Genomic DNA, 144,179 nt, shown 5'->3' on the forward strand with positions numbered 1-144,179 from the left:
TGATTTGACAGTGTGTAAAGACCATGTGAAATGCTTATCACTACCATAGTAGTTGATAGTATTGTGCCAAACATCAATTTATTGCCTCTCTGCTCCCAACCCACCATCGCTTGCTCTGGGATAATTTAGAAGGACCCTGCACGTAATTTCAGCTCATATAATGTTAGTTCTCCCAGGAGAGGGCAGTGGAGGGATCTTATCTGGTATGCTGTTTCTTGCTTCTATCACTCTACTGCCAATGTCACATTTGGAGACATCTACTGGTGCTCGTCCCCATCGAGTTTTGGTGGCACCTCTGAGGACAGCTTTCCTTTGATTTCCAGTGGTACCTCTGTGGGCAGATGTCCAGTGAGTCTCACAGGATTCCAGTGGCCAGCTTCCCAACCTTGCTTGCACCGGGGTAGGTTTCCAGTTTGCCGGTCACGGCCGCGGGTCCCTGTACTTCCGTCCCCGTCTCCCTGTACCCAGAGCAGTAGTGATGGTTTGCTACTTCCAGCTGCACTTCTCCACCCACCAACCTCACTCTGGTGTCTGCAGACCACCTCTGACCAGGGGCGACTCGGTGACGCTTTCTGCCACCCAGCAGGGTACAGACCACACCTTCATTGAGGTGAATTCTCTCCTTGGAGAGGCCCCTTGCCTTCTGAGCTTATTTCTTCTTTAGATGCTCTCCATTAACCTTAGGGAATTCTTTAGAATACTATTCACTCCTTTATAGATGAACTATAACTGTTATAGTTAATCATTCCTTACATTAAATCGCCACTGTTTAAACAGTTGTGTTTGGCTGTCCCCCGATTTGACCCTGACTGATACAGAATTGCTCCTGGAAGTCGCCTCAGGAGAAGGACACACAAAGGTGGAATTCAGGGGTTGGTTTGGTGTCTCCTGGAACTAAAAGGTAATGCTCTTTTATAGCCAGTAAGCTATGAGGTGCCAATAACCCATGGCACGCAATGGCATCACGATTGGTCAGGCTGTCACCTGGGAGTAAATGTGATGAAGTGCCAACTGAAGACATTCGTTGGAAGCCCAAGTGGCTACTGTACAGGACCATCCGAGGGGTTATGATGACCAAAGGGACTGTGTCCATGGAAGGGAAGGGAGGGCTTTTGTGAGAGCTGGTGGGGTGCCTGGATTCGGGAGCCGACACGGAGTAGGGGAGGTGCAAGGGCGAGGCAGACTTTTAGATCAAGAGTGAAAACCGAGCCACCGATCAATGACCGTGAGATCTATGGAGCTTGACAAATGTCCCACAGATGCTCAGGATAACTCAAGGTCCCAACAGGGCACAGACAGCCAGTATGTAGATTACGACCTGTAACCTCAGCATCCTCAGCTTGTACCCAGGGCTACAGCCCCTCTTTTCCATGCCCCCCCCACCTCTGGTAAGCGTGACTTTAGAACGTCACTCCCAGGTGCCACCCATGCAGACATTCACTCTCGTCGGTGTCTGGGTTCAAGAACTTTCAGCCTCCCCCGCAAAGTGGGATCACCACAACTGCGGGTGAGCACCTCTTCAGTGATTCTGGAGGAACAGGCCTCCTTCCCGAGAAAATGGCACCTGGGAATGTCTGCTCTTTTCAGGAGAGACGCTGCTCCCCCCAGGGGTGTGGCCAACACACCAAAGGCTCAGATCCACAGTAATAGTTATTTGCCACGATGCAGTAGTGCCCTCAGAAGAGACTGCCCACATGTAAATCACATGGAAAGAACCCTGGGCTCGCTTGTTCCGCTTCGGGCTCAGGTGTCCATAGCATTGCTGCATTTTAGCCTTCCGAGTCGCTGATTAATAAAAAATGCTGCTAAGGGGACTACAGCCTACCCAGGGCAATGTGTTTGGGAAAGATGAGGGCATGTGTTGTATCTGCATTCAGATTGGGTGCATTCAGATATGACTGCAGTCTCATGCTGGGTCCAGACAGTCAAATAATTACCCGGAAAGTGGCTCAGTGGGAGAGTCAGAGCTGAAAATCTAGTTGACCTTCCCCATAAGGAGATTTCCCTTCCTTTCGTGTCTCGGATGATCTGATTTACACTTTGAGTAATAAAAGGAGTTCCTTCTAGAGACATGCTGCTTTGCAGACAGCAGACAACAGAGAGGAATTTAACCTCAGTGCTAGGTTGGTCATTGTCACAGGGTGGTGATGGAGCTGGACAGCAGGCCACATGAAGGAGAGCTGACGAAACTGGGGGCGAAGAGCAGCAGAGAAAGGGCTTCGTCCCTGCCCTCAGACCTCTGGAGCAAGGGGTGAGCTCACTTTGTCTGGCTCCGGTTTATACCCGCTCCAGAGCTTAGAATGTAATGGGGAAATGTTTGAATAAAGAAATGAAGAGTGGATCCAAAAACTAGATCTGGAATTCAATGAATGCAAGGCAAAAACAAGACCTATTTAACTAAATGTAAAGAACATATTAAAAAATCAATGTCCAAGAGTTAGTTGGCCAGTTTTCAGGAAACACATGCCAAACCGTCACGATCTGAACTTCTGTGATTAAGCTGTGAGATACATGTGTGTGCTGGTCACTCGGGGTTGCCTTTCTCCTCATAACACAGCGGGGAAAGGACTTCCTTTGTTCATGGGTCTATCTGTGAATTTCATGGATATTATTACTCTGAGATATCAGCACTTCAAGCTTTTTTCTTAAGGAAAGCACAGACTTGTAAGAAGAAATAAGAGACGACACAGAAATCTGGGTGATTGCCACTAGGGTAAATTGGATATGTCATGAATAATAAACTAAAGATGAAACTTGCCTTATTATTTGCAAATTTTAACTAAATCTATTAGAACCATTTAATTATAGCTATAAAAGTTGTCATCAAAATGGCCTACCCTAATATAAACATTGAAAGAGCAGACAATGAAGTCTTTATTAGTTAACTGAAATTGCTTAATTTAACGAAGAGTCCTTCTGATAGATTAAGTGAAGTAAATGATATGCAGTGTCGTTTACAAATGAAACCCTGAAAATAAAAGTGGCCCAAAAGAACAACACTGTGTCTCTATTTTGTGCACTCATTCATTCAATGCCCTCACTGTAGTTTAATGCAACACGCATGCTATCAATGTCAGAGCTGGAAGGATCCAGGACAATGGGTGTGGGACTCGGTAAACATTTCTGCATGCACAGATGATCACCTACGCCAGCCCTCAACCAACACACACCCAGAGGAAGAAACACTTGGTGCCAGAAACACTTGCAGTTTACTAAAGATAAAAGGTGTCATCTACAAGGTTATTGCTGTAATGGGGACATTATAGACATTATCTGACATCTGTTTGCTCCGTGTAGATACCAATGACTGTTAGGTTGAGGTTGGGAAGAAAGAATGAGGATGATTGGATGCCTGTCTCTCCCACTACTGCATGGCAATCATCCATCCTTCCTAGACTGCAAAGTGAGTTTAGAAATTTCATTAACTGATAAAAGTCACAGGACAGGACTTGCTGCAAGTGAACACAGTAACAATGGCTGATGAAGGAAAATGGGTCAACCCCAGGAACCCAGCATTATTCTGACCTTGGGATGTGTGCTGTGTTAGCCAGCTAGAGTAACCAGATCCCTTTGCCCTCCCACGCACACCTGTTCTTTGAGTGATAGCTGTGTACACCACCTGAGGCGAAGTCTACCCTGGATCCCGTCTTCCAATGATTAGAGATTGAGGTCACCCTTTTCCAACCCTCCATTTGTATCTCCTCACCAACTCTTGAAGCTGACTCTGTGTCCCATCAGTCTCTAGGCTGTGGAGGCCCCAGTCCCCGAGATCCAACTCTGAGGTTTCTTAGGGCCTTCGCAGCTGCCCAGAACTAACATGCTGAGAAGAAGCCCAGGAATGTGTGATAGGAACCATGCAGGCTAAGAGGGAAGCCACCCCTCACTTCCCATGGACACCGGAGCATTCGGTCACAGCCTGGCTTACTGATGGACACTTCCCTCTTTAAACCTTCATACATGTTAGTTGTGAAGACGCTAATGTTCAAAATATTCCCCGTTTCCAGGCTGTTTGTGGATCATGGGCCTTGGGGAGATGGCCCTGCTAACTCTACCTTCACATCACCTACTTCATGTTCCCTAGGGAGTGGGAGCTCAGAGCTGCTAGGAAGCTCCCGTAGCCTCTGGATGAGTAGTTTCCAAAATGTGAAGTCCAATCATTTGGTTCTTTAGTGTTGCATGGAGATTAGGTGGTGAGGAGTTAGGTATCCAGACCCATGATCCCCACACATCTACCAACTCTGCTTGCCCTTGTTTTACTTGCTGGAATTCTAGGTAAGCTTTTGTGTGACCAAAGGGATCTTTAGGCTGAAGTATTGAACACAGAAGGTCTAAACCAGTGCTTCTTAAACGAAACCGTGGAGGTGCATTAAAAAAAAAAAAAAAAAAAAAGGAGTCCTTAGCTCCCTGCAAAAAAAATTCTGATTCTTGAATTAGACCTAGAAAAGTGCTTTGTAAAAAGCGGTCCAGGGGTTTTTGGCACAGACATTTCAGGGCCTGGGGAACATGCGCTTCCTCCTGCACAGAACTTTCTGCCATGACAAAAGTGTCCTCTCTATCACTCACTGCAGCAGTCTTTACATGTGGCTGTTGACAATTTGAAATGTGACTGACAAGACTTGGAAATTAAATTTAAATTTTTGTTTATTTAAAGCAAAACAAATAAGTGATAGCTGTCTGATTAGTGGCTATCGTTGGGCAGTGCAATATCAATACTTTCCTTGTACAGGTTTGGCCCGTGGCATCCTTAGCATGCAAACACATGTCCTTTGTTTGTTCAGAGACCTTCTCGCCTCTGCTGGAACATCCCCAGGTTGAGTAGCATCATGATTTCCTATCTGGGAATATAGAAATTAAGGTCTCTTTCTTTAAAAAGCTCAGAATTGAGTAAGAAAGATTTTCAGTCAAGGAAATGGACACGTCCAGTTATATCAAAGGATGTAAAGAGATTCTGATCTTGGCAGATTTATTTTAATACATTCTGGGTCCTTCAGTGGTGGAAGTATATCGGGAATGAGACAGCTTGGATCCTAATCCTTGGTCTGGCTTTTATTAGCTCTGTGCCCTGGGGAAACTTATCCAACCTCTCTGTTTCTCAGTTTCCTCATCCATAAAATAGGGATAATAGCCTCACCTACCTACAACCATTGTTGCGTAGAGAAATTGGGATAGCCTAAGCTAAGTGCTTAACACACTGCCTAAATGTAGTGAGTGCCCATATTCGAGTTTTTCAGATTTCTATAGAATAGATTCAGGATGCGCTCAGGAGCAGCTGCCTGGCTTAGAATTCTAGACCTGCCACTCACAGCTCTAAGAACTTGGAACATTTACTTAACATCTTTGTGCCTCTGTTTTCCCCTCTGCAAAAATGGGATTTAAAAAAAAATAGCAGGCATCACAGAGAAAGGTTAAAGTGCATGATTCACTTACTTCATCCAGGTCCTGGTAAGTGCTGTATAAGCGTTTATACTTATTTGTACCCTCACTAGTAATTGCTGGTTTCCTCCCTTCAGCCTATTTTCCCAAGTCATTCTTACACCCGGCGTCAGAATATTTCCTGGAAGGCACACATTTGACCGTACATGTGTCACTTCTCAGTTTAAGGTGTTTGCATGGCTTGCTGCCACCCTCATGCCTGTTCACCTGGTCCAGCGTCATCTCTCCCTGTGATCCCGTCTGTTACTTCCCCCTCTCCTCTCCAGAGAACCCATGTGCTCCAGCCATGTAACTCCCCGGGGATGCTATGCCTTCTTGCGTCCACACATGCTGCTGCTTCTACCTGAAGCAGTTGTCCTTCGACCTCGTTATTCTGGATGTGCCCTTCCAGTCTGCACCTGAATGACCCCCTTGCCATCTCTTAACCCGATCAAGCTGAGTTAGCTTTCTCATGTCCCTTACCACATGACATCGTGTTTATCTCCATCGTAATACTTCTCTAATTAAATTATAGTTTATGCCTCCCACTAGAAGGTGAATTCTCTGACTTTAGTAACTACATTCTTGATAATTAGCACATGATCTTACTTCTATTCAATATAAATAACTCAGTAACTGAGAAATGAAAAAAAAGTGACGGGGTTTCGGAGAGGAAATGCAGGATGTTTTCGTTGAGAACATCCTCCCTTTATTCCCGAGTCAGCGATCTTCACTGATCACCATAGGAGTTCAGAGATGTTAATTTGACAACGCTTTGAAAAATTGTGCAAGGGAAACTGTAATTCCACAGGTACAGTCTAGTTATCTTGAGGCAACAAAATGAGTTAATAACAGGTAGTTTAAGTCAACATGTGAAGCATTTCTGCTTCTCAAACAACCCAACTCTGTCTAAGGCTAGAATGGGACATTTATTAAAAACACTGGCAAAGTCTGTCAAAGTGAGACCTTTCATACCCATAATTCCTACCATCTGTAACATCTTATGTTACATAAGATCCCCAATTACCAGTAGCAGTGTTAATCCATCATCTGTCCTAAATATTTTTAGATGTTCTTTATACACACCACTTAGCTCCTTTTAAAAAAATAATAAGTGTATGTTCTTGACTTGCCACACTTAATTTTATACTGATTTTATCATATCAGGGACTATCCAAAATACATTGGGAATAATTTTTCCAAAGTAATATAAGGTAGAATAACAAGTTATATTGAAACCAAAGAAAAAAATTACAAGTCTCTTAATTAAGAAGAGTCAATCAAGTTTTCATCTCCCATCATATAATATTACAAATATACTTTCTTACAGAATGATTACTTCTACACAGATAAGAAGTTACTCTGTAAGTCTGTGGTATTATTTGTAATAATAGGAGAGAAAATAATATATTTTCAGAAATGACTAATGCTAATTATTTCAAAATGCATTTATTCTATTAATTCTTAACCGGTACTATAGTACTGATTTACTTAAAAGAGTTATATGCTCTTGAAGTTCCAGTTGGACATGCAGAAACTCTGAGTCAAATATATATGAGCGATTATTTACCATTTGTTAAATAAGATGGTATAGGACGATACCTCTATTTCTTTTGAAATGGTAACACTATCATATATCCCTAAACAGAATTGTGTACCTTGTGAGATATTGAGCTTCTTTTTCATACAAATTTAGACACAAAGATGAGATATCACATAGCAAAGAGCCTTAAAAAATAAAATCTTATATATAGTTGGCATGCTTTACAAATGGAGACAATTTTATGTGTAACAAACACTATGGGTCCCCACACCAGACTCCCTAACCCTAACCCAGAATGTCAGTGACAGTTGTGGTGGGCAGTTACCATGTGCAATGTCCACGGTCTACCCAGGGGCCAACTCTCTCTACTTTTCTTTTTCCTGGCGCGCGCGTGCACACACACACACACACATAAACCATGTATTTTTCTAATTAAGGTACAAAAAAGAAAAACATATATTAAAAAGAATTATTTCCAAGGAAATGGCTATATCCACAGGCAAAAAGAAAAGATTAATAATTAAAAGATAATGAAATGTAAAATATTTTCTTAATATTTCTAAATGTGGACAAAGTTATTTTCTATGAAAATGCAAACTACTGAGACTCAAAAGTAATGTACAGAGTACATAAAGAAGGGTCATAAATATGGAAGACAGCAAGCATATTGACTGAGGGTGCCTTCCTAAAAATGTGGGTTGGCATGGTTTCTTAAGCAGTTGTTTTAGACCTTCAAACAATATATCATTCCTTCATTTTTAAAAATTGTTCAAAGACATTCTTACCACTTCTATTTAGCATTGTGCTGGAGGTCTTAGTGGTATAGGGCACAAAATAGAAATAAAAGGGATTGACAGAGAAACAGTAAAACTTTTAGTTCTTATTCACAGATAGTCTATGTCAAACATTCAATGAAATTAAAAAAGATCTAACTAAATAAGGAGATGTGTAATATTCATGGATCGTAACTCTCAATAATGTTAATATATTTATTCTCTGAAACTAATGTGTAGATTAAAAGAAGTCCCAATAAAATCCCATCAAGATTTTTTTTAGAAATCAATAAGCTGATTCTAATATTCCAATAGAAATGAAGACTAGAGTAGTCAAAACTAATTTGAAAAAGAACAAATTAAAATTTTTTTCTTTTCTTTTTTTTCTTTTTATCCTCACCTGAGGACATTTTTCCATTTTTTGTACAGATAGAGTGGGAGGGAGAGAGAGGAAGAGAGAGAGAGGGAAACATCAATGTGAAAGGGACACATCGAGTGGCTGCCACCCGCACGACCAACCAGGGCCAGGGACAAACTGCAACCGAGGTATATGCCCTTAGCAGGAACCGAACCTGGGTCTCTCTGGACCGCAGGCAGATGCTCCAACCACTGAGCCAAACCGGCCAGGGCTAAAATTTTTTTCTTTATTGATTTTAGAGAGAGAGGAAGGGAGAGGGAGAGGGAGAGAGAGAGAGAAACGTCAATAAGAGAGAACATTGATTGGCCGCCTCCTGCATGCCCCCCACTGGGGATCAGGCCCACAACCTGGGCACGTGTTCTGACCAGGAATTGAACCAGCAACCTCTTGGTGCATGGGCTGATGCTCAACCATTGAGCCACACCGGCCGGGCCAAAATGAAAATTTTTAATGGAATATCAATTAACATCTCTGAGAACATATTTCAGGAAACTGGTTAAGAGAAATAGTATGACACAGACATTGTCAGATATATGTCACAGAAAGAAGTGTGTTGGAAAGATGTGTATAGAGAATGGATTAGAGGAGAAAGAGAGCCAAGTCTGATGATGAGTAATGAAGCTTGGAGCAAATGAAGCAAAACAAATCAGGGAGAATGTGATAGTTTTTGAGAGCTCATTAGAAAGGACATTTTTTTAAGTCTCACTAATCAGATAGAAGAGTAGAAGGTGAAGAAGAAGAAAGAGTCATACCTATGAGTTTGGCTGGAATCTAAAGACATTGTGAAAATGGAAACTCAAGACGAAACCTGGGCCTTTCTAAACTACTTTCTGCTCATCTTAGGCGATATTCAGAAGCCCCGGGACAAAGAAAAATGCTTTTACTGCGACCCAGCAACTTTATTTTTAGAACGAACACACTGTCTTTGCTTGTTCTAGAGACAACGTTGGACCAACTAATAGAGCTTACACATCCCAGGATAAATGACTGTGGCCTGTTAGAGCAACACTCCTAGATTGCTATCCAAGGTGCTGAATAGATTTGTCTAGTTTGGGGGAACTTTGCTTCTCTTGCCCTTCTGCCCCTACCTCTGATCGAGTAGCTGCTTTGTCCCAGACTGAGCAAGACTTCACATGACTAGCATGCCTGCCCTTGCTAGGACTAGCTGGCTTGGACTTTCTGATGAAGACATCAGTCCAGTTTCTCAGCAGGACCCCTAACAAATCAGTGGCAAGCTGCAAGCTGTCTGTATCCATGGAAGTTAAAAATATCTTGACAGGAAGGTAACTATTTCCTCTACAAATAAAACTGACCAGCCAGGACAGTAGAAAATGTGTTACTGTGGATGGTTGTGAGCTGTAAAAATTAATTTTCAGGGATTCATTGGAGTACACTCAGGTTTCAGGACTCTGAAGTTTCCAGTTTATAAACAGCTTCTATTGGTCACTAGCATCTGTTAAACTTGGTCCTCTAAGGGACACTTTTCTGCCTTCAGGAACTTAAAATCTAGTGGAAAAAGCAAACACATAATTTAAAGTACTATGCAGTGACCTATATTTAGTATCAAATAAATGAAATGCATTAGGTACCAAGAAGAGCGAGGATTAGCATGGACTGGGATTGGAGAAGCATCATGGAGAAGGTAGAGTATGACCTGGGCCTTGATGTAATGGTAGACTTCAGATAAACAGTGAGAAAGAGGGTATGCATTAATGACAACACGATTGAATAGAAATCCCCATGGCACATTTTGAAGATAGTAAATACTCACCTGATTCAACCTAGAGCTCCCTCTCCTTTCGTACCCCCCACCCTGCCATCTGTATTCACATATAACACCTTCACCTTTATGCCCACGGTGATTGTAATTTCTTTCATACAAAAGAAAGAAAATTCTCTCAAATATATTCACATTTTCCATAAAATTATTTAATAGCTGCTCTAAGTACTTTTTTGGGGGTGGGGGGGTATGTGCCCCTAGCAGGAACTGAACCTGGGACTCTCTGGTCTGCAGGCCGATGCTCCAACAGCTGAACCAAACCAGCCAGGGCTGCTCTAAGTACTTTTGTTATTTTCTAGAGACGTGCTCTTCTTTGAGGTATAAGGGTCTTTTAAAACTACTGGTCCTCAAGTCACAATATTGAAGACTTCAGCTCTTGGGTGGCTTAGGAATGGTTAAGAAAATATAGCTCCCGACTTGAAACAGTCTGTCATGGTGCAAACAAGGGCTATATAAAAATGAACAGAAAGCACAGGTAAAGAGGAGGGATCTAGAAATGTACTCCTTGATGAGGAGAACTGGAAACTTTCACACAGAAAATATGTTTGTGAGTTTACAAGAACTTTCAGCCTAAAAGACTTCTACAAAACTAAATTCGAGGAATCTAAAATCTCATCACAATTTTAAAGGGTATTTAAAATACCCTTTAGATGGAGGCATTAGTGGAAGGTATTTTCAGGACATCCACCTCCAGTACTTAAGGGATTTGTGCACTTTGTATGAGAAAAAAACAGGCAAGAGAAGAACTACAGAAGTAAAAATACAGTCCCAGGAAATGGTTTGACCAGGGCAGAAAAGTTCTCTTCTTTGAGGTTTGACTTTCGAGCTGAAGCAGATGGCCAAGACCTGCCATTATTCAGATACCACGCAGGTGTGACCAGCGGCGTCTTCTACTAAGAGAGATCAGAATTTTGACATTGAATGGATTAACATACTTCATACGCATAAATAGCTTAAATAAATTAATCAATATTACTTAGTCTTATTTAATCTGTCACTTAGTTTGTAATCAGTAAATATAGTACATACTTTTCAAACAGCAAATACGTAGAAATTAAACCCCTCTATTGATAACCTAAAGCATAAAATCAGGTGTGAACACAAATATTCACCAGGTTTCACGAATGCAGACATCCTATCCTTCCAAGAAAACCCTGATTAACAGTGTTTCTAGTTGGTATGAAGGGTGTTCAATTGCTCACTAGCTGTATGTGTATTGACAATCACACATATGTTCTACTCATTTTTCCTGTCATTAAACTCTCATAACTCATTTAATTGGGATCTCTCTCTCCCCCTTCCTTTCTTCCTCCTTCTCTCCCTCCCTTCCTCCCCCCCTCCCAGCTTTTGTCCACTATAATTTGTCCATATGTCAATTTATAGAAAATGTCCCATGTCTATTCATTTCCTTTTGTCTTTTGTATAAGACATGATAGAAGGTTTCTCTTGGGGACTCTGACCCATTGAAATCACACATAATTAGGCCTGGGACCAACTTAAAAGGTGCAGGCATTAAAAGTACTGCTCTAGAATAGTTTCGATGTTCGGTAGTCCAGCGAATTGCTTTAGTGCTAAAGTTGCCTGAAAAACTATACTTATAATTGATTGTTTTCTGATTTTTCCAAATTCATAAAGTGCTGCTGTACTTAAAAGAATGATTGAAAGAGCATTTATTAGGGTTTCTCAGTCTCCTTGGACAAGTATATCTCATGCATTTTCTATGTCAATCGTGTCTATTAATTTATGCTTTTTCCCTAACGAGGAGTCTTTGCTGAAATGAGTAAGATATAGCTGATACGAAGAGCAGTACATTTTTGGTATTTCATGTTGTGCATGAAGAAACAGAGGCACAGAGAAGTCAAAGGCAGGTGGTGTGATCCCCTGGTGCCCAGAACAGATCTTTAGCAAATACCTATGTTTGGCATGTATCTGGATCAACCTTGAACATCATATAAAATAGAGGTGTATTTTTAAATATATGTACCAAACTTTAATTTTCATTTCACACCCAAAACTTCTGTACAAAAAGAGGCAAAGCAGGCAAAAAAATTACAATGACCTTAGCAAACAACATATGACAATTTTAAACCAGCTTTATAGATGTAGGGGAACAACTGAGCTTCAAAGTGTTTGTTTCTTTAAGATGAAATTCCAATATTTATTGTCAGCATCTAGAAAACTCACAGCTGTCTAGGATACAAGACTGAATGAGAAGTCTCTGAATTCTACTGGGCAATTGGATCCAAAAATTGAGTAGTTTCTATTTGTCTTTTGCGACAGCGTGACATTTTTACTTCAACGTGATGCTGTATCAAAAAGTTCAGTTTCCCATTGATAGCTTGATATAATGGTGACGACTAGGAGCAAACTTTGATGAAGTATGATATTCACTAATAGTGAAAAGAGAGTATCCAAGACTTTCTTTCTGGTTGTTGATGAATATGTCCGCCTGAAGAGGTCACCACAATTCAAACATTTATTGCCACTTGTTTTTTTTTTTTACTATGAAGTCCTTGCGGTACATGAAAGGTTTCTGAGAACAAAGGTATAATGCCAAAATAGCAGTGGATCTGAGAAATGTAATTTTAATTTTGTCGCTTGCCCCCACAAATAAATATGTGAGTACTGGAAAACACTGTGTACTTGGAGACTGTGAGACATCAGATATGAACTATAGTTGACACTGACATGGATACTGTCGCCAGCACTTTCCCCTAAACCACCCGCAGTCTGGACGTGCGCGCACACAGCAGGAAAACCACATTGTTCGGGGACTCCTGATGCCTACAGGACAGACTGTTAAAAGAATTTGTCTCCCACAATAGCTCTGGAGTGGACCCAAGGCCCATCCCCTGTTCGTGATCACAGACATTCAGTTAACCTGTCTTCCTGATATTCAGAGGCAACAGTTGAGACCCTGGGCTTCTGAGAATCCAGACTAGTGAATGAATCTTGGCTTTAAGACAAGACGACCTGGCTACATCGGGGCAGGCCCTCCCTTATGTTTGGTCCCTTTGGATAGAAAGTCTATTAAACATTATACACGTGCTCAACTGTTTGCCCTGCGAGGCCATTCCTCTCCCGAGGCTTAATCTCCTTCCCTGGTGATGGAGGGAAACGACCCAGGGATGATAAACGCTTCATGCCCCTGTATTTCTGGTCTTGCCAGTTGTCACCCCAGGATAACATGTGGCTGCCAGAGAGAACTTTTCTTAAGCAGAATATTTAATGAATTTGTTCACCCCCTGTGACCCCATTTTCTGGTTTTCTCTGGGATTCCAGAACCCCTCGTCTTGGGAAGGTCCTGAAGGCCATCCAGTGCATTTCTGTTCTGGTGGGAGCCATCCACCCAGGCAGCTGCCCTGGGTCAGCTTGAAAAGCTTGAGGAACAGGGCCTTTCCCCTCTCTGCTGACTGACATCTACATAAAGACCCTGGCCCTGGCCGGTTTGGCTCAGCGGTTGGAGCGTCGGCCTGTGGTCCCGAGAGACCCGGGTTCGGTTCCCGCTAAGGGCATGTACCTCGGTTGCAGTTTGTCCCTGGCCCTGGTTGGGTCGTGCATGTGGCAGCCACTCGATGTGTCCCTTTCACATCGATGTTTCTCTCTCTCTTCCTCTCTCTCCCTTCCACTCTATCTGAACAACAACAAAAAAGTATCATAGATACAGACCACGGAAACCGTTCTGCCACTTGGCTGGATTTCTTTGTTAAAAATTAAACAAAACAAATGTATGTCTCCCCTTCTCTTGGAGGACTCGCGGGAATGCCAGCCGGCCACTAACGCCTGAAAAGCAGTAGTGTGACGGCTCACTTCTCGGGACATTGTGAATGACACCAAGCTCTAATGTACCCAGACTCGTCTGCTGGAATGACCACTCACGGGGTAACTCTTCCCGTCCACCAGAAATAGGGATGTGATTATACCGGCCAGATTGAGGGGTGGTTTTACAGTGTCCAGTCTTATCCCATAGCAGGTATGCATAGGCCACATGGTGAGGAGTGACGAGCACGCAGTCAGGAGCGAGGCATCCCGGGTTCTAGTCCTACAGTGGGGCAGGGGGTCCTGACTGACTTCACCCTCTGTCTCATTCTTTTCCACTGGAGATCAGATTTCCACGATTTCCTTCTAAGCTCAGATCTTCAGGCAGAATGACTCTAGGCCTTGTCATACCATCAGTCATGAAGATAAGGCAGGATGATGCTTGCTGGACTCTATTTACGAAGGAAGAATGTGGGAGTCAGTTGTTTTAAAGACCGAGAGCCTTAGAGGGCTCTAGGGGACTGTCTGTTTTCAATGTCTGTTTTCAAGATGAGAAAGGCGAGACCCAGAGCTTACGTGAATTTCCCGAGATTACACCGTGAATCAATAGGGCTAGAACCAAGTCCAGGAACTCGGTCCAGGCTCTGCACCCTGCAGCAAGCTAGCAGTGGGGTCAGGGAAGAGCTGGCTGTATTTTAAAGACCAGGTAACCAGAAATCGTAGATTCCCACCCCCTCCAAGTTCCCCCCCCCTTTTCTGGTAACTAATGCGTTACCCCAGAACTCTATCCGTCATACGAATGGTCCATGAGAACAAGGCTCCTACGAGGAGAGGCTGTGTGCTCAGCACCGTGCGAACAACTGGCATGTCCGCAACGTACCCACAACTTCAAAGCCAGAGCTCCAGCTCCTCGTCCCTGCGGACACAGGCTAGAAGCGGAGATGACTGTCCGGTTGCCTGCGTGCCCCTCCTCGCAACTTCTCCCCCACTTCCAAGACAACCACGGTCAGCAGCACCTATCGATTCTTGCTTCTCTTCGCTAACTGACTCAAACGCAGGCAATTTTCCTCCTGCAAAACTCAAAGGGCACTTTAGAGGAACCGAAATCCAGCCGGAAAGGGACACGCTGATGACGAACACGCGTGCGGACAGAAAGATGGCACGTGTGGTCTGCAGTCTCGGGACAGGGGGCGGGGTGCTGACTTCCACACTCGGGCCGGAGCCCCGACGTGAGCTTTCCTTTTTCTGGACCCTCTCTCCCTCTCCGTCGTGTTTCTTGTAGCTGAGCCGACACAGAAAATCAAATACTTTGTGTTTCTCTAACTATACTTCCCAGAGAGATTTCACATCTAGCATTTAAACACTACCACGAACTATTAGCAATTGCGGGTTGTTACAGGTGTAGTTAAAGGACCCCAGGGGCAAAGTTCAACGTCTCCAAGTTCTGCCTTTGGAGGAGGGGTTCTGTCTCAGACATCAAAGGTAAGGCTCTCAATCAACTTATGCTCTGCTGGGTTGAGTCAGTGAGGATACAAATGAAGGTCCGTATATTTCAGTGACAAGAAGGAAACGGTTATGTAAATACACAGGTCTTAACATCAATCTGTATTAAATTATGTAAACATATACATCTTCTGAGGTCAGTACAGAGATCCTCTTCTCGGAGCGGAGCTTACTGGAGCATTGCTCGAATCTGTTTGGACGTCGATTCATCATTCAAGTGCTTTGTAGTGAACCTGGATGGAGAGAAAATGACGGCGTTTACTGTGCAAATAATGCTCTGCGAAGCGTCAATAACGACCCGCCAAGCCCATCTTTGCACGGGGAGACACAAATGATGTTTATAAATCAAACGCAGGCTTGGTCCTTTCGACGGAGAGCCACATTCCAGTGCCCTGAGTATTCTCATACAGATTGCATATCTGATTCTTCCCTCCACAGGAATCGTGTATTACGTTTATTAAGCAAACAGATCAAATGATCAAATAATGACAGAGCAGCTATTAAGCAGTTTCATCTTGCGGGGAGGTGGACTTCACATGATCGGGTGCGGAATCTTGGCCATCTAGGCCATCCCCGCTAAGCCACGGATTTCATTCAAAATAAGGATTCGCACAGCAACATAGCAGCACGGAAGACATTTCTAGTTTTCTACCCTGCAGGCAACACATCCTCACTGACACCACCAGGGGGCACGCACGGAGGGGAACGAATTAAAACACATTTTTAAAAAAGCGTTGCCATCTGCATCCACACATGAACCTGGAGCAGACACAGCTCATGAAAAGGGAGGAAAGGAGAAGTAACATGCAATAAAACCCTGACCACGTCCTAGGCTCTCCATGCGAGTCCTCATTTCACTCACACCAACTCTTCGCAAGAGAGGTTATTTGCCTCGTTTTGCTGATATCAGAACTGAGACCTAGAGGGGTTAAAACGCCCCACTGCAGGCCACAGAGAGGGCCACGAAGGATCTGTGGACAATTTGGATCTGGGTCTGGCTGCCTCAGAAGCTGTGCTCCCTCCCTTGAGCCCAGTGCCCAGGGGACCCGCCGCCTGCCACAGAGCCCTGCTCCAGAAGTCTTGCTTGAGTGAATGAAGCGAAGAGTTAGAACTCCAGTAGCTAAGTCTCCTTACTGAGACGGAAAGCTGGCCTGCTGTGAAATGGGTACCACTGGGGACACCTTGGTTGACCCACAGAATCCGGAAGGCTCTTATATTAATTCTACAACTGTTTTGAACAATGACGATGTAGAAGTGCCACATAACAGGATCAGTCTCAGCGTCTAGTTCATTCATGTCATGGGCATCTCAGCTCCTTCATATACCGAATGAGGATAATAGGTGAGCCTTACATCTCTGCATTGTGATGATGAAGTGAAACAGTGTGACTGGGTGTGGCGTGTAAGACTTAAGTGTTGTACGCAGGTGGAATATTACTGATCCATCCTGACTCTTGGGAAGCTGCTTTGTCTGATGACCACAAAGCAGTGTGGCCGGGAGTTAGGCCCACGACCTGGGGAGTCACCCAGACCCGGGTTTAGGTCCTAGTTTAGCCATCTGTTGTGTAACTTTTGGCAAGTTATTCGACTTTTCTAAATCTTGGTTTCTTCCACCTGTATAAAAAGGAGATGATAAAAATGGTGCTGACCTTAACAGGTTGTTGGGAAGAGACACTGTGTTAAAATATGCAAAGGGCTAAGCCTGGTACCCAGCTCTCAACCGCTAACAGCATCCCTGTTTGCAAAGGATCAGAAAAGTCGGCTGCCCTTGGCATGTCTCCCACGGGGCAGAGGCTCACCTGAGGGCATTCAGCAACCCCTCCACACTGTCCGGGGCCTGTTCCTTCAAAACCTTTATGCAGCCTTTCATCTGGGAGGAGAAAACACAGCATTTTGTTCATATCCTAGTAATTCTGTCCAAAATAATATCTTTCCACTATAATATTTGTCCATAATAATGTCACATTATTCCTGCTCATAGAAATGAAACACAGAAATGACCCACAGACCTTCTTCTTCCCCTGCCAGAGAGTTGCATCTCTGGTGTTCTAGAAGGTTCTACATCAGTTGTTATACGATACTGCAGTCGAACACTTTGCACATCTGGCATTTGGGGACAAAGACTGGAGCCTTGGATCTTCTTGTCTTACACTCCACGGCCAACTACACAGCTTTTCCTCCAGCAGGTACTCCGTGGAGACTGAATGGATTACAGACTTAACTACTTTATCCCACCCCTCTGCCCAGAATGCTTTTCCTCTCTGTCGGTGTTTGGGAAACCCTAAACAAGTTTTTCAGGATTCAGATGAAGCTCACTAACACCAGGAAGCCTCCTCTGCCGGCACTGCAGAGTCACTATCACCTTCTTGCATTTGCATACATACATTGGCATTTAGAGAACCTTGGAGATGTGAATGCCCGTGTTAATTTGTCTTCCTCATCAGACCGGGGAGGACTGGGAAAGAACAGTGGTTAGGGATGTGGACCAATGGAGGTACAATGACTGGTTTCATCCATGCTGGCCTGTTTAATGTCTTCGTGAACCTAAAGTTTCTTAGCTTTTTGTGCCCTTGGAAAAGCATTTATTCAAAATCTGGGAAGAGCATGAACATTAAATTTATATAGATCACAATATATTATGCATGTTCTGGATTTTCTGACAAAGAAAGACTCTTTCTGCAAAGAATAACTCATTATAAACTTGAATGTTCATGCACTATACCCGATTTGGGTACATTAAGGACCACTATTATAGTGATCACTTATCAGTATTTTCTGTGGGTGTAACGCTGGTATGCTGAAAGTTTAAAAAAAATTTATTGATTGATTTTAGAGAGAGAAGAAGGGAGAGAGTAACATCGATTCACTGTTTCACTTATTTATGCATTCATTGGTTGACTCTTGTCTGTGCTCTGATCAAGGATCGAACCCACAACCTTGGTGTATCGGGACAACACTCTGACTGAGCCACTCGGCCAGGGTGAAATTTTTCTTAAAAGCCTGATAAACCCTGACAGATTGATGGAGGCAGCCGAAGTACAGGGTTGAGAATCATTTGGGGGTCATGTATAGGCTCATCGAGAAAGAATGTCATGGTCAATCAGAGATGTCAGTCATGGGCACAGGATGGGATCAAGCTGAGGGATGCAGAGATTTGGCTCCTCTCCCAACAGAGCTCAGTCTAGTGGGAGAACAGACAAACAGCTCATTATCCCAGTGTGATATGTGTTCTTGTAAGAAATGCCAGAGAAGCCATGGGAACACAGATTAGAGCAGGGCTGTTAGAGCAGTGGGTCCCCTTTGGGAATTTCCAGTTCTATTTCAGGCTGACGAAAGTGGTGGGTGTAAATAACAAGGTGCAGTCAGGGCCAGATTCTATGTGGGTTTCATGGCCTGTTCAGCTGTTAGGGGTGTTTTCCTGTTGAAAACACCCTCAGTAGGTGTTAGACAATCCAGCAATGTGACTAATATTGGCTGGAGCAGGAGGACCAGTGTGAGCTCCTAAGGGCTGGCCTGGGATGGCGGCAGGGGTGTGGATATCCAGGGGGAGATGGGGAGATTAACCTGCAGTCCAGCCCACAGGACGTGGCGACTTATAGGATATGGGTGTGAAGAAGGGGGATAAAGACAATTCCCAGGTTCCGAGAGACAATGACAGGTTTCTGGCTCGGAGACTGGGTTGGAGGAAGGTGAAATATCTGAGACAATAACCCAGGAGGAGGCACAGCTTTGTGGGCAAAGGACTGCCTGTGATTTGGGGAATACCACGTTTCAGGTATCCGGAGGTGGGGCCTGAAATTCTGCGTGTAATTTGGGCTAGAGGCTGGGGTATGGATCATGCCACATAATTCTGGGGAAACCAGTTAAACGTGCCATCTCATTTCAGCTTGGTTTTCCTAGTAGCCAAGAATAGTATCTATTCTCTACATGACGCATCCCCCCATGGATCTCTGTGACTTGGCCCTGATGATTCCTTCCGCCTGGGAACTTTCCTCCTCTGTGTCTGGTAAAACCTTACTCCTTTTCCAAGCTCTCTCTCCAAAGGTGATGATCCACGGTCACTGTCTGTCTCTGCCTCTAAGCAGAACGAGTGTCTCCCTCACCTGAGTTCCTAGACTTCATTGAGCATCTATTTTGCATGCCAGGGCACGCTCTTTGTAAGTGCATATAACAGTATCTAGGTCAGGGCCTCACAGATCAATATTTGTTTTTTTCAGAGTTGATGCAGACACTGAAGGATTTATAAACCCAGTGCAAGTAACTGTTGGCTCAGAAGCAGACCGGAAGAAGGCCCTTTATGTCATCAGAGACAATGGCCATCAGTGTTGGGAAACCCAAAACTTTCTTAGAGATGCACGCAAACTTCAATATGAGGACATTGCTTAGTGAGACCCATGCAAACAAAGAGACTTCATCACGATGATGGCTGGTTAGATTTAACATTCTATAATGCCATGACCTCAAGAGAGACTCACTAAACGACAAGCAAGGACAAGCATTTTAAAAGTTGGTGATACAAGACATCATTGTACCTAGTGTATTTTTAATTATTGACTCTGTGACAAGTTAACAAATGGCTATGATAAATGAGAATGTCCTATGAGTACCAGGTAATAAACTCAATCCATATTCAAATGATATTCATGGAGCTGTTAATAGTTATTTATACTCCGTCTATAGTATAAAAATGTTAAGCCTCACAAAGAACGCAGTAAAATATATATTGGTATGGAAATTTCCACAATATACTGTTTTATATATTAAATGTTTGAAAAATAGCAGTTATTCCAGGGTTTTAATTTGTGAAGTATGTCTACACATACACAGACATCTATGTAAACAGAAGGGACGTATATATGCTGACAGTGGTCATCTGTCTACGGTGAGGTTACTACAGATAAATTTAATTTTCTGTATTTTGATTCCCTGTATTTTCCAAAAGTTTTCATTTCACTAAATATTTATTTTCTTGATAAACTGAAATAAGGACGACTCCCTGAAGAGCCATGTCTGGCTGTGCTAGGAAACCTCGCAATGATAATCCAGGTTACATTTTTAATTGCTACATTTTCTTACATTCTGCAGACTCATGGCCCCGGGGGGCACGTAGACTTTCTGTGTGACCGGGACTAATATGGCAAAGATGTTGTTCTGTGCAGATGAAGGAACATGAAGAGTGCCGCCCAGACTCAGCCACTTCAGAATGTTAGTACCAAGGGATCCTATTCCGTACTCAAAGGGCTTTACGTCGATAAATGAGATACACGACTGGGTGATGCTTGAAACAAGTGCTGGGCTGAGAGGAGGCAGGTTTATCCCACTATCAGCTGGAAATCACCCGCACACCAAAATCATCTGTTTTCCAATTATATTCATTCATTGAGCAAATACTCTACGAAGCATCTACTGAGTCCCATGCTCCATGTGCCAAGGACACTGTTAGGCAGCAGGTCAGACGTTAGGTGTATAGATAATGGTCTCTGCTCTTGTTCACAAACTGTGTATGGGAGGGAGACAGAAAATCCAAAATGGTAAATGCTCTGGGGATTAGGGGAGAAGAAAAGCCCTGATTGGTGCAGGGACAGGAGGAGGGGATACTTGAGGAGGGTCTTAAAGGAATCCACCCATCGGGGAAGAGGAAGGGCACTCTGGGCAGGGTATATGGCTCAGGCATGTGTCAAGAACGAGAAAAGACATGGAAATCTGCTGGGGGCACTGGAAAGCACAGTAGGAGAGGAAGTTGGAAAGCTGTTTGGGATTTGAGCTTGGTGTCTTGTGGTCCAGTGTCTCCCAATGCTTTTCCCATGGAGACTCACATAGCATATTAAATGTATATATTTGTATAGCACTGTAAGTGAACTGAAGGGCACTCGCAGTGAAGTGACCATTCATCTGCTCAGCTCCTCTATAGGCTGAGGGTATCAGCACCTCCATGCTCCTGCTATGCCTTTGAGGTTGCATGGTAAGCATCTAAAACAGATTGGACTTCTTCTCCTGTGAAGAGAGCTGCCAGGATGGGGCTTGTATCCTGGAGAGGTCATTCTTAGTGGGGGATGGAGGAGAAAAAGAAGCAAGGTCTCCTTGGCAACATTCATGACCTCTTATTGGAAAGCACGTTTTATAACTATTCTTACATCGATCTTGGACGTCTTGCAGAAAGCTCCCACAGGGTGGACGTGGTCGTAGAGGATGATGACCCCCACCATCACCCTCATGCAGAACATCAGCGTTTCTTCGCTCGTAAACCTACTCCTGTACTCCCTGAGAGAGAGGAAACGGCAGTGAGGTTACTTCCTGGCCCAAGGATGCTCATTTCTGGCTCCACACTGGCTGCTTTAGACTCTTCCAACCCTCTCTGGAGAACAATCCCAGACCTGCACCAACCAGGTTAATATGCTCTTCTAGAAACCCATGATGATAATTCTCCTTGAATCTATCCAACCAGCAATTCAGTGTGAAAATAAGCTAAATTAGAGGGCAGTCAACTCCCTCCTCGTCTGCCCTTCAGTGAGCCAGCTCATCGCGTACATCACTCCCCACCCATCAATCTTGAATGTTTTATAGTAGTTCCCTCTGGCTGTCCAAGATTATAGAGAATAATAGCTTCATTATAGAGAAAAAGAATCAAGCTCATTTCCACAGAGCAGCTATCATGTCTCCAGTCAGGGTAACTTCCTTTGTTAAGTTACAGGCTGAAGACTGAATTAAATTGTGGAAAATACCTAAAAGAAATGACGTACCATTCATCGGGCTGAGAGTATTCATGAAGTTTGAATTTTGTTCACTTACCCTAACAGGATCTCTGATAATTCAGACAATTCAGGCCAATGCTAGAGACTCTCTTAATATTTATTTCATTATGAATTGGCCTCTCAATGAAGATGATTACTGTTTTTTTTGTCTTGCAATAAATACTGAGTTTGGTATAAGCAAAATATTTGAAATTGATGTCATCTTACAGTTGAACAGAACATCAAATTTTAGAAGGCATTTTTGATCCCTCTGGCCTCCCCCAAACTCTGCAACTTACACAGCATCATGAGAACGTCATCATATGAGGAAACCAGGGCCCAGGCAGTTCAGACCACTTGTCTATGGGCCCAGAAATGGCTACAGATATAAGTGGAATCCTGCCTTTTGAATGTGGATTTCCTCATTGCCATTTTGCCTCATCCTTGATAATCTTGACCATTTTTTAAATCTAACAACTGACAGCACTATGATTAGCTAGTTATTAATAATAGGAAAGAAGCAAAGGGAAGGCCAGACATTATAGGCATGTTATTTGGGCAGCTTCACCAGGAAGCTGCAATTTCACACTCCTCAGGGGACACCGGTCTATTCCCTGCAAAACACTGGGGGAAGGAATCCAACAAAGGGAATAAAGATGCCCGCCCAGTAAAGCTGGGGAGACTAGAGAAGGTACTTGCCTGTCAATCAAACCTGGGGACAGAGATGGCTGGCCAGAATGAGTGTGGCCAGTGCAGAGGATTGGGAATACATAATCCTCTAAACAAAGGAGTTCTCTCTCATTGCTCTTGTTGTGTTTGACTCTTGGCTCTCCGGCATTGGCCCCTTATGGCCCACAGCTGTGCAAACCCCACGCATAATGGACTAAATTGACTGCAGTAGGAAACACAAGCTAAGCTAGCCTGATGCTGTATTGGACATGGCTCCAACATAGAAAGGAAACTCCGTACACTGGCTCTGATTTTAGCTCTACTGAAGCCCCAGCTACACTTCTAGGACTGGACAAAGGGAAATGGGACTTTGGAAACTCAGGGATTTAATTCCATGAAAATAAAAATCACTCGCTCTCCTGTGTGAGTCTCAGAAAATTCCTTTTCTCGGGATACTGCAAGAACCCCACTCCCAGCAGCAAGGGGGGGAGAAGAGCCCCAATTAACACAATCAATTTAAATATAAAGAAACTGCTGAGAGAGAGAGAGAGACAGAGATTCATTATCACTCTTGCAAGTTTTACCACCTCTCTTGGTTCTAAATCTTCTCTCAAATCTTTTCTCCAATATATTTAAAGTAACATCCAGTCATTTCACCCATTCTTCCGCCTGATTCCCATACAATTTCTATAGCATCTTTGACCAGGTTTTGTTTCTGCCATCTCACAAGCTGTGCAATCTTTGGAAAGTCAGCCTCAGCTTCTTCAGCTCTAAAATGGGCTAACTACGCCTACTACCCAGAGTTTTTTATGAAATTAATTCAGATAAAAGATGTGTAAACGGTCACGTGCTGACCCAATGGTTAGAGGCCAGCATCATTATATCAACAGGCTCTGCCTAGGTGAGCTCGCGACCACGAATACACCTCTGACGTCACTTACGGCGTTTCCAACATGACTTTACAGACACTCGTCATCGTACTGAGGCAGTCCGTGGTGTTCTCTATTGGGAGGGTCTTGTTCTAAATGGGAGACACAAATGGATGTTAGCCCAGCTAGCAGCTTTTCCACACACCTGAGAAAAAGGTACCTCATTGCCGAACTCCACTTACTTCGGAGACAAAGTGCATTGTGGCATTGCTGAGGGTTTTCAGCATCGGCGTGGCTTCTGCATAGAAGAGGGACATTCGATTGGCCATCTCATTATTGACCTCATTCTCAATGTCTAGCTGATGAAAATAAGAAGAGAAGATGGAATTGATATAGAGATGGTAAAAATCCCGCAACAACGTCCTCTGGAAACTGAATTACAGACGAGACCGTCTTCTCCCTGTGCCTGATGCATCAAAAGAGACTTGGAGATCGGGGGTCTGGACCCAGGAGATCCGGGGACTCACGTGCATGTTGTTGATGCGATTGCGGCTTATTGTCCTCCTGTAGTAGCTGAAGTCGTTCTGAATAGCTGGGTTCCTCATCTGAAATTCAGAAGAAAGGGAAGAAGGTCTTCTCTCAGCATCAGACGGGGAATACGCACTGGGAGCCCAGCCCTGGGCTTGTAAACACACCAGGACTTCTCTTTGTTACACAAGAGTCAAAGTAACTTCTGGTTAAAAGTAAGTACTCGGATCTTCATTATTTAAAAATATGCCTGGCCTGGCCGGTGTGGCTCAGTGGATTGAGCAACAGCCCATGGACTGAGAGGTCCTGGTTCAACTCCTGGTCAGGGCACATGCCTGGGTACGGGGCTCAATCCCCAGTGGGAAGCGTGCAGGAGACAGCCGATGGATGTTTCTCTCTTACACCGATGTTTCTCTCTCTTTCTCCCTTCCCCTCTCTCTAAAAAGTCAATAAAACATATCTTAAAAAATAAAATAAAAATATGCCCCGTTTTTACTGTAGACTAGACTTCAGGGAAACAATATTTGTTCTCAATGGGGAACAGATATTCGAAAGGTTTTCCCTTATTGCATTAAGCAGATTTTGAGTTTTCATATGAAAACCACCCTCTTAAGTCCCTTTTACCACATTCTATGCCTCTCTAGGGAAGGAGCTACATCTCACTCTAGTCCCCCACCCCAAGCACTGCACAGGACCTGTGCACTGTAGGTACTCAGGACAAGTGTGTGAAGTTGTCAAAAACAAGGGGCCTAACCTTCAGCTCATCGAATCGAAGGGTAAAATGCAGAATTTCCGCAAACTCCTTTGCCAGGGCCTGCTCCCGCTCCAGGTGTTGGGTTGGCGTGTAGGGGGGACAGGTCAGAGATTCTAATAAACTCTGAAGTGCTTTTTCTGAAAGTCAAAGGGATAAATACACAGGTGAGGTGGCCTTCAGAGATCCTTCGCAAAGCAGCATCTGCAGCCCCCGTTGACATTCTGCTGGGTCTTTCCTCCCCCCGTGTTCCCCTGTGACCAGGTAACAGGATGTGTGGACAGGAAGCGAAGGGGCCCGAGCTGAGCAGGCTGCCTCCACTGCAGAAGCCCCGCCCCCACGCCGCACGGTACAGTCCACGTCTCTCCACACCTTTCGGGAGTGCCGGCTGCCAACAGTGCTGCAAAACCTAAACGCATGTGTTGGGGCCACGTGCATGAGGCAGCCAGTCATGATCCAGGATGAGACGAGGTGGCCCTGAACACATGGTCAGACAACCGCTCTGCAGGGACAGACCCCGGGTTCCCTGGCAGCTGTCCTCTGCACCTACAGCCTCCAAATCCCAGCAATACTTTTCTACCCACCCACTGCCACATCTACCCCCACACTGCCCTTGAAACAGTCCTGTTACAGACGCTTGTCTGTTTCTCAACATTCGCTCAGCTTTCACTTCAGTGTATTTCTAACACCTGAGTCCTTTAATCAATCCTCTGCATCAGGGTTTAGCAAACTGTGTTCCCCAGGCCCAAGGTGACCCGTTTTTATTTAAAAGTTAAGTTGTAGGGAGGCTAAATGGAAATGTGTATAAAATTCTTTAGTATATATATATATATATATATATAAAGTTTCAATAAAGTTTTATTTAAAACTTTTCAATAAAGTTTTATTTAAAAATAGCCACACTCATTCCTCTACACCTCGGCTATGGTTACTTTTGTGCGACAATGGCGGAGTTGATTGGTTGTAACAAAGGCAGGGTGGTCCACACGCCTAAAATATATATGATCTGGTTCTTTACAGAAATGTGGCCAGCACCTGCTCCATAGTCCTTAAATGTCCTTCAGCAGTTTCACAAGGGCGTTTCTAGCCTTTTCCATCTCCAGGAATGCACTGTCTTCTCGGGCCGCTGGTTCTACCGTGACCTGCTCTGGCAGGTGGACCTTTTTCCTTCTGTTGAGCTGCAATGTGGCTCCTGAGCGTTTCCGTTTCCTGGGTCTAGACATCAACTTTTGAGGAAACAGAATCTGATCTCTCATCAACCCGAGAGTTTTCAAAAGCTCTCTCATCCTCAAAAACTGGTTCAGTTCATTCAACTACTCCTTGTGGGTCTTAGCTTCATGGTCCCTCAACATCATGGCTATTCTTCTTCTCAGTTTCTCTGTTTTTCTCTTAAAATGTAGCATTCATTTGTGGCAAAAGTTCTAGATAAATTGGCTAATAAAGCCTCCTCTTTACTGTTGAGGGGAGTAGTCACGTCAGACCGGCGGCCACACTGAGCCTCCTGTCCAGCAGACCTGACTTTTCTCTTGCTTCTGCAAAGCCATCCTGCACCTGTACAGGGCTTTGTTTGTTTTCCTTGTATTTTAATGTATTACATTTATTACATGACTCCGCTCAACTAAGTTCTTCTTGGGTTAGCAGGTCAAGAAGTTGTATCTCCCAACTTCTCTATCATCCAGAAATGTGATCAGCCCACAGTGAAACTGTTAAGACTCAGATTCAGCTGAGAATAAGACCAAAGGGACTACCGGTAGAGACACTCCCACATGCCAAGAAATTCAGGAGAAGAGACACTGAGATGAATTGAAAGACATGGAAACGACAGGCGTTGTCCATGAACGACCTCTGGTAGGTGTGTGTGTGGTAAGACACCGCGGATAGACGTGGGCATTTCCTAAGGCACTGAGCTCTTCCCGTGACTTTCACCCACACCCCAATAGAACTTCGCATGTGGGACATGAAAACTATAGACCCAAACTCACCTAGCCTTATGGAAAACTCATAAAACCTCTTTAGCCTCACAACCAGAGGACACACTGCGTTCCAAGCTTTTTCTTGAAGCTGGATGTCATTGGGGTTTTGAATTGCCTATGAAAAAAAAAATCACAGAACTGTTTAGAAAGAAGCAATAAGCTCCACATCAAAATGACTTAAGATTGAGAGAGGATATAAATTTTAAAGAACACAATTTCTGAGGTCCTTTGCTAATGTGTACTTGCTAAATTAACATCAGTTCATAGGACTGTCCTCTAAGACGCTCAGTCAGAATGGTGATTTTAGCACTTGCACGTAATGCGAAGAACCCTACAATGAGATCCTGTGTCAACTCACTTGTTTCTATTATCATCTTAGATGTAAAAAATGCACATCTAATTGGAAGCAACCCTCTCCATCACCTTCTAAGGTAAAGCTGGTGCTCACTGCGGAATGGAAATTCTGTACATCTTTTCTTTTCTCTGTAATAGGTATTACAATCCTGCCAGTCTGTGATGTTACCTAAATTACGTAAATTAATGGTGAACCCCTAAGTAGAAAAACAACCTTTTAACAGGCTGTTACTTTCTTAGAAATTCTGTTTTGTCTGGGTTTCAGCAGCTGGAGAATTGTGATGTTAGCAGTGTTTTTTTCCAGAACAATTTTGGCAGTGACAGTAGGGGTGTGCGTGTATGTGCGCGCGCGCACACATGTGTGTATGCATGGATGCTTCCACAAAACTAATTACTTCAAATAAGAAAGGTGAGAAGTTTCTTGCCTTTAAGGCATTTTGAAGCCTCAAAAGCCACACTGACAATTCCCTTCTGCTTCAGTGGGGGTGATGTTTTTCATGCATGTACTTATTTTAAATCGCCGAAGTCAGTTCCAAATGACAGACCTGCAGGCTCCTTCCAGGGAGCGAGTTTAGGACCGTTGTTTGTGCTGCTGGTGGAAGCTGCCCGAATTATTGCAAAATGTTGGAAAGTTCATGTCAACCCAGACCCCGTGACTCACATTTCAACTGTTGTTCCTGGACTTTATATGGACGTTCCCCTCAAACGAAGTAATAGACTGACAAATTATTGTTTAAACGGGAGTCCTGCACTATCACGTGTACGTCTGAGAAGAGAATGGCTAACGTTTCACATGGTCTACAGCAGTGTGCATCGGATTAATGTCCCCGAATGAAAGGGGCCATTCATACATTTTTAAAAGGACACATTATCATCCTTGTTCTTCCTACTACACTAGGAAACGCTAGTCTGTTACTTAATCTTGCTGTGTGTGTGGGGGGGGGGGGGTGTGGTTCCCCTCTCCTCCGAGGGTGCTGTCAGCTCAGTATTGTCATTGGCATACGTCTCGGATCTCGGGCCCCGCGCCCTTGTACGCCTGCAGGTCCGCGAGGATGCTCTCGGAGTCTTGGAGGACGGCACTGATCTGGTTCCATATCTCCCTCTCTCCCTCTGTGGGCTGGGCATCTGTCGGAAGGGAACAGAGACAGAGGCTTGTGTTTACAAACAGCCGGCGAAGAAGAGCAGCGTGATCCTACCTGCCAGACTGCCCGTTATTCCCGCGGGCTCGGTATTTACTCTTTAGTATAATAAGCTACTGGGAAGGAAAGGTTAACACGACTTCAGTCCATGACTCGGTGCAGAATACTCATCCGTTTATCTGCACACATGAAACCAAGCATGTGGGAATCATCATGGGTGCTCCTCTCCTTGGTGAGCACAGCGTCTGCACACCCACTATGTGTAAGAAGGTACACGCATTGTCTTTTTGAGTCTACTTTATCTTATTTTCCATTTTGATTAAAAATCTGTGAAATCTGAGTATAGATGGGGAAAAAAGTCCCCCTCTATATAAAAATAAGTGTACAAGATTAGGTAAGTATCCCTCAGTGCTATGAGAGAGGATTCTTTCCAGAACACAGTACAATGTAGAAAGCACTGAGAATTCCCATGAAACAAGACGCCTGTATTGCCCAGCCAGTGTGGCTCAGTGGTTGAGCATCGACCCATGCACCAAGAGGTCGCCGGTTCAATTCCCAGTCAGGGCACATACCCAGGTTGTGGGCCTGATCCCCAGCGGGGGGCATGCAGGAGGCGGCCAATCGATGTTCTCTCTCATCCATGTCTCAATCTCTCTCTCTCTTCCTCTCTCTAAAATCAATAAAGGAAAAAGAAATAAAGACACCTGTACTGTTCACCTTTGGTCTTGACTGTGAATGTTACCCATGAAAACGGCTGACATAGCTTACATAAAGAAAGAAGGTATTCTGACAGTCGCAGAATCATCCCCTTAGCTCCCCGGCGAATCTCCACTTGACTAAACCCTGGAGCCAACATGTGCTCTGGCCCCAGAAGCCGTGTGTGCAGGCTGGCGGGTGAGAGCCCAGCGATGGTCAAGACTGGGTTTCACTCACCCCCCGATACCTGTAAAACGGATTCTTTGCCTGGGCTCGTAAGAACATGACTCTCCATCTAAAACAAAGGCGGCGCTAATGAAAAGAGACAGATGTCAGTTCCCAAAACTCTGTTTTCAAAAATCTAAGTCCTAAGGCACGAAATTCTTCCCGAAGACCTCATCAATAAAAGGGGTGGACAGAGTTACGCTTGGTCTAACCCTGGATCAAATCCCACTTTTGATTAATCATGTTGGAAGCACAAAGGGTTGATCTGCGAAATGTAACACTTCACAGTATTACTCGGGGTATAGAGCAGATTTCACAAGACAGGCGATACCTAAGCGAGGCCCTGACCACGCTGACCGGGCCTTGGAAAGGCTGAGTACCGGAGTAGGGGTTCGGCCAACGCGGTTGCTCCTGCCAAGTACCCATCTGCCGGACCTACACGAACCTAAGGCCAGGCCCTTGGGCAGTAATGGCCTTGGGGATTTTTAGACCTTTACCTACCAGGTCCTGCTAAGACCCCAGAAACTTGTAGCGTTATCTGGGAAACAAAGGATGTAATTCTTTTTAGAAAAACAAAAACAAAAACAATGACCCTGGAGATTATCCAGACACTTGGCAAACTGCACTCCTAGGAATGGGAGGGACTTCAGCCAGGGAGTGAGGAGGACTGGTACATGCTCCCCGGCTTTGGCTTCAGCGGAGAGCAGTGGGTGGGGGCGGGGCAGCGGAATCCACCCAGTGTAAGGGGCGGGACTGAGCGGGGAAGGGAGGGGAGGGCGGTGTATCCACGGTCAGCTGAGAACAGGGGCGGCTGGGAGAGAGCAGGGACCGGCCAGGTTAGAGGGCGGGTGTGGGCTCAGAAACGGGAAAGAACGCGTCGCCCCTTTATCGTTTGAGACCTTTCACGCTTTCCCACAAGCACTTGGCAAGTTTGCTCAGGCACATTGTTATCCGCAACACTGACCACTTTACCGTTGATCGTTTCCTGCTTTTCCAAACTTTTCTCAAAGCGACAAGGGTGTCTTAAGACAGAAACATCGAACCTCACAGGCCAAGGAGCCCACAGCGGAGAAAGCATTTCGGGGGGACAGGTTCCAGGGCCGCGCTGACATGGAGAGCAAAGGACAAAAATGCTCAGCAAAGATCCCAGAAAACAAAAAAATCCCAACACTCCAACCCTTTCCCCTTTTGATGAATGTATGGGGGGGGGGGGATCATCACAGGCAAAACAAAGACAATTTTCTTAAAGAGACATATCTCTGAAGAGGAGAAAATGAACAATCGAGTCTGTGACCAGGATTCTCAGGGGTCCGTCTTTTTGAACATAATTACAAAGCAGGTGTGAACGGAGCGGGCACTCGGAAACCAGAGGATGAGGCCTCCGGACCCTGGCGGTCACTTGGCTCTGCCTTGGCAAGCCACCACCTGATCATTGTTCCACAAAGCAGAATTCAAGCTGAGTGGGCTGGAAGAGGACCTGCTGGAAAAACAAACTCCCCAAATCCATCCTTTTGATGATTACTGAAACGCAACAGGAGAAAGATGTCTAAGTCAGTTTTTAAAAATAGAGGTCTTAAGTACTTCCAAAATAAGGCAGTTTCTGACAAGGGGCCTAAAAGTAGTACTGGCTAGAGATGAGCGAGACCCTCTCTGCGCCCCGGTGAAGGGACCCTTTCTGATACACATCAACGCGGACGCTGAGGCGAGCACGGAGCGCTGGGCAGAAGGCTCGGGGCGGTGGCCGGTGGAGGGCCGAGGGGAGAACGCCCACCGCAGTCACTGTGCCCTGCCACCAAACGGTCTGGGAAACAGGACCGCGGTCCCCAGCCTCCGTCTCTGGGAGAATGTTTCTTTTGGCCGAGAGCCTAGCGTCCTGTTTGAAATGTGTCCTGCGGCCCGGTGAGCAGCGGTGGGAGGGAGAAATCCAATCCGCCCCTCCTTCTTACATGCCGACTTAGAAATGGGTTGGCTCATTTTCCTCCACAATTTGTTGGTGGTATTGCATGCTCTAGTTCCCACTACTTCCCCTGCGATGGAGCTGAGTCACCTCTTCCACCAGCTAATAACTAGGTCCTTGGTGCCAGCAGTGTGGTCCCTGCCTTCTGGGTTTGTAAGATTCTCAGATCCAAACCCCACGTGGCATCAGTTTTCAAGGTAAAGACTGCTCGCGGGGGGAAGCTCCCACCTGCCTGCTTCTCCTTTCAAATGGTAAAAGGACTAAGTGACATTGGTAGAGGCCCATGTCCCTGCAGAAGTCTACAATTCATCCTGTTTTTATCCTCCAGCTAAAAGATCAATCAGGACTGATTAATAAGAATCTGATCTGTTAGACCGTAGGACTCCGCCTTGGTTCATTTGACATCGTAACTCTAGGGCCTAGCAAGCGGCTGACACGTGGTAGATGCTCAAAAATAAATAAATAAAAATAAAAATTGCTGAATGACTAGTTGACTGAATGACTTAAATATATTTCCCATACGATGTTTCGTGCTGATTTTCCTGCGTGTCTGAATTCTGTGGTCTGTGGAGACGAAGTTGGTTTTTGTCCTCAGTGCTCCGTGTACTCGACCGACTGAAGACTCAATACACCTGCCGTGAATCAATGGAGAAGGGAGGCCACTGGCCAGGTGGCAGAGGATGTGGGTGTTAGGAGGCAGTGAAAAAAGTCCTATTACTTCTAGATGCTCCTTTCTGTCTCTTCTCCTCAAATGGCTCTTATTTTGCACTTGGCCATTAAGATATATGCATTTTCTTAAAATCAAATTAGCTGTTCACACTTGAATTAAGATGTGTGGTTTTAAATCACCCATCATTTATTTATGGCCTCAATGTCTTCTCAGTGTAGTTAACACACTAATAGGATATTTGTTGAGTGGAAAACTGCAATTATGCGTACTCTCCCAATCTGAAGGCTCTTATCATTTTGCTTTCTGGAATAATCCTGAGAGGCTTGGGGGTTTATACTTTTGGTATGCTCCCTATTGGTAACCATATTTTAAAAATTTACTGTGTCTGCAGATGTCAAGGAGAGACATCTTGAAAAGACCTTGAAGCAATAGTGATGGAAAAGGTTATTATATTTAACCTATCAGCAACCTCCCAAAGCATTTGCAGAGTCAACACAAACTCTGAATTTCAGGCTTTGTTTTTCTATTTTACCACAAAGATAGTCCTTTAGTCAAAGGCCCACACATTTAACAATGCCCACCAATAATATTACTGACGGAAATAGTTGTTTTTTTTTTCTGTTGCAGCAGTGAATTCTTTGGTGATGTTTCTCTAAGAATCACATTCTAAACTTCTAATCATCACCAATGATTTCATCGAAACGGAGGAGAATGGTTACATAAAGCTGGGCTGCTCCCGTCTAACAATGAAGCTGTTAAAAATCCCTGTGATTTACACAGGCAATTTCAGAAACCAATACCCTAGGCGCCTTGGAACCAGCCCATCCCGGCCATTGCCCAGGCGGTGATTTAAGCTGCTGTCCTGCACTTGCTATTGTGGAAAGTGTGGAGACGTATCATATGCTCTGTGACCTTGAATACATGGATTCATTGTCAAGAACGCACTGAATGCCAAGTGCCTGAAATTTTTAATGGAAAAAATCCCCCCGGCAATTAGGAGAGTTAACCTGGTGTTCTTTGCATTTGCAGGGGACCTATTTATCCTTCCTCAGCTCAGTGTGCCAGGGACAGTGCATAGTGACTATCAGCATCTTGGTGTCACCGGGTCAGGACTAGGCTATTTACTGACAGCAGGATGCCTGGCATTCCACAGAGGGGACGGGGAGGAAGGTGGCTGTGTGTTTTGTTTGTCAGGAATGAACATCTTAGGTGAACATGCCCAAGGGCGGGACAGCAGGGCTCAGCCCAGAGCTGGGCTGTCACATCAAAGGCTTCTTATCTTGGTAAATTAGGCAAGGATCACCCTGTCTTCACAAGCAGCGGGAACACACATACATACCTTCTCCTAACAATCTACGTGGGACCCATAGAAACTCTGACAGAGAATCAAACAAGTTAGCCAAAGATAACACGAGGAGAAGACACAATCGACTTGGAGGAATCCCTGGCATTTCATCAAGAGGAGACATCACTGTCTCTTCGTGCCACCAGTTGTGTAAATACCAAGGAAGGTCCAGGGAAAAGGATTTGCCGTAAATTAAACCTACGGCTCCTCTTCCCAACCCACCCCCTCACTCCTCCGCCCTCTCCTTTCCGAGTAAACTGGAAACATAAATAACTATCTATTATTAACATTTGGGATGTGAAAGGGCAATGATTTATAGCTCCGTACTATAATTGCTTACAGAAACAACATAAAATTGCACAGGTCCATTGGAAAATGTAAGTGTGACTGGGCTGACATATTTATTTGTAGAGGAACATTCGTCATTCCACACCAGAGCCCAGAGCCCTTCCCCACGGAACGGCCCATGAGGGTCTGCGGATCGGTGCAGTCTGAGGTGCTTGGAGGCCTGTTTATTTCATTCACTTGCAAGGGGATCCCTGTGATTTTACAGGGAAAGGGGAAAATCCAAGAATGAAGTTTTCTGAAGCCCAGGTCCCATTGCCAGATTTGCCACTCACTGTTAGATCCCAGGCAAACCACTTAATCTCTTGGGGCCTCAGGTTAATCACTGGGAGAGAGGGAAGCTAACAAGAGCCCCCTAATAAGCACCCCCACCGCCACCTCCTTGTATGGTCCTGCAGGGTCATATGAAGATGTGGGTCTAGATGAAAAGCACTTAAAAACCAAAAGTACTAGAAATCTGAGGAATCGTTGTGAATGAATGCCTGTGCTGGCATTCACAAATAGCTTCCTAAATCTGTTTTGCTTTATTGGGGTTTCTTTGTTTTGTTTTGCTTTTCATTTGCAAAGTGACCAAAAACCAAAATACATCGGATTTCCCCCCTTTCTCTCCAAGATTATCTGGTGTCCTCTGAACAACCTTAGCAGATGTGAGGGTACCAAAGTGCGACCAATGAAAGAAGAGCTCAGCAGTGGCAAGAAGTGGTTTGGTGTCAACCAAAGTATCCCAGATGGTCAGCTAATCTGACACCCTCTTTGCTTTAAAGAGCAGCAGACGAGAGTCCTAAGAGGTCAAAATATCCAGTCTTTCTTTTCTTTTTTTATCCTCACCCGAGGAAATTTTTCCATTTTTTGTTCAGATAGAGTGGGAAGGAGAGAGAGAGAGAGAGAAATGTTGACGTGAAAGGGACACATCGAGTGGCTGCCACCCACTCGACCCAACTAAGCCGGGGACAAACTGCAACCGAGGGATGTGCCCTTAGTGGGAACCAAACCCGCGTCTCTCTGGACCGCAGGCCGACGCTCCAACCGCTGAGCCAAACCGGCCAGGGCTCCAGAGTCTTTCTGAGAGGACAATGATTTGAAGCATTCGCTTTCTTTTGGAACCTCACCCCCACCATGACTGGACGTTCCCCTCTTTGTCAGTGCGAGACAGACTTTTCCATGGGGTCATGAGAAAAGCATTTCGAGGATCCAGGCACGGGAGACTGAGGCGGTATGGTTTATCTGTGATGCAAAATCCCAAGAGCCTCCTCCTGGCTTTCCAATGTCCCATCTCTCTCCATCCAGCTGTGGACAAAGTCCAGCGTGTCTTCAGCACGGCCAAAGCAAAGGCGTTTCTGCTCCACAGCCCACTGGGGCCTGAGAGGCCTTCCGTGGGCTCCGGGGGGCCCCTAGGCTCCCGCGGTCCTGTGCGCCCAGGCGGGAGAGAACAGGAATGAACGGGGCAAGTGTGGGTCATGAGCGCGAGACAGAGAAACAAGGGGAGCTTCTTTGTTCACCTGGGATTGTGTATTGTCCGGCTTGGGAGGAACCAGGTGCTTTTTCAAAATAACCCATCAACTTTCCAAACTTTTGCAGGTTTCTGATGATCCAGCGACCCCGTTCCCAGGTTAGCCTGACAGGTGTCTAGGGTCAAGCACCTACCCCTGCACCATTTTTACTTCATGGCACCTGTTCTATCTCCCCCTGCTCTCTGCTCCCACATACACAATCCAGTGCCGGAGGGAAGAAGGTGGGGGTGTTCAGCTATAGCTTCCTGGTGACGCAAAGAGGCCTCTGCCTCCCAGATGAATATGTTCAGCAATTTCTGACTTCCCTTACTCTCTTAATAGCTGGCTAACAATGGTAACACTATGATGTTCATACAGGGCAGTTTGTCATATAAGAAAATCATTTCTCAGTTACTATCTTCTAAGAAACATGTGTTCAGCCCCACCTGGAACCTGTGTTTCTTCTGGCTCCCTGTTCTAGTATAGATTTCTCTGCTACCTATGTCCTTGTTTCTACGAGGTACTTGTATCTCCTCTCTCCAATAAAATTATATTCTTTGCAGAAGAGGTCATGTTCTTGTATTTCCTACATGTACGCACCCCATGTCCTTCTTCCTGCCTCCCTGCCCAACCTCCACCTTGTTGTTCCTGCTTGATGCTAGAATGCAGGAGATGCAGTTACTGAATTAGCATCAGTCAGAAAATCAAAGTTCCTAAGCCTACACTTCAGTCCTATGCTGGACACTAGAGAAGACACATCATGATATAAGCATAAGATGCCATCCAAAGCCTCTCCGTAGGGAAACTCTGTTTGGCTATAGAGAAATAAAACCAGAGAGACCTGGTTATGTATGACAGAATGGAAGACACCAGAACAAGTAAATATAAAAGATCTGTTAAAATCACACACACACACACACACACACACACACACACACGCGCGCGCGCAGAAAAGAGTACTTGGAGTTTAAAATAAAAAAACTTGCAATGAGGAGTTCATAGCATATGTCGAAGTAAAACATATAACACTCATACAGAGGGTGGTGGTTGGAACTACGTTGTGAGAAGGTTTGTAAATTTTTCATGAAGTAAAGACTATATTTTGAGGCTAGGTTTCCATAAATTAAAGACGTATATTATAATATCTAAAGTAAGCGCTAAGAGACATAATTAAAAAGTCAACAGAAAAGACAAAATAGAATACAAAAAATTATTTGATTTAATCAAAAGGCATAAAAACATTAAGAGAGAAATAAAGAGCAAATATGACAAACGGAAATCAGCACCAAGATAGATTCAAATGCAAACATTAATTAAATGTACATGCGATAATTAAATGCAAATAGATTAACACTCCAATTACAAGGTAAACAGTATCAGCTTGGATGAAAGGGAGGTGAACTATGTGTTGTTTGCAAGAACACAGTATCAAGATAAATGCACAGATCGGATGGGGCACACATGCCATACAAACCCTAAGCAAATTATAAACTGCTTCAGGGTATGTTCAACAAAAGATATACAGGATCTCAAAAACTATAAAACTCTGCTGAGTAAAATTAAAGACTATCTAAATAAATGAAAAGATATACTATCTTCATAGATGGAAGAGTCAATATTGTTTAGATGCTAGTTTTCACCAAACCAATGTATAGATTAAATGTAATTATAATCAATAATCCAGCAAAAAAAATTTTTTGTAGAAATTGAAAGCTAAGTATAAAATTCATTTAGACAAATAAAAGAGTGGAAACAGTCAAAATAATCTAGAAAAAGAACAACAAAGGTGAAGGACGTATTCTTCCTCACTTTAAAATTTATCATTTGTTTTGTTTTGGTATTAATTGGTGAAAAGGATCAATAGAGGAATGAGAGAGAATAGAAAGACCAGAAGAATCCCCACACACATCACAGTTAACTAATTTCCGATAAGGGCATTAAAGTAATCTATCTGAACCAAAACAATTTTATATCACATAAATAAATAAATAAACCATAGCCTCTCTCAAAACATATACAAAAATCACTTCAGTATTGGTCATTGAGCTAAATGTAAAGCTTAATATTTTAAAACTTCCATAAGGAGACATAGTAGAATATATTTATAAGCTTTGAGTAGGCCATAATGTTTTAAAGATGATATAGTATGCACTTAATATAAAAGAAAAAGAAAGATCTTCCTGTTGGGCAAGGGAAAACAGGGAGATTGGAGCTAGGAGGGGCCCTCTGAGACCAGTTCTGGAGACGGAAGCTCCGGACCTTGAACCTTGGAAGGTCGCTTTGGTAGCTGTCCTGTCCCAAACACGAGGCTGGGCTAGGGCCTCACTTAGATGCATTTGTGAAATGTGGTTCCCAAACGGGCTGACCTTCAAAAACACCTGCGGAACGTGGGCAAAAGCAGATTCTTAGGATTAGACCACTGAATCAGTATTTTGGGGTGAGGAACAGACAACTATACAAAAATAAGGTTTGCCACATGTTTCTAATGATCATTTCAGTCTGGGAATCACTGGAAGGATTTCACGGGAGGGCTAATGCTTGCTGCCCACTTTGGGGGCCATGACGGGTGAATTCAAGTGAACAATTATCAGCAGACCTTCAGGCACACATCTTTCCCTACACTGTCCCCCCAAAACCATCAATCATGAAAGATTAGGTTGCATTTTATTTCCCCTCTGTCTCCTAGCCTTCAAAGAGGAAATGTAGACATGACAACAAGTAAAGAGAGAAAAAAAAAAATGTCATGGGATGAAAAAACAATGAAAAACAACAATGAAAGAGATGTTAAGTGGTTGTGCAGAAATGTGAGCATGAAGTGCAGAACTCACTGCAAAGGTCAAACAAGAATTTAAATCAGATCTACACAAGTGGAAACCTAAAGACAGATGTGTCTAATTTTGTATTATATTTTGACCCAGCTTAATTATATCTATTTGACCCGGTTCAATTATATTCCATCACTGACTTCAAAAAGAATATTCAACACTCAAAGCGGAGGTGCCAAATTCATTTAAGCTATTTCTACATGTTGTTCAGCCTTCGTTCCTCCCTCCACTGCTTACTCCTTAACTCTTTGCAACCCAGCCTCTGCACTCGAAGAAATAAATCTTAAATCTTTTCTCCCAGTGACTACCAGGAGTGGGACAGCTCAGGACCCAACTCATCATCCCATTCTAAGCCAGTCCTTCCTGACCACGCCACAGCATTTGAATCCATTTACACTCCCTTTTTCTTGAACAGCTGTGTTCTCCTGGGTCCAGCCTGTTCTGTTCCATTGCTTCACGTTCAGCATTTGTCACTAAGTCTTATTCAGTGATCAATGCTCCATGTTCAACATGACCTAAGTTCTGGGTCACAAAACTGAGTGGGACCCAGATTCAGCCATGAAGAATCTCAATTTAGTATGATATCTTTCTTTCTCTACAATGTAGCCTCTTTCCTGGATCCTCTAATTAATCAACCCCCCTTTAAGCATAAACTCACCTTAAGTTCCCTCCTGCTCAGATCTTGTCTGCTTTCTAGTTTTCCAGCAGTGATTCTCAGCTGTTTGGTTGGGTTCTCAACCAAACACAACCAAACCCAGCCAAACCCAGCCAAACACAACCAAACAAGAACAAGAACAACAGCAGCAGCAAAATGAGTTAAATCAGAGGTGAGGTGTCTTTCATTGAATATAATCTAGATTATCTTTTTCAGAATACATGAGTTTTGGGATCTCTTTTCCTGATTTTCCAGTAGCTATTTTAGACCAGCAGAGATTGTGAAAAGATCTATCTAAATTTACCTGTTGGTTCACTGCCCCTTGAAATCTAGCATTCATCTAGAAAATGTCTGTTAGGAAGTTTAATCCATACGTAAGGGAGTTTCTACTTATTTTCAATATAGATAAAATACTTTAAAAATGGAAAGTTTAAAGCAGGTTAAAGTCTGCAAAAGATGGTGAATACTGGCAAAAAAGACACTTACCAGTGACGGCGACCACTGTTACAGAATTGTAATTCAAAAAAAGAGGAGGACCACAGGAGAAAAGGGGGAAACATGAGCTTCGTCAATTAAACATGAATGTGTCACTCACTTGTAAATATTTTCAATCAAGAAAATAAACAAGATAAGGAAGAATCTCTGTGTTTATTTAGTCATGATTCATAAGCCATTTTATCTTAGGAAAATATTTAGAGTTTATGATAAAAGAAACATAACCTTTCAGATAAAAGCAGTGTATCTCAAAATCCTGAAATAGTGTTGTATTATGAAATAATACATAAGGAAGAGATAGGCCGACTAAAGAATAAATCACCTATAAGCCTTATTTCTTTCATGCCCGGTGATAATTTGCTTTACATTAATCTGTGGAAATTACTATGTATACTATTTTTCTCGGGAATATGACACAAATTCACAAAAATTATTAGAAAAAATACATGCTCATGATTTATGCTAAGCCTACAAAAGCCGATTGCTTCTAACATAAAAATAACCATGAACATATTTAAAAAGGTGTTCCATTTAGTTTCAGTTGTTGTTTTTTTAACAGAAAAAGAAGGAAGAAAAATGATCTTTGAAGACGCGGAAAGAATGCATAGTGACATTGAATGATTCAATGTCGTATAAAATTTTCATGTTATAATTTCCCTATCAGCAAGTTTTAAAATGGCAAGTTTTTATCATTATCTTGTAATTTTTAAAAACTTACTTTCAAAATCCAGAAAAAAATGTGGGTAGTTTTCAATTTCCCTGGTCAGGACCTTGAGCAGGTTTCCCATGCCAGCAAACCTAGGAAAAGCAACACAGAGCCGACTGTCATTAGCAGCATGAAAAATACACTTCTGAAGCATTGACTGCACTTGTCGAACTTGCATAAATACCACTATATCTTAACACCCTATAAAAAACATCTTCATACTGGGAGATGGGTAGTAACTTTCACTATTTCCATGAAAAGAGTCAGATGTTTCCGTCATAGCAGGCAGAGTTTAGGTACATTCTACAAAGTGTTTCTTTTCCCCCTTCACCTCACAGTTAATATTTCAGCTTTGCTTTGTTTCTGTTCCATTGATGTGGGAATATACCATGTCCATGGACAGGCACAACAGAGTGGGCATTATTAAAATATCTGTCCAGAAAGGTAAATTTCTTTAAATTCCTAAGAAAGGGTTTCGACAATACAGATGCACAACCCCAAGGACCCATTTTAGCCTCTGTAGGAAGAAGCCACGTGTCGCAGAAGCACGACATCTTTCCAGGCAAGTCAGAGCATTTCATAACTTGACATTTCAGGGGTAACAAGACTGAGTACTTTGTGAAATATAAAAATGAAAAGGTATGCTATCCCAAAGTGATTCTCAATGGAATTGCAGCCTCAGGCATTTGCAGAAATGAATCAAACCCACAGAAAAATACAAATGTGTTCTATATCTGCAATCTCAACCTAAAAAAAAAAAAAAAGAATAAGCGAATGTCATTATTATTATTATTTAAGTAGATAGCAAAATTTCTACTGCTCTCAGCTCTTAGACATTAAACTACCTTCTTCGGGAAGCCACCCCTTCATTCATTCAGCACATCTTTATGAACTCACAGTGCGATGTGGGGCTGTTTTGGCAAGGCTGATTCTTCACTCAGACACCTCGGCTTGCAAAGGATCAAGTTGAAAAAATACTGGGCTTTAAAAGAGAAGCAACTACAGGACTGCAATTTTCTAGGCACGTGGCTTCTGATAGTATTTATGCTGATACAGGAATTTTTTCTTTTAATGCCACTATAAGAAACATGTGGTGAGAAGAACACACTGAAAGATGACTTTGTGCATGAAAATATAAAACAAACAGCTCCCGTGGGTGCAGGAGGTGTAGTCTCCATAATCCTCCCCTGAGAAGACACTCATACACTTGCAGTTACCATCCATGGCCTAAGTCACTGACGCGAACTAGAAAAGAGACAATTTCGGGAGGCCTCCTTTCGACCCTAGCTGTTCCCTGCTAGCTCCGTCATCCAGGGCAAGCTACTTCACTCTCTACACCTCCGTCATCTCACCTGTAAAACAAGTGGCGAAATGTACTGTTTCATCAAGTCGTGAGGATTAAATATCAAATGCTTAGCACAGCACTTGTAGGAACTGCTCAAGAAACATTATGTGCTGTTCCTATTGATGATGACAACAAGCACCACCACCATCGTCATCCTCATGATCACAACAGCCTTCAAACAATTATTGAGGACTGTCCTACGAAAGACAGACTGTCCACATTGTATGCAGCTCCAGGGAAGAGGGAATCATGAGGAAGATCTTTAGTCAAGGTCATGAAACAACTTCTAACCATTAGAGTTGTCTGAATATTAAATTATTTGTCTTGTGAAATAGTGAACTTCTGCTCACCGGTGATGCTTCAGTAGAAATATGCTATATCAACCCTTTAAAATATGGTGAACATGAGCTATGTGTTGGGCAGGCGGCTGGACAGGTTATTTCTGAGCACCCGCCCATGAAATATATAAATGAAATATATAAATACTTGGGCACACACACACATACACACACACACAATACGGGAGGCAAACACCATGTTTCTCTCCCCAAAGAATCTTCTTCCAGGAAAGAATCTGCTTCCGACCTAACCAACAGTTCCAGTCTAGCCCTGGAGGCACTGCCTGTCGGGAGATGATCCAACGAGATAGAAGCAGCCCACCTTCCAGATACTATGCCTTAATGCAAGTTAAATGTTCTTAGTTTCCCTCCTTTTGTGCTATGAATGTGTCCCAAGAGGGCTGAGTGGATTTAGCATTCTCCTCAAAATCTGTCCTGTGCATGATTTTACTGTCAGAGAATCTAGGTGGGAAAATGTCACGCCTTTAAAATTAGTAACAGACTGAAAGGGTCACACGTGGAAATACACCCAAAGGTGAGCTGGCTATAGAATTCCATCTGCTCAAAGGTTATTTATGCTGGTTGGCTGATATGGTCACATATTTTGGAGCAAGTATTTTATATCCACCAAGGTCAGTTAAGAAACTCTCACTATTCTAGATGTTTGACATCAATGGCTGGGGGACGTTATGTAGCATTAGGGGTCCAGTCCAGGTGTATGAACCTAGAAAACATTCTTTTCAACACAAGTTCCTTGAATAAGTACAGAAACATTTCATCTCCTTCAAGGCAAAAGAGTTGATTCATTCTGTGTCCCTCCAAGGTGGACAAGAAGTCATGCAAGTATATTCTAATTTAAGATGTGCAAAGTGAGTTACCATCACACAGATGGTTACTGAGTAGAGATCATGGTTGTTTTTAATTGGACCCTGGGCTCCACTTGCAAAGACCCCTCATCCATGGGACTTCCACTGAGCCCCAGACATATTCCTTACGACAGAGACTCTAACCTTTTCAAACCGCTCTTCAGCACATGCAAAACACACTGCTATGCACCACACTGCCGGTGAGATGGCTTAGCTAATTCATACGAAGATTATCTTTTAATATTTTATCTTGCTCAAAAAAAGACTGAGAAGTTACACACCACTGGGATGCACATACTTATGTAATGAAAGGGGGGGAAGAGAAAAATAACAGAATAGGAAGATAAAGGTTGAGAGACAAGCAGCACATGACTTACAAGGGCTCCAGGCCATAAGGTCTTTGCAGTCACTGGAAACAGCTTATCAGTTCCTACCTGAGCTGCCGAGGGTCAAAGCAAAGGAGGAAAACTGGACTCTTTCAAGATTTGGTATTCAGAAAATACAACAAATGGATAACACAGAAGTAGAGCTTTTTATGAGCAAAACGAAAAGAAGAGGAAAAGATGATCATGGCTAAGAGATTACTGAGAAAAAGAGAAATCTCAGGGTAAGAGTAGACTTACACAGAGGAGGTCAAACAATAATATGTAGAGCATGCTTATTATTTAACATGAGTATGTTGTAGATAGAGCAAAGTTTAGGTTTACTTTACACACACACACACCTCCCTTGGCATCTCTGGAGGTCACTGTAAAGTGACATAGTTACTATGCTGCATGTAAGTGTTGTGACACGTGAATCCACTCCTGTGAGGAATGTCTGGCTGCGGCACAGCAAGGGAGAGTCCGAGGTCTTGGCTACCAGGTGAAGAGGCAGGGAAGGACTGACCAGTTGGATACGTACTCATGAAGGTTCTGCAAATACTACCCTTCAGGTAGCTATCATTATCTTCACATTTATTGGAAGGAAAAGAGGTTCAGATGGTTAAGCATATTTCTGAAGATGACAAGAGAATAAAGGATAGAGTCACATTTGACTTTGAGAGTCTGGAAACCCAAGGTCTATGTTCTTTTCCACACAGGAGGAGACCTGGTGCCCCAGACCCTTAGAAGGCCCCTGTGTGGGGACCTGAGAGTCCATGGTCTGTGGAAAGTGCACACAGGGTATCATATTATCGCATGTACATGCTCATTTCTCCGGGGAGAAAGTCTGCAGTGTCTATTAGACTCCACGTGGCCTGCTCCACACTAGCTCTGCTCGATGGCCCGCACAGGGAGGGACACGCTTCCTTAGGAACGCAGGGAAGGAGGAAACCACGTACAGAAGTTGGCTTAGAGAAGAAGTGAGCTGCCACCCAGGCCTGGAAGACGCTGGGAATCTGGACGGGCGCAGAGAAGCCTTCCAGCTGGGAGGAGTAGGACTGAGAAGGAAATGAAAGATACAAGTTGGGCGACTCGATACGTCTTCCAAAAACAGAAGGCTTATTCCTCAAGGTTCACTTACCGCAAGATCATTTTGAAACGGGTCCCTTCACATTATTTTCCAGGGAGTCTGGAAAGAGGGCGTTTCTCTGGTCCCCGTAGGAGGGCTAACAGCCCGTAAAGATGGCCCACAGGTCCCTGCCAAGGACAGCACTCATCCCCCGGGGGGACAATTTGGGATGTGCACATGGTGTTTTCTATGACTACTTTCTTGGCTCTGATCTCAAAACCACTTCCAAGGGAGTTGGCTGTAAGGCCCCTCAGTGGAAAACAACTACTCTCTTAAAGAAATAGTTCTCTGTGAATATTTCCCGTTCCAAAAAAGAGGAGAGAATTAAAGTTCACACACACGCACACACGTGTGCCCCCACACACAGTTTTTTCCTTTCTATTTTGAACTCTGTCTTTGTTTGGGAGAAAGAAATTGAATAATAGCATTAGTTGTATTCCCAACATAAAACCAAATACCATCAACCAAGGCTTGTGTTGAAAAGAGCTGACCATAGTTTTGAGGAAATGGGTCTGTTTTCTATAAACAGGACGTAATGTAGGACCCAGGTCCCCGCGCGGACACTGTGAGTCTGGTCTTTGCCTGCACACACTAGAATTTCAACACCCGGTTTTCGTGAATAGAGAACAGCATTAAAAAGAATTTTCTGCAACTAAGACTATTTGAATGGAGCATTCCTATGCCAATACCACCTTCTGTCAATACAGCACAGAAGGCGAGAGAGAAAAAAGAACGAAATAAAACAACAGCCCTACAGGGTTTTATTTTTCTAATATTTTTCTTAGGATCTAGGATAATAAATAGGCAATACCTCTATCAGAAGATATGGCTTTGTTAGCCTTTGATTGAGCCCCCGCCTCCCAGGATCCACAATGGTTCGCATCCCTGGTGCAAAGACTTTAAGAAAACAAAGATTCAGAGTCTCTGTTCATAACTCAGTGTTTGGGGGATTAAGAAGTCCTGGTTGATCCAAATGTTTTTTGGCAACAGAGTCATCATATAAACCACAGACCACTCATGGTTATGAAAATGACGTGTTTATGGAACATCACATCTTTGCCAAAGGCCTGTCAGGCCACATTTGTCCTCACCTGAGTATGTGCCCAAGGTAGGAAGGTACTATTGAACCCATTTCACAGATCACAACTCGTGGGGCAGGTATAGAAAGTGTCCTTCCCGGAGCCCTAAGACAGATTCTGAACTCCCTGATTGTAATTCCACTATAATCCCACATCCCGGAGTTCATGCTACACAGAAATGGGATCAACTTTTAAAAATTCTTACTGTAGCAAAGGCACTTGCGCAAGAACCCACCATCCATTAGGCCAAAGGAAGGACCAGAGTGGGGATGTCAATCTTATGGTCTGTCCCCTAACACAAAAAATCAGTGGGACATCAACTCCATTTTTTAAGACATAAAAATATCAGACGCCCCGTATTGCGGCCATTCGAGTCTCTGCTTCATGCTGAGGGTCTTCCCAGGACACGAACAGCTTCCTAAAAGGACATCCCGTGGTGCTTTGGGAATGGGGTGGACTCCTCTGCATCCCTGCCTGGATTATCCCAATTCAGACACCCGGAGAACTCGCCTGTGTCCTGGAAACAGCCCCCAGATTGATATTCTCACTCCAGTCTTGTCTCCCTCCCGCTCACTGCCATTCTGGGGCAGAGCCATCTTTGAAACACGGGTATGATTATGTTACTTCCCGGCATCATATGCTTCCGTGGCTCCCGAGTGTCTGCAGGATAGAATGGAGCCAAATGCATGCACTGGGCACAGAAAACCTGGCCTCTGGCCTCTGCTCGCCTCCTGTCCGCTCTCTCCCTCCATGCCCCTGCGCCCGCACCCAAGCCTCCCCTGCACTGCCCTGAAGGAGCCCCGCTCTTCACGGACTCAGGGCCTTTGCACATGTTGCTCCTTCGTTCACCATTATAACGGCAGCTAGCATTTCTCCATGATCTGCAGGCCATAGCAGAGAGAACTTTCCTCTGTATGTTATTTTAACGTTCTCAATGATCCTTTGAGCTAGGAACTCTTCATATCTCAATTTCAGAGATAAAGGGATCATCTTGGAGATTTAGAAACTTGCTCAAGCCCACAAGTGGCCAAGCTGGGCCTGGAATCCAGTTCCGTCTGACCTCTGAGCCCGGGCACTTGGCAGCTGCCTCTCCAAATTCCTTTTCGGGTGTGAGTATAGAGAGCAGGGTCTTCAGAAGGAACCCCGACTCCACCTCAACTAAAACAAAACCCAGCCCCTGGGACGGGCTCTGTGCCCCTCGGCCCCCTAGCGCGCTGTGTTCCTCCTGGCACAGTGTGGACCACAATCACACGCTTCCACCCTCTCAGAATGGAAGCTCTTGGGCAGCGCTCCGGGCACACACCGTAAGCCCAGCACTCAGCATGGGGCGGGCACACGGCGCTGAGAAGGGATCTTCAACACGTGCCCAGTGGTTCATGGCAAAATGAGCAAAACAGAGGCTGAGTCAGCCAGCCTTTACAGAAAGCCAAAGTTACTCAAACGCTTTTATGTTGCAGCGATTTTGTTACGGAGTGGAGGAGGCAGTTGCATCCTCAATCCTCAAAGTTTATTTGACATTTTCCTGCTTTATGAAATTCAAAAGTCTAGGAGCTGCTAACACAGGCGGTGACTTGCCCGGGCTCGGGAGCAGAGCACCAGAGGAGCTGGTGCCTGTCTCAGGCCAGGGTCCCAGCTGCACCCTGCTGGTACCGCCTGCCTTTCCTAGTTTGACCGCGAGTCTGACCTCCTAACTGCGCCGGTGCCCTGCAGAATGAGGGCACCAGGCCCGTCCTGGCGTAGGAATGCTGCTGGGGCTGGATGCGATTTTAGGAGGGCTATTAACACAATCTACCTTTCAACCTGACCAACAAGGTTCAGAGCTGGAGAAATCGTGATGGCAGCCAGGATGGTAGCTGCTGCCACGGACCCCAGAGGCTTGCCGACGCCCCCACACCACCCTGCAAAGGAAGCAACCCCTCTGGCTTGCCCCCCACGATGCATCGCAGTGTCCCCGGTGCAGCCTTATGTGCCGGGATTCCCAGGGCTCGAAGACACGCCCCCGGTTACCATGAACCCCTTTCACAACTTTCACACCACTTCACTGTTTTGAATTATAAGCAGAACCAGTTAGCCACGAGCCTATAATATATCGGACACCAAATGGGTCACTTTAAAAAACATACTTTTCAACTACAGGCATCATTTCTCAAGCGCTATTAAGCACCTGCTTTTCTAGAGGGGAAAAAAATATACCAACGTGAGGAAAGAGCTCAGCTCAAGCATTCGGGGGGTCTGGGCTCGCTGGCGGGGCCGGCCTGAAAGTCCCTGCCCATCTGCCGTTGCCGCGATGAACTGAAGGTTTTCTGCTCCGTCCCCAATGTGTTGTCAAGAATCCAACAGATGATTTCATTCCGAGATGAAGGAGTAACACTGAAGTAGAGTGAGTCTATTAAGCACTTTCATCTGACAATAAAAATGAGTTAATGGCTAAAATGTGTTTTCAAAACGTTTTGACACTACAAGTAATGGCACTCCAAAGGAAAAATGCCTTGAATATTCTCATCGATCATTAAGACCACGGTGTCCCTCGAAGGGGCTTGGCGTGCCCCGGGATCACACGCGGCTGGAGGCCAGTTGTAAGGCAGTCCATGGGAATTCCCAATAATAATAATAATAATAATAATAATACTGAGACCAGTATGGAGCAGAGCAATTAAGGGCAGGTTGGAAAGAGCCCTGTCGATATCTGAGTTCGGTTTTCTAAAATAGACTATTATTACCTCATTGCAACGAATTTCCCCCATAAGCATCAATATTATCACAGCAAAAGTCTCCCAGAAATTAGGGCAAAATTAGGTTCTTTTTTAGGGAGTGGAAGTCAGTGGCCCCTCCATCTCAAATGCTGGTGAGCATGGACACGGTCAGGCGGGGGCTGCGTCCGGGCCAGCCCACCGCTGGGGAGCCGGCAGTGAATCTGTTCGTGTGAAATTAAGGACGCAGGAACGAGGAGGCTGCTTGGTAAGCCTGTCCCTTAGCCGGGAGCGCGGGCGGACGCAGCCCACCCAGGCCGGTCCTGCCTAATTTCAAAGGGAAAAAGACCCTTTGCAGAGCCGGCAGCCCCAGGCACCTAAGTGCTGGTCTTGGAAATGCCTTTGCTTCCTGAGTGACGTTGGGCAAGTTATTTATGTCAGCTCTCTTGTGCGGCCCCACTTCAGTCTGGAAAGTGAAAGGAAACACTGAGAAGTTGCCTGGTTCGGGCTGCTCTGTCCACCGGGGATTTAGATTAAACAGGCTGTCAGGTCTTCTGGATCACAAACCTCCTTTGTCCGGAATTCCTCCCAGGTATTTAAATGAGCGGGAGCCAGCCCCTCCGCAGCGCGTGAGCCAGGGAGGCGGCCCCGTGCACCCCTGGTCGGACCCTGCTTCCGAGACCTGGAGCCTCTGTCTTCTCCATCCTCTCTCATCCCTCTGACTGTCCCTCGGAAGCTTCCACTTCCTCCATCCGACCTTTATTTTTTACTAAAACAATTCTTTTTCTTTTATTGATTTCAGAGAGAGAGGAAGGGAGAGGGAGAGAGAGAGATAGAAACATCGATGAGAGAACATCGACTGGCCGCCTCCTGCACGCCCCCCACTGGGGATCGGGCCAAAAACCAGGGCATGTGCCCTGACCGGGAATCGAACTGGCGACCTCTTGATGCAGGGTCACGGCTCAACCACTGAGCTACACCACTTGGACTTTAAAATTTTTTTTTATTAAAAATTCTTTTTTTCCTTTATTGATTCAGACAGAGAGGAAGTGAGAGGGAGAGAAAGAGAGAGAGAGAAACATCAATGAGAGTCCATCGACCTTTTTTTTTTTTTTTATCCTCACCCGAGGACATTTTTCCATTTTTTGTTCAGATAGAGCGGGAGGGAGAGAGAGGAAGAGAGAGAGAGAGAAACATCGATGTGAAGGGACACATCGAGTGGCTGCCACCCGCACGACCAACCAGGGCCGGGGACAAACTGCAACCGAGGTACGTGCCCTTAGCGGGAACCAAACCCGGGTCTCTCTGTACCGCAGGCCGACGCTCCAACCGCTGAGCCAAACCGGCCAGGGCTCCATCGACCTTTAAATGTCGGTCTCTGATAGTCTTTCTTTGCACCTTTTCTCACCATCCAGGTGAGACCCTCTGGACTCCGGTTTCCACCCACATGCAGGGAACTCCTCAACCTCTCACTCCAAACTGGACTTCCTCCCTCAACTCCGGGCCCATATAGCGAAGTGAATTTCCTGCAAGCTAGCAATTTGGGGAGGGGGGCTTAATACCCTCAACTTCTGCCCCTTCCCAAATGTCCTCCTCCTGCCTCCTTTAATGCAAAGCATCACCCTCCATCTAAGTATATGAGCCAGAAACTGGGGTGTCATCTGAGATTTCTGCCTCTCCGGCAACCACAGATCCACTCTGACCAAGCCAGATCTGCTTACTATTCCACATTGCGCCCTCAGGTCTGCCTCAGGCTCTTCCCCGGCCTCGGCCACTACCCTCACCTCTCTCCTGCCTCCCACCCACCCGACACCAGATACACTCAGTGCCTCCGATCACGCACCCGTCTCTGAGCTCATCCCATAAATGTCACGTGTGGGGTGGGTGCTGGAGAACTAAATCTCTTGCATTGCTGTCATCTTACACTATAACCTAAAAAGAAAAAAGAAAGGAAGGAAGGGAGGGAGAAAGGAAGAAGGAAGGAAGGAAGGAAGAAAGAAAGAAAGGGAGGGAGGGAGGGAGGGGGGAGGAAGACTTTCCCCTGGTCTCTGCCTGCCTTCCATTCCTGGCAGCTGTATCACACATTTGTGCCTGAAGCGCCCCTGTGCCCATAGTTCGCTGTCAGGTAGTGAAACACAACCCAACAGGTCAAGGCAAGGGAGGCAGGGTGCTATTGGAGGGAGTCCTTCTGGGAAGTGAAAACCCCCCAAGGAACCCCACCCTCCCCAGTGCTGTGGATGGATTTGATTTGAACGTCTAGTTTGCAGAGGCTGAGGCCTCTTAAACTGGGGCCCACCTGTGTACCAAAGAGGGCTTGGGAATGGATGGTCAAAGCATTAGGGGCATAACTTCGCAGGTCAAATTTCTTCTGTGGGGTGTGGCATGTAAAAAATGATAAAAACACCAACAGAAACCGGTTCGCACACTAAACTGAAGGATCTGACTCCAAGGGAGGCTGGCAGGCTCCCTTCCGTCTTCAGCATCAAAGATGCCCGAGAGCCCAAAGCCGCCCTCGAGATGCTCTCCGAAGCAGGAGAGCTTCTGTCTTTGTTTCCAGTTTCCGAAAGGAGCAGTCGCTTTGATTCCCAGCACTCTTCACGGCAAAGCAGACGAACATTTGGCAATGGCTTCCCTGGCTGGAACCCCAGGCCCGTGGTGAGGGCCATCGACGGAAGCTGGGCGAGGAAGCTGGCCGAGCCATCCGCCCAGGCTGAGGGCGGCTCTCCAGACAGGCTGGTGGCGGGGCCCGTGGACGCTGCTGGCGGCAGACGGTGTGCTTAGCACAAACGCCTTCCACGCTGGCTGCCAGATGAAGACGGGACAGTGTGTGGGAGGTGCTCGGGCCACACGACCTGCCCTGACGCTCTCGTAGGTCCTGCGGTCTGACCCATGGTCGCGCAGAACGCGGGCAGCGCAAGGGCTCCAGCCTCTCTCGTTCTGGCTTCTCTTTCCGGCTCGCGCTCCCGTTTGGTTGGCCTTTGCCTTCTCCTCTGCCTTCGGAAGGCCCGGCTGTCTTTCGAGGTCCAGCTCAAACAGCATTTCCTCCCAGAAACCTCCTACCCACCCCGCAGATTGAGTGAACAAACTTCCTTGCTGTGAATTCTTTCAAAGACGACGTCTTCTTCCTCTTCGGAATATCGCCCATTTGCACCACTCCTCCCGCAGCGCCAAGCACAGGTCCGCCACAACCCTCGTCACGCAGGCCCCTGAGACGGCTGGGAACTGTCAGACTGGTAGTCATGGCACTGGGACAGCGAGGGGACGGCAGCTGCAGCCACACGGAGCGAGCGCGTCACTGACAAGGGGAGCAGGTAAGAGAACACAAGTATTCCCCCACACAGGAATACTCTGGGGTATGTGTTCTGTTGTTGCATGATCACAGAAGACGTTGATAATCTGATGAAATCAGTCTTCTCAGAAAGAGAAGACTGTGCACACAGGCACAGACCCACCTACCTCTGCGTATAATTCCAGGAGGAAATTACTCATCTATGTTCAGATCACCGACACTGGGCAGGAGGAGAAAGGCACTTCCCAGTGGGTGGATCACAGACCACACTGAAAGGGAACACGAGTCACTTGGCAGAAACAGCGCGAGCTGAGGAGACCTTGGGTAAGTCTATTCTTTTGCGTTCTCTTCCTCTGTAAAATGCAAATCTCAATCCTTCCTTTGCGGTATTGTTATTGCGTATATAAGGTAACACACCGAAGGCGCGTAGTGTTGCATCGGGCATGCAGTCAGCTGGTTTATGGCACCCTGTCTTGCAGGTAAAAACTTGCGGCCACAATGCAGACACGTTGCCCTGTGGCAATGAATTCCGCTGCTGCTTTGGGGCCGGGAGAAAGCCCTTGCTCCCACCACCGCCTCGGTGAAGCCCATGCTGAAGGGCTGCTGCGGGCTCACTCACAAGGCTATCAATCATACAAGACCCCATTTATGACAAACGCAGGTCACTCCCTTTGCATGACCAGGCATATGGGTCCACAGAGCCCCATTATCCAAAAAACCAGAGCATTGTGGGCGACGCGGGCGAAGCCCAGTGCACACACACAAGCGGACATTGTAAGGCTGTTTGCACAACCCCGCAGTGCTCCTCGCGGATTTCCTGCCAAGGAGACATTTAGAGCTCACAGTCTGCTGCAGACATTTGCTCATTCAATATGGCTTCGGGCCTGGGCTGGAGAAACCCTGGAGCGTGGTCCCCTCTGCTGGCCATCCCCGGAACTGCACGCTGGATACTTGGGTGATAAGCGGACTTGGAGCCTCTTCTTTCCCTTTTTGAGGACCACACTGCAGCAGACATGAGCTTCGGGTCTGGAAAGCCTGGCTCACATGGAAGCTGTAACATGGCTTAGCTACAGGGCCTTGGACTAGTCCTCTCAAGCCTCAGCTCTCCCCGTCCCAGATGGAGCCCACTGCCCTCACCCGGCGGAGGCAGAGAAATGGCAGAGAGCAGAGTGCCCGCCCCTGGCCAGCTGGAGCGGATGCCTGCCTTCCCTCTCTCCACCTGTCTCCACAGGGTGGGCATTGTCCTCTGACCTGTGAACTGCCCAAGGAACCCAACACGCGCCTACTGGTCATCAATCTGCTTCCGCTGCAGCGTGTCTGGAGCAGAAATGTGCCTTGATCTCCGAGGTCTCATCTCTCGGACCTTTTCAAGGGGTTCTCCTTTGCTGTACCCTGTGTTTGCGTTGGCCTGGGCAGCGCCTACATGCGCCGTGTCACTTGGCATCGGAACTGCCCGACCCCCAGGACAGGCTCGGGGGGGAGGGGAGAGACGACCGGCAGAAAGTCTCTGCCAAGTTGTGGTCCCCAGAGATGAAAGAAAGGCCGCACCACTGAACCTCTCGACGGAGCTGTGACCTTGCTCCTGATGGTCAGTGTAGCGCCAAGAACACGAACTTGGGTTTGAATCCCAGCTCAGCCACTTACTAGCTGGTCATCCTCGTCAATGTGTTTGACAGTGTTCACTGAACCTCCCTGGAGTCTGAGCTTCCATGTGAGTCACACAGGTTAATCCTGCTTCTTCGAGAGTAGTTTTCAGGAACAATGAGACAACATACGTAGATTGCCAGACACATAAATGATAGTTGCCGTAATCACTATTACTATCGTCATTTTTATTGTTCTACCCCCTGTTCTTAGTTCTGTTCCCCTGGCCATGAAGAAGAATTCCTCTTTCCTATGTAACTACTAACACCCAAGAGGACTTTAAATACCGGTCCACAGTCTGTATGCTGATGACTTCCAAATTGATAACTGTCACCTGACTCATTAATCCAATTGACTATTTGACTTATTAGTCAAATAGGTGTCAAATAGACACCTCAAACTTAACACATCCAGAATTGAAGTTCTGGTTGCTCCCTGCACCCCAGAATCTGCCCCTTCCCAAGTCTTTCCTATTTGAGTCAACAGCAATTATGACCAGTCCATGTTTCCAGATGCTCAGTCCAAAAATATTGGTGTTATCCTTGACCCTCTCTTTCTCTCACACTCCAAATCCAAGCTAATGAATTCCATCAGCTGTACTTTGAGGATGCATCTTAAATCCAATCATTTCCCCACCCTCCAGGATCATGCTCTCCATCAAGCTACAAGCCATCGCTATCTCTTGCCCAGAGTATCATACTTGCCTCCTAAACAGATCTCCCAGATCGTAACCACTCCCAGCCACTCAGCCAATTGCTGTGTGGCAGCTATGTGATGCTTTCAGACTGCATCTGTGGCCTCTGCTTAACTCCCTTCAAGGACTTTGAGAGTCAATTACAAGATCCTTATCACAGTCAACAAGGCCCAAGGTGATGCTATCCCAAGGTGGTTCATCTCCGATATCTCTGCCTCTTTCATTGTGCTAGTCAGTGCTTCTGGCCTCTTCACTTTTTCTTTCTTGAATTTATTACATATGTTTCTGCCACAGGATCTTTGCACTTGCTAGTCCTCCTGCTTGAAATGCTTCCCCCCATAGATCTATATGACTGTTTTCAGACCTCTGCTCAGGGTTTTTCAATGAAGCCCATCCTAATCACCCTGTCTTTACCCTGCCTTCAGTCACTGTCTTTGTTTTTCTTTAACCTCTATTGCTGCTGACATATGCACCCCCAACTCCTAGACGAGGGCCTGACAGGTAGCAGGAACTCCATACCTACATGTGGAATGAATGAAGTCCTTCGTTCATGAACACAACTCCCATGGCCCCTTGGAGCCTTTTTTTTTTTTTAAACAAACGTGAGCTTCTTCCTTCATGTCCCATCCAGGAGAGGCTCTGAGGACATCTGATATTTTGGTCACACACTCTCAACTGGATAATAATGAGGAAGAAGTCGTCATTCCAGGGGATGGGGAAATGCATGGTTGGTGAACATGCCCTGTAGGAGGGACACTGTGGATCTATAAGAGAGCAGTAGGGAGAGAGCAGGAGCGGTAGGGAGCAGGAGGTGAGGGGAATCATCTGAGGCCTGATTAGATAGGAGCTCAGAAACTACAAAGCAGGAGCAGGACCTGCGGGGCAGGTTGCAGCTGGGCCCCTGAGGCGGGTCAGACAGTCCGTGCGTAACCCTGGTCTGAAGGACAAGACAGATCCCAATGGATACAGCGCCTGCGTGATGCCTCTGAGTGCCAGGCGCTCACCGCTGTGTCGTACCCTCACTTCGGTCACTTATTTGCTGCGGGACCTTGGGGAAGGTCATTCTCTTTCTCGGAGTCTCATCCTCATCACCTGTCACCCACCAGGGCTGCTTAAAAAATCTGGAAAACTCCTCCTCGTTCCAAGAGGCTAGAGTTGTAAGCACTGGGAATGTTCAATAATGACCAGATACGTGTCCAGGCGACCTAATGCCAAACCATGAGCTAAGTTCATTAGACATGGGACGCAACTTCCACTGAAGAAGCAGAACTGCGCATGGACGAACAGCATGTCCACAGAGCATCTCTGGTCTTGTTCCCTGAGCTCTTGGATTTGCAGTTCTCTGGGAGGGATGGTGATGACAGAGTCCCAGCACTTTCGACGGTCCCGTGCTGTATGAGGACTGGCCACCCCCACAGTCAGGGATCAAACGTCACGAAACGCACAGCTAGGCTAGCTACAAGTGATTTTGACATAGTTCATAAAGTGGGTCCTACATCAGGCAATGCTTGGCCAGCTTGGTTTAGTCTAGCATGTGCATTCAAAGGTCTAACTTGGTGTCTCTAATTCAGACTCTTTTCCTTTGGAATTTGAGAAGCAATAGAGGACCCTACCACAGTCCCAGCCCTAGAAGCCCAAATCAGGTCTTATTGCAATGATAATAATAGTAAAATGGTAACACTAAGGCACCAGGTTGGACCATTTGCAAACCCCAAAGCGATGGCCAATGGCTTGCAAACACTTCCGTGATCTGAGGAGACGATGCTGTTGATACAGATCCCAAGGCTTGGGAAGTCTGTTTATGGCCCAGGAAATGCCCGCATTTAGTTGGAATAAGTGATAAGCTTTAAAAAATTTTTCTTGAAATTACCAGTGCGACAAAAATTCGGTGCAGTGGCAAAAATTCTATTGGCTCTGTCGGGTTACCTATCGGCTCCCATTTCCCTTCAGACTGGATTCCATTCAGCTGACCTCCCACCCCCCCAAATCCACACCCCCCCCCCCAGCCTTGCGTTTTCTCGCGTCACCTCTTTCTTCCCATGGCTCTAACGCACAGAAATGGGCAGAAGCAGGGTGTCGGGTTGTCAGTGACACTGCTCTGGGTTAATAAAGCTGGGTAATCATCATAACCTGCGTGTCCTTTTCCATGCGAATGCCAGCCTGCTTCTGCCCACCCCTGTACATATCGCTTGTACCCTGAGTATACAGCCATACGTGTCTGCTGAGCTCCTCCAGGGCAGGTCTTAATCATCACTCCACCCCCCACGACCGGCACAGCCCCGAACTGAACGTGGACAGCAGACAGGTACGTGACTTGCTCCATTGAGAGACTAGCGGTAAAGGAGACATGGTCCCCGCAGTGGCCTGGGGGCACCCCAGAGCCAGAGCCATGCACAGAGACGACTGTACAGAAGGCAGGCCCAGGGAGGGCTGCGGTCTGGGCAAGGGGAAAGCAATCTGGGAAAGCGGGTGCAGAAGAGAAGCCAGAGGCTCGTCGGGTCTGGAATAACTTGGTGGGTTCATGCAGAAAGGGCTGTGGAGTGGGTGACCCTCTCAGTGGGGCGCAGGGGATGAGGCGCCTCGAGATCTGAGGACAGGTCTGTCTTCTGGTGACGATGAAGTGGCAGGGCCAGTCTCCTGTGTGGCTTTTGTGCCTGCTCTGGGTAGTTCTCCGCCAGGCGAACGCACACCCACCGCCCTCCCGGGGCCACGGGGCCTGGCCCAGCCCTGTCTCGCCACAGCCCCGTGAGCCCTCGCACAGTACCTGCCCGCATCGCTGCCCCTGCTCCCCTGCTGCCTCTCCTGGGGGCATGCCAGGGTGCGGACTGGCTCACTGATGTTTGAACCAAAACAGGCCACGCAGAGATATGCGTTTCTGAATAAACAGGAATAAATGAGTGCAGAAGTGAAGGCGTCAACGCAAAACCTGTGTTCAAGGACCTAGTGTCTGAGTTCCAGCCACGTATTTAGAAAGAGACAAAGAAAGAAGGAAGGAGGGTGGGCAGGCAGGAGACGGGAAAAGAGAGAGAGAGAAGAAATGAAAGAAATGAGAGAAGGGAGGGAGGGAGGGAGGGAGGGAGGGAGGGAGGGAGGGAGGGAGGGAGGGAGGGAGAAGGAAGGAAAATTGTTCCTTCACTTTCACTCCCAGCTCAGTAAAGATGTAACTAGTTTCAGGCATATGAAGAAACGAACTCATGGGGACTTCATGCTATACTTGACAATTAAAAGAAAGAAAACTTGAGTCATCAGGAAAGCAAAGTCTGGCATATGTGGTGCCCACATTATTTTCTGAAGGACAGCAGGATCTGGGCACAGACCGCCTCCTGCCTCTAGGAGGAGCTGGTGAGTGACTCATCTCCACACAGAGAAGCTTGTGAAACCCCTGCAGCTCTGGCCTCCGGCCCTGTCAATCAGCTTCTGGAGGCCGAGCAGGCAGAAGTCCAGTGTCAGGTGTCAGGGACAGGTCAGGCAAAATGGCAGTGTCTCTTTTCCAAGGGGGGTGGAAACATATTTTGGGGATGCCCCTTCCAATCAAAATTGAAAGCGTACACTTTCGATTGCAAGACCTTGGTGCTCTTCAGAAGTGGTCCTCACTGCCTTCTGTCCCTGGGCAGGTGGCCGGCGGTGACAGTCTTGTCCCAGGTAAGGGCACGCTAATCTTCAGCCACCTGTCCTAATACGTGCAGAGCTGACACAGAGGGCCCTGAACCTGCAATTCTGAAAACTCAAAAGATTACTTCACTCAGTCCCCGGCTTCCAAAAATCCTCCTCATCGGATAATCCTGCAATTTTAAGTGCTGCCCACAAGTTATCTCAATTAATTCTCACAATAACTCTGAAAAGTAGATAAGCAGTTTTGTTTTAAGAGTTACTCTGTTAAAACAGCTTTTGGGGGGGGGCGTAAATTTAAGAGCTTGTAGTTAAGCATGTTCTCCACCAGGGGGTGATATCATCTCATATGAAAAACTCCAGGGCCCCTCTGGGGAGGTACTTAGCACAAAAACAGAAGTTTGTGAAAAGGACAGAGGGATCCATTTCAGCACCCGAATATTTTCTAAATGTTACTCGTCTTTGTTGCAAAGTTGTTCAAACCCACAGCTGTAGCCCTCAGAGCAGTAACTAACTCACTTCCTGTTCAAGGTCATTTCAAAAGGATGAGTCTTGACGGGTTTGCCAGAAAAGGAGCAGGGACATTTGGGAATGAGAAATGAATAGATTTGGCCATTTGGCCCAGTGACTGTCCTCCCAGCCTCTTGCGCTAACTTCTCAAATCACGTTTTCCACCGAGGGGAACAGCTGTTGTGTGGCTGAATCAACTTCACTTCGGTTGCAGAGAGTAAAGATGTTTTTTTTTTTTAAAGATTAAAGTCCTAGTCCAAACTTAGCCAAACGAGTTTCTATCACTCACTTTGGAGAAACGTGCTTGGACGGTCACAGGGAGGAACTGTGGACATTGAGAAGGTGGGGGAGCCCCTGCTAGCGATCTGTCCCCCGGCCCAGGGCGGCCGGACAGAGAGGGGACAGAGGGACAGTCCGTTCACAGAGGTGCTCCTACAGGAAACTCGCAGTACACAGAGGAGGCCGCGGAGTCAGAGCGGGACTTCCCTGTTTGGATTGATCGCCCCAGACCACAATTGAACCAAACAAACAAACTCACCGAGTTTATCTCCACATTTATGTTTAAGCCCAGCCGGGTTCTTGATGACTAAACCATGTGTTGTCCTGATTTCAACTTGACCCTGCGTTCCCGGGCTGGTGTCTGCGGCCGCGAATGACTAACTTAGAAAGTTTTGCCCTTCACTCGCTGAAGGGCCCAGAGGCCAAACAGGCGGATCAAATACTGTTTAGGCTACTTCTTAATTCCAAACTGTTATTCAAACTCGAGGTCTGGGGCCGCTCCTCAGCTCATACCATCCGAGAACCCACCGAAACAAAACGATCTCGGGTCATCGGGTGCCCGGTAGAGTGTGGGAAACACCGGAGAGACAGGGGAGACGCCGGCTCACCTTTCAATGGCTGGGCTGTGACCTTGGCCATCAGTTTGAGAACCACTACGCTAGACTAAGCATTTGAAGTTTCCATGTCACATCCCCTTTTCATCCTGTGTCTGTAAGTGGATGACTGTTTCAGGATGGTTGGGTTAGCAGGAAGAGAACCAGGAGCTCCCCTTGTCCGGGCTTAATGTGCATTTTGTGTTCGTGACTCCTGAGCCAGCCTCCAGTGATCAGCCTTCCCTTTCACTCGTTATCAGCCTGTGAGATCTCGCCCCAGAAGGACAGAGAAATCCTGAGGGCGAGGTCTGATGTCAGGGAGAACAAGCGCGTCTTTGTGGGGCCTTCAAGCTGCCGAGGCCGGGCCAGGCTCTCGGGCGGCACACAGAGGGGCCTGTGCTCACTCTGTGGGGACCGCTCTGTTCTGACGGCGGGGGCCTCCCTGTCCACGGCCTGAGCCTCTTCCCCCCCGACACCAGAGCTGGGCAAAGTGGGGGGATCTCCACTTGGCGCCCGCAGGCCTTGCACACCAAAAGGCTTAGAGCGGAGCTTATCGTCTGCACCAGGACAAAGCAGTCGCTATCAAGCACACCCTCTCTCCTTGGCTGCTCTCCCTCCCCCATTCAAATGGCGCCCCGATCCCAAAGTCACCCTTAGTCAACTCCACCGATCCCAAAGTCACCCTTAGTCAACTCCACCGTCTTCTCTCAACCCGCCATCTGCCCCATCTCCGCCTCCATCCCCTCCATCCCCATGCCCCTCTGGGCCTTCCGGCTCCTCGGAGGAGCCTCTGGTCCCCTAAAATGCTTTGGTTGGTCTAACGGGTCACACTGGTGACATCTGTTTATCAGCGTTGAGGACTTCAGCTTCGAACCCTTACCATCTCAGACTAGCTCTGCACACAGGAGATGCTTAGTACACAGCCATGAAATGACTGAACTCACAACACATCCCAGAAACTTATTTGTAACAGAAAATTCAACAGAAGCTATAGGTCAGGGGGAAAATAGGTCCACTTATTGAGTCTGCTCTGTGTGCCGGGCGTCCCTCCGAGCGCTAGCACTGTGACTCCCGTGATGGTCACTGCAGACTTACGTGGCTCTGTGGACGAACGAGGAGTGACGGCTGCTGAGCTCACCGGCTAGTGTGCGGCACAGGACCCACCCGGGCGTGTGGCTGTCTGTGCTCCTACCCACAACAGCATGTCACGGTGCCCACACGCAGCAAACCTCGCCTACAGCCTTCTCCCATGCACGGCGCTTGGCAATGACCTTCCTTAAGCCCAGGGACGCCTGCCCTTGCTTGTCATCGCATTTCTAGGCTCCTTGGGTCTCCCGTTCTGGCAACTGAAGACAACCAAGAGGGCCATTCCCGCCCCCTTGGCCAGCAGCAGGGTGCAGAGAAGAGAAAGCAGGGCCCCTGCTGGGGGCACGGGGCCAAGCGGAGGTCCTCAGAGGAAGTCTTCAGCATCTTGCTCTCCGCACTGAGGATTCTGCAGAATTCCTCTGTCAGCCTGGTCCTGACCCCCGGGTTCCCCCTGCTGTCCAGGCCAGGGGCCGTCTCCATCCTGGGGCCACTGGGCTGGCAGCTTACAAGGCCCAAGAAGAGAAGGGCAGGGTCACCACCAGGACCAAACACCCACGCTGATTGCCCTGTTTTCCAACCCAGAGACAAGGCAGAGACTCAGCTCTGGGAAGCCAGGGACCCAAACAAGGGAGTGAAAAAGAGCATTAGCTGCACCAGCTCACGGCCCAGGCGGGTCGTGGGGGCGGGCTGGGCCCCGGCTCTGTGGCCCAGTCAGCTGTTCTGTGCAGGGCTGATGGAGGGCCCTCCACGGAGAGGTGAAGGGGCTGTTTGATCACCTTCCAGGGGCGCTTCCCAGTGGAAGTGGAGCAAACGCTCAGCCCCCCTCCCCCGGGGGTCCTGCAGACACTGTCCTTGGCGACAAGTGGGCAATGGAAGCACCTGGACAATCAAGTCCACTGTGAGGGACTCACATGACGACGGAGAAGGGAAGGGGCGTCCAAGGTCAAATGGTGTGTCAATGTCAGAGTGCGGGCTAGGACCCGACTTAACCCTGACGCCAGTCCCTTCTGTCTTCTCTTCTTTCTCCTCTCTCCTTTCTCTGTGAACTTTACCTACGTCTGTTAAAGGCACCCAGAGGAAATGCTTACTCGCCTGGGGTGCAGTCAGGGTTCTAGACAGGAGGTGACAGGAAGATCGCACTGGGGTCCTTCCTTAGAGGAGAAGAGAGGGGATCGAGTTCTGTCTTACACTCAGCAAGCCCATCAGGCGGCGCTAACAGGTCCTCCAGAGCAAGACAAGGAACCCAGCTCTGGGGAGGGCAACTGGTCTCCAAGAGACATGCAGAGGCTCCCGTCAGAGCAAAGCATCGGCCTCTGCAGCGGTGGATGTCGCGATGTGTCAGCCAAGCAGAAACGAGATGGGGTTTGGTTCAGAGGTGGCGCTATAAAGAGAAAAGGTGCCCGGCACTTGGCCTGGAACCAGCTGCGCTGTCAAACAGTGAGCTCCCTGTCCCTGGAAGCACGTGAGGAAATGCCTGCAGGCAAAGATGTCCAGGGTTTGCCCACACCAGAGGAGGGGCAGAGGACATCCAGACACAGACCCCCCTGTCTCCACCACAGGATGCCTCTTCTCTGCCCAGTTCCGCATTTCGGAGCTGCAGGTGAGAACCATGTTTAAGGGAGACTCGTCATTGCTCCTCATTGGTTTCCGAGAAGCTCAGCCTGTCCACTGATCAGGAGACGTCACGGACAGTGGAAGGGAGACGAGGAAGAGAGGGAGAGAATCCTGACCACCTAGCAGCTGCGGGCCTTGCACGAGCTCCTCCAGCCCTCGGTTTCGGTTTCTCTCCTGTGACCGGCTCTAAGACACCCTCCTGGGGACGTCCAGTGCCATGAAGCACATGGACCTGGCACCTCTGGGGAACGGTGCCATCGGCAAGGTCGGTTCTAACCCACCCCTTCATCCTCCAGCCAACGACTGTGCCTGCAGGTTGTTGGCCCCAGGCCCAGTGCCTGGTTAAAACACATTCTGTATAACCTATATGTGCGCGCGCACACACACACACACACATCGTGTAGCATACGCATATGCACATGCACACAAAATATATGTTTTTCCCAAGAGGAAGGTAGGACAGACACAGGTTTTAAAAACCTCTTGCAGCTCGCAGTGGGAAGAAGCAGGCGGAGTTCTCTGAACAGCTGAGTTTTGAGCTCTGGGGAATCTGTGCTGCTGACTCCGTGTTTTGGGAGGTGCAGAAGGGCCCCTCCTCCTCTGCTCTCCTTCTTTCCTGGGTCCCCCTTATCCTAGCCTGCTCATTCACACCTCTGTGGGTCAGAGATCAGCTCAAATTAGTCAATTTAATTATTTTTAGTCATTGTTCGGAACAAGGTGGGAGGGTGAGGGGGTGGCTACTAATGACTTTTTAACAGGCGCAGTTGAGGCATTATCTATGCGTGATAATCACTCTGGCTCTTCCTCCACCTGCATCACAGAGACCTGAGTGTTGGCCCTTATGGACAGAGTGCTGTTCAGTCCTAGGAGCCTCTCTCTCCCAGATCCCAACTCCTACTCATCCTTCAAAGCCCAGCTCATATGGCCCTTCTTGGAAGCCCTCCCTGACTACCCGGGGCAGAGAGAATGCTCCTTCTCTGTATCCATATCACTCTGTTCATGCCAAAACTCTTACTCACTGTCTGCTCCTGTGACTTTGGCTCCTTAGTTCCCCACAAATGAACTCCTGGACGGGCTGACCATGTTGGATTTGTCCTAATGTTCCAAGGCCGAGCACAATGTCTGCCGCGTGGAGGTACTTAGGTATTATCTATTTAATGGATTCATGCATCTCTAAAGAGAACACTCTTAGTATTCAGCAGAGAGAGGGTTGAGAGATGGATATCAGCCATTCATTTTCTGACAAGGAGAAAATGTATGAAGGCCTGAATTCCATGACTTCCACTAGCACAGCATGGGCTGTCACTTACCCCATTAGAAACAAGGCTCAAATTTCCAACCACGTCCCAGCAAGCTGCGTACCCAGCCTGCACGGGAAACACTGCCCACAGTTAACATCCATGGGGCACTCGATGGTGGAAGGGCCCCGGATCCGTCCACGCCCAGCGGACAGCTCTTTCAGCCCATCTGCATTAACCTACTTCCCAGCTCAGGACACTACACTCTTACAACATCACCAGGAATGGGTGTAAAATAAGCACTTTAAAGAACTGGGAGTCACATAAAATTAGACCCTTTGCTTCATAAAATTCCAATCAGGCCATCGGTCTTCGCTTAAAGAACTGCTCACAGCTTTGAGCTGCCCTCAGGACAGACCCAACCCTCTTGGCCTGACTTCAGGGTTCCAGCCCCTCACTCTGAACGAGTCGCACGGTCTCTCGGAGCTGCCTCGTGGCTCATCCCACAGCTACGGGGACCGGTGCTGCACACGGATCCCCGAGGGGCAGCCCTTGCGTATGCCTCCCCTCTGCCTGGACTCCCCCCCCCCGAAGAGTCCACCCTCCCTGCCGTCCATCTGCCTGATGAGCCCTCACCTCTGGGACTGGGTGGAGATGGCGTGTCCCCAGGGAGCGTCCTGGTTCTGCCCATCAGGGTGGGCTGAGAAACCCTGGGCTCTCACACTCACTCTTGCACAACACTGATAGGGTGTGTTGCCTAGTCACTAGCAGGTCTCCCAACACCACCACAAACAACTGGAGGCCAGGGGCTGAATGTAATCACCACTGACCCCTGGTGCCCAGCACCGGCGCTGACATTCAGTAGGCACTCAGATGTTGGTCAAATGGACTGCTCCTCCCTCGCCCCTGAAGCCAAGACTTGGCAACGGTCTAGGTGAACGAAATCCAAGAGAATTGGATAGAAGTGACCTGTGGGAGGTTCCAGTGGAAAATTCCCACTCTAGCAAATTGGTTCCACAATGACCACATTAGGACAACTGCTCACTTCAACCTAATTTATTGACGCAACTTCCCCAGGCAGCCTTGGACCAGCGCCAGTCCACGGCCCCTTGCTCGGCGCCAAGTCTCATGCATCTCCGGAGTCTCGGTAGCCAGTGCCCAGGACAGGATTCTGAGTGAATGACTGAAACTGGACCAGGCAAGCGCGTCCTCTTACTTCTACTTAGACGGCGCCCCCGAGATGCCGCCCTCCCTCACTTCGGTCAGGTCCTGCCAGTAACGCAGACCAGGGAGGCCTTCCCTGGTACCCCGCAGCACAGCAATGCCCGTTCCCCCACTTCCTGGCTCTCTGGCTTGGAGACATACACATTTTTTTTTTACATAACACTTATGACTACCTGATATCATGTACGTTTACCTGATGTTCACTCCTCGATCCGACTAGAACGTCAGCTCCGTGAGACAGGGACTTTGTCCTGTTCCGTGCTGTCCTCTAACACCAAGGACACCTGCCGCGTGGTGCACGCTCCACAAACGTCCATTGAACGAAAGGATGGCGCATGGATGACGCCCCACAGACCCAACGGGCGAGGAGGAAAGCCGAAGTCAGCCCCGAATGAGCACGTGCTTGGCTCACCCTTGCTGAGCGCTGCCGGCCGGGGTGCCTGCCCCCAGATGTCCCCCAGCCCCCTGGGTCTATGCTAGTCTAAAGGAAGGAGAGCTGCTGGGAGGAAGTCGGTTTTCACCTGACACCTCACATGACAAACAGTGGAACTGAAGGGCTGGGAGAGGCCTGGGCGGGGACATGGGGTATGACCGAGCGAGCCTTCCGGGGGCTGGGCTCCAAGGGCACTCTGGCTGAGGTGAGGCAGGGGTGCTGCTGGGTGCCAAGGAAGACACGCTCTGTTAGCAACTTCTCTCTTCTGTCACTGGCTGGGACTTAGGTGTGGACACACAAGGACCGTCTCTGGATTTCAGGCCCACGGCTCAAATGGGACACGGTGGAGGACAAAAGCTCTATTTCCATGGTTCTCGATAAGGCTGGACACGAAGAGAAGCTAACATTTTTTGAGGTCTAATGCAAACAAGAAACTACACCGATGCATTCCATCCTTTGATTCTTCCCACAAGCCCAGCCTACAGATTAGAACGTACTGTCCCCGTCCTACAGATGGGGAAATGGCAGATCGGGAATTTACAACGATCTAGGCAAAATCACTGCACTAAGAAATAGCAGGACTGAGATCTGAAGGCGAGTCTGTCTAATTCTGAAACTCGTCTCCTGCTCCCGAGTTAGGCTGTGGCTCAGAGAACCACGCTGGGGAGAGAAACCACCGGAGACAGAAGAAAGGGGGCCCAGGGCGGCCTCGTTCCCCACGAGGTCTGAGGAACAGGGGATAAGATGACGCTGGGAACGCAGGATTGGGAAATACCTTAGAAACCACCTGGTCTTACCTCCCATACTACTCTCAGCCTTACAACATACTGTGGTTTTAGTTTTCAAGGAAACTGAAGATAAAAAGAAGAACTTTAGGAGAGAACAGCGGCGGGCAACACCAGCCACCACTGAAGGGTAACAGGTGTGTGGCCAGCTCGGCGTATCGGCATCTCCTTAGCGACACTTGATCCTCTATGTGGGTCCCTGGGGCGGCTTAGAGGAGGGGTGTTGATATAACAGAGTCTGGGAGCGGAACCCTCAGTAGATCTTTAGTCATCGGGAAGGAATATCAGCTCATGTCAGGCCCAAATTCAATGAAGTTCAAGTAGATGCGACCCTCTCTTTGTGGACAGGAAGAAAAGTGTGCATAACCAATGGGAGGAGGTGGGAGAGGAGGGAGGGAGCAAGAGAAGTCCAACGTGCTGGTGGTGAGGCGAGAGGCGAGGGGAACGGGACCTGCAGCTCACGCGCCGCAGTGCTCTTGGGTGACAAGTTCACAGACTGAAGTTGTCTCTAAAATGGTTACAGCGAGTGAGATGCCAGCCAGACCTCTGTACGAGACCTCAAGTCCCTCCCAGATTGGCTACATGAGGACGTCTCCCCCTGCTTGGCTAGATCCGGGGGGGCAGCGAGGAACCCAGGTGTGCTTGATCCAAAATGGATTCTGCAAGAAAAAAGCAACCTAGAACGGCTCAGATATGCTCTCCTCCTGCGTGCAATTCGAAGCTACCCTAGTTCATGTCCTGACTCTCCAAATGTCAAGGTGGCTCCCACCCAGAATGCTCTTACAGAACCTAGGGTCCTTCACTTCAAAATTACAGTTACCCTGAAATGCATGTCAATTCTCAACTAGGTCCTTGTGTTCTGTTTGTCCTTTTCCATGGATGTGGCGCTAGGAGGCATGGCTTCCAGTCAAAGAGGACAAACCCGGGGAAATGCCCATCTGTCATACTCTGTGCGTGTGCATCCCGCCTTCCCCGCCCTGAAGGTGTTGGCTGTCACGTGCTGTTTGTCAGCACTAAGTCAGCTGTTTCTTACCTGGAAGAAGTTCTTGTGGTTCAGGTTCAGCAATCCAGGCTGAAGGACCGCACGGCTGAGCAGCCCTCGGGCAAGACGCGTCTGGCTCCCCGAATCAGGGCAGCGGCCCCCTGGAGTCCTGTGGTTTCTCTGTCCTTAAGTGAGTGATAATCTGCTAAAAGGAATGCAAGTCATGTTACTAGGAGAGGCCATTTCCTGTTCTCCTCTAACGATACTTTCTGTTGTTGTTGTTGTTAAGGAGAGCAGAGCCCCAGGATCACGGATTCCCAGGGCTGAGGGAGATCCATCGAGAGATCCACCGGATGACCTTGTCTCATGCTCCCATTTGGCAGCTGAGGAAACAGAGGCGCACAGAAGAGACGAGCCCCGCTCAAGGTTTGGTGACCTGGGAGAGGAGTCCAGATGAGAACGTGTCTCTGACTCTCCGGCCTTGGGATGTTTTAAGAAGCAGCCACATGGTCTGGCTGGCTTCTCCAACAACTGGCCGCTGACCCTGAATGGGAAGTCGCTTTCTCTTTAAAACAGATTTTCACAAAGGGAGGCGGCACGCTTTCCAGATTGCTGTTTGCGGCGTTTGACCCCGGGAGCTAAATGAGTAAAACAGCCCACCTCAGGCATGTGGTCGGGAGGGCTCTCCCAGTTTCCCTCAGAAAAATACTGCCATGGACCAGCGCGGGCCCTGAGCACGGAGGCGGGTGGGCCCTGTGCTTCAGGGCCGGGCACGTTTGTACCCAGCCGGTGGTGTCTCAGTGGGCCTCTCTCTGTCTCTCCGCTCTCCCTGTCTCTGTCTCTCCGCTCTCCCTGTCTCTGTCTCTCCGCTCTCCCTGTCTCGGTCTCTCTCTCCATATTTCAGGAAGATAGTAACGGACATGGGCTCTCCTCCCGTGGGTAGCATTGATTAGGTAATTTTTCTGGCTCCTGTGCATTTAAAGAGCCATTTCTGTGCAGAAACCCAAACCAAAAAAAAAAAAAAAGAATCTTGCATTCGTTACGCAAATATTGTCTGCCAGGCACACCATGCGAGTCCCACAGATCCTTTTCCTAATTTGTCCTCATAAATACAATCGACTGCATTTTCCCCAAGGGTTAGGGAACCACACTTCAGCCAGCTAGACGGTGGGCCGAGGCATGAAGAGAACACGGCGCAGAGTCATTAATAAACACATCTCACTCCCAAATCTGAGTGCTGCCCGTGAGCTGGACTGTGTGCATCTGGTTTCGTGCGGAGGCAGGAGGACATTCCCTGGGAGCTGTAGGTGGGGCGCGGGCACGGAGAGTGGTTCTAGGAGAGTCTCTGGGGCGGGCTCCGCAGGCCACGGCTCCCTGCCCGGCAGCTCACGTGCCCGCCAAGCTCAGCCCTGGCTCCAGCCCGGAGCAGCGGACAACCCGTGCGCCAGGAAATCGGGATGATCAATGCTCCACGCTTGTTCCTGTTCTCAGCCCAGCAGGCTCGGGCTGAGCGATGGGGTGGGGGTGGAGAAAGAGGAAGAGAAAACAGGAAGTGCTGGGGGGGCCGAGAAGGAAATGATAGAGAAAACACAGCAACTTTGAAAAGTCCTTGGCCTGGTGAGAAAGTGGCTCGGGCTGGCTCTGCCCTGGGGAAAAGCGGGTCACGGCGGCCGCAGGGAGGACGTGGGCGGTGCCCGGACATTTCCACCACAGAGCACGGCCCGGGCAAACGGGGCCCGGGACTGGCTGTCACCCATGGACAGCTGGGCACAGACACAGGACACAACAGGTTTCCTAAGAAGCATCCTAAGGTCAGACCGCGTCTCTCAGTCTGGCTGTGGCTGAGGCCCGGTGTGCCCTGCAAGGACCTGGAAACAGCAGAGGAGCTGTGGAAGCAATGGGGTGTCAGGGTGCTACCCACCCCCTTGCTCTCCTTCTCAAATGCCCCCTAAATTATAATCTGCTTTCAGCCATAGGACGGACTTGGTTCGCCCAACTGGGCCGGCAAGACTCCCATTTCTTCTATCACAAAGCTAAGAGGGTCAGGCCCGCGGAAAGGCGTCCCCTCCAGACCACGCGCGAGGTTCTGCCCGAGGCGTTTCCTACCCATTCCGTCCACTTCCCTTGCTCATAGACTCATAAAAGTCCTCCAACTCCCCACGGGCAACAAGAATGACAATCACCTGGTAAGCTGAACAACCACACAGACAACCCTAACAATAACCCAATCATGCTGCTGCGATACTAACACCAGCGATAGTGTAGGGCCCCCGATGGGTACCAGGAGGGGGCGGGGAGGGCACGGGCCCAAGCGGCCACTGTGCAGTACTCCCTCCCCAAGCAGTCACACTGAAAAGGCAAAGAAAGGGTTAGGCATTCAGGAAGGCAAACTAGGGGGCAGAAATAAGGACTAAAGTAAGGACGCTAGGAACACATGACACCTTCATTCCAAAGGCAGAGGAAAGAGGCACGTCTCTGGGAGGGAAAATGGAGAGGTGCTGAGCCAGCAAGACCAGAAACTTGGTCCACAGTTCCCCTTGGGTGGCAGCCCCCCTCCCCCAGTCAGCCAGCGTCAGTAATGACATCTGGCCTTGGTGCGTACGCAGTGTGGCTTGGCGGGAGGGAGCGGGAAGTAGGCTAGGCTGGGGAGGGGACGGAGGGAGGGCCCGAGGTGACAGAGTCCTCAGGGCAGGTGGACGGGACGGTGGCTTGAGAATCCAGTCCCATGTCAGAGGGGAAGGAACCACGGGACAGGTGGGCAAGCAAGGTGCTGTCCAAAGTCCCCCCCTCAAACACTGCACACCCTCCCGGGGGCACCCAGTTCCGGTTCCAGCCTCACGAAGACCTGGGGAGCAGGACAGGACAGAAATCACCCCTCCCCTTCAGAGGTGGAGAGATTAAAGCCAAAATTATAACAGTTACGGAACAATAATAATAATCATAATAATGCCATTTGTTGGCAGCCTATCATGTGTCAGGAAATAAACTCGATGCTTTGCCTAGGTTATTTTGTAATTACACCAACTCTGTGACGGCTGTGTCATGATTCCTCATTTATGGTTGAGCTACACTAAGTAATTTCCTAAAGTCTGAAAGCTGGTCAGCTACGAGAAAGGGTCTGAAGCATGGTCTGCGTGACATTTTGTCCCATGATGTCACCACCACGCGTGTTGGGAAGGGGTGACGTGCCCCACCCACGACCCGCAAAGGTGCTAACCCTCAGCCAACCTTTCTGCACACCAGGACAGCTTCTGTCTTCAACGCGTGGCCCATGTGCACACTCAGCGCCTGCAGTCACACACATCAGGGCGACCGTGGGATTCACCATCAAGCCTGAATGTGTGTGAGCGTGGAAAAGGAACCACTAACACCGCTGGGCCACCAGGCCTGACCCGGGCTGTCCCAGGCACACCGGACACACGGCCACCCTAGTACAATCCACACGCCCGGGGCCACTGTGCCTGTGGTGTGGAAACAGCACTGCCCTGGACAATCCCCTGCCTTCCATCCACACGAATATTCCTGTGCAGCACCCCTCCCCCTCTGTCCAGGTCTGCTGGGCTGGGCCCTGCATACAGAACAGGCCGACGGGACTGCTCATGAGGCAGCCACGCTACGCTGTGAGAGGCAAGAGTGTGACGCGTTAGCAACATATTTTCAAAGGACTGCCGGGTTCCCTGTACCCCGGCATCCGGAATCTGACTGCGCAGCTGTTCCAATAACCAGCCGGCCCCCCGGGGTGAGGACTCCTATCTACGGCCACCTAAGGCAGCTGGACAGGCAACCAGTGTGGGAAGCAGCTTCTGCTGCCCAGACCCCTGGAGACGCTGCAGGCCACCGTCAGGACACCAGACCCGCTTCCTAAGGGGCAGCCTGGCCTTCCTCCACTGCCAGCAGGCACTGCCCCTGCCCGGGGTGCGGAGCTGGGCCCCTGGCCGGGGATCTCCCCGAGCACCCACTGGCCCAGGGAGGACGGGGGCAGCCTCAGTGTGGGCTGGGTCTTGCCGTTTCCCCAAGAATCTGCCTTCTTAAGAATCTCTGACCAAGGAGAGAAAAGAATCCGCTATTCCGAAACCAGGAAGGAGTCGGGACTCAAGCTCACGCAGCGACAGGTGGAGTGAATGCCGAGGAGAAGGCGGGGCCTCTCCGCTGTCGGCAGGGCCGCCCTGCGCTCGCTGGGTCACGGAGCAGCACAGGGCCTGTCTGGGTTCTTGCAGAAGCTCCCGGGTCTGAGCCCCGGGCAGCCAGGGGGCTCTGCAGGCTCCGGGCCTCGCCCTGCACTAACACAGCCAGGCTCTTCGTGTTTTCTATGGGAGCTTCTCCAAGTGGTCATGTTTGATAAAGAGGTGAGACCCTTTTCCCATATTAGGTCACCTTCGCAGGGTGTGGTGTGCAGGGCACGGACTCCTTTTTTGGAGGTGCCGCATTCAACCACTGCTGCTATCAGTATTAGCATTACTGCTACTATTATTATCACTGATATTATTCAGGAGATACCTCTGTCCTGGAGATGGAAGGGACTTGGCTACTCAGCAGGCAGGTGGAGAAGCCAGGACCAGGCACAGCTGTCCCCACAGACCCAGTCTCTTCCATGGCAGCGGGCCGGGAACCTGCCGCCGGGAGCCTGACCTGGGAGCGGCCTGGAGGCCGGCGTGGCCTGGGCTCAGGCAGCCCTAGACCGTCAGAGGTCAAGGAGTGGGCGACGGTGGTGGCCCAGGAGGACCTCAGGCTTCCTCGCTGGGCACTGCCTATGCCCCAGGCACTGTGCTGGGCACCATGTGACTGTCTCCCTTGGCCCTCGTATCAACCCCACTGAAAATGGTGGTTCTCACATTAGCCACATCCTACAGAGGAGGGACTGGAGAGGGGCTCAGAGAGGCTGAGGGACCAGCCCACGGTTAACAGCACACGTTCATGAGTCAGTAGTCCAGCATCTGAAGCCAAGTTCAATCTCGTGGTCTGCTGGCCAACCACTCCTCCACAGAGGGCCTCGGACTCCCAGCGGGGGTATCTGACACAGGCTGGGAGGGCAGGGGCCAGTGGCGAGGGGTACAGAACCTGGACAAGAACCCAGGTCTCTGGGCCGAAGCTCACCTTGGCTCGGTCTGCCAGGGCTGTGGTTGAACAGGTCCTGAGGTCTGTCCCATCCCACCCACACAGCCGTGAGGGTCATCACCTCCCTGTGCACGGCAGGAGCACTCCAGCCAAACTGGCAGATGAGTTCCGAAAAGCCCACCCAGTTTTTCAAGGAGCGCAGCTGCCCTGGTAGATGCCTTCTCTTCAGGCCGTATTTCTCGGTTACATCAGGTCCTCCTCCGGGGTGGGGCGTGGGAGACACTCTAGAAATCAAATGTCGCTACCCTGCTCTCTCTGACAACCCCAAACATCAGAACAACTAAACCTCAGACAGCCTGGGCATTGCATGCTCCCTCCTCTCTTCCCAAGCCTCCGACTTCAGGAGTGTCGCCTGAACAGCCTAACAGGTTTGCAGCTGGGGGTCAGCAGCTGCCTGGGCTCCATCGGGCAGGCAGCAGTAAGACAGAGACGAAGAAGTGCAAACTGCCGGTTACAAAAATCGTCACGGGAATGTAAAGTACAGCACAGGGAACAGTCAGTGACACCGTGATAACTATGTAAGGTGTCAGACCAGTGCTAGACGTATGGGGGGGTGTCCCTTCGTGATGTATATAATTGTCTAATCACTGTGGTGTGCACCTAAAACTAATATACTACTGTATGTTAACTATAATTGAAAAAGAAATTTTAAAAACTGTGAAAGACAGAAATAAACACAGCTCAGGCTGCAGAGGCCATGCCTGGACCCAAGCCAGGACGATACCCGCACGGTGCCTTGATGTAGCAGGAATGCTTCATAGGAGGCCAGGAGCCTGGGTCTGCCCCCAGCTTGGCCTTGGCTGGGCTATGTGACCTTCACTCCTGCATTTCTTCTCCCTGATCTTCAGATGCACAGCCTGTGAAATGCAGATCTCACAAGGAATGCCCGCCCCAGCACGCCGCTTTGGACTTCTCTGGAGACCCAAGGAGCGTTCTCTTCTAAAGTACGTTAGCTAGCTGCCCTGGCCAGTTTGGCTCAGCGGTTAGAGCGTCGGCCTGCGGTCCTGAGAGACCCGGGTTCGGTTCCCGCTAAGGGCACGTACCTCGGTTGCAGTTTGTCGGTTGTGCGAGTGGCAGCCACTCGATATGTTCCTTTCACATCGATGTTTCTCTCTCTCTCTCTGTTCCTCTCTCTCCCTCCCACTCTACCTGAACAAAAAATGGAAAAATGTCCTCAGGTGAGGATACAAAAAAAAAAAAAAAAAAAAATAAAGTACGTTAGCTATTTGCCATCACGTTCTATCTCTGCCAACGGACGGAAACTTGTCTGAGAGGAGGGGAATGTCTCACTCATCCAGAGCCCCGCACAAATGAGGAGCGTTGAGGGTTCGATCTGTAAAATTCAGCTTCCTTGAGGGCAGTGAACAGATTGGTGTGGCAGGGACACGGCGGACAGAGAGGCCGGTGTCCAGCTGTGCAGGACTTTACATGCTTCGATGCTCATCAGTCAGCTAGTGTAGCAAAGGCTTTTCTAAGAATTAGGAGGAGGAGGAGGCTGTGGAAAGAGTCTGGGGTCTAGAGCCCAACATGTATGAACAGTGACTTCTTTGAGCCTTGGCTGTTCTGTCTCTATAATGGGAATATTAGCTCTGTTTCGGGTCGTTAGGGTTACCCAGTGTTCAAAGTGGTGGCCAATGCAGTACTTGGTGCCTATGTGAACTCCAGCAAATACAACTGCCCCTAAGACAAGGCTGAGTGGCACAGACAGAAAGTGCTGCCCTGGGCTGGCAGAGTACATCGTTGTTGTGCAAGTGCAAGACCAGGGCTGCCTGGGAGAGAGAAACTGAGACATGGTGGCAGGGCCAGACGGCACTGAGCACAATCTGAGAGCCAGTCTGGCTGCGCCATTTGTTGCCCAGGCTCCTGGTGACCCTGGTGTGCTGCAGAGATCCGCACACACGTGCAGCATCATGCGCCCAACACCATAGAGTGTGACATGGTAAACACCACCCAAGTGCCACCAACCACCTGTGAGCTCCCCAGGAGCCCCGGGCCTACAGTGCCACCAACAAAGGCCACCTCTGGGGTGGCTTCTACGCACTGGGTGTTCTGTCAAGACCACACATGTCCATGAGGCTGGTGAATGGCAAAACACTGTGGCCTGAAAAGAAGGCCATCTGGGCTCCTGACCTTAAACATTATTCTAAATATTTTTTAATTTATTGTTTTTTGTTTTTTGTTTTTTTTGAGAGAGATAGACCTGTTGTCCCACTTATTCACTTATTTATGCATTCACTGGTTGATTCTTTTTTTGTTGTTGTTGTTAATCCTCACCTGATGATATTTCCCACTGACTTTTAGACAGAGTGGAGGGGAGGAAGGGACAGAGAGAGAGAGAGAAACATCGATGTGAGAGAGACACATTGCTTGGTTGCCTCCTATATGACCCCAACTGGGGCCTGGGATCAAACCTGAAACCTAGATATGTACCCTTGACTGGGAATCAAACCCGAGACGCGTCAGTCCGCAGGTCGAGGCTCCAACTGCTGAGCCAAACCAGCCAGGGCATTGGTTGATTCTTGTATGTGCCCTGACCAGAGATCCAACCTGCAACCTTGGTGGATCGGGGGGACGCTCTACCCAACTGAGCCGCCCTGCCAGGGCCTGCTTTGCCCTGCCACCCGATGAAGTGGACTTTGGAACTCGGGACCCTCAATGTCAAGAACAGCCCTTCCACAACGGGTGTCTGTACAAACGGAACCCACCACAGACACTGCCTTTTGAGAAAGCAGTTTTCTACAGCACGGGCTCCTGCTGACACAAACCCCAGGAAGTGGAAGCTCTCCTGCAGAGGGCCCCACTCTCATGCAGCAGGGATGCGTGGAGCCCAGAGGTAGCGGGGTTCCAGTTTGCACCCCACGGATTGGCTGTGCAACCTTGCGTGAGTCGCTTTCCTCCTCTGGGCTCAGTTTCTCACGTGAGCCTCGGAGGAGATGACATCTAGCTCGTCCCACTCCCAGCAAACTCTGCTTTACCTCACAGTACCAGCTTGTGTACCCGAAGCTCCGAGGCAGCCGTCCTTCACCTCCGGGGACACTCTCACGAAGCAGCGTGGGAGAAACGGGGACTTTCCATTATGCTCAGTAAGGGGAGAGAGCCGGAGACGACACGAGGAAGAACGATGGAGAAGGGACCTCTGACAGCTGGGAGCTGGCTTATCTATGCCTAGTCGCTGAGGTCGGTCACCCCGGCCCGGGCAGGCAAACACTGGCGACCGCATGAGATAACGGCACAGCTGCTCCCGGTCCAGGGTGGTGGCTGCGAGGCCAATCGAGTGTCTGATCAGCATTCAGGTCGCATTCACCCTCAAGGCTCAAGGCCATTCTGCTTCCCCCACACACCCTGCGCTTGGCCATGGGACACAGAGAGGTGGGGGCTGTGGACAGGGCAATGCTGGGGATTAGCTCCCCGCAGAAATCAGCTACAGAAAGTGTACTTTCCCTGTGAAAACCACCACTGTCTACCAGAATCCATATCCCTGAGGTTAGCGTCCAAGTCCATGCGAATGGAGAGCCATCCTTTCTATATATGCTTTCCATTTAAGCCCCACGTGACTGACTGCAGCTTCGTGTTTTCTTGCCCTGATAGGCAAACAGATTTAGACCTCCATACATCTCCACTCTTCCTGTCATCTGTCAAGGCCAGCAGCAGCCTCACCTCCTCCAGGAAGTCCTCTCTGATATGCGGACACCTCCCTTCACACTGACCTCTCCTTCTCTGAACTCTCTCAGCACTTTCTATCTGCACCACTCAGCACGTGGCACCCACGGGTCACCTCATCACTGTTTGACTACACAGTCGCAACAACCTCCTAACTGGTTCATCCTGCCCGCACTCTAGCCCAGTGCTCTGTAGAGAGAACTTTCTAAGGTTCACCTCTGATGATGCATCTTCTCTGCTTAAAACCCTTCAAGTATTTCCCATGACCTCTGGGATCGAATCCAAACGCCACAGCATGCTCCCGCCCCTCCGCTGGGGCTCTCCCCATCCAATCACCCCTACCTACTCCCTGGGGAGGCACCGAATGTGGGACGAGAAACCAGGTCTCCTGGCAACTAGAGGAGGGTTCTTCCCGCAGTGCCAGGCTCTCCCAGGTCTAATGCTGGACCACAGAGAAGACAGTTAGGAGCACATGGCACAGAACCATGGCCAAGGTCAAAAACACAAGACCAGTTTAGTCCTCAGGCTTGATGAGTTTTCAATATTATGACGACCAGCCAATCCACCAAATAACCAACTGTGAGAGTAGGCACTGAAGACTCAGACATAAGATGGTCTATTTGCTTTTTTCATCAACAGTGAGAAGATTATTATTTCTCCTTTCACGCATGTGGATTCTGAGGCTTATATCTGGATCGAAACTCCAGCCAAGACCTTTCTCCTACACTCTGTGTAACATAGCATATCCGTCAGCCCGCCAGCTCTCACGTTCTTGTATCTTCAAGCACCACATGCTCAACATATCTCATGCTGAACAACAGCCCTTAGTTCCTGCCCAGAGGCTCATGCTGTCCAGGAGATCTTACTGATGAGCTCGCTCAGGATCCTACTCTAAGACTAGAACTACCCTACTGCTCCTGCGGCCCTTTAGATAGAAAGATTAGGAAAAGAAATATTCCTTCAACAAAAATGGGTGTAACAGCTCTATACTTATACAAACCGATGATCAGAAACCCTTACCAGGCTAATGCTTCCCCATCATACCTCACAGTAGCAAGCATGTGGGGTGATGAGAGAACAAGGTCCAGAGGAAGCAAGAAGAATATCTGAGCAAAGTACACATGGAGACAGTGGTGTCCTGGAGCCGGGGACACTGGCCTGCGAGAGCCAATCATACGTACTTCCTCCCAGCTTCACACTCAGGGAGGACTGATAAGTAGAAACCTAGCATTGTGGGAGTATTTACACCGTGAAATTGGCAAACACTCCTAATAAGGTGTGTTTCGTTTTTCCCCCCCGAGAATCAGTTCTGAAACATTCACCGGCCCACCACTAGATGGATGCACGTGAAGGACACTGGGCTGGGAAGACGGGACATTTAAATTGCAGCTGTAGCTCTGCCTCCAACTCACTGTTTAACGGGTAAGTTTATTCTCTGTCTGGTCCTCAATTACCTTAACGCAGGGGAGCAAGAATCCTTGCTTCCCTTACACAACTACATAAACTAAGCCAGTGGACAGAGGGTGATTCAGTCAATGTGAAGTCATGCGGTCACGCCGGGCCAGGTCTGCAGACGTTTGGCCAGGTCTGGGCCAGGTGGTCCCAGCTGAACTGCGAGTGTGGCTGGCACCCAGGGATTCTGTGACCATCCTGCAACGCGTAGACAATCCCCGCAACAAAGGCTTATCCGGCCCAAGACGTCAGTAGTGCCGAGGCGGAGAAACCCTGATCTAAAGATACTCAAGCACAGCGGCCAATTCAAGTTCCTCGAACACATCAGCGTCCAGGAGAAAAAGAAAGGGAATCGGTCAGCTGTCTGGAACCCTGGCGGCCGTGGCAGAGCCGGGGGAGGTCGGCTCCAGCCGACCCCGCAGGAGTCAGTCAGAGGTCTCGCCCTGACATGGTGTCGGCACGCGGGAGGTGCGCGGTCACGGTCTGGGAAGACCAGATGGGCCCGTGGAAACCGGCATGTGCTTCGTCTAGCAGGCCCCCACTTCAGGCCCCCCCAGATGACAACAGGTAGAGGAATCTGACAAGTGTGATCTCACCTCCTCTGCGAGGAACACGGAGAAGCGTCGTGACATTGCAGCCCTGGAGCCTGCACTTAGACAAATGATCGCCGGCCTGGGGATCGCGGGCCGGTCGGAGGAGCCATCTCCTTTAAGTCCCTTTCTGTTAGGAGCCGAGACGTCCTGAAAGGTGAGGTTTTCAAGCCCCCCTCTGGGGAGGCAGCTGTTCAAAGCACACAGCAGGCAGCCTTGTTTCTGACACATTCAAAAACCACTTCTTTTGTCGACAATCTTTTATCCCTTGTACCACTTGGGGCAGAAAATACATTTAGCGCAAACCACCCGGAGCGGAAACAGCACGGGTAGGAAACACCCTGGGGTCGCGGCCCCGTGGGAACCACATCAGACTCCGAGAGGCGCACACAGCGCAGGAACGAGGGAAAGAGCCCTGACTCCGAACACCCGACTGGCCCTGCAGTCAGGGCGCTGCGAGGGGCGCCATGAGCCACAAGCCTCTCCCCGAAGCCCCCTGCCAGGGTCCCCCTTCCCCAGCCTCACACCGGGAGCGGCAGATTTCTCCAGGAGAAGATGATAGGACACAGGACCTCCCTCGGTGTCTCCCCGAAGATCTGAATCTCCCCGTAAACCATCTGACTCACAAAGCCTTTTAATTAAAAGCCCAAGGGCTCAGAGCTAGTTCTAGACATGCAGGACCCAGTGGCTTCCCAGGCACCAGCACATCAAGCAGAACAAAGATATGATTTGCCTGCCTGGTCTGTGATTGACAGCTCACTCAGCTCTAGGAGACACACAGAATGCCAGAGCTGGAAGCCACTGGGGCAACTGTGTGCCCGGCCCCCACTTCAAAGAGGAGGGGCTGTGGCCCAGGGGGGAGGCCCTGCCCCCAGGCTGCTCTGGGGTTCCTCCCTGGCCCCCAGTCAAATGCAGATGTTGTGCCAGAAGTGGGGTGTTTTCGGTCAGGTCTCCCAAGGCTCCGCTCCAAGGCTTATGTAGAGCCAGGAACAAGCTGGTTACAATCCAGGTAGGACCTGGGGCCAGAGGGTGGAAGTGAGACAGCTTCAGAGAGATACAGTTCAGAACAATCACGTCCTCAGGACTAGCTCTACCCTTGGCTGAGCTCAGCCCCTCCATCCTTCACTCGTCTCGTCCACAACTTTGCAACAGGCTCTTATCTTTCCTGTGATGGAGGGACCGGAGCCCGTGCTAAGAAGAGTGAAGCAATGCCACAGAGGCGAAACAGCTCATGAATTCCTTTGGTTCTGATGTTCCTGCCTTAGATACACTCTCTATTTTTAATTTAAAGTTGTACAGTCCAAAGCAGAAATACAATAAATCCTTCGGTCGTGGCAAAATCATTTTGCTATTTTATTAATCATTTCCTGATTTATTAAATTGCAAGCTTGACTTTTTTTTTCGTACCAATAATGGCCAATATTTCTGAATATCCTTTATGTACCAAATGCTTTACATAATAATCTCTCATTATTAAAAAATAGCTATACATAACCTCACCCTCTCTCTCCTTTTACTGATTCAGACACAAAGGCTCAGAGCGTTAAGGTGAATTTCCTGAGATCGCACAGCCCCTCAGTAGCAGAATTGGGATTCTCACGTAGGTCTGTCTGACTCTTGAATTTTGCGTTCCTTCAACCCTAACGGCCTGCTTGTTCCCCAGGGACCTGTTGACTCAGCATTAGGGACTTGGTGGACCAACCTCCTTCTTAATGGTGTCCACTGGACACAGTGTCCAGGACTGGGTCCACAGAGGTATGAACGGGGCAGCGGACGTGACTTCATTTTGGAGTCTGAATGCAGCCACACACCTGAATGGCATGCAGGACAGTCACCAAACTCTACCTGGTGGGTGGAGTCCTTGCTGGGGTGCATCCAGAGGGACAGGAATAGGCAGGAAGAGCCCCAGCGAGGCCCACCCTGCAGCCGATCTCTAGCTTCCTGTGTTTCTTCTACTTTGCAGATGAAGATTCCGAGAACCAAGGGCAGACCTTGCTCGTGTTTACTAGCAGTTCATGAGCTAGCAGAAAAAAATAAATACATACAACAACAATGAAAAGACATATGCTCCTCAATTTACAATGGGGTTACATGCTGATAAACCACTCGTTAACTTGAAAATCGCGTACGTTGAAAATGCATTTCGTACACCTAACCTAATGAGCGTCATAGCTTAGCCTAGCTTGCCTTAAATGTGTTTGGGACACTTACATCTGCCTACAGGTGGGCAAAATCTGGTACCACAAAGTTCATTTTATAAAAAAGTGCTGACTATCTCATGGAATGTATCATGCCTGTTGCTTCTGCACCATCAAGTTGAACACTGGTAATTCGAGCCCTCAGGAGTCAGGGACGAGGTGCACGAGTGGCCGCTGGGGTCACGGGAAACAGGCTGATGTGGAATCACCAGCGGGCACCTAACCTCACCCGCCTGTGGGCATCTGGTGGATGAAGGCTCCTGGAAAGGTCAATGCCTGAGCTGGGTCTGGAATCCACACAGGACTTAGCGGGGCACACAGGCAGGGTCATGAGAATGGGCATGGGCAAGGACGGTACTCAGGCAGAGGTTACAAGGCAATGAGAACGAACAAGAGAGAGGAAGGTCCGGAAGAAGGGAACTACACGAAGTTGCATGGCTGGATGTAAGAAAATGACGTGTGGGGTGGGACAGAAGCGTGGACCAAAATGGGAGGCAGAGGCTGAGTCGAAACACTGGGCCAGCCAAGCCTCACGAGGCATCGACGCTCTAATGGGGGCTGGATCACAGGGCTTACCTTCTGCTGTCTGACAGTGACGGAGTGGCACTTTGTATCACGTACACACATACCCCACCCCTGCAGTGGTAGTGAGCTTCGTCAAGTTACTTCTCTACTCTGGCTTTACTTATCTTGTCTCTAAAATGGGAAAAACATGATGTCCCCTCCATATCCCAGAAGCATTATAAGAATAAAGGGAGATGGTGTATGAAAGGACTCTTAGAGATTAGAAGATGAGAAACCTACATGGAGAACGACGCATGACTTCTCTGAACCGTCTAAAGCAGGGCGCAGCGCTGGAAAACACCCCCCCCTCCCCCCGCCCCAAGAACACATGGGGAGGGGATAAGGGCGCATGGAGCCGAGCCCGCTGCTGCCACTGTGGGTGTCCTGCCAGGAGGGCTGTTCCGGGCATGGCTTGCCCTGGGAGCCCGTGTTCTGGGCTAACTTTCCGATCCGTGCAATAGCCTGTAAGGTGGTGAGAAACCAACCCCCAAGAGCCCACCTCTTCTATTCATCTAGCTAATGTTTCAATTTCAGATAAAAGGGTTATTTTCACAGCACCCTCCTTGAATCCTAGCGAATGCATAGATGTCTAGAGCATGTCTGCTATTCAGGTGAGATGACAGGGTCTCTGGCATGGCAGTGGGCACAGAAATGCCCGGTTGAGCTGATTCCTCCCTCAATCTGCCAGGCTCTGTGGATGTCTGACTTGTGCTGAAATCGGGCAAGACAAAGCTCCCCGGGCAGACTGCCCGCCGAGTACCTGGAGCGCAGGCCAGCGTCGGGGATAAAGCTCCCTTCAGAGGAACCTTTTCCAGCCATTGCACAATTGCCTTTCTTAGCATAATGCCTCCTCCTGCAGTTTGTAAAACACTTTCCTTTTCCATCTCAGGAAGAATGCAAGGACAGAAGTTGTTGCCACTGGCGGGGGTGGGGGTGGGGGTCCTGTAAAATTTAAACCATGGGGCATTTGTTCAAGGCTCCTGGGTAATGATGTCTCTTGATATATAATTCATGATCGCCTTAAAGCTTGGCCTACTTTGACACAAAGATCATATATTTTGGAGATGTCAGGAAGGGGGAAGGGAGAAAATCACTTTTAAATGGATCTTCTGTGTTTGCCTTTTGAGTAAAGCGAGACAATATTTCGGACTATTCTTTTCTATCACACCGTATTCCCTTTAAAAGCCTTTTATTTGACTTTTCTCTCTCTTAAATTGAAGAGGCAGCATCCCATCCCGTTTCAGTTTTATCTTCTGTAACACTAGATAAAAGATGGGGCTGAATCCATCTGTTAGCACATGCAGGCTGCAAACTGTGTGAGAGCACACACACACACACACACACACACTCCTTGCACAAAGGGGAAAAAATATCCACACTTTAAAAAAAATTATCATCAGCCACCCTACCCAATGCCGACCAGATAGCAGCACTTTTATCCTTTTATGGGCAAATTCAGCAGGAAGCCAGCCTTGCCACAAAGGCTGTTCCCCCAACACTGCCACACGAATGTGGATGCTGGGACTGGCTGCCGGCCAGGCCCCTCCCCCACAGCCGGGGGTTCCAATCTCACGGAAATCAGTGATGGTCCCCCTGGGTGCCATTACCTGCCATGTCTCAGCCCACCCGAGCCGATGCTGAATCACAGAGCAGCTAGAGAGTTTCCATCCCCCCGTACAAAGGCCATGCTCATGGGGCTGGATTGTCTGGGGGAAATGAGCAGGCAGGCTGCCTGGGCACATCTGAGTCGTTTGGCATTTTCTACAGCACTGCTGGTCGGGGTGGTACCGTGAACTGCCTCTCTGGGCTTTGAGAACTGCTTTTGCTCAATAATTCCTGAAAATGCTGTATGCAGCCCGTCAGCTCTGACGCACCGGTGAGCCGAGGCCGGAAGCTGGAGGTGGCTGGGATGGGCCTCGCCAGCATTCCCAGTGGGCGCGGTGGCGTGGACAGTTCTAAATGCTCAGAGTTCCTTTGTTTCTTACATGCAGCAGCCTCGTGAATCACCGAATTCTAAAAGTCAGCAAGCTTCAATTCATTAGCGAGCGAAGCCTGAACAATCGCAGTTTGGAAGAGGACAGGGGGTGGAGGGGACAGGGGACCACCTAAGCCACTGCACTTCAAAAGGATTATGTGGTTTTTAGGGAGGACTCAGGACTGAAGCTATGCTCCCCGCAGCAGCCTGCACACCAGAGTACCATGTCCTTCCATTTCAGCTCCTGCGATGTCCCTCGTCACCTCTCCTCTCCCCTCCCACAGCCGCTGCCCTAATTTAGGCCTTATTATCTTCGTCCAGATGGTTCTGCACACGCAGCCAGATGACTCTTCCCAAAGGAGTACAGCTATTGCTGTGCCACTCCATGGTTCAAAAGCCATGATTTCCCCATTGGCTAAGAAATAAAGCCCAGCCTTAGAGGCTCTCGTCATCAGGTCGCAGCCATAATTCTACACTCATCTTTCTTTTCCTCCCATGCATGCCCTCAAGCTCACCGCCTCCTCCCTAGCTGACCCATCTGCATGGCCTTGCTCTTCTATTTCTCTAAAATAAAGTCTTCTCTTCACCCCACCTCCTTAATTCCAAATCTTATTCATCCTATAAGACCAAATTCAAAGGCACTTCAGCCATGGACTCAACCTTGACTCCCAAGGGAAATGTCTCTGTCCTTTGAATGCTCATCATTTTACTGTATCTCGGTAGATTTCCTTTGCTATAAGGGATTCTACACACCTTGTTTTTTTGCTTCCACTGCAAGGTATCTGAAGGCAGAGGAGTGCCCAACTGACCTTAGCATATTCATTCTAGATAGGGGGCTCTCTTATGCAAAGTCCGTGAGGCTGGCTCCAGGATTGCGGACATACAGCTATTTTGTGGGAGGCACAGCCATCTACGCAGATCATTTCACTGTGTGCAGAAGAACATCACCAAAGGAGCATACAGAATGCAGAAGAGGCAAGCTGGGCGGGCTGGGGCCCCAGGTGGATAACACTAATGACCTCCATGATGCTAAAGCCAACAGTCAATTCTCAGTCTTCATCTTTCTGAGACCATCAGCAATCTTGACACAAATGAGTCATCCTTACTTCTAGAAAAATCTTACTTACTTGATTTCTAAGAGGTCGCAGCTTCTTATTTTTCCCTCCTAGTTAATGTCTACTCCTTCTCAGTCTCCGTGACTGGTTCCCCCTTTTCCCCAAAACATTTGACATTGGCCTTTCCTGGGACTCAGGTCTTCAGTCTCCTCCTTCTCTATCAAGACTCCCTCCTTGGGTGATATCACCCAGTTTCATAGCTTAAATGTCACCCACGTTGTGATAAATCTCAAATTCATATTCCCAGCTTGGACCTCTCCTGTGCTTGCAATAACTGAGTTTACTCAAAATCTACACTTGGATGCCTGACGCGAGCTCCACATGGTGGCCTCAGATTGAACCCGTCTCCCCTCCCAACCCTGCTTCATCCCCAGTGTTTCTCATCTCAGCTAATGGCAATTCCATCCTTCCAGTTTTTTAGGACAAAACATTGAGTCATCTTAGCCTCCTCTTCATTTCATGTCCCACATCCAATCCTTCCGGGAATTCTTCTGGCTTTACCTTTAAAATATATCTAGCACAGATGAAAATATATCCCCCTTTCTCTGCTCCATTTTCCCCACTGCTCCTTTGATCTTCTAATATACTAAACGACAATGAATACCACTTTGTGACACTTACCTGAGTCATTGTCAGATCGTATTATTATTTATTCTTTTGTTATCTAATTTCTGTCCACTGATGTATCCCCAGCGCCTAAAACTCTGCATGGCACAAAGTAGGCATTCGACAGATGTGTTGAATGCTTGAATGAATGACTTTAGCCGATGATCTCTGAACTATAATTTAAGAAATAAATAGCTTTTAGCCACAGAGAAAGGCAGCCGCTAGGCATGTGTAGGCAGGAGGAACACATGAAGCAAAGGCCTAGAGACACAACCTTCCCCAACGTCTTAAGGTGCACCAGTGTCCCCAAAGCCTGCCTGAATTATACCAAACCACTAAGGAAGGAGAGCTGAGCTGTTTCCAACTTGTCCAGACCAGCCAAGGAATGTTTCAAGGGACTTCAACAGACAATACTTTTTTTGTAAGATAGACAGTCAAAATGGAAACGAAACACCCAGGTTGGTAAATAACTGTGTGGAAACATTCCTTGACAATTGTTTTTCATTACATATTTTCCTAAAATATTACAAAGATAACATCCTTAGTTTCTATCTAGATTCACCCACAGGACCAGGCCAGGCCAGTCTTTCTCTCTGTCATACCCTCAGCATCCACCCAGACATAGTGTTTTAAAATTATTTGTTCAATGAATGAAGAAGTGAATGAATGCCTTCGTGTCTCCTGCTAGGGCTAGTTCCAGGGTGTGAGAAGATAATCTGAGAAACAACTCTGCAGTAAACGTGTTTCCGAGACAGAAAATGCATTAGCTCTCACTTTGCCCCCAGTGTCTAGCATAGTGCCCGCTTCCAGCAGACAGTCAATGAGGATGTAATGCCTACAAGTCAAGTTCATCCCCGTGGACTGGAACTGGTACAGGACGCTGATGTACACCCCTCTCTTGACTCTCTGTGCCAGGGTCTCAGCATCCTCTACTCTGTTGCTATGATCTGACCCGAGACAGAGCTACTGTAGGGGCCGGTGGAATAGCCCACTTGGTTCCGGGGTCCACCCTGCCACACAGAGATGTTATGACTGCAATCAGAAAGGCTCTACTCTAAGCTCGGTTGCTTCTGTGGACAGACTGAGTCATGGAAGCCTAAGTGTTTGCATCCACAGAAAGGAATCATCACTCTGCACTCCACCTAGGCTGTGGAGAGGATTTGCAGGACCCTTTGAAGATTGACCTCACTGAGTGCCAGCTTCGGATAACAATTTCTTCTACAGCATTCCCTGCCACAGCCCCAGTGAGCTGGAGCTTACCAGGCTATTCAACAGGCATGCGGCAGGTCGGTGCTGTGGCTTAACTGCTGCTATGTCAAGCTTCCTCTAGGCGTGTTTTCCCAGCAGGTGTTTGTGGACAGACTGGCTATTACCCAACTCAGAAGCATGATTAGGGGCTTGTGAGCTCCGATTAGAGTTAGGAATGAACTGGGCTTGAGAAGTAACTGCCTTGGAGGCCACACTCAGATAATCACACGAACAACGCATTCAACATTACTGTGCATGTTGCTTCTAACTTTAGGGGGTTTTATAAGAAAGGGGGTCAGTTACTGCCATGGAAAATAAGAAGGAAGGAGAGCAGAAAAACAAAGCAGGATGTTCAGAGCCCTGCCCCCACCCCCCATACACACAGTCACAACCACTGAGTTCCCAATGGGTCTGCAGGTGGTTGGATTTACATGACAAATGCAAGATTTAGCAATGACACTGATTAATTTCCAAATCAAAAAGTATAAATTCCTGGTTTCATTGTGGTAGAAATCAGGAGAGAAAGACTTGGGACAAATGGAAGCATTCTTTCATCTGAAAGTCATATTTCAACTGAACTTGCAGACATGTCAGGGTCAACGGGCAGGCGAGCGGAACACATCCATGAGAACCAACATTGTTCTCATTTTTTTCCAATTCGAGGGCACTTTTACAGCCACTCACAAAAATCACACATGACTGATGTCCGGCATTTAGGAGCCTCTACATTAATTGACTCATCTCTTCTCGGCTTGTACATTTCTTCCACTAGCATTAGCAAGGACGTAGCCTGGGCTAGTGGAAAGGGTAGGGATTTGGAGCCAGACATCTTGGCTTCAACTAAAAGTCCTAAATAGGTACCTCCCTGCTTTAAGCCTCAGTTTCCTCAGAGAATGAAATGAAGCTAGGATGTGTACGCCACACCCACCTCCCACGGCTGCTGAAGATCCAGGAGCTTTTGTAAGGATGGACCCAGGGCGGTGTCGGAGGTGTAACAGGCCCTCGAAGATGCTGGTCGGCAGTGACTGCCCGCTGAGCAAATGGCACTCTGTGACGTGAACGACACCTAGTTCTGCTTCCAAAGTGGTCGCATTACTGGAAAGGGAGGTGGACTCCATTCACCCATGACTCTGATATGAGGTAGAAAGTAGTAAAAGCTCTAAGATATCACAGAAAATGCTCCGGAGCAGCCGACCAAGCCCAGATGACTCACAGCCCGGGACGTCAGGGAAGGCTCTCTGGACGAAGGGAGACATGCAGGAGGTTGCCACTGTTTATTTTAAAGGATAAGGATGGATGATTATTCATTTCTGCACATTTTAAGAAGTGCAAGCCATTGTGCTTGCCAGTATGGAGGGTATAAGAAAAGAAAGAGAACAAGGCAAAGACCTTGTCTCTAGATAATTTATAGCCTAGCTGGGAAGAGGTCATGTGTGTATACACACACGCACACATGTCTGAAAGTCAGCTGCCCCTGCCAATTTGTGACAAATGGCCAATGAATAATTCAGAAATTCAGAGTAAGTAATATGGGAAGGCAGGCACGCAGTGCAACCAGGGGTGTGCGAGAAGGTCTCAAATAGGGGCCAGGTAGCTCTGGATTTTCTCTCACCGGGACTCAGATTCCTCTCTGTGAAATACATGGCTTGGTCTAAATCAGGTTTTCCAACCATGTAGCAAAGATGTGCTACTTTATGTCCTCAATCTAGGGGGACAACTGGTGGAGTCAGGGTGGCCAGAGCCCCACTGGCCACAAACCTGTGGCCACAAGTGGCTTCAACCATTTCTTTTTTTCTTTATTGATTTTAGAGAGAGAGGAAGGGAGAAGAAGAGAGATGGAAACATCGATGAGAGAGAACATCGATGGGCTGCCTCCTGCACGCCCCCTCCTGGGGATCAGGCCCACGACCTGGGTATGTGCCCTGACCAGGAATCGAACCGGCGACCTCTTAGTGCATGGGTCGACGCTCAACCATTGTGCCATGCAGGCTGGATTTCACCCATTTCTTCTGTGCACTGTACAAATATTTATTTTCCATATGGCCATGACACAGAACATTTTTGAAATCCCTAGCCTAGATGATCTCTTTAAAAAATCTGCCTGTTTGGTGAACCTGTCAAGTGGATCTGGAGTGTTGCCCTGAAATGAAGAGGTTTGAACTGGCCAACAGCCGAGTCTCGGGAATCTGGAGAAGCCAGTTCCTGCGAGGGGAGACAGGTGTCTGGGCACTGTCCCGGCTAGTGCGCTCAGGTCTCCTGCGAGACTGAAGAAGGCACGGCATCTGGTGTTGGAGGCTCCTCATTGTAACTTTGTTTTCTTTCACTGTACTTATATTTATAAAAATGGTCTCTGTGATCGTTAGTCTTACGTGTCAACTCGTGGGTCAAGGGGTGCCCAAATATTTGGTTAAACATTATTCTGGTAGTATCCATGAGGACGCTTCTGGATGAGATTTAACAAAGCTTCACAATGAGGGTGATAATAACTGTATTAACGCAAATTAGGGAGTGGAAATTAAGCATTCCTGTATCATCTCAGTTTATATGAAGCAAAAATAAAAAAGTGAACAAGTATGTTCAAATACTACATAATTGACAAATGTTGAAAAATTTTTTTCCTTGTTGATATTTTTAGAGAGAGAGGAAGGGAGAAGAAGAGAGAGATAGAAACATTGATGAAAGAGAACATCGATTGGCTGCCTCCTGCATGCCCCCCACCGGGGATTGGGCCCACAACCTGGGCATGTGCCCTGATCAGGAATCAAACTGGCAACCTCTTGGTGCATGGGTTGACGCTCAACTACTGAGCCACACTGGCTGGGCACAAATATTGAAATTTGAATCAGGTCTGGGATATGTTCTGAAATCCAAAAGACCTTGTCTAAATGCTGATTTTGCCACCTGTGAGACCCGACCTGCAGGTAAGCACCTACAACCTGTATCAGCTACTCCTGCTGAGTTAGTAAGACTAGAGCCCACCCAGAGCTCAGAGCATAACAGGTGCTCGGTAAATGTTAGCTGCCTTTCTCCCTGCTAGAGGCCCGTTCCATCAGGCCCGACAGGTCTGTGGGCCTCCGCCTGGCCCCTTTCAGCCCGGCTTCATTCACTCCCCCGGCACATGGCCAGTCCTCGTCTCCTGTCTTTGCACCCGCAGAGCACACTCTTGCTTCGGGGTCCCCTGCTTTCTTTTCCTTCTGCCTTGTGCAATCCACACAGCTCCTGCAGACGTCAGCATGGCTCACCTTCCCCTTCTCTCAGTGTCTGCTCATCAGACGGCCGTCTCTGAGCCACCCACACAAAAGCAAACTTCCTTCACTCTCTGCTCGCATGACGAAACTCTACTTCTCACAGTATTCACCACTGGCTGGCATTGTGTGTGTGTGTGCACGTGCATGTACAAAAGATAAAAGCTGGGGCTTTGTTATGTCCAATACCAGAAACACAGTAGGTGCTCAATAAATATCCGTTAACAGAATAAGGGAAAGAATGAGTGAATGAACCAGGCCCAGTCACATCCCTGTTGCCACTGCACATGCTCAGATGTACAAAGGGTAGATGTTTAGTCTTGTGCAGAAGCTGAGAGCAGGGTATGGAGGAGAAGGACTCCCCTACCAGGTACCCCAGACTGGATTAACCCTAAGCTCTCCCCATTTCCACACCACGGCATGAGGGAGGGAGGTGGACCTGTACAGGCGATCACCTCTCCTGACCACAAGGTCCACCCTCATATAAACACGTGGAGCCACATTATAAAGGTTTCCATGAACACAAACCTTCTTTCACCCACTTTGGCCCTCAGAAAGCAGAGTCTGACCATCACACAGCTGACCAGTACCTACTCGGTGCCAGGAACACACACTGGGTCAGACACACTTGTGGGTTCAATTCCTGGCCCCAGCTTTGACCAGCTCTTATAACCCTGGCCAACTGCACCTGCCCCTAAGCCTTAATTCCTTCTTCCATAAATCGGGTGTTAATCATATGAAATTTCCAGGATTGCTGTGAAGAGTCAGAGACGATGTAGGTGGGAATCAACCTGAAAATCAGCATCCCTGGGCCCTTGAACACATCCGAGCTGTACAGAGAATGTGTTACCCCACTAATGCTGGCAGAAGGGAAAATGATTAACATGTAAATAAGGCCTATATTGTCCCTATTATTACTAAAACACAGTGCTTTAAATGAGCTGCTTTGTCTTACTAGGACCTGTTGATCCTGGTGACAAAAACGTTAGATGTTGAATGGATTTTGAAATGTCTGGGTGCTCGGGATGAAATTACTCAAATGCACCAGAGCACAGGGAAACCTCAATCACAGAATAAAAAGCAGAGTGACATTTTATTATTTTAAAGTTCATACTACAGTTCCCACTGGCCCCTGAGAACGTCATCTGCTCAAGACCTTAGAGGGAGACAGACAGATGGTCGTGGTCTGCAAGGAACCTGGAGGAGCCTCCGACTGAGCAGGGGCTCTCTGCAGGGTAACCGTCCTCCTGAACCCCGAGCCCTCGTCCTGAGACACGGCTCTGAGCTTGTTTGCAGAGGCCCCACACCTCTGACAACTGACCCAGGCCACACCTGAGACATAACCAGAGGCCTGGGACAAAGCCGGACAGTGTCGCTGTGAATGCCCCTTGTGCTTCCCACGAGCATGGCTTTGGAAAGGAAGCTGCTCCGAGTCACACCCCAGCAGTCTGAGCCCATGCCCAGAACTGACTAGAAGCCCTGCCCAACGCGAAAGCCCGCTGGGTCCCCTGACTGCCCAGGCTCAGGTCCAGCAGCGCCCAGGACGCTGAACCTGGAGTTCTCAGGTCTGTGCACCAAGCCCCGAGACTGTTGGAGACGGGGGTGTGGCTGCCTGCGGCAGGGCCCGTCCTTCCTGGCCGTCCCTCTCAGTCCTCAGTCTGGAGTCCCACGTCCCAGCTCAATCCCAGACCTTCTCAAAGACCAGCAACTCGCAGGCCGTGCAAGGATGGTGACCATCAACAGTGCCGGAGACTGAATTATGTTTGCACCGTGAAAGTTCCGTGGTGCAATGAGTTCCATTTGAATTTAAGGAATAAAATGATAAATCTGTTTATCAAGCATGAAGTTAAAATACATGCTTTGCCACATTTTCTCATCTTAAATAGACGGTAGAAACTCTCATTGTATTTGACTCGTGGGTACTGGGGCAGCTGTGACCTCATGCAGTTATTCGGGATAATTAGTCTTGTATCACAAACCTACTATCTGCCAGGCACAGTGACAGCTTCCATCCACAGCACACAGGGTAAAGGGGACACGATTTCTTCCAGCCTGGAGCAGCTATGTTCTAGTATAACTGAACGCAGTGTAGTTGACTGAAATATTGACACCATCCACAAGCTCAATTCCTACCACATCATTAAATGTTATTTTCCTAAGAACAAAATATTCACATCTTGATTAACAGGTTTACAGTGCGTGGGCTGGGCTGTACAATTTTCTCAATTGTAGAAGATTACACAGTTTCTGTTTGTCGTGGGACGCGCATGTACCCCCTCCCTCCCACAGAAGGGGAACGCAATTGGTGGGGACTTGGCTGTCTGCCCTGCTTAGCAAATGGGATGTGAGTGGAACGAAGCAGAAGCTTCAAAAACCATGTCAAGTTTCCGCAACTTGGCTCACTTTCTTCCGTCATGAGCGCGACACCATCCAGGCGGCAGCTGTCCCCTCAGCCTGGGCCCCAGAATCAGAAGAAATATGGAGCAGTGCCACAGAGGCCAACCTGCGGCCCCTGCTCTGTGACAATAAGCAAGGTGCTTGTTGCACCCAACCACTGAAATGTGGGGATCATTTCATACGCAGCAAAACTGGGCCCATACATCACAGTTTCCCCGATGACATGACTTCATCTTTACAGGTAGGATGTTGAGTTCAGCAAAGAAGGGATTATGTCCATTTTATGATGAGGTCCCCCGGCCTAAGAGTGGCTAAGTGATGTCCCAGAATCAAACAGCAAAGAGATGCAGAGATGGGAATAAAAGTGTGTGACTGATCACAGCCGAGTGCGATTAAAAACAAGATGGACTCAACGCCAGTGTAGCAATCTCCTGGGCAAACTGCAGATGGCTTAAAATGCTAGCAAATAACAAAGGTTGCATTGGTCTTTGGGCTAGTTCCTGATATCAGGGATGATGTAGCAAAAAAAAAAAGGCCCCCCAAAACATGATCTACAGTCAAAGGAAGGCTGGACCCACAGACAGACCTCCCGGCTGCATTGAACGGGACGGGCTGTGACCTTCCGCGGCTCCACCCGTGGCTGAGAGGCTGCACATGGTCAGACTGAAGCTTCCCGGGGACACTGGCTGGTCTCTGGCCATCCGCAGGCTTCTTGCACTGAGCAAAGAGCCCGGCCACATCTCCAGTACAAACAGCCCCAGAATGCCCGTCACGCGCCTGGAACCAGTCCTGGGAATGGTGTGTTCTTTCAGCAGGAAATTCAAACATCAAGCAGCCCTGACCTTCAAACCGAGTCAGTAGTGATTCAGGACAGCAGCCGACAGGATCTGACACGAGTGACTAATTCAACGCTCTTGCTCCTATTGTTTTCCATTCAAAACCTACTGCTCGTTTTTATTGACTGATTTATTTTTTTGTTCTTTATTCTCTTCTTTCCCTCTTACTTTCACTTTTTTTTAAAAGAGCTCCTTCCTGCAGAGGGAGTGAGTCACCTTAATCACGTATTTAGACACATTTCAGGCTCTCTGGCCCAGCTTGCTGACATCTAGGGAATGCTTTCTGGAGCCTGCGATTTTTTCACCAGAAAGTGCAGTTTTCAACCACTGTTTTGGGGGTGGGGGTGTGGGAGCGCTGTGACCCTATGTGCTATAATTCACGCGCTGGTTTCTACCCTGACCAGAGCCAGCCGACTGTGACACCTCCCGCGCCCTCAGACCCGCAGCCGTTTGTTGTCAGCTCGCCCCCAGGGCTGTTCACATCCTGAGCAACAGTCCTGGCCTTTTTCTGCCCTTCGTGTAATATCAAGACCACAAACACAACCTGCCCCACAGTGCTCAGCCAGACATAAACATGTACCTTTTGAAGGCCTTGCACTGAACTGCGGAAACTGGGCACTGATATAAAATCGGGAAAAGCGCTTCTGAAAGTGGGAAGGAAGCCCCGGCGGGCAGTCAGGAGGAGCGGGGTTGATGAAAACTGAGCTGCGGACAAATGGCAGGCTCCACCCGAGCCTCTCGCCGGGCACCACCTGCGAACAGAGGTCCCTCGTAGGCGCGCTAGGGACACCTTGCAGCTTGTACGGCGCTCTTAACCTGTTTCCAAAGCTTGTTATCGTCATAACATCCCTGAGAGGGAGGACGGCAGGAGAGGTGGTCATCCCCACTGGTGGGTGAGCACAGGAAGGCCCAGGAAGGCTGCGTGACCCCCTTTAAACAGATCACTGGCAGGGGCAGGATGTCTCTCCATCCTTTTATAGTGGGTACTGTACATTGTTATCCCCACCTTTAAACATCCACCACACTCCCTGGAAGTCAGGACATTCGCGCGTTCGCACCCCAGCGACTCTCGGGCACGGTTCTCCTAGCGCGGGGGGCAGTCGCAGGCTCGCGAGGCAGGATCCTCCGCGCTGCCTGGCTGAGCACCCAGCACAGGGCCGCACGCAGTCGGCCTCGGAAGAAGGGTTGTTGCACAATTGCAAAGCATCTTCTCTTTCTTTTTATATTATTTTTTAAACAAACCCACCACCTGACATGCCAGCTCAAAAAAATTACTTCCCGCCCCAATTCTCATTCATTAACACTCCACAATGGCGTAAGTGTGTCATTGATACACACTTGGACACACACACTCCTCTGGTCGGCAATCACACGTCTTCACTGCCTTGCCCTGCTAACATTCTCCGATGGCTTCCCACAGGCGTCAGGACAGCCTCCGGCTTCATTCAATGTCCACTCATTACCACCCCATCCCTCCATGCTCCTATCCTATTGCTATCAGTGGGGACAAGCCGCTCTGAGGGGCCTTCAGACCTGAACATGCGGGATTCGGATTGGAAACAAACATGCAGGTAGGAGCTGACAGCCTGGCGAGGTCCCCGACCAGGCCTGGCAGGTCACAGGTGGCCAAGAGCTGCTGCTCAGACGTCGCCGCCGCTGCAGCCCTCCCGCATTCCCTGTGTTCTTCCCCGTCTCAGGAGAAACCCCTGCCTCTCGGAGACCGGCGTCCGCTCTCCAAGGACAGACCCCTGCCAGGGAAAATGCTTTTCCTCCAGAAAGGTCTCCGAGATGCAGCCTTCCAGGACCCCGCTGCTGCCCAGCTCCCCTCTGAGTCAGCACAGTCCTGGCCGGAGTCCCGACACTGAGGGTTTCGGCCTGCGGTCACTCGAGTAAACACCAGGCCCCAGCGGGGACCCGGCAGTCCTGCGAATCCCTGGGGCTTCTGTGAAGCCCCTGCCTCCAGACTCCACTTGACGCCCTGCTCCCCCGACCTGACTTGCCGCGTCTTCCTGGCACGCGCAGTGCCATCCGGCGATGCTGGTCCAAAGAGGAACTGGGGCGGCACTCCTTCAAAAGTCCCACTTTTATCAAAAGAATAACAAATACTATTTAATTAGAACTCTTGGCCTTAAAAAGAAAGAAGGAAAAAAGGAGCAGAGTTATCATAAAAGCTGAACTCTCCTTCTCCCCCAGGCCGGAGCCTGGTGCGAGGGATCTGAAAACTGACAGAGGGGGCCTTCCCTGCGCCATGTGCAGGCCAGGCTGGGGGCAGATCGGTGGGGGAAAAGACGTAAAACTACGGTAAAATTCTGTCAAAGGAGCACCAAGAGGGCCCTGAAATCGTAGGCTGGTCCATGTCTATGTCCCCGACCTCACCACCTGCCACTGTCCACTGTCCACTGTCCACTCTGCTACGGCCAAGCACACCGGGTTCGGCGCTGGCCGACTCCAGGCCCGAGCATGGGGCTGGCACAGGCTCCTTCTCTCACTTCCTGCAGCCTGCGCTCCTCCTCACCTTCCAGCTCCACCTTCCCCGACCTACTCGAAACAGCAACTTTCGCTCGAGCTGCCCCCACCCACCACTCTTCTGTACACCCATCTCTGCTTCCTTTTTCTTCATGAAACATATCACCCTCCGGCATCATGTACATTTTACCTGCTCACAGGTTTATGACCCATCTTTCCCCAACAGAAAATAAGCTCAACAGAGCAAGGAGTTTTGTCTCTTGGGTTCACTGGCGAATCTCCACTGAATCATCCGAAGGCAAAGTGCCTGTCTCACTGTGGGTGCTCTGTCTGTTGAACAAGTGGATGGATGGAAGACGAACAGATGGATGGATGGATGGACGGACGGATGGATGATGGATGGATGGATGGATGGATGGATAATGGATGGATATACGGGTGGATGAATGGAAGATGAATGGATGGATGGATGGATGGACGGACAGACGGATGGGTAAATGGATGGATGGATAATGGATGGATGGATGGATGGATAATGGATGGATATACGGGTGGATGAATGGAAGATGAATGGATGGATGGATGGATGGACGGACAGACGGATGGGTAGATGGATGGATGGATAATGGATGGATGGATAATGGATGAATATATGGGTGGATGAATGGAAGATGAATGGATGGATGGATGGATGGATGGATGGATGATGGATGGATATATGGGTGGATGGATGGAAGACAAATGGATGGATGGATGGATGGATGGATGGACGGACAGACAGATGGATAGATGGATGGATGGATAATGGATGGATGGATAATGGATGGATGGATAATGGATGGGTATATGGGCAGACAGATAAATTTGCTGGGGAGCTGGGGAAGGTTTCCAGGAGAATGGAAGATTGAAAGTGAATCTCAAGGACAGGTTTGGGTAAATAAAGAGTGTTTTGGAGAGAGACTGTGTACCTCATGTGTCATCTTGGGTAAATCACATGACCATTTTCTCCTCTGTAACATTGCATAATTTTGGCACATCGCTGATGAGCCACAAAACTAAAACAGGAGTTTGGGCCAACTGAAATGAGCCAAGGATTGTACAGGTGGGTGGAAAACGGACAAAAGGCAAGAGGAAATGTACCTTTCCCCACAACCACTGGGCCAAGCTCTGACTGCAGCAGACGGAGGTGAAGGAAGCCGGGCTCGGAGGGGAGAGCCGGGAAGGTCAGCGGGACTTGATCTCACAGTTCGAAAAGGGGTGCTTCGGTCCAGGCCAAAGGCAAAATACCAAGCACCGCACAGAACTGTACGCTGAGCTGTAAATTCCCAGAGCAAGCCACGACCTCCGTGCCGTCGGCCTCGGGTGCATGCGTCCCTCAGGACTCTTCGACTCCCTACAAAGTGAAGCCCACAACACCTTCTCCCATTAAAGGGCACGTGGGAAGTTCCCAGAACGATGCCTGGCCCTTTAGAAGGTCACGGCAAAGGTCTGCTACACGGAAATGTACCGCTTGCACGAAATGCACACCGAGTAGGAAGAACCACAGGACCCCACTCGGGAAACAGGCAGAGACCCAGCGAGGACTGGATTTTCTGAGGCTCAAGCGGAGTCATGGCAGGAAAACAGATTTCATTTTCCGGTAAAAATAAAGCTGCGGCCTGGAAGCAGTGTGAAGAGTGTGGTGTGTGGGAAACTGCAGGACTTTGTGAGCCAGGCCGACTTGAACCGAAATCCCGGGGCCCCGTCTACAAACCTCTATCTTAAAGCAAGTTTTTAAACCTTCCTCAGCTTCAGTGTCTTTCTCTTCGAAACAGAAACAAATCTATTTCCTTGCAAGGTTGTCTGCATGTGAAAAATGTGCACAAACAGGCCAGCAAATAGAATTAATAAGTGCTAAAGCCACACTAAAGAGCATACTGCTATTAATATAATTAAAAACTGAGGTATAGTCTGAAAATCTAGGGGCTATGTTGGTGCTGGGTAACCTGTAAACTATTAGGTACAAAACCAAAAGAATTCGTGTGCATATACCTAAACACAGCAAGCACACTATAGCTATTTTAGTTCATATGAGCTACTCAAACTATTTCCTGAATTTGAGGTTGAACTGATAAATTCACACGACACAGACCGCACTAGCAGGTTCCCACATGAAGAGGGGGAAGGAAGGAAGGAATGGGGCCTTGACACACTGGTGGTTTGATGGGACGAATAAAACGCGGTATTCACAAGGGTGGATTGCCTCTCTTGGTGTCACTGGCAAACAAGAGGTCTCTCAGCCCCACACCTCTACGATCAGCTCTGTTCCTGAACACAAAGGCCAGGGGCTGGGCTGAGGCACAGCCTTGTCCAGAGGGTGACTGGCAGGGCTTTGGCCTTGGCAGCACCTGCCAGGATCTGAAAGGACCCCCAAGACATGCATGCACACACACACCTACACATGTGCATACTCACACGTCACACATACACCCACACTCACACACCATGCACACACTCACACATTCACATACTCACCATGTACCAGGCACACACATGTATTCATAAATGCCCACTCAGCACACACACACACACACACACACACGCACACACGGCCAGGTCTCTCTCATATAAGGACCAGCCATTCTCAGAAATGTCCACATCTCAGTGTGCCCAGGTTTCAAGCAAACTGACATCTGAGTGGCTCCAACGGTCCACGCTGCGGTGAGTTACCACGAAGTGAGAACCCCTGGGGAGCAGACCCGCTGCTCAGAGGGGCAGACCCACGGGCTTTGTGAGCCTCCTTACATTACGGAGGAAGTGTGGAACTTCCCACCTGGCAAGGTCAGAATTAGGGTACATTAACCATAAAGTCAAAAGACCAAAAAGTGGAAGAGAGAACGAGAGACAAGGTTGTAGGGCTCCATTCCCCTCCACCTAAATGTTCTACAGACGCAGGCCACACCAAGGCCTGTTTCGTTTCCCTGGGGACGCCATGCACTGGTCCCATGCTCCACACTGGGAGCTTGCACGTTCCATCCTGACACCCCTCAGCAATGCCTAACGCCTTCAGCACAGCCCCAAGGACGCAGGGCGCTGACGGTGGTCATCACGTCCTCACCCGCTTGGTTACACCGTGAGTCCTTGCTGGGCACTGATGGAGGTGCTGGGCCCAATGAACCCAGGACACACCAGCCTACAGCATGAGAAGACCAGTGTTGGGAGAGAAGTAAAGGCATGTCCAGGAGGAAACCAAGGCAGAACACACAGGAGTCTTTCCACATCCCTCCAGTCTGCCCGGAGGCTGTATGGAAGCTACAAGAATGTAGCCAGGCAGGTCATTCAGCACTTTCCCCTCCCCCGTGGGGCCCCAGCCTCAGCTCCTAGACTGAGGGAGGGAGAGAGAGAGACTTCATTTACTTAGAACTGGAGTTCCTAGGGCCCAGAAGGGAAGCAACATTCCCAATCTCACTCAACAAGTCAAGAGCAGACCCGTGATAAGAACCAAGACCTTCTCAGGCTCGGAACCGGGTGTTTCACTTCCCCATGCTCACGCTTCAAGTCCCAGTTCCTCCTCACAAGGCTAAAATGACGAGTAGGATTTAAAAACTCCCTTCTACTTTCCCCTCAAAGGCCAATGATGACACTTGATTATAAGTCACTTTAGATCAAAAATTCCCAGCTCAGTGTTCGTTCTAAGGAATTTTTTTAAAAAATTACTTTGTCCCAGTGAAATGCTAGAACCCACGAGGTTAAGCTTTTGTTGTTGTCGTTTTGTGCCGAGATGGTCATTTAATTCACTTCCTATTATGTAAATGGATGGAATATAAAACCAACCCTTTAGGCTTTTGATGAGCAGGAGGAGAGCAGGTCACCACACCATCTGGCATCCAGAGGTAGCTGACTTGTCAAGGGCCCCATCGATGCCTTCCCATCTCCCCAACTCCAGAAATGATGTCAGTTCCTGTGGGCTTATTATTGAAAGAGAGGCCCACAAATCCTTTTTTTTTTAAACTCTTTGCTCAGATGTACATTCAAAATTTTCAGATTTTAGAAAGGTCACATAATACATACACCATGCCATGTGCACCCCCGGCAGGGTCTGAGCATCCATCTCATGAAAACGTACTCATGCCAAGAGGGATAAAAAAAAGGAGCATTCAGACACACCTCTCTGTACTGCACATCACTTTATCATGCTTCCCAGATATTATGTTTTTCACAAATTAGAAGGTGTGCAGTGACCCCATGCCGAGCAAGTCTGTTGGCGTTTCGTCTCTGTGTCACATTTTGGCAATTCTTGCAAGATGTCTAACTTTTTCACTGTTATTATATTTGTTACAGTGACCTATGGTCAGTGATATTTGATGTTATCTTTGTGATTGTTTTGGAGTGCCACAAACTGCACCCACGTAAGACAGCAAACTTAATAAATGTGTGTGTTCTGACTGCTCTACCGACCAGCTGTTCCCCCATCTCCCTCCCTCTGCTCGGGCGTCCCTATTCCCTGGGACACAACAATATTGAAATTAAGCCAATTAATAACCCTACAAAACCTCAAAGTGTTCGAGTGAAAGGAAGAATTGCACATCTCTCACTTGCAATCAAAAGCTAGAAGTGATTTAACTTAGTGAGGGAAGCATGTTGGAAGCTGAGACAGGATGAAAGCTAGGCCTCTTGCACCAATTAGCCAAGTTGAGAATGGAAAGGACAAGTTCTTGAAGGAAATTACAAGTGCTACTTCAGTGAATACACGAACGATAAGAAAGCAAAAGAGCCTTATTGCTGATGAGGAGAAAGTGTCAATGGTCTGGATAGATCACACCAGCCACAACATTCTCTTAAGCCAAAGCTTAATCCAGAGCAAGGTCCTAACTCTCTTCAATCTAGGAAGGCAGAGAAAGGTGAGGAAGCTGCAGGGGGAAAAAGAAAACATGTTTGACGTTAGCAGGGGTTGGTTCATGAGGTCTAAGGAAAGTCGCATCTCCATAACATAATGCAAGGTAAAGCAGCAAGTGCTGATGGAGAAGCTGCAGCAGGTTATCTAGAAGATCTATCTAATACTATTAATAAAGGTGGCTACACAAAAGAATAGATTTCAATGTAGATGATAAAACAGCCTTACATTGGGAGAAGATGCCATCTCAGACTTTCATAGCTAGCTAGGAGACCTCAGCCTGCTTCAAAGCTTCAGAGGACAGGCTGACTCTCTTGTGAGGGGCTAGTGCAGCTGTGACTTGAAGTTGAAGCCAATGCTCATTTATTGTTCTGACACCATAGGGCCCTTAAGAATTATATTCAATCTACTCTGTCTGTGCTCAGTAAATGGAGCCACAAAGCCTGGATGACAGCACATCTATTTACCACATGGTTTATTGACTATTTTAAGCCACTCTTGAGACCTACTGCTCAGAAAATCAGATTCCTTTTTAAATATTACTGCTCATTAACAATGCACCTGATGCCCTGGCCGGTTTGGCTCAGCGGTTAGAGCGTCGGCCTGCGGTCCAGAGAGACCCGGGTTCGGTTCCCGCTAAGGGCATGTACCTCGGTTGCAGTTTGTCCCCGGCCCTGGTTGGTTGTGTGGGTGGCAGCCACTCGATGTGTCCCTTTCACATCGATGTTTCTCTCTCTCTCTTCCTCTCTCTCCCTCCCGCTCTATCTGAACAAAAAATGGAAAAATGTCCTCGGGTGAGGATAAAAAACAAAACAAAACAAAAAAACAAAACAATGCACCTGATTACCCATGAGCTCTGATGGAGGTGTACAATGAGATTAATGTTGTTTTCTTGCCTGCTAACACAACATCCATTCTGCAGCCCATGCACGGATCAAAGAGTCACTTTGACTTTCAAGTCTTATTGTTTAAGAAATACAGTTTGCAAAGCTATAGCTGCCATAGACAGTGATTCTTCTGATGGATCTGGGCAAAGCAAACTGAAAACCTTCAGAAAGAATTCACAGTTCTAATGTCATCGGGAGCATTTGTTTTTCACGGGAAGAGGTCAAAATGCCAACATTGACAGGAGTTTGAGGGATTCACGACCCCAGCGGAGGAAGTGACTGCAGATGTGGTAGAAACAGCAAGAGAGCCAGAGTTGGAAGTGAAGCCAGGAGATATGACTGAATTGCAAACTCATGATAAAAACTGTAAAGACTGAGGAACTGCTTCTCAGGGCTGAGCGAAGAAAGTGGCTCCTTGAGATGAAATCTACTCCTGGTGCTGACGCTGTGAAGATTGTGGAAATGCTAACAAAGGATTTTGAATATTAAAATTAGTTAATAAAACAGTGGCTTGAAAAGACTGAGTGCAGTTTGAAAGAAGTTCTATTGTGGGTCAAATGCTATCAAACAGCATCACAGGCTACAGAGAAAGTAGCCTGTTCGTAAAAGGAAGAGTCAATTCACGAGGAAACTTCATCATCTTATTTGAAAAAAATTGCAAAAAAAACCAAAAGAGCGAGAAAAGAAATTGTCACAGCCACCCCAACCTTCAGCGACCACCACTCCTTCAGTCAGCAGCCATCAACCACGAGCCAAGACCCTCCACCAACAAAAAAAGTTACGACTCACAGAAGGCTCAGATGATGGTTACCCTTTTTCCAGAAATAAAGTACTTTTTAATTAATTATGGACATCGTTTTTTTAGACATAATGTCAGTACACACTTATTAGACTGTAGTATAGTGTAAACATAACTTTGATGCGCACAGGCAATCACAAAGTTTGTGTGACGCCCTTTATTGCGATACGTGATTCATTAAGATGTTCTGGCACCGAAGCCGCAATATCTCCGAGGTTCGCCTGCAAACTGTCTCATGTATAAGCAGGCCAGCCTTTGCCTCCAATTGAGCTCTGAAAGAAACTTTAACTTTTCAGAGTGTTTTGGATTTTGGACTTATAAAAAAGGGAAAGTCAGAAAATATTTATGACCCCATTTAGTTTTGAAGGACTGGAGGGCCCAGATTTGAAACTTCAACACTCCAGAAAACACACACACACACACACACACTCACTTACACATACGTACACAGTAAGAAACAGATTTAGAGAGGGGAACTCGGTCATATAGTAAGTACAACGATGCTGGATGCTGCCAGGAATCATTATCCTTGCTACACTCCAGTAAACATCATATCCAGGTTCATTCCAGGGATGCAGTGAAGGCTCAGACACTAGAGATCTAGGTCCAGAGGAGAGGCTACGGCGTGCTTTGCCGAGGGAAAATCAGGAGAGTGTCTGTCAGAGGAGAGAGATTCCCTGCCATCCTCCCCCTCCACCCCCAAACAACAAATAAAGTGGAGCCTCCCAGAACTGGCCAACCCTTTTCAAACACGTTTTCCTCAAAGATCAGGCAAAAAGAAAGACTGGCATGTTTACTTCATTTATTCTTTGCAATACTCCTCCTGAACCACAAATATCATTAACTTCGGTTCACAAATTAGAAAATTTAGCAACCTAAGGAATTTGCCCAAGGGGGAGTCAGGACTGCAAGCCAGCTGGGTTTGCTTCCAGAGAGCCCTGTAGCCCTGGGGCATTTTCACAGAACTCCTAGAGCACATTTCTTCTCTGGATTTCAAAGAGGGGCAGCCCACTTGTAGTGTTTGAAAAGGCCGAATTCTTGTCCCAGCCTTGGAAAAGCCTTTAAATTTTGGTTTCTGTCATCTATCTATTGTTTTCTTGCCCTGAGTTTTTATAAAATAGAGAAATTAGACTAAAGTTGTCCTTCCAGGGTGGACAGTACAGGAGTCTGCCATTGTGTAGGCTGAGACCAGCCACCCCTGTGCTCCTCTGACCTCCAGCTGGTCCAGAAAGGGGTCTGAACAACAAGTTCTCTACAACGAGCCTCGATCCCGGACTCCACAGCTCAGCCAGGCCCTGGGCCACGCACACCGGAGGCTCAGCTCACTGCTGCCTGGTGGCCCTCTCTGACGAAGCAAGCTGAGCAGAGGGCACCCTCGAAGGACATCAGTCTAAAGCCAGAGACACTGGTCACAGGGAAGCTCGAAACACAGCTTTTCTTTATTTTCCAAGTTTAAGGTGTGCAGGCACATCTAGCTCTTTGAGATGAGGCTCTTACCCAAGATACATGCTTATCCGTTCCATGTTCCTCACACATGCACGACTCTCGTTTCTAGCGTGGGGGGCAGAGAAAGACCGGGCTTTGAGGGCACACAGACGTGGCTTCAGATACCAGCTGTGCAACCTTCCTAGTAAGGTGACATTATGCAAGCTCCCTAACACCTCTGGACTTCAGTTTCCTCATCCACAGAACAGGGACAACGTCTATTTCAAAAGCTCTTCAGAAGCCTGCTAAAAGTGGACGTCAAAGGCTTGATATTCCTGCTGCTGATACCCTCGATGGCTCAGGGGTGCTGCTGGCCGCATTTTACCGAGAGGACGCAGACTCAGAGAGTTGGGTGATTTGCCAAAGCCCAGGCTGCTTGGTTGTGGGCAGTGTGGGTGTAAGACCCCGGGTCCCCTCCGCCTCTCAGTCTGCTCTCGCCCCGACCAAGCATGGTGCCTCTTTTCTCCGGGCACCAGGGTCTGGTCCTGTGGCTGCCACCGGAAGGGGACGCACTGAATTGCCAGGGGGTATTTGAGCTGGTGTGTTGAGGCAATTGTGTGTTTACCATTGTTCCTCACGATCCTAAAATGATTGTACATTTGAACTTATTCTACAACCTGGAAACCATCAGACCAAAGGACTTTATTAAAGGACACTGTCTTAAACCAAGAGCACGCTGAGTAACCAAGGCCTCTGAGGCCACGCCCTCCGTGCCCACTTCAGTGGACGGCCCGGGCCATGCGAGGGAGCTGCTGAGCCTCTGCCCCACCTCTGCCGAGCTCCTGCAGTCTTCAGTCTCTCCCTGGGCCCTCAGCCTTGACCTCCAGTCATTTATCAGATTCTCAGTCAGAACATGGTCCCCTCCTGGGTGGGAGAGCCGGCCCTCTCTGTGTTGAGAGCAGGCTTTGAAAACACACGGGGCTGTCCCCATCCACAGCTCTCTCTGACTGAGGCTGCCAGCTTCTGCTTCCTCACCTGTCACTCGGGCCAAGAGACCCAAATCATAAGCCAGATGTGGAAGGGCCCTGTAGGTTAGCAAATCCAACCTTTCCATTTACCAACAGTGAGACAGAAACTGAGCCCGGCCCCACTCCCACCCAGGCAGGGGGAGCAGAGCGACCTGGGTCACTCATCATCCAGGCCACGTGCTTCTCTGTCCCATGCTTCCGCTTCCTGCAACATGTCAGGTGCAGCTCAGGTGCTCCACAGATCACACCCCCAGGGAAGAAAATTACATTTCCCAAATCCCCAGGTTCCACTGGGACACTGCCCTCTGTATGTCACTGGCCAAGTGCTGCCTAGATCCACATTCCCTCCTCTGTCTCCCCCCTCCAGAGAGAGAGCCACCTGCGGGCAGGGACAATGCCGTATTGACCACGGTGTCCTATCTCATGCAGCACGGGGTTAAGAACCCACCCTGTACACATTTGTAAAATGACAGAATGAATGATGTCATTTTTATGCTTGGTCCATCATAAAAGTGTAATTAAACTCTTTGGGGACACTGCATTCCCCAGTTTCATTTTAAAGATCTAATTATCCGTGCCATATACAATTTTTATTAGAAAGGGAAGTCATTAAATACACAGACACCAGACGCAGGCCTGAGATCATTGCAAATAGACGCGTCTGTCGGCAGAGCTGAGGTGGACCTGCTCAGCACACCCTTGGCAAACATGACACCCACGCCCAGCACTTGGATTCACTGGTGCAGTGCGGTGCTTACACCAGGCAAGCAGGCCTCTGAGTTCCCCGAGAGAGGTTAGTGAGCAACTCCATGGCTGCTTTTCAGTACCTCCATCTTCCTAGACGGGAGTTTATACTGCCTGAATCCAAACTGCCCTTGCGGTTGAGAAGCCGTCCACCCAGACTTTCTGGCCTTGTTGCCTCCGTCCCTGTATCCCTGGGATGTACCTGTCATGCTTCCCCTTCATACTTTCCCTTATGAAATCGGTTCACTTTATTTCAGCGACAGGCCAGCAATCCATTCTTGCACAAAGAAAGCTACTTCTAGCATCATCAACCGTTTCCTCCTAACCCAGACACCTCAAACTCCTCTTCTCTTCATCACTGTTAGGGAAAAAGCCTCAGCCAACTGCAGAAAGCCTTGTTAATGTTGTGCTGAGAGCAAAACCCTAATAAAGTCTCTAAATATTTACTGAGTCTGAGTTACAACACTGACCAGAACCACCCCCAGTAAAATCTGCTTGCATTTTTCAAGCACAATTATTTTAGGTCACTGACATGCCCGCCAAGGAAATGACAGGACAGTGTGCACAGAGAGCAAGCAGGCCTCGGTTCTAAATCCCGGCCCTGCCACTCACTACCTGCGGGGCTGCCAGTGCCCTTACCTCTCCCCGTTTCCTTACCTGTAAAAGGGGGTGCTGATACTAATGCCAACAAGTCGTCCTGATGACTTGAGAAAATATAAAAGTACACATATATGGTAACTTTAAAAAATAAAATAAAATGAGCCTTGGCCGTTTTGCTCAGTGGTTAGAGCCTCGGCCTGCAAACCACAGAGTCTCGGGTTCGATTCTGGTCAGGGGCATGTACCTCGGTTGCAGTTTGGTCCCCGGCCCTCCCACATCGATGTTTCTCTCCCTCCCTCCTTCCCACGTTATCTGATAATAAATGTAAAAACATCTTCGGGTGAAGACTAAAAAAATAATATTATTAATAAAAAAGAAAAGAAGAAAGGTAAACATGCCCAGTATAGGAAACTATAAACCATTAATTTTAAAGCATTTTCTGATGGAGGACCCAAGACTATACAATGGGGCAAGGGCAGTCTCTTCAATAAATGGTGTTGAGAAAACTGGACAGCCACATGCAAAAGAACAGCACTGGACCCCAATCTTACATCATACACCCATATAAACTCAAAATGCATTCAACCCTTGAACGTAAGACTGAAGCCATACAAATCCTAGAACGAAAACGCAGGCGGTAAGCTCTCTGACGTGGGTCTCGGTGCCGCACTTTTGGATTTGACACCAAAGCAAAGGCGACAAAAGCGAAAATCCACACATGGAATGACATCCAACCAAAGCATTCTCACAGACAGTAACGTGTTTCTTAAATTCAGGGCATTTGTTGCCATTTCCAACGTGCTCCTCTTTGAGAAAACAAAGGCGCTGGTGATTTGCGCAGTGTCCCGAGGTTGTGGAGCAGAGCTTATCTGGGAAGAGATAACACAAAAATTAACCAGCCCGCAGTGCGAGGGGCCTGAGCTTGGGCGAGTTTTAACCTTCCCGGATAATGAATGGATCTCGAAGGCCAGAAGCAGTCCAAAGAGCTTCCCACCACGTTTCTAAGAGGACCCAGAGGCCCAGTAACTGAGAACTCTTTTCTAATCAATATAACTAAATAACAGCAAGTCTAATGTGAGGTAGGCACCATGCCAGGCCCTATAAAAAAGATCATTTACTTCTTAGAAAACACGTATCGTTGTTGCCATTCTAGAGATGCAAGAATTGAGGCTCAGAGAGGTCATTTTTTCAGAGGCTCCGAGCTAGGACATAAACGGAGTAAAGTCTGAACTCAGGTCTGACTTCCACATCCACTCTGCTTCCATGCACCCCTGAGAAAGGATTCTGACCGAACCAGAAGCAGAGGTTCCCATGAGTCGAAACTCGGCGAGGAAGGCAGGGCTGGTTCCCCGCCGCGTGCCTCTCCTGTGCCTGCTCTCCAGAGGGGCTCGGAAGAAGTCACCCCATAGCTGTGAGGGCCGGACTAGGCACTGCCAAACGGGCAGAGACAGGACTGCTGTATTTCAGCCACTAAGCACAGGCTGCCTGATTCAACCTTCATGGGTGACCCAGCCAAGTCACCCTACCTTTTCTCTTATCACACGGCCTCTGACTGTATTACAAGGGTCTCTTTCCACGTCTGTTTTTGCCACCAGACTACATGCTTTGAGCAGGAATCATTCTTTTTTTAAAAAAAATCCCCAGTTCCCCAAACTGTATCTGGTACAGAGTAGATGCTCAGTTAATCTAAGGTGCATAAATAAACAAATTCAACATCAAGGCTGGACAAGACGACTAAAGAATGCCTCTGACCTTGAGATTTTACAGCCAACTATTTCTAAACCAGTTCTCAATGTCTGAGCAGTGGTTCAGGGTCTCTACCGGGGAGACCTCCCAACAGAATGAAGATGTTATGGATCCCCCAGGCTTTCACACTTTCCAACACTCTCTGTAAGCGACTCTATCCCATCCTACAAGAACAAGCAAAGGTGGCCGGCAGGACGGAGCTGCGAATCCCATTTGAAACACTGAAACTGAGGCCCAGATGAGTGAAGGCACTTCCTCAGGGCCAACGTTTGACCTTGAGGCTGCTGATTCTCTGGTCTTTTTATGTAACCAGAATGCTTTTTCAGCTTATTAACAACAAGCCCAGAGTATGGCAATGTGCAGGAAGAAAGGGGAGGGGGTGGGAAGTAGGAGAGTGTGCAATGAAGGGAAAGCATAAAAGGAACGAGAAGAGGCAGCTTCTCTGGAGAGTGTCACTGACAGCTGACAGTCGGTGACCCTATGGCCTGGTGCGCTCGGAACAAGGGCTGGCTTGGGAAGGACTGATGGGCTCTCAGTGTCCCTGACTCATCCGGTTGCATCTAGGCCCTAAGAGTAAAAGCAAAGTGAATGCTTCTCAGTGCTGAGTAAAAACAGGAAGTCATAAGTGGCTTCACTCCCCTCTCAACTTGGGTCCTAACACTTGAGGTCAGGGGATCTAACAGGCCTCCGTGGGAGTTCAGCAGCACACAGAGGGGCAGAGAGGCAAGGAAACTGGGGACCACCTTCGATGAGCCTCCCAGACATGCGTTTAGGGGGCATTGCTGTTCCTCTGGGAGCAGGACCAGGAAGTCCACCCACAGGGTGGAAAGTCAGGGAGATACCAGCTCCATCACTACTCCATTCATTTAAAAAAAACTGAGCACTATGTGCTAAAATCCGTGTGACCTTAGGGACACGGCTCACTCTGCAAAGTGGAGACAGCCCCTACCCCACAGGCTGTCATACAGATGAAAGGAAATAATCTCCGCCAGCTCCTCCATCACATTTGAAATCTATTATTAGCGCCAAGGCAGGATGCTACCCACTGTGTGCCTGAGATTGTGGTGCCATGCCGATGCCCCCTGTCAGGGCTGGGAGCAGAGAAGCATGGCAGAGCTTCCCTACCTCTTTGCCCTATTTTTCCCTCACAGGAGCCCAGGGCCAGGATGAGGTGAAGTTCTGCCAGCCCCCAGCCTGGGCCCAGTGCCCATGTTTATGACTGTTTATTTCAGAGCAAGTAGAAAAGAGAAATTAAAGCCATAAAAGACAGGACAACAGACCAATAAAAACCAGCTCCCAGAAGAGTCAGAAGGAGGAAGGGAGGCAAAACTGTCACCATAGCAACACAAGACAGTCGGAAGCATGCAAGAAAAACAGCCCCTGCTCTGCCTCCTCTCTTCACAGCAGAGCCCCCAGACCCCATTCAGAGCTCAGGGGAAGCCAAGGGTCCACTCGAAGCCCTGGCCTCCAGGTCCAGATGCCCAGCCTGACCTGGCTGGCAGCCACCTTCATGCTGGCCCAGCCCAGGTCCCAGCCTTGCATGGTCCCAGCCCAACTCTCTGTGCCCTGGGGACTCAATGCAGTGCAGATGGCCCAGGCCCAACCGGAGTGATGGTGACTGGTGAAAGAGGGGAAAAGTTTCACAGAAGGAAAGGAAGGAGGGCCACAGAGCAGGGGGGAGACCAAGGCCCTGAACAGCAGCCCTCTTACCCTGCCCTGGATTCCCGATGGAGCAGGTGGGAAAACAGGGGGTGGAGGGGAGACCAGGCTGGTACCCCTCACACCGTGGCTGGGGAAATCCTGGAGCCTGGGGTGAGGTCAGCAAATAGCTTTGGAGGTCTTAACTGATGAGCCCTTGGTCCTGGTTCTGTGGGGATGGAGAAGGACCCAGAGACCAGCTGGCTCATTTGACAGAGGCTTCTGGGTCCTTCAGCGGGCAGGCGAGACAGGTGTCTCCATTAAACAGCATGGCTGGCCAGGGACTAGCCTTTTAGGAAGTGGGTCGAATTGTTCCCAAAGCCCAGGATCCATAAAATCAGTCCCTTTCTCCAGATTGGGAGGGGAGGGGAAGGGCGATGGCAAGGAGGTCTGGGTCCCAGGCACAGCAGCTTGCTGCCCGGCTGAGAATCTCTGGGCAGGTGGCAGCGGAAGGTCCAGGTGTGCCGGCGCTGGCGAGTGCTCGTCCCCGCCTCTGGGCCTTCGAGAGGGGCGAGGGCGGGCCTCTCCTAGTGGGAAAGGGGAAGCAGGGGCTGGGTCCCTGGAAGAATGGTCTGGGAGCTGATGGCATGGGGGAGTGAGTGGTTGAGAGATGAGGGCGGCGATCTGGACACAGCGGGAGGCGTCCTCGGGAGCCGGGCAATGAGGCGCAGGGAGGGCCGTCCGGACGGCCAGCGCAGGAGAAGGGCTCCAGGACCGGTCCTCGCCTCTCCCTCCCTCCCTCTCCCGAGGCAGCAGGGGAGTGGGGAGCTGGGGAAGGATGGCAGGGTTCACCCCGCGCCTCAGGAGCCCGCTTCCCTGCAGACCCCTGGCCGCGTCCCCACCGCGCCCTCGCCGCGTCCGCGCCGCGCTCACCGGAGCCGCCGCCGCCCAGCTCAGCCGCGCGTCCACCGCTGCCCCAGCCGCCGCCGCTGTGTACGCCTCTCCCGCGGCCGCCGCAGCCTGCGAGACGGCTCCGGAGCCCCGCCCCGCCCCGCCCCGCCCCGCCCCTCCCTGGCCCGGCCCGCCCCCAGCCCGGCCCGCGGCGGCCGCCCCGCCCCGGCCCCTGGGGATCCCCACCCCCGCGGACCGCGGGCCTGGTCCCCTCTGTGCCCAGGAGCTGGTGGTGACCATGTCCGCACGCAGTAACCCTGCCCTCCCCGCAGCCTAGGCTTCTGGGCTTCGACCTCCCTGGGGAAGCCGGGATCTGCCCTTGCCGTTTCTAGACGGGGAATTCTTCCCTAACCACTGTACCCTTCCCAAAGGAGAAGCAAACCCACAAAAACACAGGAAAGGCCCTGCAATCAATTCCTAGATTCACACTCACCCCAGTGCCCAAGTGCCCAGTCAGACCATCGCACCCCTATCCCCACTCTCAAATTACTTCGGATTCTAAACCCAGCTCCCTGCTCACACTATTAACAGGTCCCCAGCCCTGGGGGTCAGGCGCAGTTATCTGATGAGGCCACCAGAAATGTCTTCACAAATGCTTAGTCCAAATATTATTACCTTGAAGAGTAAGTCTACAAAACACAAAAAATTCTATGATGCAAGGGGAAAACAGGGGATTACAGTGTCATTGTCATGATCATTGTTGGAAACATCTGCCAAGAAGGCTTTTTGCATTAAAGAGAGAGATTCAGGAAACCAGAGAGGGCTGCTCCGTGCCAAACAGGTTGTGAGTCAGAGCTCAGTGGGGAGTGGGGAGGTGGGGGTGCTTCAGGCTCAGGCTTCTCCTGCTTCCTTTCCGGTCAATCAGCCCGGCATCATGAGACATTTATTATACCCTGCAAGGGGTCAAGCCAGGTGCCGGGAGCGGTGTCCTTGCAGGAGTGTGTGGGTTGGTAGCATAAGGCAGGCAGATCTGGAAGTGCAGGGAGCTTCAGGAGAGCTTGGTCAAGTCCCTCCCTGGTCTTTCTGAGCTCCAGTGTCCCCACGCAGGACTCGATGCCATCCCGGCCTTCTTAGGCCCTGGCAATCTGTGGGTCTGAAAAATTTCCATGAGCTGCCTCGCATGGCTCCTGTTCTGGGTTTCAGCAAAAATTCAGACAGGAGCCAAGAGGGCATAGTCTAGTTAGAATGCAATAGTCTCCCCATCAGTAGGGGTCCTTAGGAACTGAATAAACACTTTGCCATTCTTCATTGGTATCTGTCAAGGCCTCCCAGGCCTGGCCCAGGCCCTGCTGTCATTCCCTGCAAAGACGATCCATCTTATTTCGGGGTGATTCTATTAGAAAATTCTTCTGTTCCACCCCTACACATACACAACAAGATGTCTAACTTATTCTGTCCACCTTGAACCTGGTTAGGCTCTGGGAAAGGCAAGGACGAACCAGCCACAGACGCCATTCGCCCCATAGAACACTATCATTTCAGAAAGCCAGAGGCCTCCTTACTTCTTGTCGCCTGTCTCTAATAATACAGCTGAACTAGGTGAGAAGAGACTATTTGATGTATGAAATTTCACTTCCACACACATAAAGACAGCTTCTGTCTCGGTAATTGAGGGATACCTTCATGGTATTGCCTAGCCCATTGTGGAATAATAGGGTGTCTAATTATCAGTGTGGAATTTAATAATTAAGAGTTTCCTGAGACACAATAATCAGATGAAATAGTCTTTCAACTTCATCAGTAATACTAATAACAAGTTTAGAGGTTAGCATAATAAAGATTACAGTGAAATTAAAATACTATTGAGGGAGCAAGTAAGCTGAGATTAAATTTCAGACGGTTTTTACTCACCGTATTCATTGGCGAAAATGAACTTGAATATCTTGGTTAAATTTAAACTGAACTATTTTAATTTCAAGGACATCCTCATCATTTATTTATTATTTAAAAGAGATTTCTTGAGCCTTGGCGAAGTGCCAGGTACGATGCTAAATGATGGATACGTGTCCCCAGCCTTGAGGAACACACAGCTCACCAGCTCAGTTTAAGACACGGCAGAATAGGAAACAGATTAAAATAGAAGTTTGGCTGTGCGGTCTCAGCACAAGAAGGAATTCACTGTGATTGGGGAAAATCAGGAGCAGACTCTTTTAAGCTGAAACCGGAACGATAAGCTAGACTTCCATCGATAGGAACTGAGGTCAAATACACTCTCGGTAGAGGCACGAGGGGGTTGATGTGGCCGCAGTGCCAGAGGGACACTGTGACTGGACAAAGTGAGGCTGGAGTGGAGAATGGAAACATCAGCTTGCGAAGGCTGCACTTGGCCCTGGGACTGGGCAGCATGGACCGGAGCATCCAATTAGGAGAACGATGACCGACTAAGCGCACTTGGGGCTCAGAGATGGAGAAAGAAAGGAGGCAGTGGTGAGAATGGTCAGAGGAGCACTGCCCAAGGGCCATGGGCTGCCCTCCGTGGACCAGGTTCTGCTCCCTCACATTGGAAAAGCATCTCCAGGCTGAGCCTAATACTTAGCACAATCCAATCCCAAATTATGTTTATTGAATATTCAAATGATAGGATCACAAAAGATGGACATCTACTCTGGAGACAAAGCAACAAGGGCAGATCCCATCCAGGGCTCCTCTCCATTCACTGAGGTCCATCCTGGGGCAGGGGGAACATTGCCCTTTCTCAGCATAAGTCCGCCTGTTCTTCGAAAGATCGTTCCTGCTTCTGTACCTTTGCTCTTCTATGGGCACCTAGGATGACTTTCTCCCCATCTCCAGCTATCACAGACCATGTGTCCCAATGCTCATGGCGCTCAGAACAGTGGTGGCACTATGGTCTCACCCTTCTTTCCTCCAAATTTCTGTAAAACTGACCATTTGAGCCACTTACTCTTCGCTTATGCAAGTTGCTTAAAGACAAGGACCTTTATCTGAGTCACAGATAAAACCCCCACTGGATTTGAGATCAAAGCTGAGCCTACGTCCCGATTCTGTCACTCACCAGCTGTGTGAACAGAAGTTACTCAAGCCTTCGGAGTTCCGGGTTTCTCCTCCGTAAAATGGGAGTAAGAAAACTTGCCTCCGAAGGATGATGTGAGGGCTGAGGTTAACTGCTTCGTACCTATGAAAGGAAGAATAGGGGTGTGTGTGTGTGTGTGTGTGTGTGTGTGTGTGTGTGTGTGTGTGTCTTCCTGGTGCCTTGAATAAAGCTGCACACAGTGCTCATTTCAGACTTGCTACTTAGAGGGTTGGTTCAGAGTTGAGAACTTGGCGCGGAGGCTGACGGACCTGATGTCATGAGCCTTGCGGTGCTCCCTGCTTGCTGCTCTGCAGGAAGGAGTTTTCATTTCGTCTTCCTAGTTCACTTCTTTCCCCAGGAACCATACAGTGCTTTCCTCTGACATTACTATAATGGCTTCCAAAGGTGGTGGATTTTCTTGCCAATTACAGGCCGGGCTTCCTTTATGCAACTAGGGGTTTCTAAGGAAACATGGTCAGGCTTCAGAGGGAGCATAATAGATTTGATTATGAATATTGAGCCAATTTTCACAGCTGACATATTGCACACTTCCTTGTTGCAAAAATCACAGCCCGAACTATGTAGGGAAACTTGGTAATGGCTGAAAAATTCTTGGCTGTGGCTAAATGGGAGCCCATGACTTCAGAGATCTGACTTGCGTGGCTTCCTTAGTCACTGAGACTGTCAGGTTCTTATAGACTGCCCTTCCTTTTCATGGTTCACCTGGGCTTTCAGTGGCCTTTCATCCTGGTCCACTCGTTAAATTTCTACTTATTTATTAAAATCCCAGCTCAAAAGCAACCCTTTCTTAATGCCCTCTTCTACTCTCCAGGGCCATGTCAAATGTTCTTTCTTGCATGTTTCTATGGTGTTGCCTCCACACCTTTTCCTTAGCACTCGCCAAGCCATGCTGATCACATCAGATTGTACATAGTTGTTTTTTTGTTATTCCCAATAGCTGTGTTTTAGAAAGTTATTAGAAACACTGAAGTAGCAAACAGCAAACCATTGCACCTACGGAAAATAGAGGGTTAGGCTCGCAACATTTTCATCAGCTGATCAGCACGTAACCTTGCTTAATATGTGTTTCTGTTTAAAGACATCTTGCTGAACATACATTGCGATAATATATAACGTAAATATATATCGTTAATTTTATATATTAACTCACAGCCAACGGCACTTTAACTCATATAACCTTGGAACAAAGCTTGTGTGACACCGGCTTGTTCTCTGTAAGGCACATTACAGCCATCTCACACTTAGAAACACTACATAACACTTCAGCACTATGCTCGAGGTCCGCTACAAACAGTGAAATCACCAAGATAAAGCTCAAAAAATGGGGAAAACATGGCACTAAGTAGATCACAAAAAGGGCGATTATTCGCAGTATGAGAGCTGAAACAACATGGAACTCTGCCTCAATTGACCTCAGCTAGGAATATGCATGTTGGTGACTCAGGTTGTTGCTGTATGGTGCACATTGGCAAATGACCAAAAAAAAAAAAAAAAAAGAGTTGCAGAGTATTAATATTGAAATTACAAGTAAATTTTAGAAAGTAGGCAAATTCACAAGTAGGCAGAATCTACAAATAATGAACTTGGACCATTGTGTTTCCAGAGTAGACCCTGAGGCCTTTGTGGCCAGCATCTGTGTCTTTGTATCTTCTCAGCACCTCTAAGAGCACCTGGTACCTAAAAAAATTGATGCTTAATGAATGCCAGTTGAATGAGTGCACCATGCTATCCAGACTTATATTTCTTTAGAGATTTCCCCAACAACTTATAAATGTATAATAATAAGGTACCAAAATGAGTCTGGTTCTTCTCTCATGTGAATGTCAAGGACTTGATCTGGTTCCTTTTAGTCATCCGAGAAGAGTCGTGCTTTTAAATGTAAGGACATTACACGTGGCGTACGTCCCTCATGTAAGGCACATCTGGATACTACAGAGAGTGACTTCCAAGATGAGTAAAGATTATGAACAAAACTATCCCCCCGTCTCCCCCCAAGAAAAGAGGGGGCGGTGAATTTGAAGGATCAGAAAAAATATGGTCAAATGGCCAACAATGAGAAAAATGACACAGCCCAGGGAATGGGAATACCGGTGAAGAAGTGCAGAGAGGTCAGAGGAAAGCACAGGGGACATCTGGAGGCCAGGAAGTCGCAGGGACCGTAGGAGCTTGGCGGTGAGGTCAAGGTTTAAACCTGAGCCCTTTCCCTCATCTACAGCAGTTTGACTTTGGGCAGGTTTCTCAACTTCCCTCTTTCTTGTTCCTCACAAATATATAATGGGGATAATAGGACTTCCCATAAAGGGCTGTTTATGCAACTGTCATTTATTGAGTGCCAACTGTGTGCCAGATAGAAACATGAATGAGGTCATGAATGTGCACATCATAAATCAATACTGAACACATGCCTCGTGTAACTTAGCTACCAAATTTAAAAAGTAATTTTCACTATGTGCAATAAATTATCTCTACTTTCTTTCTCTAATTTGCAATATTTCTACGTGTGACTTCTATTCTCTTCTAAGTCCAAACCCTCTGATACCTTTCCATAGGTCAGTTAATCTCAATCTCTGTCTGGCCAGGTAAATCCAGAAATTTTTGATTGCATCAGTTTTTGGCATCTTGACAAAATGAGTCATCTGCTCTAGGGGACTCAACCTCACCACCCACAGAGCTTACACCATCTCCAAAATCACCATCAACAAAGTAGTGACACATATACGAGGGCCTCGGAGCAAAGGCCGAGAGCATTTTATAGGCATAGCCCCATCATCAATGTAGCATTGCAAACAGGTAAGTAGGGGTCACTTCTGACTAGACCCATTTTATAGCCAGGAAAATGAAGGCTTGATGTAGCTTACTCAAGTCATCAACAGAGTCTCAGCCACAATCATGAAATTAAAGCGTAAGTGTCATGACTCCTTGGATTTAGAACCTGGCATTGACTTCCTCAGACAACCTGACCTTCTTCCTTTTCAAATACTTTATTTGCATTTAGGAAGTTTTATCAGCGACCAAGCAGGCAGGTTGATTTAGGCATAGACCAGGATCCTCTTGCTTGTTATCAGTGATTTTGTCCATTTAGGGAGCTCAATATCCATTTGATAATTTGTACCAAATGGGTACAAAGATGATGTTAAAATCCCCACCAAAGAGAATGGTAGACTCTATAGAGCTTTTCTACAAGTCCTGCTAGTAATATATAAATACATTTAAATGCACATAATTACTATATGTGACCATCATATAAATGGCCATTTTAATGTCTGTCGACCTATTGTGTTTGCTTTTTGACTCTTAAATCACTTGAGAAATAACTTAGAATAGTGATGCGGTAACTTGGATATATTTAGAACTCACATTTACTTTCTTGTTGTTATTCTCCCCTGAGCCACTAAGCAGATCAACCTCTATGAGCTCTCACCTGAGTCATTTCAAGTGATTTCTGATTGGTCCCCCTGCCTTCAGATTCAGCCCATCCAATCCACTGTCCAGAAGCCCCAGTGAAGTTTCTGTTCGTACACAATCGTAGCAGGCCCCTTACTCGGACCCTTCCGTGGCTCTACACAACCTCAGCACAGTCCTACACTCTGCAGAACTCATATGGCCATTTGTAATCTTTCCTTGGTTGTTTTTCCTTCATTCCTTTCCACTCTGTAACTCAAGATATTAAATCACTCCTCTGTTTTATTGTACCTGCTAATTCCTCTTCCCAGAATGCTTTACTCCACATTATCAAATGGATAAACTCCAAGTTCTTCTCCCCGGGGGGAGAAATACCACCTGGTAACAAAGTCCTTTCTGAACTCCCATCATCAGAGTTCTCAGGTCCACTGTATTTCACGGTGTTTTAATTCTGCCCGACGCTGCCTGAGCTCCCGTGTTCCCAGGGCTTGACAATCTAATGAGCACGTAGTAAACATCCACCAAGTTGATCTGAGTTCAACGTAATCATTCAATATCTAGAGATTAGAAAAGCTGCCCTTTGAAGTTATTTCTGGGAACGGAAAATATAATCAAGCCTGGAAGAGCAACATTGGACCTTTTGAATAAAAGAGCGATTTCAAAGTTCTTTTTTCCTCTGTGGTGAATAAAACAAAACTCCCATAATGCACTTTTCTAATAGTGTGATCTCAAAATAAAATCCACGTTAGTGATTACTAATCCAATCCAACAAATGGTGCTCGTCCTCTGATGCTGAAACGCTTCCTTTCCTCGTATGCCAAAACCTCTACATTTTCTTTGTTTTAATTATACTGAGCATCTTTTTGTTCTTCCGCTTGGACCTTTGCCTGGGAGGGAAGGGCAAGCTATAAATAATAGTCATCATCATTATAAGAAATAGTATTACATAGTCTATTTTTAGAGCTGCAGACTAACTCACAGGCATGCCCAATATGACCCTGGTAGAGCTGCAGTGATTTCTTGGGGAGAGTCTCGGGCTCTTGAATATTTCACCTGTCTCATTAGTGTCACTCATGTGGCGTGAGTGCTCAGATGGCAACTGCTTCCTCCAGTAAACTCCGTCAAACTGCTTCCCATCTGTTCAGAGGAAAGGGAAGGTTTTAGAAAATATGGTGATTTTTTTTTGCGGTTACACATAAATACAACCGGTTTTCTGATTTCCACATTTCATTTATATACAGGTGCCCATGAGTCTACCTAATACTGTTTTTAAGAAATAATTGGAAATTCCTATTTTTAAAAACACACATTTAGACATTTCAAGATCTTTAAAGAATCTCAGAGCAGAAGGGGCCTTAGAGATAATCTAATCCAAGTGTGCTCATTTGACAGATGGAGACACTGAGGCCCAGAAAGGCAAGGTGATTTCCCAAGGTCATATGACAAGTAAATGGCAGCCCTGGTATAGAAAACACTGTGTGCTGGTTTCAGGCTAGTGTGTGTGTTTGCTTGTCTGTTTTTTTCTCCCTGGTGCTGAATAAATCTGTATCCACTTTCTGATTTGAGCTTTAAAGCTTCAACCTTGGTTTATCTGGGATGGTAATCCTCTATGCATAAATTATCCAATTTCCTGCATAATTTCTCATGAATCCCGAGACTTCAGTCGGCCCCCTCACCCAGGTGGGAGGGGTCTGTGTAGTGAAAGGTACAGGCCATGTCTGGACCCAAGAATCTGAAACTGCCTTTCTGCACAGGCAGATGGCCTGGTGGGAGGGGCCTGTTCGGAATCCGGGTGGTGGAAACGCCTCTGCTCTATTTGTGGTATGATCTGGGGCAGGTCAGTAGACTTCCCTTGTTTCAATGTGTTCATTTGCTCACCATGGATAATAAATGCCTGCCTGAGGAATTTTGAGAGAATCACATGCAGTGACAGATGTGTAAAGACTGAGAAGCTCAACAAAAAAATTGTTATTTTTGTGTAGCAGCAGGAACTCAGCAGACTGTTTTGTTTTGTTTATTGCCAAAGTGGCATACTAGGGAATTGGATGCTAATTTCCTTCAGGAGGTCAGGTTTCCTTTGGTCCTTATTTTTCTACCAAACATCATTGAAGTTTGAACAAATTTTCTATTTTCAGGCATTTCAGAATTTATTTAGCACTTACTATATGCCAGACACTCTGAGGTACTAGGGATACCAGGAAAGATGCTCTTGTAGATTGACTGTGGGAAACAGACATACACATACATAAGAAATTGCCTGATAGTGTGAGAAGTGTGTTAAGGAACTCAGGGACAGGCATTAAATCTAGTCTGTGAGAAGGACTTTCAGAAAAAAATGTTAATGGTTGAGAAGGACTGGTGGAGGGGATTTTTCTTTAATCTCTGTCCTGACAACCTGGAAGGGTGCCTGAAGGTAAAGCCCCTGGAAGTGAGGGGTGCTGCCTAGGGCTGGGCCCCAGGAGGTTTTATCTCTCAAGCTTTCCTCACTTAGTCTCCGACAGTTAGTCAACTACCCTTTAAGTGTGGTACCCCGCCCCACCTGCCATTTCTGCTTCTGATAAGCTGTGATTCTTTACATCAGCGGTTCTCAACCTGTGGGTTGAGACCCCTTGGGGGGTCAAACGACCCTTTCACAGGGGTCGCCTAAGACCATTGGAAAACACATATTTCCGATGGTCTTAGGAACCGAGACACAGCTCCTCTGTCCGTCTCCAGGTGGGTCCACCCACATGCAGACACACCCGCGTACACCATGAGGACCTGTATTAAAGGGTCGCGGCATTAGGAAGGTTGAGAACCACTGCGCTACATCATCCTGTCTCCCCAATTTCTAGGCCCTGTGACCCCAGTGCTATGATGCATCCCTGAAAGGTGGTGGATTTTCAGTTTGTCCAGCTTTTTCTTGTTGTGAGGACAGGAGTAAAAATACTTCCAAGTTCTGTACATATTGAACGGGAAACTGGAAGTCTCCAGCTTTGAATTAAAAAAATATATATATTTATTTGGTTTATTTTAGTTATACTTGCATTTTGGTCCAAGAGCACATTTCATATGTGTCCTAATGCATAATTTTTAAAAATGGTTCTTGTGTACTTGAAAAGAATGCATGGTCTCTGGGCTTGGGGTGTCATGAGTTATTTATTAACTTATATTTCCAGAATTTATTTTTCTTTTCTCATATTGACCTTTTGTCATACTGTGATTTTGATTCACTCCTCTATTTCTGCAAACAAGAAAAAATCATTGTTTTGCCCAGTAGGTGTGGCTCAGTGGTTGAGCGTCGATCCATGCACCAAGAGGTTGCCGGTTCGATTTCAGGTCAGGACACATGCCCAGGTTGTGGGCCCGATCCCCAGTGTGGGGCAAGCAGGAGGCGGTCAATGTTCTCTCTTATCGATGTTTCTATCTCTCTCTCCCTCTCCCTTCCTCTTTCTCTAAAAATCAATAAAGAAAAAAAATTGTTAAAAAAAATTGTTTTACAGTCTTTTAAAAAGTATTCTATTGTCTCCAGGGTTATTTGTTGTTCCTCTTGCCTGTTCTCCCTGTTCACTCATTTTCTCATATGGTTCATAATAATGGCCACAATCTTCTCGTCAGTGAGAATATTTTCCATGGGAAACCCACGTGACTTGCGTAGGGTGACAGTTTCTTGTCTGCATTTGCTGAGACTTAATGAATTTAAGCATATTGGACTAATGTTTATGTTAATGAATTTCTTTGGGGTCCTGAACTACTGAGGTGGCTTAAATTCGGACCCCTTCCTTATTCTGATTACTTGTAGGTGTGTCTGTTTCCACCCACTGGCCTCGGTAGGTGGGGAGCTTTATCACAGCTTTTTGGGATTAAGTGTGTAGCGATTTGCTCACAAACAACAACGTGAGTGGCTGCAGAATCCATTCCGGCCACTTCTTTCCAGCTGCCCACCCACACGGGGCTGCTGGCCGACTTCCGACCCTGTGTGGGCATCTCTCCTGAGCTCCAGCTGCTACAGTCCAAACAGGTTCCAATCTCCCTGTGACACTTTCAGTTCCGACCCCACTTACCAACATGGAGATTCCCTCTCCTTTTGCCTCACTTCGGAATTTTCCTTTCGTGGTCTCAAGTTAGGCTATGAAGCTACAATTGCTAGCTAAGGTGTGTTTTCATTTTTAGTCCGGCATTTTGTGTTTTGAGTCAAAAGAGTGTCTTCCACTTTAGCTTGCCTTCCTTTGCAGTGGTTGGGGGCAGCCAGACCACCGTAGGTGCCCAGGCAACACTGGTTTGAAGCTGGCTTGTCCTTGATTCTCATATCAGGTGCCTATTAAGCAAAGAACCAGCCTGGCCTGGTCACACAACTAACCTGTCCAGCACACCTTTCTTTTGGCTTTGGAGGTCCCTGAAGGCTGGCTCTCCAGGACGTGTCCAGCTCACGCCTACTCTGGATGGTGCCCAGTATGATTCCCAGGGGATGGCTCCGCCGGTAGTGTGTGCTTAGTGCTCACTGAGGTCCTCTGTCCATCTCGACAGGAAGACCTGATGCCTCCACTTTGGACTGTGGCCACAAGCGTTGTTCCAGATGGTCAGGCCTTTGGAACACGTGCCTCCTTTTCCTCAGTCTGGGTCAGTCCCTGGGCTTGATGACTTCAGCTCGAACATGTGATTACAGTTTAAAATACCCAAAGATATAAAAGACTCTTCTTCTGTCTCAAAATTTATGAACTTGAAAAAAGAGTTTATCATTATAGTTTGATCACTTCAGGCTTTTAAGGAAATGTGTCCCTTAGTTCATCCACGTTTAAAACATTGTTTAAAGAAAATTATCCATACCCTGGGGTTACTAAGTCATGAAAATAATGCTAGATGAGTTAATCGCTAATATGATTTTCTCCTCCTTTTATTTCCCAATAAGGAAAGCTTTTTCAGAGGCTGAAGAGAAGGAATTATGGTTGGTTTCTTCAGAGCTATTATCAATCATAGGAAAAAATTCAGCTAGTTTGCAATTTTCAAAGAAGTGGAAAGATTACTTTGTTAATGTCTATTCAGTTCCTTTTCTATTTGGGGAATTAGAATGTGAGGGTGGACACGGAGAAACGACTGCAGGAAGCAGAAATATAGAGGCATTCTCCATCCGCAGACCTTCGGAGTCACTGGTGCTGATTGTGGGCATGTGAGTAAGCACGGAGTCTCGTTCCCTGGAATCGCACATTTATCCCAAATAAAGGCTTTTAGTAAAAATCACTACTGTCATAAAAAAAAATAAGCATTTATTAAGTGACCATCTGTGCACAGCTCTTTAACAAGGCTGGACACATAAAGGGTCAATGAGAGATGATGAATGAACTTGTTGATATTATGAAAGGGAAATGATCAGATTACTCAGAGGATGTACAGACAGCTGAACAGGTAAGTCATTCATATAAAGAACTGGTGTGTTGAAATTCTATACAGGCCAAGGGGATGTCTTGGGAGAAGAAAACCCTGGAATGGGAGTCAAAGACCTGGCGTTAGTATGGGTCTCCTAGCTCTCCACGGGAGCTTGGAAATCACCCAGCCTCCCTGGGCTTCACGTTCCCGTGTGAATTGGACAAAATTAGGAAGACAACAGTTAATGATGAAAAAGTCACTGTTTCTTTACACATGGGCAATAATACATGAGTCCCTGCCTCCAAGAAGCTCAGTGTATTAAAAGAAAAAAGAGAGAGTGAGAGAGGGAGGGAGAGAGAGATAGAGAGAGAGAGAGGGAGGGAGGGAGGGAGGGAGAGAGAGCGCACCACAAGGAAATCCAGGTGAGGTGAAGGCAGGCGCACAGGCCTGGGTGGGGTTGTCGATTTATGGACCCCACAGGAGGCTGAGCCTGAGGACGGGAAGGCTCCAGGAGCCCAGGGAAATGATCTGCATAAAGAACAGGTGGGCAGGGTCTGCCCCGACAGAAGGGAGCTGGTTCTGCCCCGACAGAAGGGAGCTGGTTCCCCTTGGCCCCAGAGCAATGTCCTATGGCTCGGGTGACATTACGGGGAGGAGAGCTGCACCTGAGAGAGACAGGTGGCATGTCATGTTCAGCGATCGGGAGGCAGTGTGGTTGTCGGAGCCCTGAGCTTGGCTGGCTGGCTCAGTGACTGGGCGGTTCACTGCCGCGGTCTGGCCCCGTGTCTTGTGCACCACAGTAGATGTGAGCTCCAGGAACCGCACAGGCCCTTTACTTCGCTGTGATTCGGAGGAAGTCTTCCCTTAGAGCAGCGCCCACTGGAGAGCCGGGGGGATTCCACCATCACTGGACACTCCGAGGCAGGGCTGCTTGGCCAGGCGGCGGGAGGGCCGCTTCTCCCCTGGGTTAGCTCCTTCTCCTTCGTGGGCGAGATTCTCCGGGTTGCAGTGAGCGGTGAGCATCGGAGAGAGCGGCAGGTGGAGGAGGGCTGGCGGGGAGAAAGTGTGGGTCATCTTGAGTGGGTCTGGACATGACACGGGCAGCAGCGTGGGGACCCGAGGGGCCCGAAGGTACTGGGAGAAGTGGGGCGGCCTGAGCTAGCACAGATGAGGGCCGGGGGGGAAGGCGGACTCTGCTGAGGCTGCGGCAGCGGGGCAGAGCCAACTGGCCCGGATCTCGCACAGAGGAAAAGGGGAGGATGACGGCCGTTCCGGGAATGGGAGGAGAGGCTCCACGTGGGCGATCACAACCCAGGGAAGGCGAGCACGGCTGCCAAGCGCACTGGGTGGTGGGATGGAACCTCTGCTTTATGATTCAATTTCATGCGTCCTTGCAGAGGCTGGAAAGCTGTTCAGGATGTCACTGTGAGGGCACGGACCCAGCCCACCCAGGCGTGACCATGGAGCTCAGCCCTCTAAGGAAGGGTGGCCCGTGGGCTCAGAGCCAGCCCCAGACAGGCCCTAGGCCCCACACTGGCCCTAAGCAGGGTATGCTGATGCAGCCGATTCGCTCTGTGCTCAGACCCAGAGGCCTCAAAATGTGTACCTTGGTGCTGATGCCAACCCCCAGGCTTTCCCTCGTGGCCCTAGGCCGGGTAGTCATCCGGGAGAGAGGAATCCGAAGACGAAACGAACAGGTGCAATGGGAGACCCTTCTGCCACCCATTATTAAGGAAAGCAACTTACACTGTGATGGTTTTCAAGAAAAGCGGTGTTATAGCAACCACACTCACACCCGTATTCTCAAGGATCTCAAGAACTGCCTTGTGACCCTCATGACCGAATACCACAGACCCAGCGGAGCAATGAACAGAGCAAAGAGGCAGGGCTGGGGGTGGAAGGGGAGGTCTGAGCAGTGTGAGCCCAGGCAGGCTTGTTTTCATCATAATTCAGAGGAAGGCTCACGGAAACCCATCGCAGAGGTGCACATTTTCTGTGCCGACAGCGGCACCCATTCCATCGCCACGTTACCCTGATCTGTGGGTGCACATGCACCCCTGCACCCCCCACACAAAGTCCCATCTTCCGATGAACCCCCCTGCAGCCGACTGCTCGCTCAGTGCCAGGCACGCAGCAGCCAACACTCGGAGGAAGTTCCTGCTAATTTCCTAACGAAATTTGCTTTCTAACCAGATTGCCCCCTGCATAGGCACTGTTTCTGATCCACAGTAGGTGGTCACCCGGAGCCCGGAGCCCGGAGCGCGACACCTGCAGGGAGGGAAAGCTGACCAGCAAACAAGGCCAGAGGCCACCGATGGGATGTCTGGACGCTCCTGCAAACAGCCCGGCCGGGGCTACTTCCTCCACTCCAGCAGTGACGGTGCCACACAAAGGCCGTGTTTGTGTCCTTGTGTGGAGTCCCTTCTTCATGTCCCTGCCCGCTTGTTCTTATCTGATGTCATGTTTCTGCCAGGCTGATGCTCCGGTTTCGGCTCATCTCCACTTTCAACCCCCATTCTTTGTGCCCACCGAGGCTCAGCCTCGATACCAACTCAGAACAAAGAGGGGAAGAGAAATGGGGCTGGGGAGACGCAGCAGGACAGGTGGCAGGAGGGGGGGCAGCTCTGCTTCTAATAAAAGAGCCCTTTTCTGAGCATGAAGCTGGACTGCATGTTCCAAGAGACTCTAATTTTGGAATAAATTATTCTTGAAAGGGATTGTGTAGATGAAAGGGGAAAATGTGAAATAATACTTGAAGGGAAGTTGGGACCAATCGTGGAGTCAGTTAAATGTCAGGTGAAGTAATTTCCTGGGACTTCATCCCAGTTTCCTCTCCTCTAGCCCTCTTTCTTCTCGGCACAATGTATTGAAAGGCTGCTGCAGAAGAAAGTCACAAGGCTAACTCTCAAGACAACTTGGATTTGCAGAGAAAATGATAGTGCTTTAAATATGGGTATAATGGAATGGACTCGCTTCCATGCTGGTTGACCAGAATGAAACAGAACACATTCACACACACGCCAAACACATGCCTTTAAAGACATGCCTGTAGACAAAAGAAAAACCACCCAGACCTGAATTTCAATCTGGTATAAAGCTTAATCTGCTCTTAAAATGTAAATATTCTTGAGGCATTATTCAATCTCTAGCTGGATAAAACCTGCCCATCATTTGGGGAGCCGTCCTCCATTCTCCTCTGCTTGGGACAGACCAGGACTAAGAGGGGGGATGTTACTATGGTCTCGACGTTGGGAAAGCAGAGGCCCCTGGCGTTACTCTAGTCCTCAGAGTTGTGGTGGGTCCCACCCAAGAAACTGTCCGATTCAGGCGATTGACAGCGAAAATGTTCATCTTTTTCAAAGAGACAGATCATATCTTCCCCTCCAGAAGCTAAGGAAGGGACAGAATCTTTATATCTAAATGCCCCAAAGTGCTGCCTGGAATAAATTTAAACAAACACACACACAAACAAATAAATAATGACAGCCATCCAGACCCATGCTGGTAAAGCTCAGAATTAAAGAAGAGCGATAGTCTTCAAAGATTTTAGTGATAGAAGAAAAAGTAACCAGGCACCTCCAGAGGCTTGAAGGTCAGATTGTCACCTAACTTCTCTTTAGCAATGTTGGTTGTTAAAACAGTGAAACATGTTTTTTCGAAGTTCTGAGATAAAATCATTTTGAAACTGGAATCCTAGAACTGAGTCAAACTGAAATTAAAATGAGAAGACAAAGTAAAGGTATTTTGGGCAATGCAAGGGTGCAAAATTTACGACTCAGAGAACCTCTCAACAGACTTGTTAGAGCCTTGATTCTGGCAAAATAGGTAATAAACTCAAGAAAGGGAAGATACGGGTTAAAAGAAAAAACTGGCCTAAAAAAAGGAAAGAAAAAACTTATAACAAACAAAACCATACGACACAAACACCAGTGATCAATAAAACCCATGGCCAAAGTGATTAGTTGTGCATAATTTAAAATTATTTTAGCGCTAATCTGGATCTTTATACAGAAGGAGGCTAGGCTTAAACAGAGAAAGAGAGTGACATTTTACTAGGGTTTTTACCTTGTTGAGGTAAAGAATATGTATACCAGCTGGCTGAGAGGTTGACATGCAATGTAATGATTTAAGGGTTTTCAGCATCGAAAGATTGGACGTACAAACATTAAAATACTAGAGGAACAAAATGAACAAAGAAAACTCAATGAATTAAAACAAAAACAAGACAGATAAATAAAAAGAAACACTAAGAAAGTGTACAAAATAGAAAACAAATCAGTCCAGCAGACATAATTACAGTGAACGTGACATCCTTAGACGGGGCGCCAGCTCTGTACCGCCTATGATCAGCACTCCTACGACAGCAAGAAACATAAAAGGCACAATTCAAGTGACTCTTTTATCTGTCCCAGGCACCTTGTTGTCCAAACGCCAAAACAGCAGTATTCATTTTAGAGAAGAGAAAACTTAAAGTGAGGATTTCTAGGCGAGACACACAGGGAGAAAGTAAAATAAAAATCCTTAAGACACATGAACCACGGATGTTTAGACCTCTAACAATCTTGCTTCAAATATGCAAAGCAAACTGACAAATTCTAAGGGAAACGCACACATCTACATTAAAGTAGCACATTTTAATACCACGGTTTCCTGGAATTAGCAGATTACGTAAACAATACCAAAGGATTGAGAGCTCAGCATCCCAGCCCTTCGCTCGGCGGGGGCCGCAGATGGGTCACTGACGTGCTGAGCTATTGATTCACGTGGCCATGGAGTGGCCTGGTGGGACCCGAGGCAGCCACAGCCTCGAATCAATCACCGCAGACTTCAAACAGCTTTGTTCATTTTCTGAAGGTGTCATTCAAATAAATTTCTATGTGAGCTGTGCTCTGACCTGAACAAATTTAGCAATGACTGAGGAGAATTAAATAGGATTTGATACATGATACAATGAGACATGTACATATGATGTCTTATCTATGTTTGTATTATGTATTTACATATATTTTCTATCAGCCGTTGTACCTATAAAGAACCCATTTTTTCAAAGATATAAATATTCAAAAAAGTTGACAATGTGTTTTGTCTTAAAGAAAATCTTAATAAAATTTAAATAATGAAAACATTTATATAGGTCTTCTTCTCTGGCTATAATGTAATAAAATTTAAAAATACATCAAAATGATAGCATACACTGAAAATATATTGTCAAATTTTTTTAAGTTTTACATACTATCCTGGTAATTTTGTATATAAGTCATACTTCAATAAAAAATATATAAAATATATATTTTTTTCTTTATTGGTTTTAGAGAACAAAGAAGGAAGAGGGAGAGACAGAAACATCGATAAGAGAGAACATCGACTGGCCGCCTCCTGCATGCCCCCCACTGGGGACTGGGCCCACAACCTGGGCATGTGTCCTGACCAGGAATGGAACTGATGGCCTCTTGGTGCATGGGTTGATGCATGGGTCGGTCAGACTAAAACATTAATTTTAATGAAAGTTGAAAAACTGGAAATCATGGGTGATTTTTCTAGTAACATGCAATTTAGCAAAACCGAATCAATAAAAGTTAGCACACCTGTCTATTAACATGGGAGAAATGAAAAAAAAGATCTAGCCCTATGAAAGAGCTTTATTCAGGTTGCTTTTAAAAATGAGACAATTTCTGTTATACTAAATGTTCTGAAGAACAGCAAAACCTGGGCACTTCATGACCAGTTCAATGATATCTTGATAATCAAACCCAAACAAAGCTCTCTCACACACTCACACACCACTCAGCAGTACGCTAACAACAGAAGAAAACATGTTCACTCCCATAAAGTGAGTCTGCAAAATTACACAAGTAACAGAAAAAAATCGAAGAATCAGAGGATTAAGTATTAGAAAACAAAAACTGATATTTGCAGACCATTTGATCATTCAGAGGATAACATTAACAAGAATAACAAATTTGATCAGGTGGCTGAACTGAAAACCCACAGGAAATCTCAATAAATTCTAATATATTATAACTATTACTTGGAAATTTTAAAAGAAAATCATAAAATTTCTAGGACTACAAAAATGAATTAAAAATATATAGGGAAAATTCTAACAAAAATATTCATAGCCTATGTAAAGTAAATTAGAAAAGTACTGACTGATATAAAAATAGACCTAACTGAATAGAAACAACCTAACATTATAAAAATATCGCTTCACCACAGGTCAATTTATAAATTAAATCAACTCTACTTGGAATTCCACAATTTTTAAAAAAGATACTTCATGAGCAGATTCCAATGTTTATATGGAATGTAAAATAAATGTAAATAAGTGTGACTGATATTATAATGAAAACCCAAATTTCTTTAAAATGTATTCAGAGTAGGTCATTCTCCTCTGCCCTTCAATGAAAATTCAGGTAGGCCTGTGATTTCTCTCCTCATTATTACATAATGATAGGTCTACAGTCACTTTAAATTCCAAACAATTGCAATCCAGCAATTAGAATGTAAAGTACAAGATACTAAAGGGAAACTCCAAACTTGAATCAGAGTAATGTCCCACATCGAGTTTGGATATTGGGGATGAGGACTGGCAAGGGAATACGTTCTTACTTAAACTGGGCGTTGCCAGGCTAGCTTCACACTGGGAGTCTGGGAAGTGTTCACTGTGGACTCTCCCTCGGATGCTATTTTGCAGTTTCTGGGGAGTCCCTTTGCTGAAGATCTCCCACCTGTGGTTCCCAAGTATCCCTCTCACTCCAGTTTGAAAAACTAATGTATTTTAATCAGGAAAGGATAATAATTTCATCAAATGCCTGACTGCTCTCTATAGAAATTACCATAGAGTTTTTCTTTCTTTATCTTCTTAATGTACTAAATTGCTTTAATACATTTTCTAAAGCTGAATTATCTTTGCATAAATCAAATGAATCCTACCTGTTCCATTTGCTAAAGTTGTTCACTAAATGGCAACCATATTACCCAGAATAATCTTACAGGGGAGCATTTTAAAAAAAATCATGACATATAAGGTTTTATTTGCTAACATGAACTTTGTTTATATATACATACTTTTTTTTCAAATGTGTTAGCTCTGAGATTTAATTTTTGAGTGGCTTTTTGAATTTTGACACTAGTATTCATCTATAAAAATAGTTAGAAAATGTTCCAACATTTTCTGTGTTCTAATAACATAATAGCATAATAATTATTTAATCCATAAAGGTTTAATTTGGCAGGTATTTTGCATTAGGACCATTTTATGTACTCGGGTTTTTTGTTTTTTTTTCATTGATTTTTAGAGAGAGAGGAAGGGATAGGGAGAGAGAGATAGAAACATCGATGAGATAGAACATCAATTGATCACCTCTGCATGCCCCCAACTAGGGATTGGGCTCAGAATCTGGGCATATGCCCTGATCGGAAATCGAACCGGTGACCTCTTGGTGCATGGGTCGACACTCAACCTCTGAGCCACACCGGCTGGGCTACGTACTAGTTTTAAGTGACTGTTTTAAGTGTTTTGTTTTGTTTTTTTAAGTCATGGGTCTATTCAGATTTTGTTTTTGGTTTTTTAAATAAGTCAGTTTTGGTAATGTGTATTTTCATTAAAATCAAAAAGATTTTCAAATTTATTAGCATTTTGTTATACATAGAATTGTCTTATACTTTTAAAATTTCTTTCAAAAGTCTGCTTTCTGTGGCTTTTAATTCTGCTTTGTCTCTTCTGTTCCCTGATATAATTTACTAGGGAATTTTTAATTGGTTTCTTCCATAAATTCTGCTTTAAATTTTTTAAAAATATATTTTTGTTGTTTTCTAACATAATATATTATTGTTTATCTTTATGAATTTCTTTTTTTCTTATATAACTTATGAAGCTTGATACTTATTTCATTTATTCTCAGTCTTTCTTATTTAGTAATAAAAGACTTTTAAGATTATGGACTTCCTTTAGGCATATAAATTTTTTGGTTTTGCTATGCTGTATTTTTGTTGTAGTTGGTTATTTTATTAATAACCTATGATGTCAAATTTTATTTTCTCTTTAAAACAAATATCATTTTAAAACAGTGATGTTTTCTTTTTTTTAAAATTTAACTTTGTTATTTTTTCACCAGCAGTTTTCTGATGGAATAGTTAGAGAATATGGCCTTTAAATCTCTATTTTAGAAACTTTTGTTGTTGAGTTTTACATCATCAGTGTTCTGTGTACATTAGGAAAAAATGATTATGGATTTAAACTTATCCAATGTACGCTTTAGTCTGCCATGGTGTTGTTTATTGTCTACTTGTTAGAGCAAATTCTGAGGAATCTTTGTTAAAAATCTTTCTAAGGGTTCGAAAGAATTCTATATTCATTGTGAAGTAGGTTTCAGTAACCTGTAATGTCCTATTACTGCTTCTTACTTTGAATTACACTGTGTTAATATAATGTGGCTCCTACAACTTGTATTTCATTTGCATTTTGGGGTATATTTTAATCCATTGTTTTTTTAACTTTTGATATTTTGTTTTCATAACCCAGTCACATTTATTATGGATAATAGATATACTAACCTCATTCCTGTGGTGTTCTTTTATGCTTTCTGTGGATTGTGCTTATTTATAATTTCCTTTTTGGTTTTTACTATATTGGCTTAGAAGTTATTCATTATATTTCAAGTTTTCTCATAATTACTGTACATTAAATAAGGACCTGTATTTTTCTGTTGATGGCAAGAATGAAGCAGAATGTGAAAATTTATGACCTTCAAGCCCAGCAAGTTGAAACCGAGCCTTTATTTTTTTTTATTTTTATATCGTTGACAATATTACAGATGTCCCTCTTTTTATCCCATTGACCCCCTCCTTCCCGCTCCCACGCCCCTTCCTGCCTTCCTCAGTCTAGTGTCTGTGTTGATTTGTTGTGCATATATGCATAAAAGTTCTTTGGTTTATCTCTTCTCTCCCCTCTCTCCCCCATCCCTCTGAGGTTTGTCAATCTGTTCCCTACTTCCATGACTCTGGAGCTCTTTTGGTCGACAGCTTATTTTGTTCATTATGTTCCACGAATAAGTGAAATCACGTGATCCCTGTCTTTCTCTGACTGGTTTATTTTGGTTAGCATAATACTCTCCAGTTCCCTCCATGTCATCTCAAAGGGTAAGAGATCTTTCTTTCTTACAGCTGCATAGTATTCCATTGTGTAAATGTACCACAGCTTTTTTTTTTTTATGCTCACCCGAGGACATTTTTTGATATTTTGTTCAGATAGAGTGGGAGAGAGAGAGAGAGAGAGAGAGAGAGAGAGAAACATCGACGTGAAAGGGACACATCGAGTAGTTGCCACCCGCACAACCCAACCAGGGCCGGGGACAAACTGCAACCGAGGTACGTGCCCTTAGCAGGAACCGAACCCGGGTCTCTCGGGACCGCAGGTCGCACTCTAACCGCTGAGCCAAACCGGCCAGGGCAGCCACAGCTTTTTTATCCACTCATCTACTGATGGACCCTTGGGCTGTTTCCAGATCTGACTTGACTAGATACTGCTCTAAACAGGACATACAAATAGCCAGGAGACATGAAAAAAAAAAGCTCAAATCTCTAATCATCAGAGAGATGCACATTAAAATGACTATGAGATTTACCTCATACCTGTCAGAATGGTGGCAATGAATCCTCAAACAACAAGTGCTGGCGAGGGTGTGGAGAAAGGGGACTCTAGCACACTGCTGGTGGGAATGCAGACTGGTGCAGCCCCATGGAAAACAATATGGTGATTCCTCAAAAACATTGAAAATGAAACTTGAGCCTTGAGAACACAGAGTTTTGCTCATTCGGTTTTCTGTGTGCTCTTTTCTCCCAGAGACACTCTTTCTGTCTCATTTGCTCTGTGTGTGAGCTTGGTTACCTTTAATGACCTCCAGAAAATGTTCATCTATCCAGTGTTATTTCTCTGCCTAATCATCTTCATGGAGGGAGGCTGAATTTGTGAGGTGTCAGGAGCTCCGCTGGGCACCCACAGAGGTTCTGGAGGGAACCTTGCAATCCCTCCCATGAACAGTCTTCCTCCCGTCTATCCTGTTAATCCAGTGGCTCTCCCATCCAAGTACTAACCAGGCCTGACCCTGCTTAGCTTCCGAGATCAGATGAGATCGGGCGCGGTCAGGGTGGTATGGCTGTAGACTAATCCAGTGGTTCTCAATCTTCCCAATGCCGCGACCCTTTAATACAGTTACTCATGTTGTGGTGACCCCTAACCATAAAATTATTTTCGTTGCTACTTCATAACTGTAATTTTGCTACTGTTATGTCTTAGGCGACCCCTGTGAAAGGGTTAAATCCAAAACTGAGGCATGTCCTTGGCTGCCTGTACATGTGTGTCTGGAGCAATGTGAGAGGACTCTTGTCCTGATGCATTCTGACACGAGATTTTATGCCTCTTCTGTCCTTGTTCCTCATCTTGAAAAATTATCAATGAGTTATTGTGATGTTGGTGAGAAGCCAGGAGAGAGGGGGGTGGGTCGGCTCCATGCACTTACTGCCTGGAAGGGTACACACTCTCTCTGTCCTGGAGTTTCAGCATGCAATATGAACTGCCACTATTTTACAGTGTTTTTATAGTTTTTAAAGTCTCGTTCACTGGCTGATTCACTTCAATGGGACAATGGGGAGGGAAATGGGGAGGTGGAAAAAGTAAAGTCTCTGTGCCAGCAGGACCTGGAAGTCCTCCGTGGTGCTTTATGGAAACGACTTGTGTTCCATCTTGTGCTCATCACTGGCCTGAAGATTATGAAGGTATGAGTTAGCGTTACATCTCTATAACACACAGCACAGGGCTTTCACTTAAAAGATGCCCATTATTATTGGTTGGCTATTAACACCATTGTATTCATATCCATTTTTACACATTCGTAAGCTGCTTTTGGGCTTAGAAACCTACTTACATTGAGTCCCCCAGAACCCAACTGGTGAAAAGAAAATTTATATGCAAATGATTTTTGCAGAATGTGCTGTCAGGATAAACAAGAAAGAGAGTGACAGGGGCAGAAAAGGGAAGAGGAAGAAGGAAGAAACCAAGCATGGATGAAATTACAAGCAAAGCTCCAGCCTCTGCCCAATGCTACCAGGCAGCTCTGGCGTGTAAATTATGCCTCAGAGTTTTTCCTCTTAAGTTTCAGGAATCTCATACTCACACCAGGCACTTGGCTAAGGGCCTCAGGGGTTGGGAGTGGTGGAGTGATAAGGGAGAATGTAACCCTCCAGGTCTTCTGGCTCCCTGTTGTTAGAAAAAACAGCTGCACAAGCCCAAGGAAGACATGCAGGTGAATACTTACAAAGCAGACAGGGACGAATAGGCACCCCCTAAACAGTACAAGGACCTGGGGGGATTTGGGAGTGATGTCTGCCACAGAAACCTTGCTTTGATTTTATTTTCATAAGTCCTTGCTTCCTTGGGTGTCATCTCTTCTGTCCATAGGCCCATTTGACCACTCTGAGGCATCTTCCTTTTCTATAAGCAGTGGTCCTTCGAAGGGGCAGGAAGGTTCTGTTGCTGGTGGATGCTGCTCAGGCACAGACCATGCTCCCCTGGGTCTTCCCTTCTGGAAGATTACTCGAGGCCTTCTAATGACTCCTTGCCACCATAACTTTTAATGGAGACTCTGCTTGTTGCAAAACGCAAAAGCTTCACTAAGGGAAGGAGCATTGCACAGACATTCAGTTTCCTTGGGCCTAGGCTTTGCCTAGACTTGTACCTGGCACACCCCCTTTGAAAATGCCTGGCAGCTCTTTGTTCATTTATTTTTTTTGAGGAACCTCATACTATTTTCTATAATGGCTGCATCAGTTTACATTCCCACCAACAGTGCACAAGGGTTCCTTTCTCTCCACACCGTCTTCAACATTTGTCCCTTGTCTTTTTACTTAAAGTCATTCTAACATGTGCCCGCCCCGTGCTATCTCACTGTGGTTTAGATTTGCATTTCCATGGTGATTAGTGATCATTTACCTGTTGGGCACATTCCTTATATATTGTGGATATTAACCCCTTAGCAGATGAGTTTTTTGTTTTATTAGGGTTTTGAAAAGAAAATCCTTGGAAAGAATAAGCATTCGTGCGTGATATGTGTTTACTTGTTTTCTACTCCTATTTTATTTGTTGTATATGTAAAGTTTTTTTTATATTTTGCTCTTCCTTATTGGTAGTTCATTTGTTTTTATTTTTCTAATTAATGCGTTTTACTTTATTTTTCAAGTATTGCTTTAACCACATCTTCCCATTTTAAGGTGTGTTCTGTTCTTTTATAAATATTAATTAAACTCCGTTTTTTATTTTCTCTTTAACCCATGATTTTTTGAAAATGTTAATAGTATCTAATTTCATATACATTTAACATTTATTTTCAGTTTTCACATTTACAATTAAAAAAATTTTGACTTACTAAAGTACTTTATCAACTTCTTAACTCACTGTTGTTCTGGCTTTGTCTTTTTGCTGAATTATATCCTTTAGTATATGTTGTCATTTAGAAACTGTGTTGTTTTGCCTTTCACATTTAGATAAACAGTCTGAAATTGATGTTTGTGTAATTAATTGATGTATACAATGCAAAGTAAGGGTCAAGATTTCTGATTCCCAATATGAAAATTCATTTTCCCTAAAATAACTCCTTGAAAAGGCCACCCTTTCCCATGCTGTGCAGTGCCACGTTGTCGCAAGCAAATTCTCCTCATACATAGGGGTCTGTGTCTGAACCCTCTGTTGGGCTCCACCGACTTCTTTGACCTTAAGCCAATGTCATACACTCTTAATTATGGTAACTTTCTAATAAGCCTTAATGTCTGCTGTGCAATTTCTCCAATTTTGTTTTATTCTTCAAGACTATTATGGCTTTATTTGGTTCCTTGCATTTCCATTTTAATTTTAGTATCAGTTTGTTAGTTTTCTCAGAAAAATTACACACAGGAAAGAAACCAAAATAATCTGCTGTTACTATGATTTTGTTTGCAAAGAATCTTTAAATCAGTCTGTGGAGAATTGAAATCTTTGGAATATTGGTTTTCCAAATCCATGATAGGCTATACCCCTTTATTTATATCTTTTTTTATTTATCTGAATAATGTTTTGGAGCTTTCCCTATAGAGTCTTTACATACCTTTGTTAGACATATCCTTAGATATATGACATTGTTTCATGCTTTTATAATACAATTTATTTTTAATTTTATTTGCAAGTTTTTATTATTGATCTTCTGTCCAGAGACCTACTTAGCTAACCACATTGACCAGTTCTCTTAGTTTGTAGATTCTTTGACTTCTTAAAATCTAAACAATCGTGTAGAGTGCAAATCATAAAATTTTTACCTTTTTAAACTTTTTATTATTTATTTCTTTTTCTTGCCTAAATGTGTTGTCCAGGACTCCAGTACAATGTTAAATACATGAGCAATAGTCAGCATCCTTAGCCCATTCTCAGTCCCTAGGGAACTTGTTCTATATTTCCATATTAAATGTGATGCTTGTTGACACATTTTAGTAGAATATCTTCATCAGATTAAGTCTGTGAATTTCAAATCCTCAGTCAGTTACTTGCATTTTTCATTATATTTATCTATCTATTTATTTATGAGAGAGAGAGAGAGAGAGAGAGAGAAACATCAATTTTTGTTGTTTCACTTATTTATATACCCATTTGTTGACTCTTTTATGTGCCCTGATTGGGAATCGAACCCACAACCTTGGCATATTGGGAAAACGCTCTAACCAACTGAGCTGTCTGGCTAGAGCTATTTGCATTTTTGAAATAGCATTTCTAACAATTGAATTTTATTAGATGCACATTTAAAAGTAAATCAATTTTGCCCTGGCCGGTTTGGCTCAGCGGTTAGAGCGTCGGCCTGCGGTCCTGAGAGACCCGGGTTCGGTTCCCGCTAAGGGCGCGTACCTTGGTTGCAGTTTGTCCCCGGCCCTGGTCGGTCGTGCGGGTGGCAGCCACTCGATGTGTTCCTTTCACATCGATGTTTCTCTCTCTCTCTCTGTTCCTCTCTCTCCCTCCCACTCTACCTGAACAAAAAATGAAAAAAATGTCCTTGGGTGAGGATAAAAAAAAAAAAAAAAGTAAATCAATTTTATGCTAATGACTGAAATATAAATATAAAAATTAAAAATTGACTCAAAAAGAATAAAAACCCTAAAAAATTACCATCAAATAACTTTAATTCATAGTTGAAATGATTAACCACCACCAACTCCACTCTACATATTCCCCATGCCCATGTGGCTAAAGCCAGTCTTTACACCAGACGTTAAGAGACCCCTAATTTATATAAAATATTCTTGAGAATAGACCAGAAGAAAAACTGACCAACACATTTAGTGAGTTTATTACTACCTTTAAATCAAAATTGGTTACAGCTTCTTCAAGACATTAAATATAGGGTCATCCTTGTTAACGTCTATGAAATGAATGCTGGAATTTCATGATCTACTTTACATTTCTCTGAGATTCTATCACCTACTTTCCATCCCTCTTCTGAATTCTTAATGATTCTGGCCCTTGGTTATGGTAATTACTTACGAAGCCAATTCCAATGAGCTGCCCACCTCTTCTGATTTTAATCTCTTTTTTTTTTTTTTTTTTATCCTCACCCGAGGATATTTTTCCATTTTTTTGTACAGATAGAGTGGGAGGGAGAGAGAGGAAGGGAGAGAGAGACAGAAACATCGATGTGAAGGGACACATCAAGTGGCTGCCACCCGCACGACCAACCAGGGCCGGGGACAAACTGCAACCGAAGTACATGCCCTTAGCGGGAACCGAACCCGGGTCTCTCCAGACCGCAGGCCGACGCTCTAACTGCTGAGCCAAACCGGCCAGGGCTGATTTTAATCTCTTATTGCCCTTTTCTAGAATTTATATTTTCCTTTTGAAATTTTACCATTATGTTTTCTTTTCACACTATTCTTACTTTATAGTTTGTGTTTCCTTAATTTGTCTCTTAGGGTATTTTAAACATCCTCAATTCAAGCTTCTTCGTTAGGCATAAATTCCCCTTTGTTGCAGCTGCTGATTACACCATCAGGCGGTTTCTTCACGTGGTTTCTCATGTTCAGCAGTTTCTGGTGGGGTTTTGGTCTCGGTTTCGGTTTTGGTTTTGTGCGTGTGTGTTCTGGTTGGAGACTGATCTGTGATTTGCAGGGGCAGGCACATGGAGACCTAAGGGATTAACCAGAACCAGGTAATTTTACCTCTTGAAAAGTGTTACACCTTCTAAAATGTGTTCAGGGCCACATGGCTGAGCCCTGTGTAGCCACAGAGTTTTCATTTCTCTGGCAACTCTGCCTCTGTTCCCTCCTGCACAGTTCGTCTGCTTCTGTTCAATGTGTACATTTCTCGTCTCAGTCCAGAGGCGGCTCTTGGTGTAGCGCTGGGTTTCATGCAACGAGGCCAGCTCTAGATGTCCTTCAACGCGTGGCCGTATCTTTCCATTTTCCACAGGTACTCGACTCTTAGCTCCTGGGTCATGTGTCCAGTACAGAGGCTCACAGGAATCACTTTGACTACACCCTTACAGCTGTGAAAACGAATTCTCTCTTTTTTTTCTTTCTTCGGGTGGGAGAAGCACGGAAATGCTTTTCAGCCTGCCGTCAAGCCTGAATGTCAAGAGTGTGAATTAATAAATGTTATTTAAAAATAAAGTTTTCCTATTTGTAAAATATGCCCATTGTCTACTCTGCAAATGGGTGGACTTAATGGATAGCTCAGTCCCTGAACAAGATAATGAAATTGTTCTTCATTCAATTTATCGCTTATTAGGTACTTAGTGCATTTAGCATGTCAGATGCACAGCATTAAGAGGAATAAAAGCAAATCCATGACCATCAATGCCTTCCTAAGTCTCATTAGAGCTCGCAGGAAAGGCCTTTGAAGTGAAAATTGCTGGTGACTGTTTGGTTCTGAATATTTAAAACCAAACGCTCCAAAAAAAGTTTCTGAAATGGAGAGAATAAAAGGAGCTCTTTTGCACTTGGCTCCCTCTTCCAGAAGGCTTTTCACATCTGCATCTGCTAGAATGTCCTGGGCCGGAGGTCTTTGCTCTCTGTGGAGTACTGATGTGCTTCCCGCATCTTTAGGGTTAGGCGCATGCCCTGCCAGTCAGGGATGGTTCACACCAGAATCGGGGCAGCCATCCGATGACCTACAGCCCAGAAAGAGTTGTCTGGAGTCTGAAGTATTGGCTTTTAATCGAGAGAAACCGGAATCAGTAAGTAAACCAGGTTTTCTCTTTCTTGTATGTACACATGTGTGCATGTGTGCACACAGTCACGGACCATTAAGGGAGCTGGCATTTGAAATAAAGTTAGAGCTTCCTGGACTACCTGGGACTCTCTTTCTAGTACATCCTGGTGCACTCCAGCCTCAGCCTGTCTCAAGGGCTTTAGTTGGACAACAAGGGTCCTTCCATCTGGAAATGACCTTTGGGATCAACTTGTTTATCGGTCGCATCGCACAGATGAGGAAACTGCAGAAGAAGCTCCGAGTCCCAGGGGATCAGCGTGGAGGTTTGGTTGTTCTAAAAGGGAAGAAAGGAGGGAGCTTCCTAAATGCTCAGGTCCCACCTCGGATGTGGCAGAGGGAAGCTGGAGCTGGGAAGATCCTTGTCAGCTTCTCCCTTTGCTTCTCCGTCAGGCACCTCCTCTTCCCTCCGCTCACCCACACACAGAAAAGAAAACCCTGATTCTGACCCCTCCACCTTGCAAGGGGACAGGCGACAGACAGCAGCTGCCTTGTGCTGCTATTGGCTGTGCCCTCAGGGTGCGGGGTCAGGGTTTTCCAGGTCACCTCCATATCCTGTGCTGGGGTCTCCGTATTCTCTCCCAGGGGACAGTTTCATATCCCAGGACAGTCCAGCAAGGTCAGAGTATAAACGCCAACGTCTAAGTGACCAAAGGGAGTGCTTTGTAGAAAGTCAGTTTTGATGAAGGGGAAGGGGAGAGCATCTTAGAGCTTTGAGTGACAAACAGTGCTCTGTGGCCGGGGTGGGTGGGGCAGGGGAGGGGGCAGTTATAGGCCATTCCTCACTGTCCCCCATGGCCTGTAGTAGCAAGCATCTTTTTCTTTTTTTATCTTCACCCTTGCATTTATCTTCAGACAGAGCGGGAGGGAGAAAGGGGAGAAGAGGGAGAAAGAAACATTTACATGAGAGAGACACATCTACTGGCAGCCACCCACACGACCCCAACCGAGGCAGGGACAAACTGCAACCGAGGTAGGTGCCCTTAGCAGGAACCGAACCCCGGACTCTCTGGTTCGCGGGCTGACGCTCTAACCACTGAGCCAACCTGCCAGGGCCTAGCAAGCATCTTATCATCTTGGTATTTCTTTTCTGTCCTGACCATTTCACAGTACACCTTGGATTTATTTTTAATCGAGTGTGATGAGACACAGCCATAGAAATAATTGTCACAAAGGGAGACGTTTCTGCTCAGAGCTGCCGCGACGCAGAAGGCGTGGCTCACCGCCCAGGGCCACACGGGAGCACCAGGCTCAGCCGAGGCAGAGTGAGGAGGAACATGGCCGGAGCCTCGACCGCTGTTTCTTCGGGAAAGGCGAGGTAAGGGAGGGCGAGCAGACTTCGAAGTGATCTGTTGGATCAGTTCAGCGGTCTCGGGGACACGGGGGCTGTCCCCTGTTGCCCGGGACCTGGCCCAAGGAGGTGTAGGCTACAGATGAGCGTTGCTTGCTGGGGCGTGGGAGCCGGACAGGAGGTGGCTGGGAGTGTGGGAGGGACAGTGAAGCCCCAGACGCCAGAGCCTTCTGAACACAGAAACCCAGAAAATATAGTTAACACACTAACACCCCTTCCGACTCTGCGTCCCCTGCCCCTCCCCCACCTCATCCTCATTCCAGCTTCTCCCTTTGTTGGTCTGCAGCAAACTCTCCTGTGCGGACATCTGCTCCGCTGACTTGTTCTCTGGGAGATGTGCGCCCCTGGACTCCCCTCTGGACACCCTTCCAGCCCCTCCCTCGTCCCCTCCTGCAGTGCCACGAGGGTGAAGCTCAGCAGGGTGGCGAGAGGAAGGATCAGGAAACTTCACAGGGAAGAGAGTTGGCCCGCACCTCAGAACCACTCCTCGCTTGTTTCATCAATTGCACGTTGGGGAGGACTGGGTGGTGGATGGGCGCACAAAGGCATACTGTGGGAGATGCTAATTCGCCTCCGGGAAGCTAGAGTGGGCAGTGAACATCTTACCTTCTTCTGTCTGCTACGAGAGCACAGTGCTTCGTGCTCGCATCCCAGTCAGCCAGCCAAGCGAACGCTCCGCGCTCCCGGTCGTCTTCTGTAAACCGGAAACACGTGGCATGGCTTTTGCATGGTGTTTTCCACCGTAAATGGGCAGGCGTCTGTACCGCCTGCAGCGTGGGTCTTGGCATCTCGCAGGCACTTGGTAAGGAATATTTCTTGAACTCGAAGGATTACATTTATGAAACCATATTTCTCTTCCCTTTGGCTTGAGAGGCATCCAAGATGGAAACAATGATTCAAGCCGCTGCAGCGACCGCACACCCGCGTTCCCAGGCAGAGACGTGCACGTTCCAAACCGCACCGTCTGGGTCCTGGCGAGGCCGTCCCCTGATGAGATCTCCAGCGTGTGTGTGCTCCCCCAGCACTTCCCTCACGCTGAGACGTACGAGCCGAGCGGGTCTCCCACCCGCTGCGGGGCAGTGGGGGCTCCGTGAGAGCCCCGTGGGCTGTGGGAAGCCGGCCGACCCAGGACCGGCGGGGAGGCGCACGTGAGTCAGTTAAGATATGGCGAGTTAACTAAGGAACCGTTTATTAAAACTCTGTCGGCATGGAAATGCATAGCCAATGTAAACATCTCCACGATGTGGAAGTCCACAGAGTTGAAAGCAAAAGGCCAATGCACACATGTGAATATACACAACGCACTCTGTTCCCCAGAGGCAACCATGGCTGCTATTCAAGGTGTCCTTCCCATACTTCTGCTATGTGCTTACATATATATGCATAGCTATGCTGACATTCAATACAAGCACCTTGAGAATGTGAGGGGGACATACACATTCAGCTCATAGCAGTAATTATCAGTAAATAAATAGAAGTTATAGTTTAGAAACTGATACATATGAGAGAAGTAAAATAGGGTAATATGATAGAGTGTTAGTGAAAATGTTCCTTTACAGAGAGAGATGAAGACATGCTTATCTGAGTGGGGGTGGGGGCATTTGACTTGAGACCTAAACGATAAGGAATAACCACCCATGTGAAGAGAAGGGGGAAGACTTTTGCAGACGGAGGATATGGATAGTTTTTCAGACAGAGTGTTTTGGAGGGGCCAGGAAGAGAGGGAAGCCAGTGTGCAGGGGAATCGTGGGCAACCCAGAACATGCTACAAAATTAAGTTACAGAGAGAACAAGGGAGGAGTCCTGGGACAAGAAGTCTAGATTTTTTCTAGATTCAGTTGGTTGAAGTTTTTAAAGAATGGAGTTATTTGAAATTATTTGATTTATACTTTAGAAAAATCCCTCCCCTTGCTCCGAAGAACAAGAGTGGGCTACGGAGGAACAATCATGAGACTGGATTGTCTGAGCAGTTCACGGTCATGGCTCGGGCCAGGCCGGTAGCAGCGTCAGGGGAGAAGAGCGGAGATTTCAGATGTACTTCAGGCCCACCACACTCTAACCAAGGACACGTGCTTGATAAACGGAAGTCGTCGCATTGCATCGCTCCCCTTTCCCCTGCGGTAGCCCTAGAAAGAGTTCACGACTAGCTCCGTATTACTCTGGAAGCCCACATCTTCTAAGCTCTCACTCCTCGGTGTTTATTCTTTCTCCCTCCCCCGGCCTCCTGTCCCCACACGTGACCACTTTTCCAGATCTCAGATGTCTAAAGCAGCAAGAGCTGTCCCTCATGTGGGCTTTGCCTTTGCATAACCACAAAGGCAGGGCTGTATGGGGAACTAGGGATCTGCTTTGAGAAAGACCGCGGGTAAGAGCTCAGCTTCCTCAGTCACGGTGCCTGGAATTCAATTCCATTTCCACCGCGGAGAAGCTATACGAACGTGGAACTTGGACAAGTGAGCGACATTTCCTGTGTCACTCCCCTCATGTGTAAAATGGAAGTCATAGCCCCTACCTCACAGGGTTGTTATAAGGATTACATGAATTAAAATGCGTAAAATACTTAAAAAGAGCACCATGTGCTCAACAGCGAGTAATGACATTAATGACATAAGCATTCAGTGAATCTGTGAAGATCTCAAGTGGATGGCTGGTGGCCTCCCTTCCAGGATGTGTTCTAGAGTCCAAGCCTTGAGGAGGAGGTGTGGGGTGATGTCTGAGGTCCTTTCTGACTTTGACAATTCTGGATTTGATAACTGGTAAGACTCAGTGGTTTGGGGTGGGCTGTGCCCAGAGGCAGAGAAGACATGGACGCATTAGTTCTCTACTCACAGGGAGCTGAGACACATTCAGGAAGAGCTATGCATTTAGGTCAAAAAAATCAAAACCGCTTCAATTTTGGAGAATGCCTCTTCTCTTCAAATGTCCAAACTTCAGCTGCTCTTCTGGGCTCAGAGACCTTATTCAGGTTTTAAAATTTTCTTTGCTAATTGATGGTGAGTTACAGAAACAGAATGCTATAGAGCAGCAGTTCTCAACCTGTGGGTCGCGACCCCTTGGGGGGTCGAACGACCCTGTCACAGGGGTCACCTAAGACGTAACGGTAGCAAAATTACAGTTATGAAGTAGCAACAAAAATAAGTTGATGGTTGGGGTCACAACATGAGGAGCTGTATGAAAGGGTCACGGCATTAGGAAGGTTGAGAATCACTGCTGTAGAGAGAAGACCCTGGATCTGAAGTTAATTGTGAATTTACTTCTCAGCTCCTCAACTTCCTACAGAATGGCTGAGCCTCTCTGAGCCTTGGTTTCCCCAATTTATTTTTTTATTTTATTTATTTTTTAATCCTCACCCGAGGATATTTTTTTCTACTTATCTTCAGATAGAGTAGGTGGAAGGGAGAGAGGAAGAGAAAGGGAGAGAGAGGGAAACATCAATGTAAGAGGGACACATCGACTGATTGCCTCCTGCACTACCCTGAGCAGGGCCGGCGACAAACAGCAACCGAGGTACACACCCTTGACTGGAATCGAACCCGCAGCTCTTTGGTCTGCAGGCCAAAGTGCTAACCGCTGAGCCAAACCAGCCAGGGTGGTTTCCCCAATTTAAAAACAAAAATAATGCCCTGGCCGGTTTGGCTCAGCGGTTAGAGTGTCCACCTGCGGTCCAGAGAGACCGGGGTTCAGTTCCCACTAAGGGTACGTACCTCGGTTGCAGTTTGTCCCCGGCCCTGGTTGGTCGTGCGGGTGGCAGCCACTCGATGTGTCCCTTTTACATCGATGTTTCTCTCTCTCTCTCTTCCTCTCTCTCCCTCCCACTCTATCTGTACAAAAAGTGGAAAAATGTCCTCGGGTGAGGATTAAAATAAATAAATAAATAAATAAATAAATAAATACAAACAAAAATAATAATACTTGCTTTGCAGGGATACTAAGTGAAATTAATGACATAACAGACCCAGCAAGGTGAACATTAGGCTTTTCTTCTTCACCCGTTCCACTAGCCCGCCACCCACCCCTGCTTATTCTCCTATCCTCCCAGAGTCCACAAATATTAATGCGGGCGGCTCTCCGGAACCCGGAGAAAGCATAGCTCTATATTTACAGTAGTCGATCCGGTTATTGGATATTTGTACCAAAAAAAAACCCACCAAAAAAAACCCCAACAACACCACCCTACTGAAACCAGACTTAGGACTTGAATTAGTTAAAAAAAAAAAAAGTTTTGGTAAGTTCTAAAAATATTACTAAGGAATAATGCTGTCCAGACCCCGAATGCTGAGTAAGGTAAACCCTACCTCTCAGTTTAATAGGCTGCTGATAATTCCCTTTATGGGAACATTAGCCAGTGCCAAGATATTTTTAACTGGTCTGAACAAACACATCTTCATTTGCATCCAGCAAGATGTAACCTTAGCAACAGTGTGTATTTTGGGACTGCTTTTCATTTAATGCAAATGAAGCCCCACTGATCCACCCGGCATCTGATGACAGAATCCAACGTGACCAAATCATGTGTCTGAGGTCCCCAAGCCTCTTGCCAACACAGCGGGATTCTGATTTCCCATCACCAGCAAACCAGTCGAGCCCCAGCTGACATTACTTTGGAACACTCAATTCTCTTGTTTACTTCTTTTACGTCATGTGGGTTTAACTGTCACTCCTGCTGAAAAGGGTCCGAAGTGCGGGGAAAGCTGGACATTGTCATATAAAGAACTGAGGTTTCACATTTCACTGATAATTAAAAACGTGTCTACACTTCTTTCGAATTCTGACCCGAGGGCAGGTACCTGCCATCTGTGAACCGCAGCGTCATCTATGAAAGAGAGCCAATCACTAATTTAATAATTGTCCTCCCTTGTAAAGTTGTGAGTACTAAATAACATACGATATGGAAAGTGATTTGTAAAGAGGTAAAAGGAACATCGATTTGAGGACTCGCTCTGGCCAATTGCTCCTGCATGACCCCTGGGATGTAGAATAGGTGGTGCTGAATTGGACCAAGGCTTCCTTTAGAGAAATGGACGCGGACTTGAGGAGACGGACCTCCCTCAAGACCTTTCCGTAGTGAGACTTGGTTTGTGTTGCTGTAAAGATGGACACATGTGGAATTATTGTATACGTAGACGAACAAGAAATTCTCACTTTCCACCAAAAGTGGAGCAATATGAACACCCGAGTAACCGAGGGCGTGGCCAGTCCTGTTGGAATAGTTGACGTTCTCCAGCACTGGTTACTCAGTCTTTTGCCTGCTATTACCATGGCCAACTATTCTCCAACCCTGTTTATCTGTTATGCACTGGAACAGTGATTACATCAGCGATTACACTGTCGAATAGTCAGACAATGATTACATTGTCAAACTGTGGGCATGACTCACCCAGTCATAGGAGCGCACTTGGTTAAATCCATGGATAAACCATGCATTGGGATAGGACTCAAGAGTAGGCATTTGGATGTATGTAAGTAACTCTATGTGTGTGTCTGCATATGGGCCTGGGTGGGTCTAACTGTGCGTATTTATGTCTCTAGGCTCATGAGTCTAGGGTTTGGGACTAGGGTTTGTGGAGATATATGAAAGTGTGTGAGTTCACATGATGTGTTTGTTATGAAATGTATGCAGGTGTCATTTCTGTATGTTCATTGTTGTGTAGCAGGGAGAGAGCAGCTGAGGATTAGGCACCATTTACTCATTCATTGAAGAAATATTCACTTAGGGAATGAGCAAGCCAGACTTCGAGTCTCTGTGGTCATTGGCTCAGCCAGTGGAGGAATCACGCCAAACAGAAATGGAGCAATGCTAGCTTGGCCTCTGTCCACAGAGCAGCACGGTGGCCACATTCTCTGTCCCCAGGTGCTCAGGTGGCAGCCCTGGGGCTCAATGAAGCCTTTAACGATCTCTAGGGTCATACACGGTGTTTTCTCTTCCTTTTAGCTTTTGGTTGGTCTTACTGGTTCCCAGGAGGGGCATCACCGGCTGTGCTTCTGCCAGTGCAGTTCTAGATGGCATGGCCCTGGCCCCTCAGCGCGGTTTTCTTTCCCACATTGCAGGCCCTAGGACGTCGTCAAGGGAGTGCAAGACAGTCTCACTATTTTACTCTGTTTTTATAATCACGAGGCTCGGTTAGGAAGGTCAGTAGTATCCCAGTTGTCAAAGTGGTAGTTTTGAGTGTTCTAAGGAACACAAAGAAGCTCGTTTTCCCACTGGCATCCGTTAGAGACTTCAGCAGAGATGATGCTCTATATTTCTTTCTGTTCAGGAGAAAGGAGAGCAGCACATCCCAGGAAGAGGGCATGCCTTGCCCAGGGCCCTCGGGCGTAAATTATGGTGGCAACCCAGGTCTCTACGTTCAGGATATTTCAAAAACCCGCCTCCTCTGGGCAGCCTTCTTGTGGTGATTAGTATTTTATGTCGATTTGAACGGCCATGGGGTGCCCAGACTAAGCATTGTTTCTGGGTGTGTGTATGAAGGGATCTCTGATCGGCATTGAATTCATGGCCTCGGTGAAGCAGATTGCCCTCCCGGTGCTGGTGGGCAGCAACTAATCAGTTGAGGGCCTGAGTGAAGCAACAGGCAGAGGAAGAAAAAAAATCCACCCTTTCCTTCCTGCCTGCAGAGCTGGGACATCGATCTTCTTCTGCCCGTGGACAGGAACTTACAGCTTCGGATCACCTGACGAGGGCCCGGGACGCGGGCTGGAATCACCGCCCCCGTCTCGGGTCTCCAGCACGCAGACCGCACGCTGGACTTCTCAGCCTCTGTAATTCCGTGACTCAGTTCTGCATAACTCATCTCCAGCTCTCTCTGCATCCTCTTGGTTCTGTTTCTCTGGAGAATCCTAATACACTCTCTGAAGTCTTTTCCCAAAAGGCCGCCGGAACTCCTGGTCTGCCCTGGGCGCCCCGGAGCCTTTCAAGTTTCATTGCAAACACACCGGGCAGCACTTTCCAGACTCGAGGCACTTGCAGCAGCGCTTACCCTGTGTGGCCGTCCCACGTGTGAGACGAGGTACAGAATATTCTCAAGACAGAGAAATGGAAGCCCCGAGGGGAGGAGAGTCGGGGCAAAGCCAGGTCTGAAGGCCGAGGCCGGGTCTCCGACCTGAGCTCGGTGAGCCCCTCAGGCCCGTGCTCCGCCGCCAGGAGGCATCTGCGCCGGGCTCCCTCTCGCTCCTCGCACCTCGCACCTCTTCACCACTG

The 144,179-nt window shown here is 47.4% G+C and overlaps 1 protein-coding gene across 3 annotated transcripts; it reads right to left on the reverse strand.

Moving 5' to 3' along the window:
- Nucleotides 1–15,056: 15,056 nt before the first annotated feature.
- On the reverse strand, nucleotides 15,057–107,589 carry CYRIA (CYFIP related Rac1 interactor A). 3 transcript variants are annotated; one of them, XM_036262328.1, is made up of 12 exons: nucleotides 107,540–107,589; nucleotides 65,451–65,601; nucleotides 39,623–39,702; nucleotides 28,066–28,187; nucleotides 26,718–26,823; nucleotides 24,739–24,875; nucleotides 23,984–24,061; nucleotides 23,699–23,815; nucleotides 23,529–23,608; nucleotides 21,322–21,448; nucleotides 16,987–17,057; nucleotides 15,057–15,421 (listed from the first exon to the last, which is right to left on the reverse strand). In XM_036262328.1, the coding sequence occupies exons 3-12, from the start codon at nucleotides 39,690–39,692 to the stop codon at nucleotides 15,358–15,360; spliced, it is 972 nt and encodes a 323-aa protein (XP_036118221.1). In that variant the 5' UTR covers nucleotides 39,693–39,702; nucleotides 65,451–65,601; nucleotides 107,540–107,589; the 3' UTR covers nucleotides 15,057–15,357. The 3 variants fall into 3 exon arrangements, with proteins under 3 accessions (XP_036118221.1, XP_036118220.1, XP_036118222.1); XM_036262327.1 differs by having other exon boundaries at nucleotides 65,451–65,604; XM_036262329.1 differs by lacking the exon at nucleotides 107,540–107,589 and adding an exon at nucleotides 66,622–66,807.
- Nucleotides 107,590–144,179: the final 36,590 nt, after the last annotated feature.

This window comes from Molossus molossus, unplaced genomic scaffold (assembly GCF_014108415.1).
Source record: "Molossus molossus isolate mMolMol1 unplaced genomic scaffold, mMolMol1.p scaffold_m16_p_15, whole genome shotgun sequence".
Lineage (NCBI taxonomy): Eukaryota > Metazoa > Chordata > Mammalia > Chiroptera > Molossidae > Molossus > Molossus molossus.

What these genes read in the sequence shown, in the direction of transcription:
- CYRIA (XM_036262328.1), bottom strand. Translation starts at nt 39,692, where the DNA reads ATGGGAAACCTGCTCAAGGTCCTGACCAGGGAAATTGAAAACTACCCA. An exon ending in TTTTTTTCTGGATTTTGAAA is followed by an intron (nt 28,188 to 39,622) that starts GTAAGTTTTTAA and finishes CCCTTCCGACAG; the next exon opens with ATGCCCAGCCCACAGAGGGA. An exon ending in CAATGCACTTTGTCTCCGAA is followed by an intron (nt 23,609 to 23,698) that starts GTAAGTGGAGTT and finishes TCTCCCATTTAG; the next exon opens with AACAAGACCCTCCCAATAGA.